Source organism: Chroicocephalus ridibundus, chromosome 13 (genome assembly GCF_963924245.1).
Source record: "Chroicocephalus ridibundus chromosome 13, bChrRid1.1, whole genome shotgun sequence".
Taxonomy (NCBI): Eukaryota; Metazoa; Chordata; class Aves; order Charadriiformes; family Laridae; genus Chroicocephalus; species Chroicocephalus ridibundus.
The window spans coordinates 15,351,758-15,454,715 of NC_086296.1; the positions used below are offsets into that span (position 1 = coordinate 15,351,758).

Consider the following 102,958-nt stretch of genomic DNA (forward strand, 5'->3'; position numbering starts at 1 on the left):
TCCATCCATCCATCCGTCCATCCGTCCATCCGTCCATCCAGAGGAACATTCATCCATCCGTCCGTCCATCTGTGCATCTGTCCATCCACTTGTACATCCATCCTTCCATCAATCCATCCACACATCCATCCACACCTCTGTCCCTCCATCTGTCCATCCACACATCCGTCCGTCTGTCCGTCCGTCCATCCATCCATCCACCTCTCCATCCACCCACTTGTCCATACAGCCACCTGTCCATCCACCCACCCACCCAGAGGAACGTCCGTCCATCCCTCCATCCGTCCATCCCTCCATCCATCCATAGGAACATCCATCCATCCATCCATCCGTGCATCCGTCCATCCACTTGTACATCCATTCTTCCATCAATCCATCCACACGTCCATCCGCCCATCCATCCATCCCTCCCTCCCTCCCTCCCTCCATCCATCCCTCCTTCCCTCCCTGACCCTGTGGGCCCTCAGGCGTGTGTGATGCCATGGCAGGACCCCCGGGCACCCAGGCTGGACAAGCAGGACCACGTGGGCAGAGCACACCCACCTTCAGATCCCCACATCCACAGGCAGCCCTGGCCCCTCCGCATGGCACCGTCACCTCCCAGGGCTCCCCACGGGGTCCCTGGCGGACCGGGCAGGGAGGAAGCCACCATGGTGGCCGCCCCGCCGGAAGAAAGCGGGTGGCGGAGGACTGTGCAATACCCAAGGGGAACAAAAATAGCGGCGGTGACCGCATGGGCTGGCTGCAATTTCTTCATCACTTCGGCGCGCGTCACCAGCATCTCATGACTCTGGACAAGAGAGCGAGACAGGAAAGAAAGCGCCTGGAGAGGATGCAAGAACCTGACGGCTTGCAAACGTGCGGGAGCTGACGCAGGGAAGACGCAGTGGGGACATGGGCACGGTCCCGCTTGGTTCGTGGGAGAGCACGGCCCGGTTTTTGGGGACAGGAGGGGAGCAGAGCTGCATTCGCCCACCGGCCCGAGCCCCGCTGAGCCACCCCTCTTGGGCAAAAAGACCCCGAAGAGGTTTCCACCGCGCTCGCGCTCCCGCCGAGTCTTGCTCGTCGACCAGGCATGGGCCCTGGGGGGCAACCAGGGGCTTGGGGGCCCGTCCGCATGGCCACCACCGCACAGCCCTGGCCACCAAGGGGGTCACAGCACTCCCCAGGCGCCCCAGGAGGGGACAGTCCCCACCCTGCGCACCCCACTTTGTCGGGGGGGGTGTGGGGGGGGGGCGTTCTGCCGGCAATGAGAGAAGATGGGGGGGTGCTCAGTTTCCCCAGGGCCAGTGACTTGCTGGGGGCTGCAGCCTTTGCCCCTTTTGCACCCGAAATGAAAGGTGGAGCTGCCCCCGTCCTGGTCACCTCACGGCGGGGACATGGGGAGTGCCACGTCCTCCTGTCACTTCCCAGCTGCTCCCATCCCACCCAGTGCCACCTCCCTCCCCACGAGGCCATGGGGAAATAAAAATAATAGGACTTTTATTGACTTTTTATAAAAACTATGTGAAAATAGAGCTTGGGAGGAGTTGGGGGGGGGGGTCACTGTTGTCCCCCCCACGATACGCAACAGCCCAGGCAGGAGCACGGGGCCACCCCAGAGGGGACACAGGGCTGGGGCTGAACTGCAGCCCCCCCATCTCCGCCTTGGAGCTTTTTGGGGTGCGGGAGGGAATCCCAGCTCCGGGGATGCTTTCCCCCGCCGTGGGGCTGGTTGGGGGGTGCCCCACAGCATCACAGCTGCCCCCGCCATGGGGACGCACACAGGGCGTGGGGCCACATCCTGCCAGCCCCAGGCTGTCACCCCCCAGCACCGCGGTGCCACATCCCCCCTCGCTGGCATGTCCCCTCCCATGTCCCCTCCTCCAGCAGGTCCCTGGGGACACCTGCTCCCCTCCCGAGCCCCCCAACCCGGGGGGCAGAGAATGGCACAGTGCTGCCCTTCGGCCTCACCCGCGGGGTGGCACGGTGGGGACCGCTCCCCCCCCCACGGGACACTGTCCCACCGCCACGAGGCCACCAAATCCCTGAAGCCACCATGTCCCCACATCCCCAGCAGGCAGGGAGTGATGCTGCACCCGGCTCTGCCCCGCACTGGGCGGCGGGGGTGGGGGGGAGCCTTAAAAATCAAAAAATAACAAAGATGGGGGGGAAGGCGGAGGCCATCGTGCCACCGCGCTGGGCCACCCGGTGTGGGGACAGCTGGCCGCTATCTGCCGCTCTCCTGGCGCTGCTGCAGCAGCTGGATGACTTCGGCGATGCCCTCCTCGGGGACCTGCCGGGAGCGGGGGGACACAGAGAGGGTGTCAGCCCCGGGGACACCCCCAGCGCGGCGGGTCCCCGGGGAGGGCAGGGGCTCACCAAGGCGTGATCGAAGTTGAAGGTGCTGATGTAATACGCCGATATGTCGGCGGCGGCCAGCGGCTCGGCGATCTGGGCCACGATGCCACACTCGTCTGGGGAGGGCAAGGGAAGCCGGGGTGAGCGGTGGCCCCGGTGGCGCAGCCATAGGGACACGCCGGGAGAGCATCACCCCCAGGCACAAGGAGGACGGGTGGTGTTGGGCACGGGGAGGGGGGACACGGCCACCGCGGCCACGCTCACCGAAGCCGAGGGGCTGCCCGCCGATCCGCACCATCCGCCACAGCTCCCCCGTCGAGCTGGTCAGCAGTAGGTCACTGGGGAACCTGAAAGAAGGTGCGGGGCGGGGGGGGGAAGAATGAGTGTAACCCCCCTCTCCCTGAGCCCCCAGCCCCGGGGACAGACGGCCATGCAGATGTCACCTACCGCTTCTGGGTTTCGGCGTCCATCACGATGGAGATGTAGCCCTCGATGAGGGAGAAGGCGAAGAAGGTGATGGAGTCGAGGTCCTGGCCGTCAGCGCCAGCCTCCCTCGGTGGGCTGCGGAGCGGGGTGGCGGGGTGGGGGGGAAGAGAGCCGCAGGGAAGGGTCACCACCCCCGAAATTGGGAGGAGAAAGGCTCGGTGGTGGCACGGGGTGTCCTTGAGCATCACGGGGGGATGCCACGGGTTGAGCCGGCGGGTGGGGAGGAGGTGGGGGGGACAGGAGTGGGTGCTACCCGCGGCGGGGTGTGCGGCCCGTACAGCCGCTGGGCTGGGGGGCGGCGAGTGTCGGTCACACACAGGACAGGGGCGACACCAGTGACACGCATTCCCAAAGCGCCATGATGCCTCCGGAGCAGGAAGGTCCCACCAGAAGGGACCCAGGGGACACAGGATGTCCCGGCCAGGAGCATCCCTGCGCCGTTCCCACCGGCCTTTTGCAACCCGCTCTCTCCTGTTTTGCAATCCCTTCCCCGGCTTTGCTGCAACGGGGGCTCGTCCCCTGCGTCACCTCGGGGCTCCCATGTCCACGGTGGCAGCGGGACCCGTGGCACCCACATGGCTGCAGCCCCCCGGCACGCTCGGGAGGGCAAAACCCGTTTGTTAAACACACCCAGAGCTTGAAAAGCCACTGGGAGCAAGGGGGGGTGACATGTCACCCTGGTTCAGGTGGCACCGGGTGAGGGGCCACCACCACGTCCCCGAACCTGAGACCCACCTGTGGGAGTAGAAGAGGACGTCGATGAGCATGGTGGCGATGGCGGGCAGCGTGTCGGGGGCCACGGTCAGGACGCAGAAGCGGGTCTGGGGGCTCTGCACGGGGTGCAGCGTGGGGCTGGCGGCTGGCAGGGGGAGAGCCACCCATCAGGCGTGGGGACAGTTTAGGGACAGTGCCGCAGTGCCACCCCGTGGCCACCGCAGCCACAGCCCGGCATCCCTCAGGGTGCAGAGGGGTGGCCCTGGAGGTCCCCCTGGGACGTGGGTACCACCAGCGGGAGCTGGAGCATCTCAGTGGGGACCGGGTGGCCCTGGAGGTCTCCCCGGGACGTGGGTACCACCGGGAGGAGCTGGAGCATCTCAGAGGGGATTGGGTGGCCCTGGAGGTCCCCCAGGGACGTGGGTACCACCGGGAGGAGCTGGAGCATCTCAGCGGGGACCAGGTGACCTCGAAGGTCCCCCAAGGATGTGGGTACCACCAGCGGGAGCTGGAGCATCTCAGCAGGGACTGGGTGGTCGTGGAGGTCTCTCAAGGATGTGGGTACCACTGGGAGGAGCTGGAGCATCTCAGCAGGGACTGGGTGGCCCTGGAGGTCCCCCAGGGACGTGGGTACCAGTGGTGGGAGCTGGAGCATCTCAGTGGGGACTGGGTGACCTCGAAGGTCCCCCAAGGATGTGGGTACCACTGGGAGGAGCTGGATCATCTCAGCGGGGACTGGGTGGCCCTGGAGGTCCCCCCAGGACATGGGTACCACCGGGAGGAGCTGGAGCATCTCAGTGGGGACCGGGTGACCTCGAAGGTCTCCCAAGGATGTGGGTACCACCCGTGGGAGCTGGAGCATCTCAGCAGGGATTGGCAGCCCTGGAGGTCACCCAATTTTGTGGGTACCATTGGCAAGAGCTGGAGCATCTTGGCAGGGACTGGGTGGTCCTGGGGACGGGGTGGCCCCAGGAGACGTGGGACTTGGCATCACTCACCCGGCTTGGGCTTGAGGAAGCCGTTGCTCACGTCATCGCAGGTGACGGGGACGCACTCGCCGCTCTCCTCCTTGTAGATGTCGAACTCCCCTGCCAGCGTGTGGATCACCACCGGCAGGTCCCGCTCCCGCACCTGCCCGGGGGTGCAGGATCAGGACCACCCCTCCCCGCAGCCGGCCAGGTACCGGGGGGACCCTGAGGTCCCCCACCCAGCTGGGAAGCCAGCACCCTGCTGGGACCAGGTGCCGCCGTCCCCATCCTCGCCCGGCACTCACCAGGATGAAGTCGGTCTGGTAGGTGGAGAGCATCAGCACCGAGACGTGGTGCTCGGCCAGCGGCGCGATGACCGACCTGGCGATCTTGGTGACGCCGGTGGCCTGGCAGCCGGAGGGCGCCCGGCCGTTGGAGACGACGCTGAGCACCAGCCACGTCGAATCCGCCACCTGCATGAACTCGGAGGGCGGCAGCTCTGCGAGGGGCAAGGGGAAACTGAGGCACGGGGCTCCCTGGAGCTTGGCACAGCCGAATGGCACCCGATGCCACGTGCCCCAGGGCTCGCACCGGCTCAGGCACCGCGTGTCACACTGTTCCTCGGGAGACGAGCTGGCCCAGCGGAGCCAGGACAGGATCAGCCCCAGGCGTGGGCTGCAGATGCTGGTTTGGGGGCGCAGACCAGCCCCTTCCACAGGCGGAACGAGCCAGACAGGGCTCAGCTGCTCCAGGCGCTGAGACGGCGCCTGATTTTGGCTGCAGGGATGAGCGGGGCCAAGGCTACGACCCCCACCCCCCACAAGCCCAGGGTGCATCTCTCCTCCCTGCACCAGCACCCCGGGCTGGGTGCGAGGGGGTGTCGGGGTGCGCTGCATCCCAAAACCAGCACCACCAGGGCCTTGGGGCTGCCCGGCTCATCCCCTGCCCCCCGGGAGCCCCCAGCCCGGCATCCTGCACCAGGGATGCTCGGGGAGGGGGGGGGACACATGGCACTGGAGGGGACAAGGGAAGGGCCACCCCGCTGTCCCGGGGGTGGCAGCCTGACGGGGAGAGGCCGAGCCCAGGCTGGCCGGGGGCCAGGGCTGCCTCCCAAAAAGCTGCTTTTCTTGGCAGGGCGGGCGCGCGCTGGCTGGGCCCTTCCTGCCCCGGGATGGGATGGGGGGGGCTGCGCTCACTTGTCCCACGTCCCCCCCCATTGCTCCCACCCTCCTGCCCGGGAGAGGGCCTGGCGCTGCCGGGGTGTCCCAGGACTCACCCAGGGAACGCCCCCCAACTCCTGTCACCCCTTTCCCACCCCACAGCGCTCCCTGGGAGGAACAGGGAGGTGATGGTGGGGGGGGAGATGTCCCAAGGGATCTCCAAACCACTCCCCGCCTCCCGGCGAAGGTGGGAGGCAGCACCCATGGGAGACAGCCCCGCACCTGGCATCGCAGCCCGGCTGAGAAGGCAAACTCATCACACCAGTGGCGGAGGAGAGGTCGCCCCGGGGAGGGGTCCCGCATCCACGGTGCGGGGGGGGTGGGGGGGCAGGCTCCGCACCCCGCTCCCAATCCACGGCTGGGGCAGGGCAGGAGCGGGGCCGGATCCGGGGGCCTCGGTGGGTGTTTCCAGCGCCTGTTCCTGCGCAGGAAGCGGCAGAACGGCCTCAGCTCCGGCCCAGGGCTGAGCCTCGGGACTTGAGGGGGGGACACTCGGGGACATGGGGACCCGTCCCAGCACTCGCCGCTTAATTGCTTTTCAACACCACCCTGGGCGAGGCCGTGAGAGCGCGGGGGGGACCCCGCTGTCCCCGTGGCGCCCACCCTGGGGGTTAACCTGGGTCCCCAAGGGAAGAGAGGGGCTGCAGCTCTCCTCTGCCAGGGTCCCCGTCCCGTCCCCGCAGCGGGGGGACGCTGGCAGCCCCCCAGCCCCGGGGGGGTACAGGCGGCGCAGCGGGGCTGCCGGCTCGCAGGACCATTGTTCGCCACTTCCCGCCCTCCCCTCGGGATTGAGGAATATTTGTCCGCAGGCCCCGAAATAAAACAATACGTGGGGAACGGCTCCAGCTCTGGGGAGGTGGGGGGGGAAGGGGAGCCCGGCCCCACGGCCCCTTCCCCGAGCTAAGGGCTGGGGAGAAAGGTGGGAGCTGGGTCCGGCGGCGAGCACCCCCCGGCCGGAGCGCTGACCCTTGCTCCTTGGGGCACGGCCAAGGTGACAAGCTGCGGCCGGCTCCCCGCGGCCTGGGCAGGAAGGTTTGGGCGTGGAAAGGCAGGACAGGATCCGGCCCCTCCGGCACAGCCCGTTGGGCTGGTAGCCCCGGCAGGACCGGCGGTGAGGCCGATGCACGGCACGCGCTGGGTCACCGGCGGTGGGGACACCACCGGGTGACACCTCCTGGGGAGGGGGGACAGGCCTGGAAGGGTTCGACGCCTCCCAGGACACCCCAAAATCTGGTCCCTGCTGCCGGGCAGCACTCCCAGGCAGGGCTCACCCCCGGGCGCGGAATGGCTCCCGCTCTGCCGAAGCGCCGGGCAGGGGGACGGGATGAAAGCAGCCAAGGGAATGATGGCAGGGGGCCTGGCAGCAGCAGCCGCAGCAGGCAGGGAGCCGGGGTGCTGCCCGCTGGCAGCCCGGGGGGTGCCTGCCCCCCGCCCGGAGCAGCCGGGCTTTCGGCTGGCACTGGGCTCCCCGCAGACCATCCCCACCAGTTTCCAAGCCCGGTCCCATAATGTGGTGGAGACACGGCTCTGCCTGGGAGGGGGTTATTAGGGCGAAGGCAGCCGCGCCGGGAGAGCCTCGGCCGGGCAAGCTGGTACATCCCCAGCGCAGGCGCCAGGAGCTCCGTGGCCAGGAGCCCCGGGGATGGGCACGTACCGAAGGAACCACGCTACAAGCCGGGACTCGTTCCCTGCGGCCCAGGCCCGGAACGTCGCTACGCTCGGTTGGGCTGAGAACGTGCACAACTCGCGCCTGCGGTGCCAGCCCACCCCGCGTGGGACGGGGTGGCCGCAGAAGCCCCCCCCCGCCCCCCCGGTACCTTTGAAGCCCTCCTCGTCCAGCATGATGGTGTAGTCCTCGGGGGTCTCCGTCAGGCTGAAGAACTTGCACCTGGAGGAGAAACCAGCGCTGCCGAACCGGGGAAGGAGGCGGGGGCGGGGGGGGGGGGGGGGTTGCTGGAGCGGTGCCGGGCACCGGAGGAGGAGGAGGAGGAGTTGGGGGGGGGGGGGGGGGATGAAGGCCGGTACCGGCAGCGCTGGGGCAGGAAGAGCAGCTTGAGCAGCGGGTGGGTGTAGAGCCAGAGCCCGCGGCGGGCCAGGCTCAGCACCCGCACCCGGTGCTCCAGGATGTGCAGGTCCATGAGTCGGCCGCACCGGCACCGGCCCCGGCACCGACCCCCGTCCCGGTCCCGGTCCCCGCCGCCACCGCTACGAACGCTGCCCCGGGCCCGCCCCGCGCCGCGGGAGGGGCAACAGCCCGCCCCGCCCTCGCCCCGCCCCGCCCGGGGCCTGCGGCGACTGAGCCGGACCCGACCCGTAGCCCCCGGGGGGGGGTTCGTTACCGGAGCCGATCCGCAGCCCCGGGATGCCCGTGCCGGACCCGACCCGGCCCGCAGCCAGCGCCGGGGTGCTTGGGGCAACCCCGTCCCGGAGCTCCGGGGCAACCAAACCAGCCCCGACCCACAGCCCCGGGATGCCCGGAGCGGCTCCGACCCAGAGCCCCGGGATGCCCAACCCAGCCCCGGCCTGGAGCGTCCACACCAGACCCGACCCGGCCTGGAGCCCGGCAGTGCCTGGTCCAGCCCCCGCCCAGAGCCCCAGGGCACCCAAACCAGCCCCAATTGAGACCCCCCAGATGCCCACACTGGACCCAAACTGACCCACAGCCCCGGGGTGCCTGGCCAGGACCTGACCTGGAGCCCTGGAGCACCCAAACCAGCCCTGACCCACAGCCCCGGGGTGCCCGGAGAGGCTCCAACCCACAGTCCTGGGATGCCCAACCTGGCCCCGGCCTGGAGCACCTACACCAGACCCGACCCAGCCCGGAGCCCCGGGGTGCCTGGTCCAGCCCCGGTTTGGAGGCCCCGGGCACCCAAACCAGCCCCAGTTGAGAGCCCCCGGATGCCCACACCAGACCCAAACTGACCCACAGCCCCGGGGTGCCTGGCCGGGACCCGACCCGGAGCCCTGGAGCACCCAAACCATCTCCAATTGAGAGCCCCCAGATGCCCACACTGGACCCAAACTGACCCACAGCCCCGGGGTGCCTGGCCAGGACCCAACCCGGAGCCCTGGAGCACCCAAACCAGCCCTGACCCACAGCCCCGGGGTGCCCGGAGCGGCTCCAACCCACAGTCCTGGGACGCCCAACCTGGCCCCGGCCTGGAGCATCCACACCAGACCCGACCCAGCCCGGAGCCCCGGGGTGCCTGGTCCAGCCCCGGTTTGGAGGCCCCGGGCACCCAAACCAGCCCCAGTTGAGAGCCCCCGGATGCCCACACCGGACCCAAACTGACCCAGAGCCCCAGGGTGCCTGGCTGGGACCCGACCCGGAGCCCTGGAGCACCCAAACCATCTCCAATTGAGAGCCCCCGGATGCCCACACTGGACCCAAACTGACCCAGAGCCCCGGGGTGCCTGGCCAGGACCCGACCTGGAGCCCTGGAGCACCCAAACCAGCCCTGACCCACAGCCCCGGGATGCCCGGAGCGGCTCCAACCCACAGTCCTGGGATGCCCAACCTGGCCCCGGCCTGGAGCACCTACACCAGACCCGACCCAGCCCGGAGCCCCGGGGTGCCTGGTCCAGCCCCGGTTTGGAGGCCCCGGGCACCCAAACCAGCCCCAGTTGAGAGCCCCCGGATGCCCACACCGGACCCAAACTGACCCAGAGCCCCAGGGTGCCTGGGCAAGACCCGACCCAGAGACCCAGGGCACCCAAACCAGCCCTGGCCCGGAGCCCCGGGGTTCCCAGGGTGCCTGGAGCTCCAACCTGTGGCCTCGGGGTGCCCACGCCAGACCCTGCCTGCCCCGGGGTGCCTGCGCAGGACCTGACCCAGAACCTCGGGGTGCCTGGAAAAGCTCCGGGGGGCCTAGACGGGACCTGACCCCGAGCCCTGGGGCACCCAAACCAACCCCGACCCGGAGCCCCAGGGTTGCTGCACTGGACCCAAGCCTAGAGCGTCAGGGTGCCTGGTCCAACCCCAACCTACAGCCCTGGGACTGGCCAACCCAGTCCTGACCTGAATCCTCGGGATGCCCAACCCGGACCCGACCCGGGGTACCCGAACCCAGCCCCAACTCAGAGCCCTGGCGTGCCCGACCTGGGGTCTCAACCCTCCAGCTCCCAGTCCTGCCCCCACCAGCACAAGTCAGGCCGGGACCTGGACCCACTGGGAGCCCAAACGCCAACCCCACCGTACCCTTTCCACCCCGGCCAGGCTCACCCCAGCATCCAGCAGCTTCTCCAGCCTCGGCCCCAAATCCAAGGATAAGCCTCATAAGCCGGCCCGGCAGCGGGGATTTACCAAAACCAGGGCAGCAGCCCCAGAGCCGAGGTTTCCAGGGGCAGGGGGGAACCCAGCACCGCAAACAGGCACCATCCTTCAGATGATCCCTGGGAAAAGAGAGCTTTGGGGGGAAGGAATGGAAGTTTGGGCAGAATTCCCGCCTGCGGGAAGCAGAGGGAGGGAGGCAGAGAGGGCCTGGGCACCAGTTTGTGCGTGGAAAGCTGAGCTCTGGGGTGCCACGGGATAAATTAGGATCTCCCGGTTCTATTTGGCCACAGGAGCTGTGACGCTGCGTGTGTGTGTGTGGGGGCAGGTCTGGGGGGCTGGAAGGGCTATCACCCCATGGCAGCCCCCCCCCCCAAGAGCCCCCCAGGGCCTGGCAGCAGCCACGGCTGTCACAAGCTGGGGCAGGTCTCAGCGTCCTGCCATTTACACTTCAAACGGGGGCAGCCCCAGGGCTGGGCGAGACAGCGGGGGGGGGCTGGGGCCGGGCTCAGTCACCCCGGGGTGGCTGCGCTGGGGCAGTGACGGGGGGTGACGGCAGCAGGACCCTCCCCAGCACCGGGGACACAAGTGCTGGGTGTCCCCCCTCACCCAGGGGACAGGGTGACTCCCCGAAGCTGACGGTGCAGGAGGAGGTAGGAGGCAAGGGGGAGCACCCACACCCCCCATCCTGCGCCCCCCCCTTTACCCCATTCCCAAAGGGCGACGGGAAGAGACCGGGGGGGAGCCGCAGGCGCTGCGCCTTTACACAATCCTTGCTTTATTTACCCCTTTGTACAAAACCGTTTTTTCCCCGCTTTATTTTACAAAGCCACCCCCGGCCCTTGGGGAGGGCGGGGGGGGGGGGGCGCAGGAGAGAGGGGACCCCGCAACGGGGGAGCACCCGGCCCCTCGCCCACCCCCTCTCACCTCCGCCGGGGACGGGGTGGTGGCAGCAGTGGGAACGGCCCCGGCAGGGTGAACGCTCCCCGCTGTGGGGAGCCCAGGGAGGGGGGTAATGGGGGGGGTGGGGGGCTTTAGCCCCCCGGGTCGTGGTCTGGCATCACATCCCGCTGCTTCCGGCGCGTCCTGCCTGCAGCTCCCAGCCTGGGTCCCTGTCCTGCGACGGTTACTGCCACGGAGGAATAATAAATAGGCTCAGTGAGTAGGTAAATTCGGTACTACATATAGGGCTACAGCTTGATATATCCTCGCTAGATAAAGAGGAGGTGGGGGGGGGGGGGGCCGGCTCCTCGCGTACCCCCAGTCCCCCCGCGCCACTGGGTCTGCCCAGCCAGCGCAGGGTGGGAATGGGGAGGGGGGGGGAGGAGGCGGGCATGGGAGGGAGCCTGGGGGCAGCAGGTCGAGGGGCCGTGGGACAGAGAGAGAAGGGTCCGTGGGGCAGCCCGGATGCCCCCCGGGGTGCGGGGAGGGAGCTGGGGTGGCTCAGCCACCCCCTGCCAGGGCTCCCACCGCTTGCGGCGCCAGCACCCTGCCGGGGTGGGCACCCAGCGCAGACCCAAAGCGTCCCCACTTCGGTCACCGCACCTCGCCAACCTCCCGGGGTTGTGCCCCCCCCCCTCAACCCCACCCTGGCTTCGAGCCACAAGGGCCACGGTGTCCCCCATCCCTCCAGCCCGTCCCCCCAACAGCGCCCCGGGTCCCCGCACAGCCCCCAGCAGCGTCCTTGAGCCCGGGTCCGTGCGCAGCCCAGCTGAGCCCGGCTGCCCCGGGGTGCGGACCCAGCACCGCACCGGCCCTACAAGTACGTGTCCTCGCTCTCCCGGGAGCTCAGGCTCTCCTTGGACTGGTGGTGGGGGGAGACCTGGGGGTGCAGCAGCTCCCGGGCCGAGCCGGGTGCCCCATTGCCCTCAGCCCCGGGGCCGTTGGCAGGGCTGGCCGGGCCCTTTTCTCTGCTCTTCTCCTTGCTCTTGCGGGCCTTGGGCACGGGAGCTGGCCCGGGGGGGACAATGATGGAGGGGACGGGCTCCAGCGCCTTGCGGGTGGGGGGCTCGGCCTCGCTGATGGCCTTGGCGCCGTGCAGGCGCGGGGGGGACTTGCACTGCAGCTCCCCATGCGTCTCCCGCCACTTCTTCAGCTGGATCAGGTGCTCCCGCTCGATCTGACGCTCCGTCACCGGCAGCTCGATGACCTGCGGGGACAGGCTCGTGCCATCAGCATCTCCCCCGACAGCGACGATGCCACCCGGGGCCAGCTCTGCACCCCAGCCACTGCGGCAGGGTCACCCCCAAACCCAAGCCTTTTGGGGACCGTCCCCGTGCTGCGCCAGCTCTGCCCACCCATGGGCAGCCCAGTCCAGCAGCGTGGCCAACTGGGGGGCACTGGGGCTCCCAGACTCTGCCCGGCACCTCACCTCCTGCACCAGGAAGGTCTCCTGCATGATCTTGGGGCTGAGGGCCCTCAGCCGCTCCATGGTCTCGTACTGGCCCTGGCAGGACTTGAGCTTGTCCGAGGAGCCCAGGGTGTGTTTGAGCAGCACGAGGCCCACCCGGAAGATGATCTTCACCCCTGCACGGAGAGAGGCGAGGCAGCGAGTGCCAGGCAGGACGGGGTGACGCTGCCACCACGTCCCTCAGATGGCGTGGGGCACCAGCTCTCAGTCCTGCTAGCGGGTCAGGGTGGATTTGGGATGCACGTGCCCCCTAACCCCCAGGAAAACAGCCCAGTCTCGGGGCTGCCCCAAACCTGCCCTACAAGGGCTCCCATGTGCCAGGCACAGGCAAGCAGCCACGGCAGCGCTCCTGCTGCAGCCCCGAGTGCCGTCCATACGCCACAGGGGCTGCAGCCGGTCACCCCAGGAGGAAGAGGATGGTGGGGAGCTTCTACCTTCACAGAAGAACATGTCCCAGACACGCAGGACGGAGCTCCAGGGCAGCGTGCGGGAGAAGGCGCACATGAACCACTCCGTCATGTAGAGGATGGGGTCGATCTTCTGCTTGCTCAGGTGCTTGTAGGCCACGGGCGAGACCTTGTGCAGCAGCGAGAAGAGGATCTGCCCGTCCAGCTGAATGGCCTCCTGCAGGGAGAGCATCAAGAAGCCCCGGTGAGCCCTGGGATCAGCTTCCCAGTGCCCGGCCCCAGCGGAGGAGCAGCCTACCCTCCGTCCAGACCCGGCTATGGGAGCAGAGCTGTCCCCCACGGACGCCAGCAGCAAAGCTACGCTGAGCACCCCCATCCCTGACTGCAGGATGCTCCGGGGCACCCTGGTACAACAGGGAGACTGTGGGAGCACCCAGGATCTCTCTTCTTTCTCCAGGCTGAGGAGCTGGGGGAGCTTTAGGCCTGGGAGACACCGCAGGTCCCTGCCGCTGCTGAAGGCACCGCGGACCCTTTACTCACCAGCTTCTCGCTGTAGTAGCCGGGGAGGTACTTCTCACAGATCTGCACCAGGCACCAGAACGCTTGCTGCAAGCCAAGGACAGGGGGTGAGCACCCAGGTGACCCCGGGGGACGTCCCTGCAGCCCCCACCCTGCTCCCAGGGACCAAGGGAGCGGGCTGGGGCGAAGGGCTCCTCCCTGCACCAGCCAAGATTGGGCATAAACAGGTGCTGGGAGCCCAGCACCACCCCGAAGCCACCCACACCCTCCCACTAGTCCCAGCTCTCGGGCCACCGGGTCTCCCTGCGTGCTCATACCTCGGCCGGCATGTGCATGAGCAGGACGGCGGCGATGGGGGCCTGGGCCTGGCAGTAGCCCTCCTCCGGGCGGTACAGCGTGTACGCCTTCAGTACCCGAAACAGGTCCTGCTGCCTGCGGAGACAGCCCGGGGAGGGAGAGGTGGAGAGAGAGCACGGGCGCAGCCCAGCAGCCTCCCCCGCGGATCAAACCGGCACTTGGCACTGTCCGGTGACCCAGCACCGCAGGCCGGCCACTGGCCACCACTCTTCCCCCATAAGCCTGAGTCAGTCCCTGGCTGGGATCCTTCTTCCACACAAACCCAGGGCTCCGGGACACGATAATCACGGCTCTGCTCGCTCTGGGAAGCTCTGCCCACCGAGGCCCCATCCTGCCTGGATCCGAGAGGCGAGACAGGGAACTGTGGGCACCGACCATCTCCCAGGGATGCTGGCTCAGGGTGAGCTGCGGCCAGGCAGGGAGCCGGCTGCAAGCACAGGGGCACAGACACTCCCTGGCACACGGGGAATGGCATTTCCTTGCCGGGAACGGCACTTCCCTGGTGAAATGGAGGCCACGGCCGGCCACCTCCTCCCTCCTGCCATGGCAATTCCCACCCTGCTGGGTGCTGGAGCCCTGAGCTCCTGGGAAGCCGTCCTGTTTTCAGCCAGCGTGAGCTGGGGGGCATAAGGACAGCAGGGGACACTGCAGGGGGACGAGTGTGACTGAGCTGGGATAGTCTGTGCCTACCCCATGGTGCTGGTCCAGCCCGGTGGCTGCCGAGGACCGGACAGGCAGCAGCTCCGCTTACCCGTGACCTCCGCGCGAGACGAACATCTCGTGGAAGGGGAACTGCCGATGGAGATCGCGCTCGATCACGTCCAGCCACTTCGGGTCCCCTGGGAGGAGATCCAGTTCCTGGGGAGCAGAGGGTTGGGGTGAGCAACCGCTCTGACACGTGGGACCTGCAGCGAGCCGCCGGAGCGGCCACAGGGCTGGACCTGGCTCTGCCCCGAACATGAGCCCCACCAGGTCATGGGTCAGCCCACGCAGGCTGGGATGCTAGCCTCCTTCACCCCCGCACAGCAGGAACAAGCAGCGGGAACAAGCAGCGTCTGGGACCCCAACAGACACCCCAGCCCTGGAGGGAGCAGGAGCCATCCCAGCACCGCCCCCTCCACCAGCACCCTGGCCCCGGCAGCACTCACGTCAAACTTGTCGATGTTCTGCTCCAGCTTGACCTTGCTCCCAGAGAGGTATTGCCAGGCTCGGCCCCGCAGCGAGGGCGGGATCCCCTTCTGGCACCGCAGCCGGATCTGCGGGGAGAGACACAGCCGTCACGGGGGGAATACGGGAGAGCAGCGGCGAGCGGAGAGGCTCCTGGGGCAAGACGGGAGCCAAGCCCAGCACCACTGGTCCCTTGCTGCCTCCCCGTACAAGGGCATGTGTCTCTAGTCCCCTGGGGACAGGATGCCCAGCCACATGTCCCCTGATGGTGGCTGGCATCGCACGGACCTACAGGATAGCGTGGGGAGCTGCATCCCTGAGGATCTCAGGAGGGTTCTGCTCACCCCTTGCTCCCCAACATTGCTCTTAACATGCCAGGCAGAGCTACGCCAGCACGAGGGAGCTGCGGACGGCTGCCAGGAGCCCGGCCAAGGCTTTGTGGCTTCCAAACAGCTCCAAACAAGCCCGGCTCTGCTTGAAAGCAGGATCCTGCTGGGAGCTGGAAAGGCAAACACTGGAGCTAAGGCGGGGTGCGGGTGGCTCCCTCCCATCCCGGCACGGCCATAGGCAGCACTGGGGACGCAGGGGAGGGCTCTCTGGCCCCCAGGCCAGCCCTCCTGCTCGCCCATGGGTCCATGGAGAGCATGGAGTTGCATCCTGCCGAGCGGCTCAGCCTTCCTGCCCGCTCACCCCAGGCAGAACAGCAGCTCCACGCACGGCCGGCTCTGGAGGCTGGCTCCGTGCCCACAGTTGGCCCCCAGTTTCCTTGGCACGGGGTACCAGCCAAGACCAAAGTCCAGGCGAGGCAGTGACCGCAGGTACCCACCCCGCAGCAGGGAGCTGAGCCGGCTTAACCCTGCCGCTGCCAGCGCCCCACGGGGACCACAACCAGAGACCCCCCCGCACGTCCCTCCCCGGCTCCTGGGGAAGCAGCGGCACCATCTCCCCATGGTCCTCAGCCAGGGCATGCGAGACCGGGGTTTTCGGCACAGTTACCCCACATAAAGCCCTGCAAAAACCCAGCAAGGCCCCCACGCCTCATTGCCCCACTTGGGGGCCACATGCCAAGTGCCAGAGACGTGCCAGGGCTCTGCAAGCCGCAGACGACAGCTCCCTGGGCCTCCCCAGAGCTCCTTTTCTGCGTTCGCCGGCATAACTCAGGAGCAGGGGGTTGTGCTTCCAAGCAGCCCAACCCAGCGTGGTGGCAACGCCGCGTCCCCGGGAGGGTTTGCTGCTCCCTCGCCGCAGCGCTGGTTGTTTACCCGGGCAGGTCCCGAGCCCTGCGAGGCTTTTGTGCTCGCAGGAAACGCGGCGGGCGATGCCCAGGGCGGCTGCGGGCAGCTCTGCCGCTGCTGACAGCTCCCTTTTCGAGCCGGCTCCCCTTCCTGCTGGCTAAGCTGCCAGGAAGGAAGCCGTCTTGCTGGGTTTCAGTTCGGCAGCCCCTCCAGCTGTCCAGGCTCAGCACGGCCGGGGCCAAGCGGCTGAGCATCTCATCCCCTTGGCTCTGCACGGGGTCCTGCCATCGCCCCCATGGCTGGGGGTACCCGTCTCCCAGGATCCCACCGTGCCCTTCCAGGGATAGGGAGCACATCTGGGTCGAGGGATGCTGAAAGCAAAGAGGAGCCGAAGTGCTTGCCCATCCCTGGAGAGCAGCGGGAGCTGCCCACGCGTCTGCCCTCCTTCGGTCTGGCTGGAAAGGGCAAGGACCGGCACGCGGCGATGGCACGGCCCAGCGCCACGAAGGACGTGGGGCTGCGCTGGGATCTGAGCCAGGCGGGCGAGGGAGGGACTGTTTCAGGATCCTGGAGAGGTGCAGGTGTGAGTGAGCCCGGCAGGAGCTGGCCCAAGAGATCCCCGGGCCATCAGCCAACCCCGGCGAGGCAGCCAGAAAAGTACCGGGGTTTTTCAGCTGCACGGGAAGCTCCTCCGAAGCAGCAGGGCCTGAGCCAGGCGGCGTGGCCCCGTACCAAAGCAGCCAGACTCCTGCCAGAGCCGGGATGGTCGACAGCGTCCGAGGCCAGCCCTGGCACCCTTCCCCACACAGCCCCGGGGCTCTGGGCACGGAGCAGCTCTCTGAAGCAGACCTCAGACGCTCCGGGCACGGAGCTTTTGCTGCAGGACAGACTATACAGCAGCACTATACCAAGCACGAGGGAGCTCCTCTGCCAGCCGTATGGCTGCCGGAGCATTCACCCGAGCCCGGATGCCACGCTGCAGCATGGCCGGAGAGCAGCGGAAACCGCCCGCAGAACAAAGCGCCCGCCTGCCGCGTCCCAGAGAGCTCTCCCAAATCCTTTGCGAGCGGCCAAGAAACAGATGAGGGATTCCTGCGTCGTTCAGCAGGCAGCGAGCGGGGACGGCGCTCCGGGAGCACAGCACACGGAGCGGTGCCAGGAGGCTCTGCCAGCTGGGTGGAGGAGGAGGCGGCAGCCCTTCGGCCACTCTCAGGCACCGCTGACCCTTGCCAGCAGCCTCACCGCTTCCAGCGGACACACAGCAGCAAGCTGGGACTAGCTGCATCCCATCCCTGCCTCGTTCGCAGGCTCAGGAGGTCAGGGAGCACCAACGGACCAAGCCATGGAGCCACCCAGCACACACCACCGCGAGTCTCCTGGGGACCCCAGCTTGCGGACCAGTGTCGCGCACATCAGGCTCAAACGTTTCCTACCCGGAGCTTTTTTTGGTCTACGAGATGCTCAGAACAGAAGTTTCCATGACCGAACAATTCCCATGGCTGCCTGCAGGCAGCCAAAGAAGCCCTAGGAAGGCTCCAGCCCGGCGGGGAGCAGACGGGGGGCAGGAGCGGGCTGGCTGGGGGACCGCAGGCTCAGCCCCCCCCATCCCTCCAAGCTCCAGCTTCCCTCCCGCAAGGAGAAGCGTCTCAGGGAGGGAACAGCCCATTCAAGCCACCAACGTCATCCAAAGGACACCATGTCTGTCTGCGGGGACCGGGTGACACGCAGGCTGCCTCAGAGCCTCAAGGGGACACGGCTGCACCCGGCTGTCCCTCCCTGCCGCCCCCCCCTCCTCGCCTGTACAGCTGTCCTGGGGGCAGCCCCAGGGGACAAGGCTGTCACTTACCTTCTTGTGTTTTTTGGCCATCCACTTGTCCCAGTTGTTGAGCATGTCCAGCCACTTGGACTCCCGCTGCCGTAGCACCTCCAAGGGCACCTCCTCCAGCCTGCGGGATGGAGGGTGTGAGGGGGGAGAGCCCAGTCAGGGTGGTGCCGAGCCCTCCTTGCATCGCAGAGCCCCCCCCCCGCTGTCCCGTCCAGCATCCCGGGTGCCCTCCACGGCTGGCTGGTGGCCCCCACTGCCGGCTGGTGGCCCCCACTGCCAGCACAGAGCCCAGCTGGGACACGCTCGAGAGCACCAGCATTTTTGGCAGCTGCTCGGCGCTGCCGGAAGCGCTCACCACCAGCGAAATCACCGCGACAGCGCAGCCCCAACTCCCCCCAGCTGTTCAAAACCTCTGGGGAGCAGCCTGCACTGCACCCACCGTGTGACCCGAGCGTCCCCGGGGACCTGTGCCCCGAGAGGAGGGCACGCCAGCAAGGCGAGGAACCGGGGAGCCCAGCCAGAACCATGAGCTGAGCTGAGCGAGGTCCGATCCCCCCCACCCCCTGCCCCGTAGGGGCTGGCTGCGGACGGAGAAAGCCGAGGCCATAAGCATCATGTCATCTGCACGGCCCCAAAGCATGCTCGCACCCCAAAAGCCTGGCGCTGCTCCAGGCCCGGCGCCGAGCCCGGCCGAGGGTCCCTCAGGAGGGAGGGGAGTGTTTTCCAGCAGCGGCTCAGCCTAGCCGGGGAATCTGATTTAACCCTGCCTTGCCGCGACGCCATCGCCGGCAAGGGGGAAGCCGGCACCGTGGCCTCCAACCCCCTTGGGCAACCTCTGCCTTTCATCAGCGAGGAGACAAGGGTGACAGACAGCTCGGCCAGGCCCTGGGTGTGCGCGTCCCAGGGGGAGCAGAAGCTCCTTCAAGCCTTCAGCGAAGGAGGACCAACTCCAGCAGATCCGATGCCCTCCCAGATTCAGCTCTGCACTGCCCCGTGGCCATGCCAATCCCAGGAGTGGCCACATCCTTTCCGAGGACAGTGGTCCAGGCGCCAAGCATCCCTCAGGGGGGTGCAGAGCGCCCAGCGCCGCCGCAGGACACACAGGCCCTGCCTCCTCCCAGATCTCTCCCCGTTAGGAGCCGGAAAACAAGCGGCACGGAGAGCCCATGGCCGCATCCAGCTGGCAGCGCCGCCCTGCTCCCTGCCCAGCCCTTCCCCGCCGCCTCCCACCCACCACAGCGGGTCAGACGGGGCCGAGCGCGATTGTTTCGGAGAGCAAACCCTCTCCAAAGGGATCCGCTTTGCTCGGTGCAGCCACCCCCCCCTCCCAAGCGCGGGTTGGGCACGGCTGGCAGCTCCCTGGCCGGCATGGCATGGGGACGGAGGGAACGCAGCCCGGCACGGGGACGGAGGGAGCGCTGGCCCCGAGCCGGGGAGCTCGGGCTGCCGGAGGAGCTGGGGCTCTCGGAGGCGTGGGAAGCTCGGGAGCGCTGGACGTTGGATACAGGCGTTGGCCACGGGCCTGCTGGAGCCCGGCCAGCCCAGACTGGAAGCTGTTACCAGCTGATGGCTGCTTGGCAGCGGGCACAGAGCGAGGACCGGAGGCATTTCAGATGGCCGAGGCGGGGAGGACCGGGTGGGGGCACCCCAGGCCGGGAGGCAGCGAGATGCTCCTCCGCACCCACGCTGCGGGTGACAGCCCCACAGCTCGGCCCTTCCTGCTGCCCCCAGACCCTCCGCAGATGCTGGGACACCCCACTGGCCCTCCCCAGGCTTCCCTAAAACCCAGAAGGACCCCAACTCTGCTAGCCATGGAGGGAGGCCATGCTATCCGCTCAGGCCGTTTATCCACTCCTGGACAGATGGAGAGCGGATAAAAGCCCCGGAGAAGAGCAGGATCGGGCCCCAGTGCATCTGCAGGGCACGGGAGGAAGGCTCAGTCCCTGGCGACTGCAGCCACCACGCTGTCAGCACCTGCCTCCGGTACCAGGAGCTCCGGCCAGGGGAGTCTCTGCCTGCTGAGCCCCGGGGACAGGGACATCCATAGGGACAACAGTGAAGTGTCCCCAAAACGCGGCGTGCGGCCGGGGCAGGGTGCAGCACCTCAGGCAGGAGAGGCCACCCCGCTCCTCTGATGCCGAGCTGCGAGCTCGGCGGTTTATCACCCAGAGCGATGCACCTTGCTCAGCAATCAAACCTCCGGAGGCTTCTGTTCCCCGCAGCGCAGCCGAGTGACGCCCGCGGGCTTACAAGGGGTGAACTCTGGGCTCCTCGTGGACGGGGAAACTGAGGCACGGAGCCCAACTGACAGCAGAGCACGCAGGGGAACCCACTCCAGGCAACGTCCCAGCCAGCGCGGAGCGGGCTGCCACCCACCGTCCCCCGCTGCCTTCTCCGGGCGTCACTGCCAAACCACGGCCAGGAAGGCAAACACCAAACACGCTGCCGAACCAGCTCGCCCGCAGCGCATTCCTGGGTGCCGGCACCACCCCGGGGCCCAGCACCTCGGGCAGGCCTGGCCGTGGGGTGGCCCCCGTGGCCGTGGGGTGGCCCCGCTTCCTCCCAGGCCTTCCTCCACCGAGGGCGGCGGGCCTGCGCCTCCTCGCCAACGGCTACCGGTTCCCTCAACCAAGCCACCGAGCAATGGCTTGGCCTCCCCCGTTCGACGGCGGCCAAAACCCCGCCGGAATGCCGCGCTGGGAGCAGAGGCCCGGAGGCAGCCAGACCCCAGCGGGGGCGAGGAGGCCTCGCTCCTGGGCGCCCCTCCCGCTGCCCACGGAGACGGGGAGGAGCTGGAACGCCTTTCGGGGCTCTCCCTCGCAGGGGGACCGGCGCTAAAGGCGGGGGCCCGGCCACCCGCACCCGCCCGGGGCCCCGGCGCCGGGCCCGCTGCAGGACTCCCCCCCCCCACCCCGGGGCGGGATGAGGCGCTCCCAGCCCCGGTGGCGCGGCGGGCGGCCTCCCCCGGGCGGCTCCCCAGCCCCCCCTCCCCCGGCGGCCCCACTCACGGCCCCTCGGCGCTGCGGCTGCCCACGATGAAGCCGAACTTGTCGACGCGCCGTTCCTCAGGGCCGCCGCCGTTCACCTCGGAGTCGGAGCCGAGGGAACTGAGCTCATCGCCGCCCGGCTCGGCCAGGCTTTCGCGGGTGCCGGCTAGGCTGTGGTGGCGGCCGCCGGGCGAGCCGGGCCCGCCGCCCCCGCGGCTCTTGGCCATGGCGGCGGCGCGGCTCAGCGGCGGCCCGGCCGCTCCTCCATGCCGCGGCCACGGCGGCGGCCACGCCCCCCCGGCCGGCCACGCCCACGCGCCGCCACGCTATTGGGCGGGAGAGGGCCTGTCGCCAATCAGACGCGCGGATGGCGGCGCGGAACCCGCCCAGCGCGGGAGGGGATTGGTCAAACCGTCGGGAGGGAGCTGTCCGTCAGGGATTGTCCCCGCCCGCAGCTGTGCCAGCGAGGGGGCGGGGCGACGTGAGCAGAGGGGCGGGGCCAGGGCTGGGAGCAGGCTGAGCCCGCAGCGGGCTGCGCTGGGGCTGGACTGGGACGGCACTGGGACCGTACTGGAGCAGCCTGAGACTGGACTGGGACGGCCCGGGGACCATACTGGGATGGCACTGAGACTATACTGGGATGGCACTGGGACAGCCTAAGACTGTACTGGGACAACCCTGAGATGGCACTGAGTCTGCACTGGGACAGCCCTGAGACTGGACTGGGACGGCACTGGGACCGCACCGGGACAGCCTGAGACTGGACTGGGACGGCCCGGGGACCATACTGGGATGGCACTGGGACCGCCTAAGACTGTACTGGGACGCCCTGAAATGGCACTGAGTTTGTACTGGGATGGCATTGGGGCTGCACTGGGACAACCCTGAGACGGCACTGAGTCTGTACTGGGATGGCATTGGGACAGCTCTGAGATGGCACTGAGTCTGTACTGGGATGGCACTGGGACAGCCCTGAGAGGGCACTGGGGTTGTACTGGGACAGCAGTGGGACTCCAGAGGGGCTGGATGCACGCATACTGGCACTATGAGAGGGCAGGGCTGGGGCTGAGCTGGGCACACACTGGGAGGGGGCAGCAGGAGGACCCGTTTGCCCCTGGGGGACACTCGGTAGCCAAGGGCACGCACCTTGTCCCTTGGCAAGCACAGCGCACCCCAAACTAGCCCCAGCCCCGGGATCCTGGGTCCCCGAACACTCCGTGTCACCCGGTCCCTGCCCAGCTGTCAGCCCAGACTGGTCCAACTGGTCCCGCTCTCATAAAAACAAAGCGCAGAAGGATGGACGAGGCGCTGGGCGACAGCGCCAGCTCCGGGACCCGCCGGGACCTGTCCGGGGTGAATCCCGCTGGGCTCCATCCAACCTCCACCCGCTCCCCATCCCCTCCCACCCGGGTCAGCTGCCGGGTACCCAAGGACCCAAAACTCACTCCAATTCAGCAAAAACTCAACCCATTTCCAGATTTTTACGGCCGCCCCAGCCCTGCGGGTCCCCCCCGCTGCAGGGGAAAGCCGGGATAGCGGCTGTTTTGTGCGGGATACACAAGGTACAAGAGTCATCCCCGATATTTAGATGGAAAGGGGCTGGCGAGGCTCAACCCACAGGCTGTTTCTAGAGGGGTTTCCTGGGGGAATCCCCGGACCTCAGCTCTGCCCGGCTGGAAACGGCACCCAGGGCTCGGCCAGGGATTGAAGGGACACTGGTGGGACCGGGATGGGGGTGCTCCCCCCGCTGAGCACAGCTGGAGGAGAACAGCTGGCTGACCTTAAGCCCAGCCCCGCACCGGATGCAAAAACAGGACTTCTCTATTTCAGAGTTTGTTTTTTTTTTTCTTTAAAAATCGGCTCTGGAAACCACCACTCGCTGCCCGGTTTTGTTTTCTCCAAGGCTGTAGAATCACAGACAGGTTTGGGTGGGAAGGGACCGTTAAAGGTCACCTAGTGCCACCCCCCTGCCAGCCAGGAGCAGGGACATCTCCAGCGAGATCCCGTTGTACCAATCCTCTAGTTTTTAAAAGCAAAAGGGAAGCGTCGGTATCGTACCTTCCTGCGGGTCCCAAACCCCCTGCCCACGCCACAGCAAGGACGGGAGCGGGCTGCCTTTGAGGGACACGTGTGCGTCTGGCAGAGGCAGCAGCTGGTCACCGCTGGCCACCTGGGCTGGGCCAGCGCCAGCCACCTTCACTGCAGCAGCAAGGCTCCCTCCGCCACAAGGGAGGCGGGAGGAGGCCTGCTCTTCCCTCCCGCTCCATCCCTCTCTCCGTAAACAGGATGTTCCTGTAATGCCTGACCACCGCTAAAAAAAAAAATAAAATAAATGGTATTAATAAACCCAGGGCTTTGGGTTGCCCCAAAAGAGCAGAGCAGAGACCCAAATCACGGACACCCGCCTCTTCCTCAGCGCCTCAATCGCTTTCTGGCGCCTGAGACTCTGCTCTGGGTTACGTTTCCATCAAACCACAACGCAGGAATAATCTGATTTCCCGACCCACACGCTCTCCAGAACCAGGAGAAGCCAGACGCGCAACATACAGTGCAAAACACGCTTTTCCCAATAAAACTCTCACCGAATTCAAAGTAGTCTTTCTCCCCCCCCGCCCCCGCCGTAAACATTCATACATAAATGCTTTATCTTCAGGAATAACTGCACAGCACTAGGGAAATTTTAACAAAACCCTTTTCTTGCAGCCTTTCCTAGAAAAGAAAAGGATTTCCTACAGTGAAGGGCTTAATCACAAAACCCCGCTGTATCTCCCCGCCACCCATCCGAGTGCTCTGAAACCACGTACATCTCCATCTAAAAAAACAAAACAAAACAAAAAAACCCCAAAACAACGACACTAAAACCCAAGGAAGGGGAGCCGCAGCAGACAGAATCCCGCACGGAGCTGCGTGTTTATTTAACAAATCTCAGGCTGTACAGAAGCAGCACGAAGCTGAGACCCACATCTCCTTTATCGCAGGGAACAGCCGCGTAACGCTCATGCCGGGGGAGGACAAATTTCCACTTCAGGGTCAGCGCGAAGAGGCTCTGGCGGATAGACCAGGGACGGAGAAAGAGCAAAGGGCTTAATCAGCGTGTCGAGAAGGGAGAAGTTTTCAATTAGAAAAAGGTTAAATGAAGCAGCAAGCGCTGTAGCCAGACGATGTTCTTGGTCAGTGTAAATCCCTCAAAGATGGCTCTAGACTGAACTGGGCACGACCTCGGTGTCGCTTCCCGAGGGAACTGGAGAGAGAGCCCGCACTCGAGCAAAGCATCGATCGCTACCAGGCTGCTGCGGTTACGTACTAGCACACTACATTTACACACTGCAGGGCTCTACCAACTTCCCCCCGCCCCGCTCCCACCAGCCACCCAAACACGGGGTGCGGAGTCTCCCTCATCAAACCGGAGCTGGCAGGCAGTGGCAGTAGCCCCTAAAATGGTTGGAGGATTCGAAGGGTTGGGGTCACACAAGCGGCAACGCAGCCACGTCGTGCCTGGGGGCTCCCCGGCTCCTACTTCTTTCTGCCTCCTCTTTCTTTGAGCGCCAGGTGAATCAGGGAGCCGCTTGTCATGTTGTAATAAGCCAGGGAGTTCGAGTCCTTGATGAAGATGCCCTGAGGGGAGGAGAAAAATTAAAAAACCCGACAGTCAGAGCAGAAATCTGAATGCTCCCTTCCCACAGACCCCATCAGACGGAGCCCTTCTGGCCCTGCTCGCAGAACAGGGGAGCGACAGAATGCTGCTGGCATTGAAAAACCCCGGAGAGATCCCCGCCTCCCAGAAGGTGGGCACTGGAGGAGCTGGGTAATATTTTTTCCCTTAAAAAAAAAAATAATCAGTTAAGCTTCCTTTCTCGCTAAGGGTTAACACATTATCTGCCCACAGAAGAACTCCGAGGAGGTAAGCGCGCAAAGTCCACTGCTTAGGCAGCAGGTTGTGCCTGTGCACATGCATGACTGGAAACAAGTTATTAAAAAGGAACGGTGCCTTTCTGACAGCTCCGGTCTCGCGAGGAAGAGAGAGAGAGAGTGTGAGAGATCTCTTCCCTTCTGTGTTTTGAAGCAAGTCTTTTCAGAGCTGCCAGGGATTCAAGGTACCCACCTTCCAGAGCACACATAAACACATCAGCAGGAGCACACTGCTGCGTTTAGACGTCAAAACCCGCTCGTAAAATAATAGTCGGATTTCAGAGAAAGGCGTCAAGCTTAGAGGACTCATCTGCAGCAGCAACAATGTGAAGATCCACTGATGCCGCCTATTAAAGGCCTGCCCTGCTGTAACGGCGTGCAGTTCTGTACCCACGTGTGCCCTACAGACAGGAAAAACATTCCCCCTGCTCCTCCCAGTATCTCAGCAGGTACCTCACAACTTCTCCTTGGAAAACGGCAGTTTGGGTGGGAGAAAGCACTGAAGCAACAAAAAGGATCTGAAGGGCTTATACCCACCTCGTACTGCAGCTTCTGTTTCCCAGCTGGCATCCCCGTGGCCTCGTGGATCTTAACCTTTATAACAGACACCTAGGGAGAACCAAAGAGCTCGCTCAGGGTTTTTTTTTTCCCTCCGCTGTAGGGATGGGCAGCACTGCTCCCCCAGCCACCCAACCCCGCCGGGCAAGAGGCCGCAGCGTGGGGGACATGCAGAGTTTTACAGCTCCTGCCACGCAGGTAAACTGTTATTCGCAAAGCAAAGGAACTTGGCAGCAAAACAAGAAGGGGTAGAGGGCAGGTTAATAAGCTACGTGCCTGGTCTGAGAGTGGCAGGGTGAACACCAACACTTGGCCGTTCAGCTTCCATTCCGTCTTGTCCTGCATGTTGGGAACTTGGACTTTGACCGTGACCGGACCCTAGAGGAAACAAAGATAACGTCTCTTACAGGCAAGGAGACTCAGGACTACGATAAGAGAGTGGAGACAAATTATTTATAAACACACCGCGGCAGACAAATTATCTATTTCCAAAACTAGCCACGTATCTCAACTTCTCAGTGAACACACCGAGATGTATTTGCCTCAACGCTGAGAAAGTTACTTGACCGCTACCAAAACAAAACATTTAGCTGGCTTTCTCTCATTAGTCCCTCCTTCTGCGTGCCGTTCACCAAGCACCACAGGCACTCACAGTACTACAGAATGAGCGTAGGAAGCATTAGACGGGAGACAGCTCTGTGCGGATGTCCAGGAAAACCGCACAGCCTTCTTAAAGGACTGAAAACTCAACCCACGACGATGGCATTCCTCCGGAAGGAATTCAGTCTAACACTTAGTACACAGGTTGTTACGGAACATACCACATCACCACACCACCACGCTGACACTGATACATTAAATCTCCTTGCCTCTGCAGCTTAGCGGTCCTCTGCTTAAAAGCTTATTAGCAGCATTAGTTCTTCTTTACATTACTACAAACCTACCTCACTACGAGTCTAGTGTGTAGCGCTGCATTGCTCTTCCCAGTAAAACACAAAGCAGTTCAGTTAGCTCAGGAATGAGAGTAGGAAGAGTCTGAGTCATCTGAGAGAGTGACCCCCTTGCAAAGTTCTCCTGCCCATCAGCTCCCCTTTGGGCAGCGAGCCGGCATTACCGGGCAGAGGAGGCCTGACAGCCCAACGGCGTCAGGACCCTGGTGCTTCTCAACAAGCGGCCAGCCCCCACGGGTACCTTGTTCCTGCGCAGAAACTCCTCCTCTGGAATCAGGCTGTCTTCGCTCTTCAGTTTCTTTGAGACCGGCTCATCCTCCATGGGTGGCGGGGGGTGAACAGGAGGCATGGGTGCTGGGGAAGGAACCGGAGCCACGGGAGGCGCAGGAACAAACGCTGAAACGGGATGGGGAGACACAACACAACCTGCAGTCACGCACCGAGTATAGAGCAGACACTCCCTTACACAAAAACTCTTTTAGCAGACCAGTAAAGGCTGAAAATAAACGCCACAATGCATGGAGGAAGTTAACACAACCAACAGCAACATGCAAACTTCAAACGTTAGGAGGGCTTTCATATTGGGAAACAGTCCAGGAAAAGACAACAAGCGGCACAAGAGCTTCCTGCAGATCTTGCAAAAAAAGAAAGCGCTCTCAGTTTGGCATGTGGCGGTGCCAGCCCCTCGATTTAAAAAGAGAAAAAGAAAAGGAAGAATTGTTTTTCACATCGTGCTTTTCAACTTAGAAGCACCAAATGCTATGAAGCCGCTATGAAAAAAGGGGCCAGACAACAGTTTTTCCTCCCACAACAGCAACTTCTGTAACAAGCTGTAACACCCAGTGAGGCGCTGGCAGTTCCTCTTTGCTCTGGTTCCTCTTGGAAAGCAGCGTGGATTCTTAATCTTCACCTGGGCAGGCTCCCGGGGTGATGTAACACGGGTGAGACAGAATTCTCTGTATTTCACACTGCAGGAGTCTCGAGCGCAAAAGCACTACTTACAGCACTACTCTAAGCCGTATCAAACACCCCAAAATTCTTAACGATGGGACTTAGGGTCTGCAATCCCAATCACACACCGTTATCAGAGGCACAGAAGGAAAAGAGAATCAAAGCTCAAGCGCACATTATATAGGAATTAGCTGACAATTAACAAGAAACAGTGAAGTTACTGACCTGTCGGTACTATCATGGGTGGCGGGCGGGGGCTCATGATGGGGGGAGCAGAGGGCGGCATGGGGACCACGTTGATGCGTGGGGTATGGATAATTGGTGGCATGGGGGTGGCTATGACGGATCCTGGAGGCAAACGGACCACGGAAGTCATCGGGGGACGAGGCATGACTGGAACTGCAGAAACAACAGCGGCGCGAACAGGAGGGGGCATCTGGAGAGAGAAGATAGTTTTTCTCAGCAGGTACATGGGGCAATGCTCGGCGCTGTTCCCAATCCTCATTAAAATAACCAGGGAAAGACACCACGGACTTCTGCTGGCCAAAGACTCGCTGGGAACCTTGGCGAGCCCACGGTATGGCCAGCCCAAGCTGCCTGTAAACAGGCACAGAAGCCTCATTAACAGATTAAAGGGCTCTTCCTTCCCTCCCCACTGGGCTATCAGAGCGCCAGGCATTTAGCAATCTTTAAAAAGGTTATTTCAGAGCCAGGCAGCAGAACCCCCGGGGCAGGAACACTGGGCGGTGGGTGAGTCACCTGTGAACGTTTCTTACCTGCAGCTACTTTTGCTCTGCATCACGCGTTTTTACACCTAATAAAAGGCCCCCACCCATTCCTTTGTCAGCCGTATCTTCCTCCAAGATCTCACTGCCCAGGTTCCTCCTCTGCCCAGCTGACCAAGTCTTTTTGATACCTCTAAGGATAAAAAACTCCACTTATCTTATTTTCCCTTTTTAACGGCAAGTTCAATAGAGTTCCTCTGATGTTTCCAAATGACTCTCAAAACCATGAACTTCATGCAAAATCTACTTGTAGGCCAGCGCCCTGCTGCTATAACCCTTGACCTTCGTCAGGACTCCCTTCTAATTAACTACGGCCACAGTAATTTGCTTTTGGAAGCCCAAACACTCACTGTGGGTGGACGAGGCACGGATGTGATAGGCTGAGCGCTTGCTGGGGGATTTGATGCCGAGGAAGGAGGGGGTGGTTGGGGCATTTCATTGGGTTTGCTGGGACCGATCTTCTCCTTGCTGTCATCTTCTGGCACCAGTCCCTTGGCCTTATGGATAGCTTCAATTTGCTCTTGGAGAGTAATATTGGCCTGAGCAGCCTGTTGTGTGCGGGCCATGCTGCCTGAGTGGCCATCCCAGGTCACCTGAGAGGATAAAATAAATCAGAATAACGGCGGCCTGTCCAGAACGCAATGCGAGCTGCAAATAAATCAAGAGAGCAGCTTGACAGCAGGAAGAGAGTTCAAAAGACTCCCATCTCTCTGAGCATTCATAATACCCCAGGAACCTGTTAATAAAAAAAAAAAAAAAAAACAACAAAAAAACCCAAAAAACCAAAACAAACAACCACAGCTTCCACTCTACCTTTTCCTCTGGTTTCTGGATTTCTTCTTCACCAATCTTTTTACCAATGGCAGTCTCTTCTACACCAAAGATATCAGTACGGCGCTCTGCCAGCTGCTTCAAGCTGCTTTCGATATCCAAACCTGCAAGCAAAAAGAGAAATTCTCATCTCAAGTGATATAATCGAAAGTCAAACATGATGAAGCCCCTGTTAACAATCTTTTAAACTGTATTATACCTAATGGCCGAGTGTTGCTCTTTCTAAAGAGACTGCAACTGATGGCTGGTCAGCAGCAGATAAAGCTCTTTAACTTTCTAGAAAGGCTTCAATGTACTAATGACAAGAGTATCCACACAATCGGCACACTAAGGACATCGTACAGAAAACTACATTTAAGATGGTCCTTATCGGTGCGACCTGGGGGAGTGAGGGGGCATGCAGGAGTTCACAGAACTCATCTAGCAACTGGGTTTTCCAAGCTACGTCAGACACGCGAGCTGACCTGGGGCGTAGACCTCATCATCACTCTGCTTTTCACGGATGGATCGATCACGCTGCTCCAGCCATCGAGGATCCAGGAGACCAATTCGCATGTGTTCTTGCATTTTACTGGCAGGAATTTTCTCTCCAGTGATGGGGGAAACAAGATACTCATCTGGAGCTGGAGCGGGTGGTAATGGTTTTGAGGCTAGAAAAACAAAACCACACTTGTTAAAAACACACCAGAGGATGCAGCCTAGAAACAAATGCTCTTAGTGATTATTCAGGAAGAAATAAAGATTTTCTTCACCAGCTTGATTTACCTTTGGGATCGTAATCTTTCCGCACAATGACCTGATCTGGTGTGGGAGGAAGAGGTGGTGGCATTGGGGTTTCTGGAGGAGGAGGAACCTTCTGACCTTCATCTTCATCATCTGAGCCCTTATTAAAAAAAGATATTAAATAATACAATAATCATAGCCAAATTCCTGTGGTCAAATACCCACACGTAAGATTTGAGAAAGGCATAAGAGTCCTATGCAGCGCTGGAAGAACTGATTACGCAGCTTCAAAGCAACAGAGCTACTTTGCCTCTGGACATGTATAATACAGCGGTTCCTCTGGATGATTACGATTCAGAAGTTCAGCGGACCCAGAAGAGGAAGCAAGTACTCCTCAGCTTCCACATTACCACAGCACCGCAAGCAGGGGCTTACGGTTAACCATGCTCTTGTTCCTCGTTATCAGAAAAATAGCTTACATACAGCGGGTAGAGGAAGAGTCTAAAATGAGTCATCTTTTACAGCGTTCATGACTCTGTGCAGAGGAAAGTCCAAAAGGCTTGATCAGAGGAATATAAAATCCACACCATTAGGTGACAAAATTCCTGCATTTCTCTCTTGGAAATTGTATCGTCATGGAGAACACTAAAAATACCATATTCCAGAAGAAAGCGGTTGTTTTGAAATTCCATCAGAAGGAAATCTCATTTCCTCAAGCAACTGAGGAACTTCTTACAGTGAAAATGAAGAGCATCACAAACCACACAAACTTTACGGGACAAAAGCAACGCTGATTGTATTGGCTTATTACCTCATCCATATCCTGCACTTGTGTGTCTTGATCCAGCTGGGCTGGGGGCTCATCTGTCTTCTCTTGCTTTTCATCTTCCTCGTCTGACTCCACCTCCATCTCTACCTCCTCACTCTCCCCAAACTTCTCATAACGCTCCTGGATCAGGATTCGAGCTCCCAACTCTTCTGGAGTGGTAGGAGGAGGGAAATTCCCTGCAAGGCAGAAAAGAGAGCTTCTGTTTCTCTATCCCATTTTGTTGTTCAGTGCACAAACAGAAATATCAGTTTCTTGACTGAAAAGCAGTTTCTTTACAAAGCAGCGGCATCAAAATCTCTGGGAGCCAAGGTATACAAAAGGGAATGGATGGAATCTATACAGACCAACACCAGCATGACACCTGAAGATGAAGGTAGTTATGGATGAAAGCACCACTAGAAAGTGGGACAAGTTCTGCTGCTCTGGCAGAAGTGGAAATGTGGACGCTAGTGCAGTCACGGACTTTGTGCAAGGAGAACATTACTAACTCCAGAAAAAAAGCAGCCCTGCACACTGTCACTGGGAGGCTTTCTCCTTCATCTTTGAAGGATATGAAGCTGTAAAACCCAGGGTCTGTCAAAAATGGCATTTGAGGACACAGTCTCTACTCAAAGGGAACAGAGTTCATAGAGGTTACAAGGCTTAACTTCAGTACCTTGCTCATTGGGCTGAAAGTCAACTGTTTCCACGACCACAAAGTCATGCCAATCAATCTGGGCGTAAGCAACACGCTCCTTTTCCTTCTCCTCCTCTTCCTTCTTTCTCTCTCGCTCCTGGAACTTTGCCCACTCCACTCTGTAATACACCTGCACAAGCAGACGTGAAGCAAGCACCAAATGTCAGTCAAGAAACACACCAGAGCCATCTCTACAGCGTCTGGAAGTTCACCCTACCAGCCCTTTCAGGGCAGTTACACAAGATCTACTTCAGAGGCCTGGCATGACAAAGAAATATTTGTATTTCATTTACAAACTGATTGAGTTTACTACTTCAAAACGAAGTAACGTTGAGTAATGTACTGCACCGGCTTTGTAAACTGGTGCTCTAAAGCTGGACCTCAGACTTCTTGAGCCAAGACCAAGCCATCCGCGTATGTCACAACTCTGAAGATTCACAGCCAGCAAAGAATTCACGGACACTTTTTAGAGCCTTGTAATGCGTAACGTCACCTTTCCATAGCAAAGGCAGTCTTTGTGACAACCAGGAGTCAAAGTGATAAAGAACATCCCGGAAGGACTGTAAGTGACTGAGATGTCACAGAAAAGTTGTCTGAGAGGGAAACACTCTACTTTGCAAAGCGCTTGGAAAGCGTATTGTGCGGTATCTACGCCTCTCCGCTGCCACAAGCAACTGTCCCAATATAAACACCAGCTGGTGGTTTAAAGGCGAGCGTGGGTACCCTGTATTCAAGTGACTCCAGGGGACACATCCATTTTATTCTCTGTATACTGGTATTTGCTGCCAGCAAGTCAGAAACACGTAAAGAGAAAAAATTCAAAACATAACTGAAATGCTTCGGCAATTTTGCAAGTTTTTCATGTAATACCTGATCTAGGACTTCCTTGGGATTTTCGGCCTCTTTCTTGAGTTTGAGGAGCAAGCCTTTCGGTGGGATCAAGATCTGAAACACATTTCGCATGAGAGTTGGTGACACTTTTTTTTGCCAAAGACCTCTTAAAAGCAATTGTTCTCTTTCCACACTGATAAAAATATCAGCAGACCCCAGGGGCTACGATCCATTTATTCTATTGCAACCCTTTTATCACTTATTGCTCATACTTGCGTTTTAAAAATATTCACTCTTCGCCTTCCAACTACCCTCCGTATTTAAAAAAAAACCCACAACTTTTGCTTGTATTACAATACTGCCTGGTACATTTAAGTAACAGCCCACAGTGTTCAGTGCTGCACATTGCCAACAATGTATGAGATATCCGCTTTACTTAAAGAGGGACATTTAAAGGACGGACTCCTGGACCTGCGCGTATTTCTAGTCTGGCAGTTTTGCAGGGTTTCAGTTGTCTTCAAAAAATCAATACTTGAGACGTAAAGTACCTTCGTGTACTGCTCAACCAGCTTAGTGAAGTAGTTGAAAAGACTGTGCTGGGGGCGAAGGAAGTCAAACTGGTAGTTCCTCTGCTCTTTCTGCATCAGCTGAGTCAAGAACTGCCGCCCGTTCCGAGCCACGAACTGCGCCGTGAGCTTCACTACATCCAAGTCAAAGGCCGAGATTGAGGGAGGATCCGCAATGAACTCAAACTCCGGAGGTGGCTCTTTTGGAACCACTGTCTCCTGGATCACCTGGGCCTGCACCTGTGGAGCAGAACGGAGATGGCTCAGTGACCAAAAAAAGAAATTGTTACCAAACACTTGGGAGAGTCCATTTTTCCTTCAGCTGCTGCGGGAAAACAGCATCAGTCTAGATATCCTGGCAGCTGCGAGGATGAGAAAAAAATAATACCACAGGGTATATCTGGACATCTGTATTTAGGCCTACTATAAAAAAAATTGTTGCTCCAACAGCTAACAAAACTGGAATCTATCAGGACTTTGGTATAATCCTCCAGGATAGTCAATACCACACAGCACAACCGTTGGCCGTGCAAAGCATGTAAAAGACTCCAATTCAGTCAGTGCCCTTTTTCCATCCAGTATGTATATAAGGCACAACTAAACAAGATTAGCAACATTTTGTACTCCACATTTTAAGGGGAAGTTGATCCTTCCGGCAGAAAAAAAGGAAGTGTTTCTACAAAACAGTGCATGCAACAAGCCCAAACTGAACTCCAAGGGATTCTAAAGGCTTGCAGCAATCTTTAGAGCCCTAAGCTGATACGGTCCGAGCCATCACTAGCATAAGCACCATATCAGTCAATGCACAATTAAACGTAATTGAACCAGATCAAATAGAACAATATATTGACTCTTCCACACACAACTTTTGAGTTACCAGCAACTGAGGGATGCACATCTGCATCAAAACAAAGTCCCAGACGCTAAACTCCAAGCCTCTCAGTGCTGCCTTTTTTGCAAACGTGTAACTCCTTCATTTGCCTTGTCTTTCAGACCTCCTGCTTAACATCAGGATGTGACACAACCAGTTAGAAGCCAAGTTTTCAGGCAGAGGGAAAAGGAACACTTACCTTCTGCGGAAGCTGCTGCTGAGCACTTTGCTGCTGTTGCATGACCTTGGGAATAGCAGCCGAGGGCTCCTGTGCTTTACCCTCTTTGAACTCGCTGACTTTGTGCCGGTAGTACGCATGGTAAGGATCGTTGGGATTCAAGAAATTGAACTTCGGGTTATTTATTTCATTCTGACGAATTCGAGCTTCAAATTCTGGACCATTTCTGGGGAAGGAAAAGATAAATTCTTTAGATGACGAGGCATCAAGTCAAGTGTAAATGTCTGTTTCTTTCACAGTAATATGTGTGATGCATCAGCTCCTCAGAAGAAAATTTTCTCTCCCACGTGGAAGGAGTTTACCTCTCTCTAAGTAACTCACACCCAAGGCAGCAGCCAGCTGTACCCAGACAAGTTAAAGGCATTTGTCCTAATTTAGTCTGTAACGCTTCCCAGTGAGTATTTAAGACAGTTAAAAACTCACGCTCACAAGCATTTCACAATTTCATTTGGCTACATGCAAACACAAGATGATTCGCTGGATTAGACAACTTACTGGATGAAGTTTACAAGTTACTTACTAGCCCAATTTTATTTGCTCTATTAACAAGCTTTTAAGCTTTTTTCCAGAAAGTTTATATAGGGAAAAAAACAGGCAACCATCAGCCTGTGCAGGGATTGACCACACCGAGCATTTAAGAGAGCCCTAAGTTTTAGCTCAGGTAACATCCATTCCTCTCACACAAAGTGCACAACCATTTATTTCAGGGTAGTTTGAGAAAGTTAAAGCTGCCGAAGGATGTTTCTCGTCGTATTCTCTGGATGCCTCCAAGTCTTGTTTGGACACTCCACCTCTTCCAAAAGGAGGTCTCTACAATGCCAAAGGATAAACACAGCCCCTTCCTTATCCTCAAAGGAAGCCAACGCTCCTTGGCAGCGTTTTAGAGATCAGTTACACAATAAGTGTCTTTGACTAGACCAGCATTTAGCAATTGTCTTAAACTCACAGCAACAACCATCCCTGTTTTAGTGAGGTGAAAGCACATAGCGTTCAGCCTATCTGGATGCCATGAAGGTGAAGAATTTGCACGGTCAGCTGAGGGGTATTTACCTTCTGTGCTACTTGTACGCTGCAGGAAGACGAGGATTCGGTCCCCTGAGACCTCACGTAGAGATAACACAGCCAGAAATACTTAAGCATTAAAAAAACGACAGAGAAAGATGGCCTATGCAGCACTAGCAGCTTACACTTGCAGAATGATGACATTAGGAAAATGGAGGAAGTCCAAATGAGTAAAATTTATTCAACTTTTAGACTCCTGCCCTAAATTTGACATTTGTACTCACGCTAATCAATCTGCTACAGTCAAGAGGGGAAAAAAATCCCATACACATCACGGGCAGCTCATCTATGCTAAGAGAGGCTCAGACTGCTCTCTGGAGGAACGCACTTCTCTCCCTCTGGCTGGCAAGGGAGAGAGAGAGAGGTCGGAGGCTTGGAGGAACACACATCCCAGCCGCTGGTGTGGCTCACCAAGCTGTGCGCAAACAGGGATGGGATTTACCCTCAGGGCCTAACAAGCAAGCCAGCACCCTTGCGCTGGGAAGTTCATCACCTACCACGTGCCTACAGACTAAAACACAGACATGACTCCTCTTAGCTTCATCACTCGATGGAGCACCTCTAACAAGGCTCCCTTTCTACCTGGAATTTTGTTACCCCTTCAGATCATTCACAACAGGAACTGACACCTGGTTATTGCAGTACACGCTTTACGTTTTGCCAAGGACTTTATTTTAATTACTACCACAGTTTTTCTAGCAAAGTGTGTCTTACACCTCTGAAGTAGAATACCATGATTTCTTTTGCACAGTCTCACTGGTATAGACTCAATCCTGAAAATCCTGCATGTAAAGTCACGCGCTGTGACCTGCTTCAGTTTCTGGAGCTGCATAGATATCAGCACTGCAGACGAGAAGTGTGAAAATGCCCAGAAACATGAGACGACACCAGTGTCATTTACCTGGCTACGAAGCTGGCAGTCTTGTCCACAATATTCCTGACCTCCGGAGGAGGATAAATAATTCCTACCACTGGCTTGGCTGGTGCCGCTTCCTCTTTTGGTTCCTCTTCTGGCTGTAATAAAAATAAATATATACACATATATACAGTCCTCTGTACTGCTGCCTCACAACTATAGCAACTATTCGAAAGCTGAAGAGGTGGTGGCGCAGGAAGACATCTTTCATTGTGGTGTTTGCAATCAGTCAAGATACTAAATTCAAACAGCCCAAATCAAAGCTGAAAAAAAAGAGAAGGAACTTCAAATAATATTCAGTAACATACTGTACACCAGCATCAGGGGGTGAAAAACAGCCTGGCAGGATGCAAACCCAGACGAGGTTTATTTTCAGGTGGTTGAATAGGAAAATTCATCTCGCTTCTTTCTCAACTTCCTCATCTACATTGGGAGTAACAGTCCTAACACACCTTAACAAATTGTTGTGCAATTCTGTGCTTAATGAATGCCATGTAAGAATTAAGTATTCCAAAGAGCAATCCAAATGGCACACAGGACCGTCTACCCTCCTCCTCAGCTCGCAATTCACTGAATTTTTCCTGACACAAAGATCTGGTTTAATAATCTGAATCACCCGTCCCACAAACGAATTCCATGGCTTCTCAGGGTGGGAGACAATGTTTGTCGCCTTGTCAAGGGCACTCGCTGCAGGGGTGGGCACAGCAAGGCAACGAGGAAGGTCCCTCCATGGGAACCAAAACAAGTCCTCCCGGCATTTTTACTATCTCGGCCTTGAGTCCGAGTAGGTTTATAAACACCGAGCCAAGAGGCAGCGTAGGGGAATGGCTGTAACAACACATCTAGAAATAACTCTGCATTGCGCAACAGGTTGGGAAGTTATGAATGTTCCTCGAGGCCTGTGGGACTGCAAGAAGGGAGAATCTGAATGGAATTCCACATTGAATAAAACATAGCGTTTAATCCCACTGCAGTTGCATCAAAAGCTGTTTTGTAGAGAAAAGCTCTGCAGGGCATTTTTCTCACTGATATTATAAGAGGATCCAAACTAAAGTCCCGGAACCCTCCCTGCAGATGGCTCTGTCTTCCAGTCAGCCCAGAAGCTGCTCTTTGCATGACACTAAAGATGTCGCTCCTCTTTCCTCACCACGTAACTTTGAAAAGAAAAGCTATTACAAAAGAGAACCGGTCTACAAGAAATGTTTATAATCTTAACAGGGACAGTCAGGAAAATTTGAAAATACCAGCACCGCTACTAGCTCTGCAAAATCCATGGGGGCTCCAAGGCAGAAAACATTCTCGAGTCAAATCCAATCTTAATAAAGTGTGTTGAGGAGCATCATAAATATTTTTAGTTCTCATTCCCACCCCCTCTGAACAACATCATCTCGATGAACCGAAGGATAAGGCAACACCACGCTTGAGAGATGTTTTTATTTAACCGTGGTCCTGAGTCGCCTTCTGAACTTCTGTGCATAAGAGTCATTGGGATTTTTTGGAGGGAACCACGGTTTTCCTCCTAATTGTGCCAGCTACACAAAATCACCCAAGACTGTCAATCAGACCAGCTTCCTACACCCGTAAGTGTATGAAGCTGAAGGTGCGGTCAGAGCAGCAGCTCCAGCTATGCTGGAGCGATATTCCCATTTCGGGAAGAGGCTCCTGCAGAGGGGAATACGTCCGAGAGCAAAGAGAACCAGGGAGGGAAGTGTAAGAAGGCAGAGACCGAAATAGCCCCAGTGAGCCCTGCTTCCCCGCCCCCCCAGCGCGGCCTCCCCCCCTCAGCGCGGCCCGCACCGGTTTGCTCTCCGCGGGGGGCGCTGGCTGTGCCGGAGGCATGGCTTGCACGGGTCCGGCCGGCATGGTGCTCCCTGGGGACGGGCGGGGAGCGCTTCCCCGCCGCTGCCGCTGCTGCCGCCGCCGAGCCGAGCCGAGCCGAGCGAGGGCCGGAGAAGGCCGTCACCGCCACCGACGAAATGGCGGCCGCACGCCAGGCGCTGCGCACGCGCGCCGGAAGTGACGTCAGCACGCCACCAGCAGGCGCAGGTCCGGCGGGGTGGTTGGGGCAGGGCGCATGCGCGGTGGGAAGTGCCATTAACGCAGCACACGGGGGGGGAATCCCTAAAGGAGGGGGCGGAGCAGGAGGAGCGTACCATTGTACCATGGGGCGGGGGGCGTGGCCTGCGCCGTTGCCATAGCAGCGGGCGGCGGCGCGGGTAGGCGCGTCCCTGTCGGCGCGACCCCGAACAGGCCTCGGCCCGGCCCCTCCTCGCCCCGGGACTCCCTGGAGCACCCCCCGGGGGTCCCCAGCGCCAGCAGCCACTGTGCTGGCCCAGCCGCCTGTCCCCTGTAGGGCTATCCCTCCGGCCCTGGCCCTGTCGCAGCCCGCGGGCCTTGTTGCAGCCTGCAGGCCCTTGCCCACAGGCCCGGTGCCGCCACCTCAGCAACATGGCGCACCTCCTGGGCCACCCCGGCTGCATGGAGAGCCTGCGGGCCGACCTGAGGGACCTGCAGGCAGCCATCGCCGATGTCTCCTCCCGGGCTGGGGCCGTGCGTTTCCCCTCCTGGAAATTCCCCGATAAAGTGTCCTGCGAGCTGGACCTGGCGGCGCTGCTGGAGCGGTACAGCTACGCTGAGAACGATCCCGAATTCACCCAGCACTCCCACGTGGTGCTGCTGGAGCTGGTGATCGACAGGTGAGACGGCAAAGCCAGCCCCAGCCACCCCTCTTAAAAGAAGCTTGGCTGGCAGAGTGGCGCCTTACCCCCACAGGGAAGGGGACAGTTGTGTGTCCAGCCTGTCGAATGCAGCTGAGTGTTTTGGATGCTTTTTTCCCCTGCGTGTTTCCATGATGAGCAGTGGGCCAGCACCTCGGCCTCGTGTTCTGCGGCTCTACACTGAGTTTTAAACCTCCACTTCTTTCCCTGCTGAGAGCTCAGAGCTACCAGCACAAATGCTGGCCACAAAGGAGCAGAGCAAGCCACCGCTCTGCATGGGAGCCGGGGGCACGTGGGCAGATGGGGGCAGGCTCATTAAATTGCCCCCTGAAATCTTGGGAACACTCAGACACAGCTGCACTTACAGGCCTGGGAGGCAAAGGTGCCTTCTGCAATCTGGGTGAAATAGATACGACTCTGTTTTAAAAGATGAGCCATTCCCACGCAGCTGTTGGCCCTGACAATTAGGGTTTGAGATCGGCAGCGTGGGTGCCCCAAATCTTTTGGTAGAGGCTAACTGGAAGTGACTGGCTGCAAGCAGCGCACGCAGCCTGTGTCCCGGCAGCTGCAGGAGGATTTTCATCCCACTAAACCCTGCTCCGTGGAGTGATTCAGGCCAGGGAGGGGTCACAGGCACGCTGATATCCACCCTCCTTTGCCAAAATCACTCTCTCCCAGGGATGGGGAGGGGTGACAACCTCACTTGCCTTGGCACTGGCCCTTCAGGCGCATTGCGCTCTTAAACGCTAAGGGCCCATTCTCCATTACGAATACTCTGTTGCTCTAAGCTGCGTTTTGTTTCTGTTGAAAAAGGTTGCTGCTGCTGCTTCAGAGCTTCACGGGCTACGCAGAAAACCTGCTCAGCGAGCAAGCCGTCCCCCCAGCGCAGGCAGTGGGACCCTGCATGTCCGCGGGGCTGACGGCGAGGAGGTACTGGTGCAGCATGCTGAAACTGGGGGCCTTCTACCAGCAGCTCCTGGCCGAGGTGGGACATCTGGGGGCCCTGAGTGTTGTGGGGCCCCGTGTGCTGAGTGCAGGGCTCATGGAAATGTCCCAAATGATTTGGACTGTGCTGAGATCACGATCCGTCTTGGGGATGCCCTGTGACACACGCGGTGGCCATGCCAGATGTGCTTCTGGCTCATCACCCTCCGAGTGCTGACCTGTGTGTCAGACAGGACACATCTGTCCCGCACTGTCCCCTCCCGGCCTGAGTCCCTTCCCTCCTCTCACCACTGCTCCCAGCCATGCCGCTGGATCCATCCTCCTCCACCAGGATCTCAGGATGGGCGAGCCTGGCTGTCCTTATTGCTTGGAAAAATATTCTCCTGCCAATTTACTGCCCCTGCAGCTCTGCCCACCCCACTGTTTGTAGGCTGAGCTGGCTCAAATCACTGAAATAATGTGTGGTGAAAACACTACACCACTCCCTTGCATTTTTTGCCCCCCAAAATGATCCCTTTTGTGGCAAAGTCTCACAATAATTCATCTGGCGTAACCAGGAGACAGCACAGGAGGTAGGAAGGAAGGGACAGTCACAAGAAGGGGAGGCGGGGAGCAGGTTTCACTGCTGAGGCTTCCCATCGTGAAACCACAGCTCCGGTGGTGGTGGCTGGAAAGCTGCCTGGCAGCTTGTAAAAATTCAGTTCCCCTGTACCCCGCATCAGGGAGTGGGAAGCTAATTAATTTTGCTTGTTGGCCACATGCTTTGGTTGTAACGGAGCACAGTGAACGTGGAATCTGAGCGCTTGGTAGCTGCCCTCCTCCAAGCTCTAGGAACTCCTCTCCTCCCAAGAGAAGGGCTCGCTGCCCTCGTCGTTCCTTGGCTGCACTGGTGTCCTGTCCCCATGCTTCACGCCTCTGTATTTGGGCTCTTATGGATCATTTGCAGCTGACTCTGTTTAATCTGAGCCCAGGTTTTGTTCTGTGCTCTCTCCACCAGAAGAAGGCTTGCAGGAAGGAGAACCCCACACTGCAATCCACCCCCAAGGCTGAGAAACCGAAGAAGGAGAGCCTGAAACGCTGCTCGCCTGCTGCTTTGGAGTTAAGAACTTCCACAGAAGTTGCCCGGTCTGCCTCTCCGTGCCCGTCATCGGGTGTCTGTGTACCAGATGGCAATGCCTTGCGCAGCTCCCTGCCCAGGGCTGCCTGCAGCATGGCCGAGAGCAGCCGCAGCATCCCCTCACAGACGACCGGGTCATCTCTGGGCCCCTGCGCCACCTGCGCCAGCGCCCAGGCCAGCCTCCGCGAGGTCGGCAAAACCATCACCAGCATCTGCCGGAGCCAGAACATCCCCTCGGCTTTGAGCAGGTTCCAGGAGATGGTGGAGGAGCCCACAGGGAGAAGGACCCTCTCTGCAATGGATGTGAGCTACTGGGCCTCGGAGCAGAGCAAGGACCTCTCCCGGATCAGCAAACACCTCCAGCTGCTGCTGCAGCAGGTCAACCCTCTGAAGTCCGAGCTGGAAGAGTCGCAGAAACAGAAGGACAAGCTGCAGAAACAGGTTGAGGACTTTTCCCGGTTGCTTCAGGCGGAGAAGGAGACCCAAGCGCAGCAGAGGAAGGAGGCTGAGCAGAACCTGGAAGTAAAGCACAAAGAGTATTTACAGGCTGTAGCCAGGCTGGAGCAGGACAAGGATGACTTACGGAGAGGTACAGTGCTGTTCCCAGCATCCCCTCCCAGGTCCGTGGGTATTTGCATGAGAAGCATGGAGTCTGTGGTCAAATCTTGATCCCGCCACCGTGAGCAGGGCTTTTGCCACTGATTTTGGTAGGTGCCGGGGCTGTTCCCTGCTGTGAGTAACCGCAGACAGCGGGAGCTGGTTGTCCACATCCTCTTGCTGCCTCCTCCCTGCTGAAGCACAGCACGGTACAGTCACGGGATGAAAAATGCTTTGGCGTAGCCGTTTGCTGCCTCCTTTTAGTTCCTTTGAGGAGCTGTTTAATGTTTAGTAGTGGTTTTGTGCTGATTTAGGAGCTGCTTTGCTGGAAGAGCGACTCTCTGCCTTAAAGGAGGAGCTGGCTGCGAAGCAGGCTGCTGTGCAGGAGCTGGGTAAGGACCCCTGGGGCTCACCCGGCTGGTGCATCACTCCCCCTGCCTTGCTCTCATCTCACGAGCGTTTTACACCCATGTAACGCCTGGCTCCCCCAGAATTGGTCGGGTATAGCACTGGTGGGAACCAGGGGGAGGATGAGCCTCCTTCGTTGCAGTGCCCAGATGTCACCCAGCTGGTGGGAATGGCGGGGAGGACAAGCCTCCATTACAATGCCCAAACATTACCCAGCACCAGAGTGGGCTTGCGTTGGTGGAAATTCAGGGGGACGCAGCCCTCTCGTCAGACCTGCCTCCCCCTCGCCAGGGCCTGTGGAGGGTTTAGGGCCCCCTCGGGAACACCTTATCTGGGAGCTTCTCCCCCTCCTGCCCAGCCTGGCCAAAGGTGCTCTGTGTCTCTCCCCAGAGGTGACCAAGACGACCTTGCTGGAGGAGATGAGGACGACAATGGTGGCCAAGAGCCGGCTGCTGGAGCTGGAGGAGAAGGTGCAGCTGCTCACCGAGCAGCGGGAGAGCCTGGGCCAGGAGCTGAGCACCACCACCACCCAGCTGGAGAAGGAGAAGGCCAAAGTGGAGAGCATGCTGAAGCACGAGGAGGTATGGCCGGGCTCGCTCTCCCCTGCTCTGGAGCTGCTCTGCAGCCCCACGGCGTGCCGTGGGAGTGGGCTGAGCTCGTGTGAGGGTGGTGGTGAGTGGGTGCAGCAGCAGCCCCATGCGGGCTCCCCTGCCCTGTACAGTCCCTGCAGGCCAAGCAGAGGGCCCTGCTGCAGCAGCTCGACAGCCTGGACCAGGAGCGTGAGGAACTGCAAGCCAGCCTGGGAGAGGCCGAGGAGGACAAGGCCAGGCTGGCAGAGCAGCTGGAGGAGCGCCGGGAGCAGAGCGGGCAACAGCTACGGGCGCAGCAGGTCAGTGCTGGCAGCCAGCACGCGTCTGGGGGGGCTGTGGGAGCGGGGCTCCCTGGGGAGCTGCTGGTGTGGGACATAGGGGTGTCAGGAGCCACCCGCTGCCCCGTCCCCCACCCATCGACAAGAGTTTTCCCAGGAGGGGGACTCTGATGTGACATTGCCACGTGGCCATCTCCTCCCGGGACCCCCTGGGGGAAGACCCCTCTCCCCCCTGGGCACACTGCAAACCTCAGCGCCTCTCTGCTGTGTCCCGCAGGAGCTGCTGGACGCCCTGCGGCGGGAGAAGCTGAACCTGGAGCAGACTGTCTCCGAGCTGCAGGCGAACGTGTCCAGGCTGGAGGAGCAGGCGCGGGAGCTGAAGGAGCGGGAGAGGCTCCTGGTGTTCTTCCCCGAGCTCCACGTCCCCGTCGAGACGCAGTTTGAGAGTAAGGGAGAGGGCCGCAGCACCCGCTTTCCCCGCAGTGCCCTTGTGGTCTCCCAGGGGATCCCGCCAGCCCCGGATGCACCAGTATTATTTGTACAACACCATTTCTCCCACTAACAGCCAGGAAGGACTCAGGCCCTGGGCTGTGCTAAGCTGCTGCCGTCTTTACACGCCTCCCTACGTGGCTGCTGTTCATCCCACCTCTGGGCCAGGAAGCAAAGCAGGGCCAGGACATGGGCAGAGCTTGCTTTGCCCTCACGGCTTCAGCTGGCATGGTTTTGGGATCCAGTTGCCGCCTCCCAGGCTGTGCTGGTGCTCCCCAGTTGGGACAAGCTCCTTTCCAGCGGGCAGCCACCCAGGGCTGCTGCCAACACCTCCGAGCAGGCAGGGAGCAGCGGGCTGAGCTCCAGCTCCTGTTGCGAGAACCTCGTATTTTGTTTGCAGGCACCGGGAGCTTGACCGAGGACATGGAGAAGCAGCTGCAGGCCAACAGCATCCGGATCGGCGTGCTGGAGCAGGAGAACGCGCGGCTGAGGTCGGCGCTAGCCAAGGTGAAGTCGGCTGCTGAGCACGGCGTGCTAAAGGTGAGGCCGCGCTCAAGCCAGGGCGGGCTGGGTGCCGCCAGGGAGAGGGGCGCACGCGCCAGCGGGGTGCTGCGTACCCCGAGACCACCCCGTGGCCCCCGCCGCTGTCCCACATCCTCCAGGGACCTGTTCCCTGTTTAGGTACCCTTGTGAGAAGGCTGCGAGGAGCAAAAGGCTGCGGGGCTCCTCACACAACGTCCCCTGCGACTCAGCAGCTGCTTTCCCCAGCCTGCACGGGGCTGAGCTCCAGGGCCTGGGCACAGGAGCTACTGGGACATCGGTCTGGGTTAACTGGTGTTGGCAGGGAAAGCTGCCCGGCTGAGGTGCCCGGGACTGGTTTCCAGCTCCTTTACATCAGCCCCATTGTGGCCGTTGTGCCACCGGCTCAGGGGTGACGGCTGCCCAGGGCAGAGGGGCTGTGACTGGAGCTGAGCACGGGCTGGCAATTTCACCCCCCCCTCTTCTTGTCCCCAGCTCGTCCCGCAGACCCAGCTGTGGTCTCAGCTCAGCAGCCAGCGCGGCGGGGAGGCCGGCGGGCAGGACGCAGGGTGAGTCGGAACCCAGAGGAAGGGGCTGGGACCGTCCCTCTTCTTCCTCCCCTCTGACCGCTCCCATCGCCCGCAGGCGGCCCGGCAGCCGAGGCAGCAGGGACAGCACCGGGACAAACGGACGCGCCGGCGAAGCCCGGCAGCGAGCTCCCAGCAGCCAGCGGTCAAAGCCGCTCTCAGCAGAGCCCACCTGCAAGGCCGGACCCTGCCTCTCGCTGCCAGCTGAGGGCCTGGTGCTCAGCCCCCCCGAGCCAAGGAGGACAGGCAGAATGCTGCCCCTCGCCTCTCGCCGCACCGGCGGCCACCGCAAATAAACGCTCGTGAGACTGAAGCAGAAATGAAGAGCTTGACAAGCAGCCACCTGCCCTGCCCCGTGGGACCTCGTCACCCGTTCTTTGTGCACCATGAAGGCGCCTTCCCTTGGGAAACCCGGGCTCTCTGCCGGTCCCATCAAGCCCACACGCGGCAGACCTAGGAAGCCCAGGGAGACGGTCGCCACGGCGGCTTTGCCCCGGCTCAGCCACCAGCCGGCCTCCGGCTGTTGCTTCACTTTGTTTTTTGCAGGACTGCGGCTCCGAACGGGTCCGTGCAGTTTCCCCTGTTGTCCCTCTCCGTTGGGCAAGGCTGTGGCTTGTGGTAAAAGCGAGGGTGAGGGCGCAGGGGGCTGGGCTGGCGCGTCCCCTTCTCTTCTCCCTCAGGACGGCAGTCCCAGGAGTAGCCCCCGCTGCAGGGACCAGGCTGGGGCTGCCTTTCCCCGGCCGGCAGCCATGGGACGGACCCACACCAGGCGAGGAGCCCCTGGGGAGGGGGAAACACTCCCTGGGCGTGCGGAGCTGCCCCTGCACACTCAGCCGAGCGGGGCCAGGGACATTCCAGGGCGCTGGAGCTCTGTCGCCCACGGCTAAGCTGCTGCTGGAGTCCCCAGCACAGCTCCCACCGTGCCGTCAGCCGGACAATGCCTGGGCACAGCATGTCTTTGCGCACGCCAAGAAACATTCCCAGGAGGTGACGGGGATGTGGCCACGTTGCTTTGAAGAGGAAGGCAGAGCTGGGCTGGGGCTGAGGAGTCCGAGCTGCCCTTGGCTCACCGGCACAGCCTGGGAAAGCGGCTCTCCCTGTTCTGCCGGCAGCCACCAACACCCGGAGGGGCCACGGACCACCGAGCCACCCGTGCAGGCTGGCCCTGAACGCCCAAACAACGTCGCAACAGGACATGGCAGCCTGTCCTTGCTCTGTATTTAATAGAGACGGACACGCGCGATGCTGCAGCCCAGCAGACTCTGTCCGCCGCGTGGAACAGGAGCCGCTCAGGGCTCACGGCGAGTCCCCGGCCACCGCGGCACACGTTTGGTCAAACAAGCCCCGTGTTCGGTCTCTGCAGCTGACTCGTGCCGTCCTTTCTAATAAGTTAGTATAAATAAAGCGTTCAACTCCCCCTGCCCTCCCGCGGCGATGCGACAGGTCGCCCGGCAGCCCTGCCACCCCCGTCCCCGGCAGATCTGCCACCCAAGGCACCCGGGGGGCAGAGAGGCTCACGCCGGGTGCAAGATGGCCCCAAGCCGGGCTCAGCCCACCCTGTCACAGCCATCAGAAAATAGATTTAAAAAAAAAAAAAAACCCACCCAACAAACCCACAAAAAAAGACTTAGAAAAATTACTACAAGCAGGGAAGGAGTGCAGCCAGGCCAGGGCTCTGCGTGCCCCAACTCATTACACCCATGGGTGCCCCCCCCCGTAGTGTCCTTTCCCAGCACCCGCTCCCACAGCCCCCTGGCACTGGCCGTCTGGACCCCCCCCACCCCTCTACTCACGCCCAGCAGGGAGAGCCCCGAGACCCTTCACTCTCCAAATGGCCGGGCGCTGCGACGGGCACAGCCGCGCCGAAGCCGCTCCGGCAGCGAGCGCCGCTTACTGAGCACCCCTTGCCCCCCTCCCTCTCCCCGGAGCGGCGATGGGTCTGTCCCCGGAGCGCGTCCGTCGGGCCAGCTAGCTCTCGGTGCAGCAGTTCCCTGGAAGGGAGAAGGATGGAAGGCCATCACACGGAGAGCCTGGGGGGGTCCGGTTGCTCGCCAGCCCTCAGCCCGGTCCCCGCGGCTCTCACCCAGGATGTTGCGCTTGCAGAGAGGGCAGGTCTGCTGCAGGAGGAGCCAGGGATCCACGCAGTCCCGGTGGAACTCGTGGCAGCAGGGCAGCACCCGCAGCCACTGCGGGGAGGGAAGTGGATGGCAGACATGAGCCCGACCGGGTCGGGGTACGGGGATGGCAGCGGCTGGGTCACAACCCTGCCACCATCCCGCTGCCCGGGGAGGGGGACGATCCTCTGCCACGTGGCTTCCTGGCAGGGACACCCCGTCCCCAGTCCGGGCAGCAAAGGGACGGCTCGAGCACAGGTGGTCCCAAGCGGTGACCAGGACAGGCTCCAGGCCTCCCAGCGCAGCACCAGTCCCCCCAGTACCTACCTGACTCTTGTGGAACTGGTCCAAGCAGACGGCGCAGCTATCGATCTCGCAGCCCCGGCTCTGGAGCGGTTTGCCAGGATGGTACCGCCGCGTTTTCAGGGCCGACAGCCGCCGCCGAATGTGCTGCTTCAGGTCCAGCTGCGAAGGCAGAGCAGAGGCTCAGACCCTGGCTGCCAGCGTCCCCGGCGAGGAGCAGAGCAGAGATGTTCCCACCTCGGCATCCTGCTCCGACGGCTCTTGCCGCGACTGCCGCTGGGCCTGCACGATGACCCCGGTGCAGAGGAGCAGGGCGATCAGCAGGATGGTGTTCCACAGCTGCTGGAGGTACTTCTGCAGGAACAGCGCCGGCGGGCGGTCAGGGACTGGGGTCGGGGGCGAACCAGAGACCTCCCACTCCATTCCCAGCCCTGCCGTTGCTGCTGCCCCCACACCAGGAACCCCGGCTGCATGAGGAGCCCTCGCCGGCGCCGGCGCACATACCTGGACCTGCGAGCTGTTCTCCCCCGTGCAGATGACCCCCTGCCACTCGCCGTAGAGACCCCCTCGGGAGAGGCCGCAGGTCGACCACAGGGTGAGGGTCACTCCCTGCGAGGCAGGAGACGGCATTGCCGATGGCCGCGAGGGCTCGCGGCGCTGCCCAAGGCTGGGGGACCCGCCGCGCTGGCTGGGTCACACGTGTCAAGGGGAGGAGGAACCGCCGGTGGCTGCCAGCTGCCCCGCTCCCACGGAACGAGCCTCTGGGGAAACCGAGGCACCGGCAGCTTCAACAGCCTTCGTGGATCTGGCTCCTACGGCCATGCCCCTGCCCTCCCACCGGGAGGAGGAGGACCTACGTACCAGGTTCTCCAGCAGCACCGCCTGGTACGTGATCTTCGCCGTTGCCCGAAGCCCCCTGGTGAGCAAAAGGCAAGAGCGTCAATGCCGTGGGCACAGCAGGACCCGTCCCGCAGCGCCCCAGTGCCAGGGAGCTCCCCGTTCCCCGCAGGGACTGCCAGCCCACACTGAGCCGCCGCTGAGGGGGACCACCGGGGACAGAGGAACACGCAGGGGAGGTGACAACGAGAATCCCCCTTCCCAGCGTCCTCTGGGCAACTTTGAACAGGTCTCTCCCTCCCATCACTGTGCCTCAGTTTCCCCATCCACGACACCAATTTACCATGTGTAAGAAGGACCGAGGGGGGGCCTAAAACTGTAGGCGGTGGGAATAAACGCCGCCAAAGGAGGTGGAGATGCCGGTGCCGTGCTGATAACCAGACAGCTTGGCTAAATTTGTATTGAGACTCCTAAAAATCTTGGGCGAGGCGGCTGTCGGCCCCTGCCACCGCGTGGGGACCCATGGAAGGGCTCAAGCCCTGTGGAAGGGCTGGATCTGACTCAAACCCTCCCTGGAAACACGTCTCGGCCCCACCTGGCACAGCGGCAGCTCGTCACCAGCCCTGCAAACGCGATGCGTTGTGAGAGAGACACCCCTCCCAGGGCAGCCCCTGGCTGTCACAGCCAGGCAGGGGACCAGGCGCAGAGCCACGGCTCTCGCCCAGCCTCTCCCGCTGCCCCAGCCCGTACCGCAGCAGCGCTCCCAGCAGCTTGGTGACGTTGTCCGAGGACTGGATCACGATCACAGGCTTGGCAAGAAGCTGGGAAACATCCAGCTGCATCGGAAAGGAAAGCAAGAGCCGTCAGCGGGGCACGAGACCGGCTCGGGGACCCGCCGCCGGGACTCTCCTACCTCCCGGATGGCGTTCTGGTTCAGCGCCAGGATGAGCAGGGCTGAAGCCCCCAGCACCAGGGCTCGCTTCATCTGCGGAGGCAGAGGGCACAGGCTCAGAGGGCAGGACAGGCAGGGGGATGGGCAGCTGGGCTGTGCCCTCCCTCGGCTCCTGTCCCGCTGCCTCTTTGCCCTGGCTGAAGGGCCCAAGGGACCCAAGAGGGGCTGGCACTGCCCGGGAGCCCCGTCGAGGACCCACCTGCCACCAAGCACAGGGCAGGACCCCCCCCCTCCCCCCCGCCCCCAATCTGGTGAGGAGCCCCCACAGGAGGTGCCCTGCGGGATTGTGACCAGCAAACGCCACGGCGGTCCCTGGGCCAGCAGGAGTCACCTTGCTGACGACGGCGGCGGTGAAGGACTCCTCCTTGGCGCCCCGGGGGACCTCGGCCGGCTCCTCGCCCACGGGCACCACGCCAATCCAGCTGTCGGCAGCGCCCAGCTCGGGCTCCGCGTCTCCCACCTGGGGGGGACACGGCAGCGTCAGCCGGGGTGAGAGCCAGGGGGGACGCCCGAGGCTCAGGGCACCCCCAAAGCACCTCCGCATCCCCAGGGTGCCCTGGGGAGCCGGGCGTTGCACGGGGACGGGGACAGCAGCTGGGGTGACAGAGAGGATGAGATCTGGTCCCCATTGCCCCCCACCCCTGCCTGCACCTCCCCTCTGCCGCCGGGCACCCCCGGCCAGCAGCACCCCCCGGCTGCCTGCCCCACTGCCTCCCCATACCCATGGCCTCCCCACCAACCCCCAGTGCCCACTGCACCCCCAATGCCCACAGCCCCCCCCCCCCAGTGCTACCCAGTTCCCACTGCTCCCCCTCCCCAGTGCCCAAAGCCTCCTCCCAGTGTCCCCTGTGCCCCACACTTCCCACTGCTCCTCCCCATTCCCCCCCAGTGCCCGCAGCCCCCCCCCCCCCCCAGTGCCTCCCAGTTCCCACTGCTCCCCCCACCACTCCCCCCGGTGCCCACTGGCTCCCCCTCCAGTGTCTCCCAATGCCCCCCCAGTTCCCACTGCTCCCCCCATCATTCCCCCCCACTGTCCGGTGCCCACTGCCCCCCTCCAGCGTCTCCCAGTGCCCCCAGTTCCCACTGCTCCCCCCTCCCCCATTCCCTCCCCTGTGCCCAAAACCCCCTCAGCTCCCGGTGCCCGGCCTCTCCGGTACCCGCTTCCCTCCGATGCCTGGTTCCCCCCGGTGCCGGCTCCCCCCGATGCCCGTTCCCCCCGGTCCCACCCCCGGTGTCGGCTCCCCTCGGTGCCTGGTTCCCCACGGCGCCCCCCTCCCTCCGGTGCCTGGTTCCCCCCGGTGCCCGGTTCCCCGCGGTCCCATCCCCGGTGCCGGCTCCCCCCGGTGCCCCTCCCGGTGTCTCCCCCCCGGTGCCGGTGCTCACCAGCAGCAGGCGGCCGCGGATCTCCTCCTCCTCCTCCCGCGGAGCCCCTCGGCCGGGCCCGCCGCGGCCGCCCAGCACGGCCCCACGCAGCGTGTAGGAGCCGCCGGCCGCCGCCGCCCCGCTCCCGGCCCCATCCCCGTCCCCCGGCCCGGGCCCGGTCACCGCCACCTCGACGCGAGCGGCGGGCGCAGGCCCCGGCCCGGCCCGGCAGAGCGCCAGCAGCGGCGCCAGCAGCGCGGCCCGCACCGCCGCCATCGCCCGCCCGCACCGCCCCGCAGCGCCCCGCAGCGCCCCCTGCCGCCGCGGAGGAACCGCCCCGCGCCCGCCGCCGCCAGGGGGCGCCAGAGGGTCCGCAGTGGGACGGGACGGGGAGAGGGACAGGGACAGGGAGCGGGACAGGGACAGGGACGGGGATGGGGACAGGGAGCGGGACAGTGACAGGGACGGGGATGGGGACAGGGACAGGAACAGTGACAGGGACGGGGACCGGGACAGTGACAGGGACGGGGATGGGGACAGGGACAGTGACAGGGATGGGGATGGCGACAGGCACCGGGATGGGGACTGGGAGAGGGACAGGGATGGGGATAGGGACAGGCACCAGGACAGAGACAGGGACGGGGATGGGGACAGGGAGCAGGACAGGGACGGGGACAGGGACGGGGACTGGAATGGGGATAGGCGCCGGGACAGGGACAGGGAACAGGACAGGGACAGGGATGGGAACGGGGTCAGGGAGAGGGAGTGGGACAGGGACAGGAAGTGGGACCGTGACAGTGACAGGGAACGAGACAGGGACAACAGCCAGGACCAGGACAGAGACAGGGATGAGGACAGGGAGCGGGACAGCAACAGGGACAGGGATGGGGACGGGGTCAGGGACAGGGAGGGGAACGGGGACGGGGACAGGGAGTGGGACAGGGACAGGGACGGTGATGGGGACAGGCACTGGGACAGGGACAGGGAGTGGGACACGGACAGGGCCGGGACTGGGACAGGAACCAGCACCAGGACAGGGAGAGTGATGGGGACAGGCACCAGGACCGGGTTGGGGATGGGGACAGGGAGGGGGACTGGGATGAGGATGGGGACTGGGAGAGGCGCCGGGAGAGGCACAGGGAGCAGGAATTGGGATGGGGACAGAGACCGGGACAGGGAGCGAGAGCAGGACAGGGACAGTGGCCAGGACCAAGACAGGGATGGGGACAGGGTTAGGGGCAGAGATAGGGACAGGGATAGGGATAGGGGCAGAGACCAGGACAAGGACCAGGATCAGGATGGGAACAGGGACTATGAGAGGCATCGGGAGAGGGACAGGGAGCAGGGACAGGGACAAGGGCCAGGATCAGGGTGGGGATGGGCACTAGCACAGGGAGAGGGACAGGGTGAGGGGCAAGGACCAGGACCAGGAGGGGGATGGGGACAGGGAAGAGGACAGGGACCGGGAGAGACACTGGGAGAGGGACAGGGAGCAGGCACTGTGATGGGGACAGGGGACAGGGAGCAGGACAGGGATAAGGTCTGGGACCAGGACAGGAGCAGGCACTGGGACAGGGAGAGCGAAGAGGACAGGCACTGGGACCCGGTTGGGGATGGGGACGGGGACAGGGATGAGGACGAGGACAGGGACTGGGAGAGGCACTGGGAGAGGGACAAGGAGCAGGGACCGGGACAGGGACAAGGGTTGGGACAGGGACCAGGGCTAATACAGGGACTGGGACTAGGAGAGGAACCAGCACTGGGACTGACAGCAGGACAGGGACAGGGACCAGGACACAGACCAGCCTCGGGATAGGGACAGGCAGCAGGACAAGGACCAGCACCAGCACTGAGACAGAGATTGGGACTGGGACAGGGACTGGGACAGGGACCGGGACAGGAAGAGGGACTGGGAGAGGGCCTGGGAAATGGCTGGGCACTGGGACAGGGACTGCACACCCGGACCCATAAAGGGACTGGTGCCAGGGCGGGGACAGTGCCAGCGCCAGGCATGGGGACATGGCCCGCCACGGCACCCCACGGCACCCCACAGCCCCGCTTCCCCGTGGATGCAGGGCCATGCAGGGGTACCACGGGGACACGTGCGCACACGAGGACACGGCCATGGGGACACGGCCACGGGGACATGCGCGGCCCTGCACACACGGCCACCCCCATCCGCACACCCCACGGCCACGGCAAACGCCTGGGTGACACGGGCACACGCCAACACTCGGGTACCCCCAAATCCAACTGCCCCCCCCCCCCGCGCCCCCCACTGACACCCCTCCACCGTCCCCGTCCCAGCGGGTGCCAGGCAGCCCCGCTGGTGCCACCGTCCCAGCCCCGCTCCGGCCACGTGTGCCCGGCACGTGTGCCGGGGGGGTGGATTTGCCGGGAGGATTAGCCGCCGCACGGGCCCCGGCGCTGACCTGCTTTTGGCAGGGGCCACGGTGGGGACGGGGACTCGGTGGCAGCGCAGGACGGGTCTGGGTGTGTCTCCAGTGTCTCCCGTGTCCCAGGCGTGTTGTAACCGTGGGGTTACATCGCAGGGCGGGCAGGGCCCCTCCGCCCACGGCCGGCGACCGGAGCCGGTTTAACCGCATGGCAAAGCATCCTTGTTCCCATAAGCAATAACCTGGAAAACCATCCGGCTCCGGGGCCGGGCCGGGAATGGCGGTCACCGATATGGGTCCTGTGTGGCTTCGGTGGAGAACATCAAAATGGGAGCCTGGGGGGGCTGTCGCCGTAAGCGCTGCCCCACAGAGGGGACAGGAAGGTGGGACCTGCATCATGGGACACGCACGGGATGTCAGTGGCTCTGTGGGACAGGGGATACGCATGGCTCCATGGGACACGGATGGCTCTGTGGGACAGCCGTAGGGCCATGGGGACACAGATGGCTGTGTGGGACGTGTATGACTTCATGGGACATCCATGGCTTCAAGGGACACGTATGGCTCCATGGCACGCTGATGGTTCCATGGGACATCCATAGGTCCATGGGACACGGGTGGCTCCGTGGGATGTGGACAACTCCATGGGACATCCACTGGGCCATGGGACACATATGGCTTCATGGGACATCCATGTTCCGTGGGATATACACATCTCCATGGGACATGCGTGGCTTCAGGGGACATCCACTGGGCCATGGGCCACAAATGGCTCCATGGGACATCCATGGCTCCATGGGACACAGGTGGCTTCCTGGAACATCCATGGATTCGGGGGGGACACATGGCTCCCTGGGACACGCAGAGCTCCATGGGACGTCCATGGCTCCATGGGACATGCACAGCCCCACAGGCCACACACGGCACTCCTGGGAGGGGACAGTGGGGACAGGGGACCGCGGCTGGAGCAGGTCTGTGGGTGGCAGGGCCGGGGCTGTGGGACCCCTGCAGGGACCCCTCCTCCTGGCCAGGACCCCCTCCCTGGCCGGCGTCCCCCTCTCAGGGAGGTCCCCTCTCCTCGGGGAGCGAGGGCCACCATACGTGAAGTGGCAGTGGGAGGGTGAGCCCCCTGTCCCCGCTGCCTCTGCCCTGTCCCCTGTCCCTGTCCCCTGCCCCTGTCCCTTACCTCTGTCCTCCAGCCCCCCCCCCTCCCCGTGCCTGAGCCGTCCCTGTCCCCATCTCTGTCCCCACCCCCCCCGCCCATCCCCGCTCCCACGTCTGTCCCCTGCCCCCATCTCCCATCCCTGTCGCTGTCCCCATCACCGTCCCCTCCCCCTGCTGCCTGCCCCCCTGTCGTCGTTTCCCACCCCTGCCCCATGGCCCCACACCCCCCATAACCCCCCGCGTCCCCCCATATCCCCATACCCTCCTGTACCCTCTGCGCCCCCCATAGCCCCACGCCCCTCAATACCCCCCATGCCCTCCTGTACCCCCCCCACCTCCCATACCCCTCCATACCCCCCACACCCCCTCACGCCCCCCATTACCCTCCTGTGCCCCCCATACCCGCCCACAATCCCCACGCCCCTCCATGTCCCCCATACTCCCCCCATACTGCCCCCATACCCGCCAATCCCCCCATACCCCCTGTAGCCCACATACCCCCCCATGGCCCCTGTACTCCCCCATAGCCCCCCATGCCCCCTATAGCCCCCGTAGCCCCCCTGCCCTCCGTACTCCCCCATAGCCCCCATGTCCTTCCATGCCCCCTACAGCCCCATAGCCGACTGTACCCCCCCCATAGCCCCCAAGTCCCCCCATGACCCCCCTAGCCCCCCTGTCCCCCATACTCCTCCATAGCCCCCATGGCCTCCCGTGTCCCCTATAGCCCCCGTAGCCCCCCTGGCCCCCATACTTCCCCATAGCCCCCTGAGGCCTCCATGTCCTCCCATGCCCCCATACCCCCTATAGCCCCAATGTCCCCCATACTCCCCCATAGCCCCCATGTCTTCCCATGCCCCCTACAGCCCCATAGCCCACCGTACCCCCCCCATAGCCCCTAGTCCCCCCATGACCCCCCATATCCCCTATAGTCCCCCTAGCCCCTATGTCCCCCATACTCCTCTGTAGTCCCCATGTCCTCCCATGCACCCTACAGCCCCATAGCCCACCGTGCCCCCCCATAGCCCCCCAGTCTCCCCATGACCCCCATAGCCTCCATACCCCCTATAGACCCCATAGCGCCCATGTGCCCCCATGCCCCCTATAGCTCCCATATCCCCTATAGCCCCCATAGTACCCTTGCCCTCCATATTCCCCCATAGCCCCCATGTCCTCCCACGCACCCTACAGCCCCATAGCCCACCGTACCCCCCCCCCATAGCCCCCCGGTCTCCCCATGGCCCCCATAGCCTCCATACCCCCTATAGACCCCATAGCCCCCATGTGCCTGCATGTCCCCCATACTCCCCCATAGCCCCCATGTGCCCCCATGCCCCCTATAGCTCCCATATCCCCTATAGCCCCCATAGTCCCCTTGCCCTCCATATTCCCCCATAGCCCCCATGTCCTCCCACGCACCCTACAGCCCCATAGCCCACCGTACCCCCCCCATAGCCCCCCGGTCTCCCCATGGCCCCCATAGCCTCCATACCACCTATAGACCCCATAGCCCCCATGTCCCCCATACTCCCCTATAGCTCCCATGTGCCCCCTATAGGCCCCGCACCCCGCCATGTCCCCCGCACTCCTCCATAGCCCCCATGTGCCCCCATGCCCCCTATAGCCCCCATAGTCCCCTTGCCCTCCATACTCCCCCATAGCCCCCATGTCCTCCCACGCCCCCTACAGCCCCATAGCCGACTGTACCCCCCCCCCATAGCCCCCCGGTCTCCCCATGACCCCCATAGCTTCCATACCCCCTATAGACCCCATAGCCCCCACGTGCCCCCATACCCCCTATAGCCCCCACACCCCGCCATGTCCCCCGCACTCCTCCATAGCCCCCATGTCCTCCCGTGCCCCCTACAGCCCCACAGCCTCCCAGTCCCCCGTGACCCCCACAGCCCCCGTACCCCGGTGCCCCCGCCTCGCCGGAGCGGGGGCGGGCCGGGCGCTGACCGTGCGGGCAGGGGGCGCGGGCAGGGTCCAAGGCCGGGGTGGGGCGGGCCGGGCGGGCGGGGCGGACCCGGGGAAGCGGGGCGGGGGGGGGGGGGGCGGTGCTCCGGGGCTCCGCAACCTGCCGCCGCCCCGGCGGCCCGGCAGAGGCGGCGCATCCCCCGCCGGGCCCGGGGCGCCATGAGCGGCCGCGTCGGGGACCTGAGCCCGCGGCAGGCGGAGGCGCTGGCCCAGGTGAGGCCGTACCGGGGAGCCGGGGGGGGGGTGGGTGGAACGGGGCCGGGCCCCCGGGGCCGCCCCGCTGTGCTCCGGCATCCGCGGCCATGGGCATCCCTCCCCCTCCCCCCCGCTGCCGGCCCCGCCGCCTCCAGCCCCACAGCGGGGCCGAGCCCCCCCAACCCCCCCCCTCCAGCCCTTACCCCCCGGGAAGGACCCTCCCGGCTGGGTCCCGGGGGGGGTCTCGCCAGCCGGGACATCCCGCCGGTGACACCCCGGGACCGGGCACTGGTGACCCCCCCGGTCCCCCCCGCACTGCTCCCACCGGTGGTTGGGAAACCTCCCGCCCCACCGAGGGTCTGCCGGGACCGGGGATGCCCATCCCGGCCGGCAGTAGCCACCAGCACCGCCACGGTGGCCACGCCACCCATTCCCGACGCCTTGGCCGGCACCTGCCCAGGGTGCCAGGCTTTATCCCCGGTGCGTTCCACCTCCAGCAGCAAAGGGGTGGAATCCCACCCCATCGCCTTTATCTTATCGCTGCCCTTCCGACCTGGCCGAGCCCCGTGGGGCGGGCGATGCCCCGCAGGCCGGGGGACAGGAGCACCCAAACCCTCCCGCGGCGGCGGCGGCGGTGGCAGGTGGGCGAGGAAGGCGAGTTGCCAAACCCGTCCGCCGGCACCTTGTTTTTCTCAGGATGAAGAAGCTAATCCCGGGTTTAATTACACCTAAATTCAGCGGGAGAGAATCTAATCAGCTTCATTAAGGGGAGGTCCCGGGCTCGTACGGAGATTTGGGCCGTAGCCTGGCCGGGGTGAGCGGGGACACGTGGCCAGGGGTGCCCTGTGCCTCCAACCCCCCCCCCCCCAGTTCTGCACCCTGCCACCCTCCTGCCAACGCCGGGTGTCACTGGAGCAGGGGGACGCGCGGTGACCGGCCGGTGACCAGCTCCATCCCAAATGATGCCACCAGTGATGGCGGAGAAGGGGACTGATCCGCCTGCTCCCTGTGGGGCGAGGGTGGCCGGCGGGACCCTCCCTGGGGGCAGCCGGGCGGGTGACAGCCCCCACTTGTGCAAGGGGACCAGCCTGGGGACAGCCAGCGCTTGGTGGCTGTCCTGGGGACAGTCCCCTGCCAGGGAGGAGAGCCGAGACCGGCCGCTCATCACGGCTGCACGCGGTGGCAGGGACAGGGCGCAGGGTGACACTCCTCTTCTGGGATGGTCCCAGTCCTGGCTGGAAGGGTTTTTTTTTTTGGGGGGGGGGACAACAGGGAGGGGACAAACCTCCAGCCCTGGGGCTTTTGTGGTGGGAGCGCGGACACCTCCGCCAACAGCCCCTCTTCTCCCCGCAGTTTCGGGAGAACCTGCAGGACGTGCTGCCCTCCCTGCCCTCCCAGGACGACTATTTCCTCCTGAAATGGCTCCGAGGTAACCCCAGGGTGGGGTGGGGGGGGACACGGTGGGGCCAGGGGGTGGGGGGGGGCGGTTGGAAGACCCCACGGTGGGGCCGGGGGCGCTGGCGTCGGGGCTGAGCTCTCTGCTCTCTTGCAGCGCGCTGCTTCGACCTGCCCAAGTCGGAGGCGATGCTCCGCAAGGTGAGAGGGCACCCTGCGGTTTTTTTTTTGGGGGGGGGGGGGGAACGGGGATGGACACACCTCCCCGATACCGCCACCAAGCTCCCGGTTGTCACCTGGGATGGGACAGTGTGCCGTGGGCCACCAGCCCAACCCTTCTCTCCCAGCAATGGGGACTTGCCCACGGGGTGCACCCCATCCCATGGCGGGGGGGGGGGGGGTGTCTGTGTGTCCCCAAATCCCCTCACCTCGGCTCGCTCTGCCCCCCCCCCCGCAGCACATCGAGGTCCGCAAGCACATGGACGCTGACAACATCATCTCCTGGGAGGCCCCCGAGGTGGGTGTCCCCAGCCCCAGGATGGGTGTCCCTGGAGGGGACTGTCCCCATCCCACCTCCCTACAGGGCCGGGGCGGGGGGGTGCACGGTCCCCCTGACCCCCCCCTTCCCCGCAGGTGATCAGGAAGTACATGTCGGGGGGGATGTGCGGCTACGACCGGGAGGGCAGCCCCATCTGGTACGAGATCATCGGGCCGCTGGACGCCAAGGGGCTGCTCTTCTCCGCCTCCAAGCAGGACCTGCTCAAGAACAAGTTCCGCGACTGCGAGGTGCTGCAGCACGAGTGCGAGAAGCAGAGCCAGAAGGTGGGCGCCCGCCCGGCCCTGCCAGCCCCACCGGCCCGTCCCCCCGCTGTCCCCACCAGCCCGCTTCTCCCCCAACCCCACAAGACCATGTCCTGGCCGTCCCCACCAGCCCCTCTCCCTGCCAGCCCCATAAGTCCACGTCTGGCCCATCTCCGCAACCCAATGTTCTCCCCAGCCCTGTCTGTAGGTCCACATCCAGTCTGTCCCCACCAGCCCGTGTCACTGCTGGTCCCTCGGGTCCCTGTCCATTCCGTCACCCGCAGGCCCACGTCCCTGCTGTCCCCACCAGCCCATGTCCCTGCCAGCCCCGTATGTCTACGTCCTGTCCATCCCACCAAAGACCATGTCCCCGCCAGCCCCATAAGTCCATATCTGGTCCATCCCCACCACCCAATGTCCTCCCCAGCCCCATAAGTCCACGTCCAGCCCACCCCCTAGCCCATGTCCCTGCTGTCCCCAGCCCGTGTCCCTGTCCCAGCAGCCACACTGGCCCGCGACATCCCTTCTCCCCACACCAACACTCGGGAGGAGGCTCTGGCTGGGGGGGACCACCCACTCGGGGACCACCCCATCGCTGGGGCTGGCCAGGAACCCCCTCCTATGGGTCCCCGTGGGGGCCAGGCACGACCTGAGCCCCCTCCCATCCTCCCATCCCAGCTGGGCAAGAAGATCGAGATGGTGCTGATGGTGTATGACTGCGAGGGCCTGGGCTTGAAGCACCTCTGGAAGCCGGCCGTGGAGACGTACGGGGAGGTGAGGGGCTCCCTGTCTGACCCCCCCGCCCCCACAGGGACTGTGGCTGGGCTGCGGCGGCGACGCGGTGACGCAGGGACGGGGCTGACTCATGGCCCCGAGGGATGACGCAAGAGCAGGTCCCCGCCGGTGCCCCACACCCCCCCCGCAGCATTTTGGGGTGGGGGTCCCGGCCCGTGCCCTGCCACGCTCCCCCCGTGCCCTGGTGGGTACGTGGGACGGGAGGATGACCTGAGGCTCCCCCCGTCCCGCAGCTCCTGTCCATGTTCGAGGAGAATTACCCCGAGTCCCTCAAGCGTCTGTTTATCGTGAAGGGTGAGTTCAGCCCCGGGGTCCCGCTCACGTCCCCCCCCCGCCCCCGGCCGGGTGCTGACCCCCACCCTAACGCCTCCCCCCCATCCACCCTCCAGCCCCCAAGATCTTCCCCGTGGCCTACAACCTCGTCAAGCACTTCCTGAGCGAGGACACCCGCAAGAAGGTCGTGGTCCTGGGATGTGAGTCCTGACCCCCCCATCCCCAGGGCGTCCCCAGCTGAGAACGGGATGCCACGGTCCCCTCGGGTTTTGTCCCACCCAGGGATGAGACCCCAGCCCTGGGAGGGGGGTCCCTGGCCGGGCTGGGGCTCCCCGCATGGGTCACGGCCAGCGTCCCCCCCCCCAGCCAAAACCCGCTGTCCTCCACCCCCCCAGCCAACTGGAAGGAGGTCCTGCAGAAGTACATTGACCCCGAGCAGATCCCGGTGGAGTACGGGGGCACCCTGACGGACCCCGACGGGAACCCCAAGTGCCTGAGCAAGGTAGGAGAAGCACCACCACCCCCCCCCCCCCACCTCCCCGGGGTTCCTCATGGGTGCAGGGGTGGTCTCCCTCCCCCCCCCATCCCTACGGCCATCTCCATCCCCTTCCAGATCAACTACGGGGGGGACGTGCCCCAGCACTACTACGTGCGGGACCAGCTGGCGCAGCAGTACGAGCACACGGTGGTGGTCAACCGCGGCTCGTCCCACCAGGTCGAGTACGAGATCCTCTTCCCCGGCTGCGTCCTCAGGTGAGGTGGGACCTCCAGGCCCCCGCGGAAGAGGGGGGGGACGCGCAGCGGCGGGCGCGTGTCCCACGCATCTCCTCTCTCCCACCCAGGTGGCAGTTCAGGTCGGAGGGAGCCGACGTGGGTTTCGGGGTGTACCTGAAGACCAAGATCGGGGAGCGGCAGCGGGCGGGCGAGATGACCGAGGTCTACCCCAACCAACGCTACAACTCCCACCTGGTGCCCGAGGACGGCTCCCTCACCTGCTCCACGCCCGGCATCTGTGAGTGCCTCCCTCCATCCCTGGAGGGGGGGGGGGGGGGGTCCCCCACATCCCGGAGGACCCCCGTGTCCCTGACACCCACCCACCCGCCCCGGTTTCCCCTCCCGCAGACGTCCTGCGCTTCGACAACACCTACAGCTACCTCCACGCCAAGAAGGTGAGCTACAGCGTGGAGGTGCTGCGGCCCGACGCCGCCTCCGCCCAGCAGATCCAGAAGCTGGGGGACAAGCTCAGCGAGGTGGCCCTCAACCACAGCCCCTAGCCAGTGTCCCCCGCACCGCGGGGGGGGGGACCCCCAGGCCCCACGGACGGGCAGGCGGCTGCTCTGCGCCACCCCCCACACACACCCCGGCGATGGCCGGGTGCCCCCCTCCAGCACGGCAGCCGGAAGGATGGATGGAGGAAGGGGGCTGAGCCCCTGGAGCTGACGGAGCCGGGCCGGGGACTGAGTGGGGCCCGAGGGGGCCGGAGCACCCGGGGTCATCCCCCCCCCCCCTCCCTCTGTGCCTTATGTGGGTCCCGCGCCCAGCCGCTGCTGCGTGGGGTGGGGGGAGTAAAGGGATGGACCGCGCTGGGTCTCCTCTGGTCTTTGTCCCTCAGTCCCAGAACTGGCCCTGCTGCCCCCCTTCAGACCCATAACTGGGCCCTGCTGCCCCTCTCTAGCCCCATAAGCAGCCCCTGCTGCCCCCTTCAGCCCCATGACCAGCCCCTGCTGCCCTTTCCAGCCCCATAAGTGACCCCTGCTGTCCCTCTCCAGCTGCATAACTAGCCCTGCTGCCCCCCGCAGACCCATAACCGGGCCCTGCTGCCCCTCTCTAGCCTCATACTAGGCCCTGCTGCCCTCTCCAGCCCCATAACCAGCCCTGATCCCCTTCCTCAGACCCCCAACCGGGCCCTGCTGCCCCTCTCCAGCCCCATAACTGCACCTTGCTGCCCCCTTGGCCCCATAATGAGCCCTGATGTCCCCCTCTGACCCATAACCAAGCCTGCTGCCCCCCTGAGCCCCACAACCCGGCCCTGCTGCCCCTCTCCAGCCCCATAACCAGCCCTGTTACCCCCTGAGCCCCACAACCGGCCCTGCCGCCCCTCTCCAGCCCCACAACCGCCCCCACCAGCCCCGCCACCCGCCCACCCTCTCCCCTCCCGGCCCCGCCGCGCCGTCCCGCCCACGTGACCCGGGATGACGCGGGCGAGGTGACGCGCGCGGCCAGGCCCCGCCCCCCCCCCCTCCCCCCGCCGCCATCTCGCGGCCGCGCCGAGCCGTTCCCGCCCTGCGCCGGCGCGTGCGGCGGGGCGGGGCCTGGTGACGCGCGCTCGGGGGCGGGGCGGGCTCGTGCGGCGCCGGCGGCGGCGGCGGCGGCGGCGGGAGCGCGCGCCATGGGGACGGCGGAGCCCGACCTCTACCGGGACACGTGGGTCCGGTACCTGGGTGAGCGCCGCACCGGGCACTGACACCGGGCACAGGGCATCGGGCACCGACACGGGGCACCGGACACTGCGTTGGGCACTGACACCGGGTACCGGGCACCGACACGGGCACTGACACCATGTACTGGGCACCGGGTACCAGGCACTGTGTCGGGCACTGACACCGGGCACTGCACCGGTTACCAGGCACTGACACCGGGTACAGGGCATCGGGCACCGGGCACCGACACGGGCACTGACACTGGGCACCGGGTACCAGGCACTAGCGCCGGGTACCAGGCACCGACACCGGGCACTGACACCATGTACCGGGCACCGGGTACCAGGCACTGTGTCGGGCACTGACACCGGGCACTGCACCGGTTACCAGGCACTGACACCGGGTACTGGGCACCGCATCAGGCATTGCACCGGGCACCGACACTGGGTACCAGGCGCTGACACGTGTCACCGGGCACCAATACCAGGCACTGCATTGGGTACCGGGCACTGCACCGGTTACCGGGCACTGCGTTGGGCACTGACACTAGCCACTGCACCGGTTACCGGGCACTGACACCGGTTACCGGACACTGATACCGGGTACCGGGCACTGCCACCAACACTGGGCACTGGCACTGGGTACCAGCACTGCACCTTGACACCGACACCGGGCACTGCCACTGCGTACCAGGCACCGACACATTGGACACCGACACCGGGTACCAGGCACCGACACGCGTCACCGGGCACCGACACCGGGCACTGCATCACGTACCGGGCAGGGCACCGGGTACTGGTACCAGCTACCAGCACCGCACACCGGGCAGGGGTGCTGCACAGCAGGCACCGGTACCGCCCCCGGCACCTCGCACCGGGCGCTGACACGGGGCTGTGTCACCGGGCGCTGACACCGGCACCGGTTATGGGGCACAGACACTGGGTGCCAGCACTGGGCACTGGCACCGGTCCCCGGTCCTGGGCACTGGCACCGGTAGCCCAGCCGTACCGGTGTCAGCGGGGTCCAAGGTGACCCCCCACCTCCGTGCAGGATCCTCCCCTGCTCCTGGTGGCACAGGGACACCCGGGGGGACACAGCTGGCCCCGCTGACCCCCCCTGCCCCCCAGGTTACGCCAACGAGGTGGGCGAGTCCTTCCGCCCGCTGGTGCCGGTGCCGGTGGTGTGGGCCAGCTACGGCGTGGCCACCGCCTATGTGACCGCCGACGCCATCGACAAGGGCCGGAGAGCCGCCACCGTGAGTGTCACCCCCTCCCCGCCCCCCCCCAGCCGCTGCCGCCACCCGCTGACCCCCCCGCTGTCCCCACAGGCCCACGCGCAGGACCCCGCGAAGGCCACGCGGGTGGGGGTGGCCGTGGTGGACACCTTCGTCTGGCAGAGCCTGGCCTCGGTGGCCATCCCCGGCTTCACCATCAACCGCCTCTGTGCCGCCTCGCTGGCCCTGCTGGGAGCCCTCACCCGCTGGCCACCGCCCCTGCGCCGCTGGGCCACCACTGCCCTGGGGCTGGCCGCCATCCCCCTCATCATCACCCCCATCGACAGGTACAGGGGGGACAAGGGGACAAGCGGGTGCCACCACCCCATCCCCATATGGGGGGCGGGGGGAGACATGGGGACAGCCCCTTGGGCACACATAGGTGTCATCACCATATGGGGGAGGGGGACACATAGGGCCACCCCCTTGGGGACAAGTGGGTGCCACCAACCCACTCCCATTTGGGGGGGACATGGGGACACCCCCTTGGGCACACATGGGTGCCACCACCCCATCCCCATATGGAGGGGGACATGGGGACACCTCCTTGGGGACACACAGGTGCCATCACCATTGGGGGGGGACACAGGGACAGCCCCTTGGGGACACACAGGTGCCATCACCGTTGGGGGGGGGGACAGAGGGACAGCCCCTTGGGGACACACAGGTGTCATCACCATCTGGGGGGCACGCAGGGACGCCACCCTGGGGACAAGCAGGTGCCACCACCCCCTCCCCACGGCAGAGGGACAGAGCTCTCCTCCTCCTCTCAGGGGAACTGGTCCCGGGTATGGGCTCGGGAGGGGACGTGGGGTGACAGCAGGGGAGGTCCCCACCCCAAAGGGGCTTTGTCAGGGTCTGGCCAGGCCACGGCCCCACGGGGACAGGGATTAGCAGGAGCTGAGCCGGGGATTAGCAGGGTGAGGCCCGTTTTGGCAGGGCTGGGGCCCTGGTGACACGAGGGACAGGGTGCCCGGGGCCGGGGGGGGGGAGGGGGACAGCCCCAGCCACCCCCCGCCTTGTCACGTCCCCCGGCTTCCCACTGACTCCCTGTTCCACCGCAGGAGCGTGGATTTCCTGATGGACTCCAGCCTCCGCAAGCTCTACGGGGCGCCGGGAGAGCCCCCGGCCCCACACTGACCCCCCCCGCGCTGGGGACACCGAGACGCGCTGCTGCTGTTGGGGTGCTGTGACCCATCGACTGTGAACCCTCGCCCCGGGGACAGCCCCGGCGCGGCCACCCTGCCCCATGGCTGGTCCTAATAAAACATTTCAAGCCTGACCCCGCGTCGGGTGGTGCTTGGGTACCGTGACAGAGCTGGTGGGGACCCATTGCCACGTCCCCTCCGTGGGTCAAGCTGGGTCCCAGCGCCTGGGGGATCTCCATCCTGGGATGGGGGCAGGGGGGGGGTGTCTTTGCACACTCAGAGCCACCCTGGTCACCCCCCCAGCTCCGAGCTGGGACCCCTCCATCCCTCCACAGCCACTACCAGCCTCAGGACCGCCCTGGGGACCGTCCCCAAGGGGCTGCCACCACGCCCAAGATCTTCAGTGGTGTCTTCTGACCCGCGTTCCCCACCCCAGGTGCCACCACCTCCAGCACCACGGGCTGCAGACACGCCGCCACACCTGGTACTCCTGGCAGGTACCACCACCGGGAGATGTGGCTTCCGGGTGCGGTGGCAGGTCCCCAGCCTGTGGTGGCATCTATGTGGTACCACCGGGAAAAGCTTTAGAGAAAAAGCAAAGCGTCTTTTATTGGGGAAGCGGGGGGTCACCGCCTCACACCGAGCTCTGCGCCAGGCTGCGGCGGGGGGGACCCACCTCGCCCCTTTTCTTCGTCTCCCTGGGGCCCAAAGCCCCCACCACGCTCTGCAGCTCGGCCTGGAAGGGACACTGCCGCCTCCTCCGCCGTTGTCCCCGCCGGCGCCCGCCCAGGCGCCACACAGCCAAGGCCAGCCCCAGCAGACCCCCCACCAGGGTGGCTGCCACCAGGGCGCTGCCCAGTAGGGCCAGCCCGGCCAGCAGGAACCTCTTCACCGTGCGGCACGGCTCTGGGGCCAGCAAAAAAAGAGAGAGAGACAAACCAGGGGGTTCAGAGGTGGCTTTGGCACCTGGGATGGTGGGTTTGGGGCCATGGGTGACGTTTAGGGGTTGTTCCGCTCACCTTCGTACCATGGCACCTTCTCCTTCTGCACCAGCAAGGGTCCAACTGTCTCCCAGTGAAGTGTCCCCTCTCCCAGGAACCCTGCGGGAGGACATGGCCCATACAGCCGGTCCCAGCCCCAGGATCCCCCCCTCCCCGCCCCGAGACCCCAAAACCACGTGGTGGGGCCATCACGTCCCAGTGCTGGTACCTGGCAGCTCTCTAGGGAGGGTGTCATCAGGGGGACAGCCGGTGTCACAGCAGTGGCACATGACATTCCGGGAAGGGTCCTCTGCGTTCTGCCAGCTGGGAGGAGAGGACAGAGCTTGGGGGTCTAGGGCTCCCCAGCTTCCACCCCAAGACCCACATGGTGCCACGCCAGCAGGTCCCTCCAGCCCTTGGCCACCCCGCTCTTGTCTCCCACCAGCACGTCCCCAGTTCATCTGCACCCGGAGGGAACCCCCCCCAGACCTGGGACGTGCAGCAACGCTACCCAGCTACCAGGGGGAAGGGGTGGCACCTAGACCACGGTGGGGTGGCTTTGTCACCCAGATGGGTCCCCTTGCCCAGTGGCTTCTGCTCCCAAAGCAGCCACAGGTGGTCAGGTCCTGGGGCACCACCAGGGAGCTGAGCTTACCTGTCCGTGGCTTGGCTGTAGAAGCAGGACCTGGCACCGTGTCCCCGGGCGCCCCACGCTGTCAGCAGGCAGTGCACGTAGACCTGCCGAGACATCATGCCACCACCATGCCCTTCCTCAAGGGCCCTACTCTCCTCCCACACCCAACCCCCGTGGGGCTGAGACCACCCCAGCAAGGAGCAGGATGGCCCAGTAGGACTCCATCCCACCGCCAAGGACATCATCCCGAGCTCACCTCCTCCTCCTCGGTCTCATCCTCCAGGAGCGGGGCCGGGATGGTGAGCTGGAGGGCAGACACCCCTCTCCGGTGCTGGATGGACACGGTCCCCAGCTTCTGCCCGTGCAGGCACCTGAGCCAGGAAAGCAACACAGGGACAGTCCCAAGCCGTCTCCAGGCCCTGGACTTCCCTCCCCATAAGGACATCTCGCAGGACCTCGGGGTGCCTGCAGCAGCAGTCCCCGCCTCCCGCCCCATGGGCACTGACCCCTGGCTGTTCACCACCATGAAGATCCTCCTGGAGCGTCCCAGCTGCTCCGAGCTGGTCCCGTGGCACTGGTCCACAGAGATCTTCAGGGAGACACCAGGACTGAAGTCAACCCTGGCCTCCAGGTGGATGGCGGAGCCTGGGCTGAGCACCAGCGGCTTCTTCACGGCACTGGGGTCCCCTGAAGGAGAAGGGAGGGTGGGCTCAGCGCAACATCCCCAAGCCTGTCCCACCGCAGATAGGGACATCAGACACATGCTGGACCACCACCCCATGTCTTTGCCTGCACCCCCATGAGACAGGTGCCTCCCTGCGGCTCCCCAACCTCAGAGCCCACCCCACTTCCCTGGAAGCCAAGAGCTACCCTGGCTCTGTCACCCCAGCCTGGCTTCCCTGCCTGCTCTCCAGAGCTACAGCACCTTCCTGGTCCCTGCCATGGAGCTGAGAAGGACCACGTCACCCATCAGAATGGCAAGGGGCATCTGACCCCCAAAAAGCTGATCATGGACTCAAGTGCAGGATGAGGAGCATCTCAAAGCACCAGCAAAGCCCTACACCCCCTGCAAGACTGGGAGGGAGGGTTCTGCAGGGATGGCCACCTTCTCCTGGTGGGCCCTAGAGCTGAGGCCACTCATGAGAAAGCACTGGGCTCTGATGGTCAAGCCCCGGGGTTTTGGCTGGACCCATCCTGTGGTGTCATCCCCCAAAGCTGGCACCCAACACAAGACCCAGAGCACTCACCATCCAGGAGCCTCAAGGTGAAGTTCATGCTGGGCTCCTCGGAGCGTGGGTGAGCATGAGCCCCACCAGGCATGGTGGCAGCAGCAAGCACTGGGGCTGCAGTCCTTGTCCCCATGCCTGAGGACACCACTGAGGCCACCACCGTGTGATCGGAGTACGCTGGAGTGGCTGGAGCCATGGTGGTCCCTGCAGCAAGGGGAAGGTTTAGCCAGTGGGGCTGAGCGTGCAGCAGCTGGAGGAGCATGTTCCAGGCACAGCATGGACATGCAGGTCCTCAGATGTCCCTGGGACTTGTGGAGGGCAGGTGGCAGCAGCACAAAGTTGGGGAGAGCACCCAGGATCTCGCAGGGTTTAGGCACAGCAGGGTGCTCCTCTACCCCCAGATCCACCAGCCAGGGCATCCCTCGTCTTGGTGGCCAGGCCCTGGCATGGGAGCGCTGTCGTCGCTGTGGTGGTGGGTGCTGGAGGAGGTGGTGCTCCACCAAGGGTCTCCACAACCCTCCCAAAATGCCAGGTTAAGCATTCCCCGGCCACCTCAGCACCAGGCACGCCTGGGGGCGGATGGGCTGCACCATGAGCGTTCCCCGGTACCATGACCCTGGCCAAGGCTGGGGACAGACCAGGAGCTGCTCATGAGATGGGAGACCAGCGCCAGCAGCCACGTACCCCACCAGTGACTCTAGTCCCCCCCGCTTCCCGCCCCAAACCAGGTCCTTACGGATCTGCTGGGCACAGGGAGCTCCTAGCAAGCCCCCTTGCACCAGCCCCACATCTCTAGAGCTCAGGGCCATTTTAGGACGGGTCCTCACCACCAAGAGGGTCTGCATCAGCAGGTCCAAGGAGGGCACCAGGAACCAGCACCAAGGTGCACCCACCACCCTCCTGCACCCAGACATCATGGCCCCCCACCCACCTCCCCCAGTAGAGCCAGTGGGGGGACTGAGGGGAGCAGCCAGGGGGTCCCAGCCCCACTCACCTGCCACCCCCAGCACAGCCCCACACACCAGCACCCACCAGCACAGCTCCATCCCCAGCAAGCAGCAGCCCCAGCCCCACCACCTGGGGGCCTTTAAAGACCAGGGCTGGTGGCCAACGAGCCCCAGCTGGTGCTGCCGGGTTTGGGGGATTTGGTTGATCAGCAATCAGCAGTCCCGGCATGGGGCTGGCCCCACTCACCATCCCAGCCCCATCCCAGGGGTCCGCACCCGTCGCTCAGTCCCCGTTCCATCACACAGTCTCAGTCCCACCACTCAGTCTGGTCCTGCATGCCATCCTGGTCCCCAGCAACGTCCAAGTCCCACTGCATGGTCCCATATCCACCAGTTAGTCCTGGTCCCATGCAGGGTGCTGGTCCCACCGTGTAGTTTTGGTCCCGATCCCACCAGTTTGCCCTGGTCCCAGTTGCACCACATGGTCTCGTCCCACCACTCAGTCTTGGTCCCATGGATGTTTCTGGCCTCACCTCATGGTATGGTCCCACCTCATGATCCTAGGCCCACCACAGTTTTGATCCCACCATTCAGTCATGATCCTGGTCCACAGCGCACCGTCCTTGTCCCATTATGGTCCTGCTTGCAGCCCCAACCCCAGTCCCAGTCCCACCACACAGCCCTGGACCCATAGTTCCAGCGTGGTCCCATTTATTGAGAACAAAAGCCCGTAGGAGGAGGCTGCTGGGTGCTGGGACAGGGGACGTCAGCAGGAGGACTTTCCTTCCACCCTTCAGCCCCAGGCAAGTGCAGAGCTGCTGCTCCCCACCCCGGGGCTCGCTGCTGGCTGCTCTCCAGGGCAGGTGGCCCTGGGGACACAGCCTGGTTGGGGACAGCAGTTTGGTCACAGCCAGGACAGAGACCTGGTGAAGCGCACGTGTCTGTGGTTCCTGCCCATCTCGGATGGCCCTGAACCCCATCACAACCCTCTCTGAGTGGGTTGACCTGGTGACCTGGGCACAGAGGGACATGGGGCATGTCCCCACAGGGGTGTCATCCCAGGTGGGTTGTGCAGCCGACCTCCTGCCTTGGAAGGGACGTTTCCACCCCTCTATCTGCAGAGGGAGCCGGTGGCCGAGGTGAGATTTGGCACCTGCTCCCAGCAGGAGACCTCAGCATGTCACGGGAGACACCTGTGGACCTCAGGGAGGTGCCGCAGGCTCCGTGTCCCCAGCGCCCATCCCAGTGTCCATGGGCAGCCTCATGCGCAGTTGAGTTGGTGGCCCCAGCGGTGGCTCCAGACTGGCCACCAGGGCTTGCATCCATCCCAGCTTTGGCTGGAGAAGCACTGGTGCAAATCCTGGGGCCACCCTTGAAAACGGGGGGCACCCGCCAGCAGCAGAGCTGGGATCTGGTGACATAAGTGAGTTGTGTCCCCCGTCGTGGCTGTCCCATGGGTCTGGCGTCCCTGAGAAACCAGCAGACCTTCCCGCTGGCGTCTGCACACCGTGGAAGTCCCAGGCCAGCACCCGGCAGCGCAGGCGGCTCTGCGGGGACAGCGGGGACGGATCCAGGCGCCCCACTTGCGCTGGGGGGGGGTCTCGTTCCTCAGCGCTGCCCAGGGGACACGGGGGTCCCCACACCCAGGACTGACGGGCAGAGCAGAGCCAGGACCCCCAGGGGCTGCCGCGTCATCCCCGTGGGCAGGGCAGGATCCGACCCCCAGGAGGAGCGGGGAGCGGGGTCCTTGTACCCCCCACCCCCTGGAGAAGGAGACAGGCGGAGACCAGCCCGACCGTCCTTATACTAAAAACTGCCAAATGTACGGTTGTTTTACAAAAGTAGAATTGCTTTTTTTTTATTTCTGGTCTTTACAAAGGGAGCAGAACACGGGCTGGGGGGGCCGGTGGGGGGTCCCTCTGCCGCAGGGGAGGCTCGGCCGTGGGGCCACCTCTGTGCCCGGCCAGGGCCGCTCTCGGCAGGACGGGTGTCATCCAGCCCGGCCGGGACGCCTGAGGGCTGTCCCCGCCATGGCAGGGGGGACACAGACCTCGTCCTTGGCATCCCCCCCGTGCCTGGGGGATGGCATCACCGGGATGGCGGCCACCGGACCCCGCTCCCCACTTTCTCCCCACGCCAGTTCTCACCAGACCCCGTGGGCCTCCTGGGATGTACCCAGTAGGGACTGGGGCCCTGGGGCCCTCTAACCGGGACAATGCGGGGCCGGGAGGGGACCTGCTGCATGGAGACCCTTTGCCCATGGGGACCATGAGCCTGTTGATGAACGTCGGGGTTTTGGGGGTGGGTTTTCCACTCTTCACATGGCTCCGAGTAGCTCCGGGTGGCAGCCTGCCACGGACCGACGGCTGTGGGTGGGCTGAGAATGTGCTGCACTCATCACACCCACAGGCTGGAATCCGCTGGAGTGGTGCAGCAGGCTCCGACCCGCAGCCCCAGAACCAGGGCTGGAGGGAAAAGGGGTCATTCGAGGAGCTCCTCGGGGTTCGGGTCCCCCCTGTTCACCCCGGGCAAGGAGAACTCCCTGCCACCACCAGCCGGGCACGTCCCCACCTGCACTGCCCTTGCCTCCAGCCACGTGGCGATGGATGTCCCGCTCCCGCTGTGACAAGGCCATGTCCTTCACGAACGTGTCCTCTGGCCTTTCCGTGGGGAAGGAAGAAGTGGATCCTGCTGGAAAAAACCCACCCCCAAACCACCAATCCTTGACCCTTCGGAGGCAGGGGGGGAGGCAGAGGCTCCGCTCTCCCTGCCGGTGGGTGACAGCGGCGTCCCCGCAGGCTCCTGCCCAAGTGGAGGCTCGGCATGATGGTGACGGAGAGTCCTCCAGCATTCCTGGGTGCCGGAGCCTCCGGCCGGTTCTGCTCACGTCCAACAAAAGACACCATGAAGTAAGAAAAAGGAAAGCACCTGGTTCTTCCCCGGGGGAAACGGGGCACCCACTGTCCCCTACCACTTCAGGAAGTCCCGCACGCGGCTCCACAGCTTGGTGATCCAGAGGTTGACCCCCAGGTCGGTCAGGTACTGGATTTCGGGCGTCAGCATCTTGCGGCACAGCTTCTGGTGCTTCTTGTTGATCTTCTTCTTCAAGTTGTAGCCTAGGATGGACTTCTCCCCCAGTGGCTGCCAGGGTTGCATGGAAGACTCTTGGATGGCGCTGGCGTCCACGGGGTGTCCCCCGTCGATGCAGATACTCTTCATCTTCTCATTCTCCCGCTGCAGCTCCGCCACATCCTTGGCCATCCGCTCCCTCCCGTAGGCCTCCACTTTACGCCAGAAGGTGGCATTAAAATAGCGGTAGAGCTTGGCGTCGATGAGGTTCCAGGAGGTGGCCTTCTCATACAGCTCAGGTGTCAGCCGGGAGACAGTGGAGCCCTTCCGGGCGTTGAGCTTGAAGTAGAGGACATCCTCCAGCTGCCAGCACAGCAGGTCCTTCAGCAGCACCAGGGACTCGTCAAAGTACTCGAGCAACATGACGAGGTGGAAACGGCGATCTATCTCCTGGATGTGCTCCTCCACCAGCGGGCTGTTGGCGTTCATGTTGTTGTCGTAGCCCAAGTCAAAGAAGAGGAGGTTTTGGAGGTAGTGAGCGTTGAACCCGTTGGGGTCGTAGTAGTGCCAGGGGTCCCGGAGGAACTCTGCCAGCTTGTCCTCCCCCGTCAGCTTCCAGGTGAGGGGGATGACGCGCCCAAAATAGTGGAAAGAGGACTCGAAGAGGTAGGCAGGGTCCCGCAGCACCGTCACGAAGGTGGTGTCCGCCGGCAGGAGCTTGCGCACCTCCTCGTAGTGGAAGCGCATGTGGTTGCAGATGATGTTGAAGCAGGTGCCCGGCCGGTAGCTCTGCACCTGGCTGCGCTCGAAGTAGGAGGGGTAGTAGAAGTCATTGCGGCCATTGGGGAACGCAAATTTCAAGCGGTGCTTCTCCCCGAAGCGGAAGAGGATGTTGAGGATGGTGCTGCTGGCCGTCTTGTGCGTCTTCATGAACATGATGTTCAGCTTGGGCAGGCAGCTCCGTCCCGAAGGGCTGTCCGTGCCGTTGGCTGCTGCCAGCGCCTTGCCAGGGGTTGGGTAGGAGGAGCAGGAGGAGGGAACGGGGATCCTGGTGGAGGGAAGAGACAGGACGCCACGGTGAGGGCAGCTCAGCCAACAGGGCCCAGCCACCAGGAAGGCTCAGCCATTTTCTTTTCTGGAGGAGCTGGACCTGGGCATGGATGCTGGACCTGGGGACGGGTGCTGGACTTGGGGATGGGTGCTGGACCTGGGAATGGGTGCTGGACCTGGGCATGGGTGCTCACCCTAGGGATGGGTGCTCACCCTGGGGACGGGCGCTGGACCTGGGGATGGGTTCTGGACCTGGGGATGGGTTCTGGACCTGGGGATGGGTGCTCACCCTGGGGATGGGCGCTGGACCTGGGGATGGGTTCTGGACCTGGGGATGGGGGCTCGCACCCCGCAGGCTCCCTGGCAGAGAGAAGCCCAGCTTCGAGCAGAGCCCCCTTCGCCCTCTGCCAATGTTCCCGGCAGAACCAGGGCACACAGCTGGCAGGGCAGAGCCCACCACCCCCATAAGTCCCCCGACGTCAGGTGCACCTCTGAGCCACCAAATCAAGCTCATTTGCCCCTTGGACAACCCCTGCCACCAAGGATGCACTGCTACAGGGGTCTTCACGGTGGCCAGCCCCCATCAGCACCGGCACAGCCTGGGCGGGGAGTCCCCATCCCTCCCCACAGGCACGGCTGCGGTGGCCCTGGTGCAGGTGACGTTGGGACATGCGTTGAGATGAGCTCTCCATGGCCATAACTCCACATACAGGAGCTGACAACATTCTCGCAAGGTCTGGAAGCTCTCAACCCCTTGTAGGACTCGTGAAAGATCCGGCACCCAAGCAAAGAGGGACGTAATTCTAGAGCACGGCCCCACAGATGAGCTCGCGGGCCCTCGGTGAGCACCGAGAATAACCTGGGTGTTATCTGAGCTGCCTGGAGCAGGGAACAGAGGCCACAGTGTCAAGTGACTTTGGACACCATTAATGAAGTTGCAAAGATGATCCTTGATAATGTTCCCATCCGGCAGCTCGGGGGAGCATGGGTTGGCACGTGGCTTATGAAACACCCGCAGGTGGATCTCTTTCATAAGCCGAGAGATAAATTTAATGCCAGGAGGGACGGCCTTACTGAGCACCCGCTTTTGCCCTGATGGGTGGCACAGAGCTTTGAACCTACCCGTGCCCACCTCTGTGGGTGAGCATTTACACGTGGCAGCGCCCTGGTTACTCGGGAAGGACAAGCCCTTGATAAAGAGCGCCCAAATAACTGCCTCGGCTCTGCCCGCGGCTGCCGGGAAACCTCTCCTGTGGTGCTTTTCCTTCTCCCAGGAGACACGGAGCTGCAGTGGGCTCCTGCTCCTCCTCTTCCCCTCCATCACCCAGGAGCTGAGCGCTGGCTGCCATTGTGCAGCAGCCCCCCACAGGGTGAACATCCCCAGCCCCCTGGGGAGTTGGGGTTCCCCCTTCCCTCTCACCCATGGGATGGGCACAGTCTCCAGCAGGAGGCTGTAGGAAGGGGACATCTTGGTGTGAAACCACCAGAGCCTGGAAAGCCCCAGGACCACCTCCGGCTGGGGGTGCCCGGTGTGAAACGGGGTGCTCGAGCTGCCAGGGGACACACGTGGGGACCCCACACTCACTCTGTCATGCTGACTTGCAGCGGGGGGACGGCGTAGGAGTAGAGCAGCAGCATGAAGCTGGTCAGGAGGGTCCCCAGGACGAGCCCCTTGCACATAGACCTCCAGCGCTTCCCATTGTGCAGCATCCTGGTCACCTGTGGCCGGCAGAGAGGAGAGCCGTTAGTGACAGGGGACAGGGAAGCGGGGACCAGGGGACACGGTGTGACTCACATGAGAAATAAGTAAGCCATGGGGACATCCCCCATCTTTCCATGGGCATGGAAAGTCCCAGAAAAACATCTCACTGGGCTTTTTGGCACTGGCACAGCCAGGAGAGAGGCGAGCTGGTGCCAGGTGTGTCCCCAACCATGGGCACAACGGACGCGTGGCCAAAGAGCAGTGTCCCTGCCCGCCCCGTGCACCCTTTGCCCGCCTCAAGAAAACCCGAAGTGACTCCCTGCCCCAGCGCAAGAGCAGTCGAGGAGGCCGTGGGGCTGGAAATGGTGGGGAGAAAGGAGTTGTGCCACGGGACAGCCTGGCCGCAGAGCGGGCAACCTCTGCCAGGCAGCACCGAAAAAATCACCGGCACAGGCAAGCACTTCCCAAGGGCGCTGGAATCCCGTTTCCCAAGAAAAATCTCCATGCTCCTGGATGAGGAGCTGGGGAAGCTCGGGATGTATCGGGTATGGTGACGCGTGCCCAGTGCAGCTTTGCCCATGTCTCCTGGCCCCTCCAGCAGCATGGGGGGCTCGGCTCCCCTCCGGCCACCCTTGGGTGGCTCAGGGTGGGGGCAGAGGGGATGCAGACCTGCCGGGGAAGGGGGTCTGGGGCAGGATGACACCCCCCCACATACACACACACGTACAAATGCACATACCCACATATATATGTGCGTGCACAACTGCACACATGCATGCACACGCACGTGCGTGCACGCAGCCAGAGGGCACACGCACGCACACGCACACAAACATCCACGCACATGCGTACACACACGTGCACGGCCACATCGGTATACGCACATCAGGCACACCCCGGCACGCACGCACACATGCGGGGCCGCGGGGCCGCATCTCTGCGTGTTCACGGGCGCACGCTTCTGTGCGTGTCACGCATCCACACGCGTGCATGGCGACACACACACACACACGTATGCACTCACGTGTTCCCCCCGCCCCAAGGACACAGACACAAACGCCCGCCCGCCCCTGCGCACGGACACACACGTGCACGCACCTGTGCGTCTTCATGCATGCACACGCGTGCACGAGGACACAGACACACGCGCACGCCTCACGCTCATGCATCCACACGCGTGCACACACGCATGCACACAGCCACGCAGACCCTGCAGCAGCCCCCCCCTCCCCGGTGCCGCTCTCCCCCCGCAGCCCCCGGCCCCCCAACAGCACCTGCCCAGCCGCCGCCGCTCACTGGGGCCACCGGCAGCTCCGGCACGCCGGCCACCGCATTGCAGCAGGGCTGTCCTCTACGGCAGGTCACGGGGACGTGCCACCCGTGACCGCGCCACCCACTCTCGGGGGGCTGAGAACAGAGCCCTGCGGCCAGGAGCGCCCCCCAAGCCAGAGGGCGAAGCCGTGGGTGCACCCCCCAGCCTCGAATCCCGGTTTAGCGGCTGCCGGAGGAGCATCGTCTCCCGCTCGCTCCGGCTGCTCCGGCACCGCTCTGGCAGCCAGGCATCCTTCGGCCAAGGCTGGCTGCGCTCCCGGCTGCCCGCTGAATAACCACCCTGATAAATGACCCCCCAGCTCCCCGCGCCATCACCCCCTTAAAGCCTCATAGCTCCAGAAAATAATTCAGAGAGCGCAAATCCCGGCAGGGAGAGCCGTGGTTTACACCCAGCCGTATTTTAGACCCCACGTAGCGAAGACCCCCTGGGATTTCTACACCAAACCCCAAGCAGAAAGGTTACCCGGCCGCTGCGAAGGCTGCCCGGGCACGGCGAGCTCAGCCCGCTGCTCCCGCCTGCCTCCCGCTTCTCTCCAGTGCCCCCCCTCCTCCGGCTCGCCTCCTGCCGCTGAGATTTCCAGCTCGATGAATAATGAATGGAAAATGCAACCGGAGCCCAAGGCTGCGGCCGGGCGCTGGGCACAGCTCGTCCTGGCACCCAGCGCGGCAGCCGGGGGATGCTGATGGGGTGGGTGCACCCCACAAACGCGCCCAAGCTGGCCCCAAGTGCTCCCCCCGCTACCCTGCAGCGGGGACCACCCGGTCAGGCAGGGCTGGCTGCATCCAGCCTGTTCCAGGACAGTTTTCCGAGCTGCTGGCAAGTGCGGCAGGAACAGCAGGGATACGGGGGTGTCCGGCATAACCGCGGGGGGAGTGGGTGCCTCTGACCCTAAATCCCAGCACGGGCGTGAAGCCCAGCGGGTTTTGCAAGCCTGGGAACAGCCAGGGTTTGGCCTTACACCGCGGCCGTGATGGCACCACCATCACCATCCGCGGCGCCGGCGTCGGCATCACCTGGAAAAGCCGCTCGGGCAGTGCTGGAGGGGTCACCCGCCTGCGCGGGTGCTGCGTCCCCCCAGGCCGCAGGCTGTCCTTGCCACCGCCCCACGGCACTGCCGGCACTGGCACCCACGCCGCCAAAGCCAGCGAGTCGGCGCCGGTAACCCCCCTCTCGGCTGTCGGCCTGGAGGGGGTCCCTGCCATCCCCCGGGGGCGGCACAGCACCCTGGCCCCACGGATGCCAAGGGGATGTCTCGTTCCACCCAGGCTGGCTCCCCTGGGGTGGATCTGGCAAACAGCTCCCAACCCAGTCACTCTATTGACTTTGCCTTAAATGAGTGGCTTAATTATTAATAGCTCACCAGGAGAAATGAGGCGATCGAGGTGTTTTTTCCTGGGGCTCCCATCAGTGCGGGGCAGCCGCGGCGCCAGCTCTCAGCGGCCGCTTGAAATTCCCGGCCGGAGGACGCGGCTACACCTGCCATTTCCCCATGGGCCAACCCCCGGGATGGTCTCCGCAGCCCCGTCCCCATGTCCCAGCAGCTCCCCTGGTCCCTGGGGACATCCCCGAGCCTTCTTTTGGGTTTTTCCCTATAGGAGCCATTCCCTTCACGGCCAAACCCCTACAGCCACTGTACACGAGGTGCATCTACCTGCTGCGTGCTGCTCTTACCCCTACAAGCCCATGGCCACGCTCTTTTTACCCCGTGTGCCCAATTTCACATCAGCACGGTGCTTCCTACCCCCCTGTCCCCCTCGCATAGCCCCCAGGGGTGCAAACACCCATCCCCACGTGCCACCCTGCCCCATAGAGCTGCCCCCCTAAGCATCCTGCTGACCCCAAGCATCACCTTTTCCTTTGCTTAAGCTGCTCTCGGCGAGCCGTCCCTCTCCTCTCCTGGGCTGGCCGGGGCGCAGGGGGAGCGGGTGGTAAGGGGCGGGGGTGCCGATGCTGCTCCGACATGGAATAAGCTCGTCCTGCGCAGCTCCCCGCAAATGCCGTCTTTTCCGAATCCTCCCTACCAGCTGCGCTCCTTATGGCATCACCGGGGTCCCAGCCCCGTACCGCTGGCCTGGGGAGAGGGGAAAAAGAGAGAGAGAATTGAGAGGTGCTGCCGAGCGGGGTGCGGGGCTGCGGCCGGGCTCTGCCCGGCTCCCCCGGTACAGCCGGGCCAGGTCCTGGGTGCCCGCTGCCACCCGGAGCCTCCCGTCTCCCCACCCACTCCCGGCGGCACAGAGGAGGCATTCAGCCCTCTGCCTGCTCGCTGCCTGCTCGCTGCCTGCCAGCACCGAAAACAAGGGGGCCGTTTGTCTCCATCTGCGGCGCCAGCCTCAACGGGGACATTGTCACCGTGGGCCCCGTGCCCGGCCCCTGCACCGCCATGCCACTGCCAGCCCCCAGCCCGGCATGGTGGGGTGCCGCCGGCTGAGCGGGTGACAATGGCTCTCCCTCGGCGGTGGCACCCAGCTCCTCTCCTCCCCACGGGGCCAGCTCTCACCAGCCATCCTTGTCCTCCTCCCATGGCGACGGCTGGTGTCACCTCCCGTAGCCGGAGCTCACCTTGGGTTGGGGAGCGCTGCAGCCCTGCACCCCCAACCTGGCAGTGTGCTCCTCGGGGTGACCTGGCGTCGCTCTGCCGGCTCCTCTCCATCCTTCCCGCAGCCTCCCCCAGCTCTCCTGCTCTGCCCGTTGGATCTAAACAGCTTTTATGGCCTTAATGGCAGCAATATTTGTGCTCCCCCGCCCTCCACCTGATAACCATAAAGCCGCCACAATACTACTGGCCTTTCACCCTTTTCACGGTCACACTGGCTTCGCCGGGACTTTGGGTGCCCCCGGGCACCCTACCCGCGGGATGCTGCCGCCCTTGGGGTCCCATCCTGCCACCACGGGGCTGTTCCCAGGGGGGTGAGCGAATGCTGCGGCCGCACCGGGGAGAGCTCGTCACCATCCGTCACCTTGCTCGCGCATCACCCCGCAGCAGGGCAGAAAAGGGGCCATTGTGTGCCCGGATCCGGTGCTGGCACTTCCCACCGCCCTCGAAGCCGGCTCGCTGCTGCTAAAGCGGTGACAGCCCGGCGCGCTTGCTCGGGCAGCCAAGCGAGCGGCGGCCACGCCGGCATCCAGCGCCCCGGGGCTCGGCTGGTGGCGTAACCGCAGGGCACCCCGGCCATGCCTGGTACCCACTGGAGTCTCCGTCCACGCTGGAGAGGTTTGGGGTTCGGGGCTCATCCCCATGGGGCTTGGGGTCACCCTGGCGAGCCCCGGGCGGGCTGGCAGCTATTGCCCCATCGCGGGTGGCTGCCACATCCTGCTCTGCCTCGGCAGGACCGGTTCTCATGCCGGGGTTAACCTGCCAACCCCCGGGCAGCCCCCGCCGGCACCGGGGGACAAGAAAATCCAGAATATCCTCTGCAATCGCAAGGAGAGGGACGAGGAGCTGCCACCTCCCTGCAGGTGCTGGCCCTGCTGGCATGTCCCCGCTCGCCTGGCACGGGCACGTTCCCGGTCCCGGACGAGGGATCTCATCCAGCTCCTCGAAACTAAATCCCGAGCACGTGCGAGCCACGCACGGGAGCAGCGGAGAGGAACGGGCACCTCTGGGAAGCGGAGAGGAGCAAGCAAGCATGCAAGCGAGCACAAGCGTGCCCTCCCCAAAAATCAACGCCAGGATGTGCCCAGCAGAGGCTGCTGCCGGGATGGGGACGGGAGACTCATCCCTATTCAGAGGCAACGTTATCACCCGAGCCCCGGCTGGGGTCACCCCTGGGATTTTTCGCCCGTCTCTTCCCCCTGCCCCCCCACCCCGGCTTGTTTGTCACGGGTAATGGCTGCTACGTGAAATAACCACGACACCGAGTTGTATAACACCCCTGGCGCTGCCGCCTGCTCCTGGCGCTCGCCTTTCCATCCCCTTACCTGGCTTCACCCTAGAAACAGCGGCACGGGGGCGAGGAGCCGTCCCACCCCCTCTCCACAGGCTGCCTCTCCGAATGCCAGTTTTTCCCCTTGTTTTTTGGGCTGGCGTTGCAAAGGGTCTCCAGCGGGAAGAGGACTGTGGCGGCTGGGTTGCAGCAGCTCAAGGAAGGGATGCCGGCAGCCTCGGGATGCGACCTGAATGAGCTGGGGAGCCGTGACGCCCCGTCTCCTGCATCCCACGGGGTGCAAACCACCCCCAGGAAGGCTCCACCACGACTTCCCCCACCCGATGTTCACCGTCTGCCCGCTTGGGAGTGGGCAGAGCGAATCCTCCGGTATTTGGAGGTAAAAACGAAGAACTCACGCTGAAAACCGTGACCGCCGAGGAAGCACACGCCGAATCTGGGGATCAAGAGGAGTCTGGTGAGGAGCACGAGCGGCTGGTCGGAGGGGCAGGCAGCAGCAGCACCGCGGTGGCACACCCCATCCCGGACTTGGCCCCGTCGGACACTCATCTGCCAAACGCGGTGTCAGGCGCCTTTATCGTGTGGAAAAGCTGTCATTAGCGCTGGCGAAAGAGGGGGAACCGGTGGCCATCAGGGTGGCGCAACTGGTTTGTGGTCGCCCTGCTGGGCAGTGGGGCTGCTGCCTGCGGCCGGCTCTGACTGCCGGTCACACCGCCTGCTCCTTATCTGCCACCTGGCACGGGGACATCGCCATCCTGCAGCCTCGCTGGGCTGCGGTGCCACCGGTGCCCGGGAGCGTGTGTCCAGCAGCCCCGGGGGAGTGGGAAGACGCATTTGGGGTCTCCTACCCCGTGGTGGAAGCCCAGCTCTGGGTGCAGCCCCAGGAGCTCCCCAGTCGTCCAGTGCCTTTCTTTTCCAAGAGCTGAATTCAAGGAAGGGAAAAAAAAAAGGCAAAAAAAAAAAAAAAAAGGCAAAAATCCTCCCAACTGCCCAAAGGAAAAGAAAAAAAAAAAAGGGAGATAAAAGTAGGGGAAAAAGAAGAGGGGAAAAAAAAACAGGGGAAAAAGAAGAGGGGGGGGAAAAGGAAAAAAAAAGAGGGAGAAAAAGAAAAAAATAAAAGAGAAAAGAGAAAAGGAGAAAAAGAGGAAAAAAGAGTAAAAAAGAGTAAAATATAAAACAGAAAATAAAAAGAAAAAAGAAAAGGGGAAAGAAAAAAAAAGGAAATAGAGAAAGCACGACAGGCCGTTAACCAGTTCCTTGTCTGTGCTGTTGCCCGCTCACTGCTGGGGGCTGCCGACCCCCTCGGGCTGGCGGCGCTCACACGAGTTCACGGGCCACAGCTGTGTCCCCACAGGGTGCACAGCCTTCACCTTGGCTGGGCTGGGAAAGAGGGTGTCCTCCAAAAATCCCACAGGATGACGCAGCCTTCACCACAGCCACGGAGAAGGTGTCCCCATAAAAGGCCCCATGAGATACTGCAGCCTTCACCACAGCCAGGGACAAGGTGTCCCCATAAAAGCCCCATGAGATACCACAGCCTTCACCACAGCCAGGGACAAGGTGTCCCCATAAAAGCCCCATGAGATACCACAGCCCTCACCACAGCTGGAGAAAAGGTGTCCCCACAAAAGCCTCATGAGATACCATAGTCTTCACCACAGCTGGAGAAAAGGTGTCCCCACAAAAGCCTCATGAGATACCACAGTCTTCACCACAGCCAGGGACAAGGTGTCCCCATAAAAGGCCCCATAAGATGGCTCAACCGTCACCACGGCCACAGACAAGTCATCCCCCTAGAAATCCCACAAGATGACGCAGCCTTCCCTACAGCTGAGGAGAAGTGTGTTCCCAGAAAAGCCCCCTGAAACAACACGGCCTTCACCATGGTGACAAGATGTCCCCATAAAAGGCCCCATGAGGTGACACAGCCTTCACCACAGCTGGGAACAAGGTGTCCCCATAAAAGCCCCATGAGATACCACAGCCTTCACCACAGCTGGGAACAAGGTGTCCCCAGACAAACACCACGAGATATCACAGCCTTCACCACGGTCAGGGACAATGGCGTCCCCATCAGCCTCGTGAGATGATACAACCTTCACACCCCCAACGAGGCCACGTTCACCAAAACCCCGCAAAACCCCCCCAGCGAGCCATCTCACCCTGCAACACCCCTTCCCAACCCCCAAAATGAACCAGAAAAAGGAAAAAAAAGCCCCGTAAATATTGCACAAAACCAAGCATTACCCTCCTCCTCTTCCTAGGAGGATGGCCATAAACCGGCCTGAAGGCCGCACGTAGGCCCTGGGGAGGAAACGTGTGTGGGGGTGGCTGTTTTAGGGGAAAAATATGGGATTTAGGGAAAAGGTGGGGGGGATAATGCTGCCGATGCCAGGGCCACTGATCCTCCAGACGCACAGAGCGCATCTGAGGGGTTGGTGGCACCGGCATCGGCCAGGGCAGCCCTAGTTTCTCCATGCATTGCTTTATCTCAGCCAAGAGTCCCACAATAACCGCTCCTTCACCCCCCAAAAAATTGCCCCCCCAGTCTCTTGCTGGACGATGGTGGGAGACGGACAGCAAGGACCAAAAATCTTTGCCTCACGCCTTTGCAGGCAACCCAACAGCGTCCCAGTGGGGCCCGAGGTATCTCTGAAAGTCCCCTGGTTCAACCTCCCTGGTCATGATATCCGCATGGACGGAGACCCCACTGCCTCTCTGGGCAACCTTGCGCCAGCGCTTGGTCACCTTGACGGTGAAGAAGTGTTTCGCGATGTTCAGAACCTCCTGGGTCTCAGTTTGTGGCCATTGCTTTGTGCCCTGGTGCTGGGCACCACTGAGAAGAACATGGCTCCACCCTCCCTTCAGGTATTTATACCCCTTGATAAGATCCCCCCTGAGCCTTGTCTTCTTCAGTCCCACCTCTCACCGCCTTTCCTCCTAGGTGACACGCTCCAGTCCCTGCATCATCTTGGTGGCCCTTCACTGGACTTGCACCAATATATCCACGTCCCTCTTGCACTGGGGAGCCCAGTGCTGGACACAGCACTCTACGAGCGGCCTCACCAGGGCCCAGGGGCAGGACCACCTCCTCCAACACTCTTCATGCAGCACCATTAGCCCTCCTTGCCCCAAGGGTACATTGGTGGCTCATGGTCATGTTGGTGGCCAACAGGACCTCCAGGTCCTTTCCTACAGAGCTGCTTTCCAGGCCAGTAGCCCCCAGCACGTCCTGGTGCCTGGGGCTGCTCCTCTCCAGGTTGAACAAAATGGACTCAAGAGTTGGCTCTCAGCACCCAGGCGGGATGGAGCACACCCCACCCAAACCTGCCACTGGGAACGAGGACAGGCAAAGGGTGACGAGGAGCAAGGTGACAGCCACAGCGCTCACGGGTCGTGGCACCTGCAGCAGGGCCCAGGCTCTGTCCCTTCTGTTCCACCTCCCAGCAGATGCACCTACACCCCGTGCAGGATGAGGAGCCGGCTCCAGCCCCACACGTGTCTCGGATGAACCGATCCACACCTCCTCCACTGTGCCCGAGCACTGAGTCCCACCACAGCCAGAAGGGACAGACAACACACGCCACACGGGAAGCATCACCTTTTTAATTAAAAAAAAAACAACAAACAAACAAGAGAAGTAGGGCCTGCCATGCAGATGCTGGAAGGCAGCTCCAGGCTGGGCAGAGGATGGGCTCTCCTCTACCATGGGCTCCTCTCCACCAAGGTGGGAGCAAAGCCCCATTTTGTGCCAAGCCTCCAAAACATGCTGCAATGTCCCACCGAGGCAGGCAGCCCCCAGAAGAGCTCCTGCTCCACCACAAGGGTTTGGTTCCTCCGCCCAGGGCTGTGCAAATTCAAAAGGAACAATCGCGGAGGGACCCACAAGAACCCAGAGCTCTCCCTGGCCTCCTCTTCCTCGCTTGCTACCCCTGCAGCTCAGGAAGCAGGGGTGGCACCAGCATGAAGAGGACAGTCCTCCTGACACCGATCCTATGGCCCAGACCAGGACGGGCAGCAGCACTGGGGCAGGAGAGCCAAGGGATCCCCGGGAAAGGCACAGCGGGAAATATATCTACAGACGAGAAAGGTTTTAATTCAGCATTTCTGTCCCAAGAGCAAAGCTGAGGGTTTTTCACCCAAATGTGATGGTATCCACAGGGCACAGCCGGCCCCCCGCAGGGAGTCCCCAGGCCCCATCACGCTCGTCGCGCCTTCTTGTTTTTCTTTTTCTCCTCCTTCACGGCAGTGTCGTGGGCTTTCCTCTTCGCAGCGAGTTTGTTTGCCTGCGGAGAAACCCCCGAGACACGGAGTCAGCCTGTCTGCAGCCACCAGGGTCCCACCAAACCCTCCAGCTGCAGGCGGGGGAATGGACCCATCTGCTGCTGCCTGCACCCGGGCCACAGAGAGGGGGGGCAACTTCGTTTGCTGAGCACAAGCCACGGCCCCCAGGGAGCAGGAGGAGCTCTGCCCTGACAGGGTGGAGACTGCAGCCAGGTGATGCCGGGGAAGAAGCTCGTAAAGCTTCACCCTTGCCCACCTTCGCTCGGTGCCCGCACTAGGTACGGAGAGGAGCAGAAGGAGCAGCCCAGAGCTGGCACAGCGTCGGAAGCAGAGGCTGCTCCCTCTCCCCTGAGCTGGGGACAGACCTGGCTTTAGCCATCCATAGCTGCAAGCCAATTTGGGAACAGCTAGCACCAGGATCCAGGCAAGGGTCTGTAGCCCACAGTAAGCCCTACGCTCGTACCTCTCGGACTTTGCGCTTCTTGCCAAACATGATCTTCTTGTAGAGATATTTCTCCCTTTTCTTCATCATCATGATGGCCAGACGCTTCTCCTCGCTTTGCTGCTCCTGCTCCAGGCGCTGCTTGTCCTCCAGCCGCAGCTTGCCAGCGGTCACCTTCACGGGAAGCGCCTGCCGGGAGCCAGAGAGCTCAGGACCCCGGATGCCCACTACCCTTCCCCAGGGATAGATGTCTCCACACCATTCACTAGGGGCCACGGAAGAGCCGCAGCACCCTCTGGACCAGAAGACAGGTCCTGAGTGTGACTGGGAGCTGTAGCTCGTGAATATGGGTCCAGGACCCAGAAGCGTGGTGGCCACAGCAGGGGCTGAGCCGGGCCGCCCCACAGCGAGCAGAGCCCCAGCAGGGACAGAGCTCACCGGAGCTGCCTCCTCCTGGGGCTCCCACTCCGCTGCCGGGAACCGTACCTTGTTGCTCTGAGTCTTCTGCTCTTCCATCTTCTTTAACTTCATCTCCTCTTCCTTCTCAGACTCATCTTCCTCCTCCTCCTCCTCTTTGTCATTGTCATCCTCCTCTTCCTCCTCCTCTTCCTCCTCCTCCTCACTCTCTTCATCTGCAGAGAGACCACCGTTACCAACAGGAGAGCAGTCGCTGGCCCTGGAGTGGGTACGGCCCTGCCGAGGCAGCAGCGCGGCCCGGCTCCTCAACCACTCCGACCTCGGAGCCTCGCATCACCTGGGTTCTCGCCCCTCTGCATGGCCAGCAGCTTCAGCTTCTCCGGAGGGATGTAGTCTCCTTCCTGCTCCGTCACGAAGGGCGAGAGATGCGGGGGCAGCAGCACGCCAGGGAAATAGTCGGCCACAGGGAGGCACAGCTTGGCATTCACGGAGTCGAAGACCCACTGAGGTTGCAGGTAATACCTGTGGGGCAGAGGGACACGGGCTCAGGCTCTTTCCTCCCACCCCAGGCTCTGGAGCCCATGGGGGTTCAAGGCAGCAGCAGAGCAGGATGTGACAGGCTGCCCCACTGCTTGCCAGGGACACCCACTAGCCCAGGTGGCCATTCTGGGGACAGGCCACCTGCCTCACCCACCTGCCAACAATCTGCTTCCCCACCCGGGGCCGGTCAACAATCTGGTGGGTGATGGAGGGGTCACTCACGTCATAGGTGGCACCGATGCACAGGGACTTGTCCCAGGAGACCTGGCCACCAAAGCACCTGCCAGCAAAGCCCACCGAGGAGTCAGGCAGGCAAGAGGGGCCCTCGGGGCCATCTCACCCACGGGAAATCAGGCAGATCGGCCTCGACAGTCCCAGGAGAGAGGCTGGGAGAGGGCAGCCTGCCCATCACGTACCGGATGATGAAGGCCAGTGGCTCTCGAGGCACCTCCCTGTTGAGGAAGAAGCGCAACCCTTCAAAGAGCTTTTTGTGCTTCTCCAGGGCCTCCTGCTCCTTCTTCCTCGCATCCATCTGCTCCGCGGTCTCCTGCTCAGAGCAAAGCATTCAGCCTCCTCCCCATGAACAGCCCCTGCCAAGACCCTTTCTGCAGGGAGGGCTCTCAGAGGGTCCTCATCCTCCTGCCAGTCCCTCCCAGCACCACACCAGGCCCTGCCAGCCTGTGACCGGCCACAAGGCATACTGCAGACAGCATCACCCAAAGCCAGGGCTAAGCGTCCCCACCAGGCTCTTACCCCCTCCACGGGGAACTCATCCATCTCCACCTCGTCCTCGTGGGTCGGTGCCACCACACGGGCCAGGCTGGCGCTCAGAGCCGACAGTCTCTGCAGTGGGAGGAAACGGAGAAGGCGTCACCGGGGGATGGGAAAAGGGGCAGCCTCACAGAGGAAGGAGGAGGCCATTTCTCAGAGCAAGAGGTCAAAAGACTTTCTCCCAGGACCAGACACACATTCAGCCTCCTCCATGCACTGTCCCACCCTGCAGTGCCCAGCACGGGGCTTTGGAGGGTCCCCGCCATGCAGGAGGGAGGCCAGTGGCCCCTGAGGCCAAGCACAAGCTCCTCCCTTGGCCAGCAGGAAGGGGCAAGGAGTTTGGGACCAGCCCCCTCCAGCAGGCAGGGATCAGGCCCTGCTCCTCAGCCCCCACACGAGTGCCCCACGCCAGGAGGGGGTCTGTGGTCAGGCCACCACAGCCACACAGGGTCCTCCCACGGGCCACGGTGGTGGCAGCGTCCCTCACCTCCAGGTAGCTCTCGGAATCCATGGCGTAGTCCTTGCCCTCTGCAGGCTTCAGCTCAACATCAGCCTGGCCATCGATCTGCAGAGAAACAGAAAGGTGGGGAGGCAGCTCCCAAACCCAGAGCTCCCAAACATCCCCTGCTCCCCCAGCTCCAACACGTCCTCGCTTTCCGCCACCCACACCGGGTGGTGCCAGCAGGCTGGGGCCAGCACGGCACGTCCCCGCGGGCAGGCAGTGGCCTCACCTTGGGGGGGTAGTGCAGGTTGAGGGACTGGTAGAGGCGAAAGTTGACGAAGCCCAGGAGAGTGGTGTAAAACTCTGTGAAGGTGGCCATCACACGGTAATCCACGTCTGTGGGGTGCTGCAGGCACACGGGAAGGGTGAGGACACAAGGACAAAAAGACCAGAGTTCCCTCTGCAGGGACAGGGTCCCATCCCACCCGCACAGGGAGGAGGATCCTGTCCCCTTCACAGCAAGGGCTGGAGATCCATGGCCACCGCCAGACCCTGGGCAGGGAGAGCTCTCCAGGCTGCTACACGGGGCCTTGCTGCCACCCCTCTGTGAAGGCACCTGCTCGCACAGATGGAGCAGCCCATCCCATCATGGAAAGAGACCTTGGTGGCCTTGTCCAGGGACTCTGCTCCTCCAGGTGAGCTGCACAGGCCATGGCAAAGCCAGACAAGAGCAGGGGGAGGAGCCAAAACCTGGCAGGGACCCAGCCAGCCCCACAACAGCCAGAACTGAAGGGAGTGAGAAGGAATGCTGGCTGGGAAGAACATGGAATGTTCTGGCTGGGAATGCTGGCCGAGGAGATGCTGCAGGGGGGACGTGGGGACGTACCAAAGGCCACGAAAGCTGGAAAGCCTCAACCCAACTATGCCAGGCGCTAGAAAGCCCGGGAGTGAAATGAGGACACTGCTGTGATGGCGAACTCCTGTGTGCCAAGGATTTTGGCAAGGTGTGGTGCAGCACAGCCGTGGGGCTGTCCAGGCATGGTGGCACCCACAGCTGTCCCCTCGCCCTGTCACCTGCCCAGACCGTGCAGGGGACGTGGCAGAACCACCCTGGCAGAGCATGCAGGGTCTGACTTGGCTCTTCCTTAAGCGCCAGAAGCCCCATTCGTGCAGGTTAATCTTTAATTGCTGATTAAGGCCCATTTTAATAATTGACAAGAGGAAATAAAGAACCGGGGAGACTGGTACAGCCAGGCACAGGGGACACAGGGTACGGCCATCCCGGGGGTTAGAAGAGGGTCGTGTCCCCGCACGCCTTCCCAGCCAGGCCAGGTACTCACATCGTGGGCGAAGGTGTAAGGGGTGATCCAGGTGACGGGCTGCCCCAGCACCTCGGCCTGGTAGTAGATGCCCTTGATGGAGAGGAAAACCTGGCAGGGAACAGCAAAAGGACTCAGGGGGAGGAAGGCCAGGGGTGCTTCCTTGTGCTTGTCCTCATTAACCCTTCCCCTGTCATCAGTTTCATCATGGGAGCGTCACAGACGGCCCGGCAGGACTCGTTCCCCACCTGAAGCTGCCCTGTGCCTTCCTGGGACACAAGTCCCCCACCTCCACCTCCCGCCCCGGGGCAGGGAAGGTCTCAGCTCCGTCCCTCCCTCAGCACCCACCTTGCGCAGGGAGCGGGAGGCGATGACATAGTTGAGGAACTCCACGGCCAGGCGCCGGCAGAGCTGGATGGTCTGGACGTGGCATTTGCCCGTCCTCGGGAAGGTAGAGAAGAGGAAGCACATGGAGAGGGCATCGTCCAGGTCCCGCAGCGCGTCTATGAAGGTTGGGTACCTGTGCCCGGGCGGGAGGAGAAGGGGGAATCACACCCAGCACCAGCGCCCACCGAAAGCTGCTGGGGCTGGTGGAGAACTCGCGTGAGGGCACTGTGGGCTGCATGTCCCCCAAAGGTGGTGACCCACACGGACGGCGTGTCCCCCCTGGGCACTCGGGAGCCTGCGGGCACACAGGGACCTCCAAGCAGTTGCCCAGGCCTCTCCGGGGAGCCAGGAAGGTCCCTGTGCGAGGGGATGGCAGCACCCCTGATTGCAGGCTGGGTGTAAACGGGTTTTAGGGCACCCGCAAGGACCGAGTGCTGGGGAATCCCAGCCTGGATCCGCCGAGGACAAGCGTAGCCCGTGGCCTGCGGTGCAGCACATGGCACTCCTCGGACGGACGGACGAGGCCCAGCCAAAAGCTGTAGGACTCGAACGCTGCGGTCGGAGGGAGACCACACGGCCTCACGGCTCGACCAGCGGTGGAGCCGCTGTCTCCCCTCCCGAGCACCGAGCTCGTCGGGGCAGCGCCCGTCCCTCAGTCCCGTTGCTCTCTCCCCTCCCTGCACCAGCACAGCGAGGTCCCAGGCACCGCCGGCACAACGAAGGGACCTGCCAGAGCACGGTCCCTCCCTCCTGGGTCCTCTCCTCTGTCATTGCCACCAAATTCCCCAACTCCGTTGGCACGATCCACCCCCCACCAGCCCTCCCTCCAAGGAAAACACTGTTCGAGGAGAGGAGGAGAGCTCTCAGCATCTCCCTCGAGATCCTGGAGCCATCTAAGAGGGCCAGGCACTCCCTGCTCACTCCTGCTTCGCTACAGCCAGCGTGCAGCATGCTACGGCCTCCTCCTCCAGCCCAGAAACACCGATTTCCATCAACCCCCCTCCCCCCCCCGAATATACGCATGAATTCGTAAAGAGGGATGGACAGGGCCAAGGATCCACAGGTCCAGGCAGCTCCTGGGAAAGTTCCTCCCAGAAAAGGCCGGCTCCGGGGGCTCACCTCTCCTTCACGATGTGGTCGAGCTTGTAGGTGGGCTTGTTGTCCTTCAGTCGGTCTACGGTGCTCCATTCGCTCTTCCCGTACGCCTTCCGGAGCTTCCGGACAAACACCTGCGGAGGGAAAGGGAGGCCGGGGGCTCTGTGGGGGAGGACGAGCCCGGAGCAGCCCCTCGGGCACCACCCGGGGGGGTCTTGTGCAGGGTAATTACTTTATACTCCCGGAACTTGTTGACAATGGGCTCGTGAAGGAGGAATTTGATATCCTTGAGGAGGTAGAAGGTCCTGGGTGCGGTGGAGCCTTTGTTCACCTTCTTCTTGTGCTTGGGCTCGTGGGGGTAAATCCCCTTCAGGATGCAGAGGCGCCTGGTAACAGCGAGGAGGGTGAGACGGGGGTGGGGGGGAGGCCGCAGCACCCGTGTACCCCAAAGCGGGACGCCCTGGGGCCCCGTTCCCTCCGGTGCTGCCACCCCATGGCGGAGGGAAGCCCCATAACTTGGCAGCCTGGAACAGGCAGGTCACACCGCTGCGGTCCCTAGGGAAAAGGAGTCCCCACGCCCACCCCAGGCTCGATCCCCTGCTGCTCCCCTGGGGGGTTCAGGGGACGCGGGGGCTGGGGGAGGTCCAAGAGGGGGTCCTGGGGGGCAGGGGGGAGGGTTCAGTGGGGTCCAGGGGCATCCTGGGGTGGGGGGGGTCAGGGTCGCCAGGGGAGAGAGTCAGGGGATCCAGGGGGGGTCTCAGGATGGGTTTAAGGGGGTCCAGGGGCATCCCTGGGGGGTCAGAGTCCCCAGAGGAATGTCAGGGGGTGCAGGGGGGTCCCAGGGAGGGCTCCAGGGGGTGGATTCAGAGGGGGCTCAGGGGGTGTCCCAGGGAGGTTCATGTGGTCCACGGGGATCCCAGGGCGGGCTCAGGGGGGGTCCCGGGGCGGTTCAGGGGGTCCCGGGGGGGGTTCCGGCGCACCTGAAGTCGGGCAGGCTCAGCTGCAGCTTCTTCCGCGCCCGGTTGCGGGTGATGTAGTTGGTGGCGGATCCCCGCTCGTACTGCGGAGAGACGGGGGCGTCGGGGGGGGGGGGTCTCGGCACCGGGAGGGGAGCCTCGGGGAGCCCCCCCACCGGGAGAGACAGCCCCGGAACCACCGGCGCTCCTAGGGCTGGACAGGGAGCAGAAACGGGAACCGGGCGGGGAGGCGGGTTGGGGGGAGCGGAGAGAGAGACCGGGCACCGGGTGTCACGACGTGAACGGTCACGGGCACCGAGGGGTGTCACCAGAGGCGGGGGGAGCAAACACAGGCGGGCACCGGTACCGGCGGTGGAGGGGTGAGAGAGCACGGCACGGGTGGGCACCGGTACCGGCTGGGGAACGGGCACCGGAGGGGGGTGGGGGGGGGCACCGGAGAAGGGGGGTGGCACCACACGGGAGGGCACCGGGGGACGGGCAGGGGCACACCGGGGAGTGTGAACGCGACTACCGGGAGCGTGCCGGGGGAAGGGGAGGGGGTGACTCCGGTGCCGGGGGGGGTGGGAACGGGGGACCCCGCGGTACCTTCTTCTTCTCCAACCCGCCCATGGCCCCGCCGCCGCCGCCGCCCGCGTGCTCCCGGCCCGCCGCAGGACCCCGGCCTGCCCCCGGCCTGCCTGCGCCCGGGGCCCGCGGGCCCGCCGGGGACGGGGCCGCCCCGCAACGGTCATGGGGGAAGAGCGAGCAGGATGGTCAGGGTGCTCAGGGCGGGCAGGGTGCGCAGGGCGGGCAGGGTGCGCAGGCGGCGGGGCCGGGCTCGGTCAGGCGCGCCGCGGGCAGCCCGCGGGGGCCTGGAGGGAGAGGTCCTTAGGCGCGGGGCACGCTGGGATATTACGGGGCTGCGCGGGGCACGGCGGGAGGGGGTGTCGGCCCGGTGAGGCCCGGGCGGGGACGTTGCGGAGGCCTTGCGGCACGGTGGGTCCTCGGCCGGTGCTGCTCAGCCCCGGGGGGGTTCCCGTCGTCTCCCAGCTGGAGGCAGCGCCCGAGGCTCCGAGCCCTTTCCCCGGGGGTGTCCGCCCTGCGGGGTTTGTTGTCTCCTCCCCGCCCAGCGTCGCTGGGGGGGGGACCCCCACGGGCGCGCCCCGGCCGAGCTGAGGGTCCCCGCCGTGCCCAGAGGGGTGGAGGAGGCCGGGTCCTCCCCAGGTTCCCCCGGCTGCAGGGGTCGGAGGAGGCGGGAGAATCGGGGACTGTCCCGGGGTGGAAGGGACCCGTGGGGGCCGTGGGGTCCCGCTCCCTGCCCCTCGCAGGGCTCCCTGCGCCTGAGCCACAGGACGGAGAGATTGGTCCAGGCGCTCCCTGAGCTCCGCCAGCCGTTTCCTCAGGTGGGTGTGAGAGAGGAGGTTCATCCTGTCCTCTCTTTGAGCCTCCTCCCTAGAACTCGGCGCAGCTCCATTTTCTCCTGTTAAAGAAGAAAGGGTTGCAACGGTTCGGCTCCCCGCAACACGAGGGTCTTCACTCAGGGACAGCCTTACTGATGAGCGCAGCTCCTGTGAGATGTAAACAAAGATTAAGACGTGACTGTGTCGTACATGTCGTAAAACCAGAAATAAACAAACCCGGTGTCATTCCCTATTAGAAAAGGCTGAAGATCTCCGTACAGAACCGGAAGCAAACACTCGGCAACAACAGCTGGGAAATGTGGACGCTTTTCAGGGTTTCACGGTCGAACGCGGAGCAAAAACTATGGGTTTTTGTTGTACAAACAGAGCATTAGTTTTTTGCCAAGTTTCATATACCCTGTACAACTCCGTAAGACGATAAAAAGAAAGCGACACGCCACAAAACTGTGAAAGAAATAGTGCGACCCCTCGCCTCCTGTTATAAACGCTTTACTGGGCTGGAAGTGGAATTTTTAGCAAAGGAGAAATTAAAAATGGAATCGTAGAATGCTTTGGGGGGTGGAAGGAACTGTTAAATGCCACCCAGTAGCCCCCCCCTGCCATGGGCAGGGACACCTTCAGCGACACCCGGCTGTGCAGAGTCCCCTCCAGCCTGACCTGCGGTGGAGGGACCCCCCACGGCCTGTCACCCCCTTCCCGGTATCCCCTGGCAGACGGTGACCTGGGACCCCCCCTCCCCTCAGCTGCGGGATTTTCCTTCTGGGGCTCAGCACCCCCGTTCCCACCCTCCTCTGCCTACCTGGGCTTGATTAATCCCTTATTTTTTTATTATTTTTTTTTCAAAAAAAACCACCCAGTTCCAGGTGACCAGTGGAGTTACCACTTTCAAAGGCAGCGGGGGTGGAGGGCGCAGGATTTTGGGGGGGGGGGGGTTTCATCCCCTTTTTCTTTTTTTGGGCAGACTTTGGCAGGTGATTGTGACCTGATCGCCGGCAGTTTGGGTCTGGCTGCCCCGGCCACGGTGCGGAGGGCAGCGAGACCTCGGGGTTGTGCCAGGTCGGGGAGCCGGGAGGGAAGAGCGGCCGGGAGCACTTTATCTCTGCCCCGGCGTGGGGTGGCCCCACTCCCTTCTGCTTCCCCTCCAGCCAAAGTCCTTTCCCGTTTCTGCTGACTTGGCCCCGGTGCGCGGAAACGGCCTCTTGCGACGCCTTCCCGTCCCCGGTAGAGTTTGCCTGCCTCTGCCGGGCCGCCTGCCGTGCCGTGCCGTGCCGTGCCTTGCCGTGCCGTGCCGTGCCGTGCCGCGGCACCCACCGCCCCGCTCCGGCATGTGGCTGCTCCTCGTCCTGCTGCAGGCTGCGGTCCTGCCTGCCCAGCTCTGCGGTGAGTACGGTCCCGCCGGGGGTCTCCCCCGTGTAGGACGGTGCCTGCAGCGGGTCCTCGAGCCGGCTGCGGCGGTGGAGAGGTCCCTGGGGAGCAGGGCTGGGGGGGACACGCACCATCCCGTACTCCAGGCCCGGCGGGGGGGACACTGGCATCGTGAAACCCCTCCGGTGATGAGTTTTCCAGGGCTGAGCTCTCCCCAGCGTGCTGGGGTTGAGCCTTATTCCTGCACCCCCCTGCCCAAAGCCCAGAGCCAGCCCCAATCCTGTGCCCACAGTCCCCCCCGGCCCCGACACCGGTCCCCTGGGGACAGGGGTGTCACCCCAGCACCCCGCCAGCTCCACAGGCGCGGTGGGAGGGCGGCCGTGCCCGGGTTTCGGGCTCTCCATGCTCCTGCTTTGTGTCACATCTCTTATTTTGTTTCTTCCCCAATTTTTTTTGGGGGGGGGCGGAGACTTGAGGTTTTGGGACTCGAGGGAGGGCACAGGGTGCGCGGCACGGTTGGGGTGCTGGGTCTCCATCGCCACCGGTGCTGGGGGCTGCAGGTGCCGCGGGGACCGGTGCTTGGGGTAGGCTCGGCCCTCTCCTGCCCCCCCTCACCCTCCGCTCCCTCCCCGGGGCCGTGGCGGGCAGAAGCCCCGGGGGAGGCGGCGGCGGTGCAGGAGCTCAGCGCCCGGCTGCTGGGGCTGGCGGGGAACCCGGCGCGGGACCCCGACCCCAGCGTCTACCTGGCCCTTCGACTGGCCGGCGACCACGACCTGCGTGAAGAGGAGCGGTACCTGGCGCGGCTGCGGGACGCCTTCCAGCGCCGCTACGGCCGGTAGGTCCCCAGGGGGGACACCAGGTCCCCCTCAGGTGCCTCCGGGTTTGTCCCCTGTCGCCCAAGCCACCCCGGCCACCCACTGACACCGTGTCTCCGCAGGAGCCTGCAGGCAGCCGGCCAGCTCCATGGTCACCCCCAGTGGGACACTACAAGCACCGAGCACAACACGTACGTGTGTGTGTCCCACGGGGACGGTCCCCTCCACCTGCGGGGTGACAGCCCCCTGGTGTGGTGGGGGGGCTCTGGCTGCTGGTGAGAGCTGACACGGTGGCTTGCAGGAACGCCGAGGCGGAGTGGCCGGAGACGGGGCGGCTGGCGCTGTACCTGCTGGGTCTGCGGGCCACGTGTCCCCTGCCCGAGCCCGGTTCCCAGCGCTTACTGGTGACATGGCTGAAGTACTATCTGGAGGAGGACTGGGCGGGTGAGAGCAGCCCCACGGGGCCACCACGACGAGCACCCACCCGTGCACCGGCACGTCCAGCTGCGAGGCCACTGGCTTGCCCCAGTGACACAACACCTTGTCCCCAGGCTCCCGACGGCACGGCCAGCCCCTCACCAGTTACTACCAGTACAGCCTGGGCGTGCTGGCGCTGTGCGTCCACCGCAAGCGGGTGCGGGAGGAGGTGATCCACCGGCTGCTGGCGGCGGAGCACCACGGCAGGTTCAGGCACACCGGTGGCAGCACCGTGGGTAAGGGGCCGTGGGGACAGACGGGGCGGTGGCACCCCAGGGCGGGCGTGCGGCAGCTGGGGTGACACCGTGTCCCCACAGACACGGAGGCGGTGGCGGCGCTGGCCTTCACCTGCCTGGTGCAGGAGCGGCTGGTTGGGTCCAGGCTGGCGGCGGAGCTGCAGGCAGCCAGGCGCAGGGTGAGGAGGAGGATGGTGGAGGCGCAGGACCCGGATGGCTTCTTCGGCAACGTCTACAGCACCCCATGGGCCATGCAGGTGGGGGTCACGGGCCAGGGGCCTGCATGGTGGGGCATGGGTGCACGTGTGGGTGCAGATATGGGTGCCTGGGCAGAGGCAGCCGCCGCGGGGCAGGGGCTGGGCAGGCAGGTGATGGTCACCACCACCACCACCGTGGTGGCCACGGCCCAGGGTCCCAACCCGCCCCCCGCCTCTGCCACTGCCCCGCCGCCTTCCTCCTTCCCGCTCCCAGGTTTTCATCGCCACCAACACGTGCCGGACGCAGCCGGCGTACGGCCGGGCCATGGCTGCGCTGCTAGAGAACCTGGACGCCTTCACCACCGCCGCCACCATGGCCCAGGTGCTGCCGGTGCTGTATGGCCGCTCTTACCTGGACATCGCCTCCATGCGCTGCCAGGAGGAGCTGGGTAGGAGCCGGGGCGACGTGGGGAGCCGGGGGGGCTCCGGGATGGTGTTGGCACGCACCACGGTGGTGGCTTGGTCCCCGTCAGTGCCATGGTGGCTTCCTTCTCACAGACACACTGATGCCCATCAGCGCCAAGCCACCGACTGAGATGCTGGGGAACATGACGGTGCGGCTGGTGGTGGAGTGCCCCGAGCCGCGGTGTCCCCAGCACCGGCTCTACGACCGGACGGTGTCCGCGCCCGCCGGCGCCTCCCTCCTGGACGTGCTCAGGGCGGCCACCGTGCAGGGACCCCCCAACTTCACGTAGGTGGTCCCGCGTGCCGGTGTAGGGTCCCTGCCTGTCGCACCCAGGGTGGCCACGTGCCCGGCACACGTGTCACGGGTTCAGCCCGGTCCCCACCGCCTGGCTCCCTTGGCAGCAGACGTGCCCCATCGCCGGCTGAGGGGCCGGACCCTCACCCCCCTCTCCCACCCGCCAGGTTTGTCACCCAGGACACATCCCAGGGCCCCTTCCTGAGCAGGGTGCTGGGGATGGAGGCCCGGCAGCAGCAGCGGAGCTACTGGCAGCTCCTCACCGCCCCCGGCACCAGCCTGCAGATGGGTGAGTGACGGGTGGGGGTGCCGGGGGAGGCGGCGGGGTCCCGGGCAGCCCCCACGATCGCTCTCCCACCTTCTTTCCGCAGGTGTCGCCGACTACAGACCTCATGACGGGGAGACCCTCATCCTGCGCCTCAGCGAGTGGTAGAGGGTGGGGGGGACGACGGCAATGAACCTCCTGCCGTGGCACAGGACTTGCCGGCTCCCTGCCTCCTCCTTTCCCTGCGCCCCGTGTACCAGCACCCCAAATCTGCCTGGGGAGGAGGCGGAGGGGACACACACGATGCCCTGTGTCCTACGGGCACGGTGGGACGGGAGCGCCCGGACTGGCAGCTCCTCCGGTCCCGGCCCTGCTCGGGGATGGGGCAGTCGGTTTTGGGGAGCCTGAGCCAGCGCCGCTCGTACCCAGCAAGCCACCAGCCGGGGCCGTCCTCCTCCATAAACCCTCGGGGGGACACCCCCGGCCCCCTTCTTTGAGCCCCACCCCGAGGGCTCGGGGACCGCGGTGGTCCCGGTGCCCCGCAAACACTTGCTGTGTCCCAAACCTGTGGGATTCCCTCCCCCCCTCAGCCCCGGATTTAATCCAAGCCCCAAAAACCACCCAGGGGCAGCGGCAGTGAAGGCAGCCGGGGCAGGCGGTGTCCGGGGCGGGGGTTGCCGCTGCGGTTTGGGGCGTGGGTGCGGGTGCCATGGCGGGTGATGCTCCCGGGCCGGCGGTGGGGAGCGATGGCGCCCGCCCGGCGTGAGTCAGACGGGGGCTCTGACGCAGTCCCTTCGCCGCCGTCACCATGGAGGCCGCCTGTGCTCCGGCTACCACCAGCCGAGTCGCCCGGGCGGCCATGCACGGCCTCCGCTTCCCGGCAGGCCCCGCAGCACCGGGCGGCATCCCCGGCCGTGCCCCCCGCGTCCGCCCACCCGCACCCCGCAGTCCCCCGTCCCCGCACGGCGGCCGTGACGCGGCGGCGGCCCCGCGGGGAGGAGCCTCCCTCCCTCCGCTCCCCGCCATCGCCAAACTTTCCGCTCGCTCCCGGCCGCCACCGGCGCTGCCTCCCTCACACATGGCACCAGCACCCCGGGGCTGAGCCCTGCCACCCCCCCCGGGGCGGGTGACGCCACCGCCGCCACCGCCGGCAGGAGCCGGGGACCCACCGCCACCGCCGTCGCCACCGCCATCATCACCGCCGCCGGCTCCCGGGAGGACGGGGCAGAGCGGAGGGTGGCAGCGGGGGGGAGCGGAGCCGGTGCCCATGTGCCTGCGGTCCCGGCGGGGCGATGAAGCAGCGATGACGATGGCAGCCGGTGAGGGGACCCTCCGGCCCTGGAAACCGGACCCGGGGCAGGCAGAAGGAGGTCGGCCACCCCCGGGGCCATCGCTGCCCTTGACCCTCACCGTCCTGGCCTGGCTGGGCACCGGCACCACCATGGCCGGCCTCAACAAATGGATCTTCGCCGCCCACGGCTTCCGCTACCCGCTGCTGCTGTCGTCCCTCCACATGCTGTCGGGGGTGGCCGTGGGCTACCCGCTGGGCTGGGCGCGGGGACCGTCACCCCCTGCCCCCCGGCCCCGCGCCAGGATCTACCTGCTCAGCCTCACCTTCTGCACCAGCGTGGCCTTGGGCAACCTGGGCTTGAGCTACGTGCAGCTGGACGTGGCGCAGGCGGTGGCCACCACCACCCCGCTGGTCACCCTGCTGCTGTCGGGGCTGCTGGGGGGCCGGCGGCACCACCCGCTGCAGTACGCCGCCATGGGGCCCGTCTGCGCCGGGGCCGCCTGCAGCATCGCCGGCGGGCTCCGCTTCTACCAGCCCGGCTGCGGCTTCCTCCTGGCCGCCACCGTCCTCCGCGCCCTCAAGTCCATCCAGCAGAGTAAGTGCCACCCGCCTGTCCCCGTCCTGCGCGCCCGCCCTCCCTCCCCTGGCACGGCCCCCGGGCCGCAGGGGTGCTGCTGTCATCCCGGTGCCACCCCGGGGGCTGGTGACGCTCCCTGCTCACCCCGACACCGGTGCCACCCGCTGCCCACCCCAGGCCCAGTGCCACTGCATTGCCACCCCAGCCCTGGTGGCACTCTGGTCCCCAGTGCCAACCCCACGCCATCCCCGTCCCAGCGCCACCCGCTGTCACCCTTGGCCCTGGTGCCCCCCCAGCGCCCCGTTAGCCCCAGTGCCACCCCAGTTCTAAGGCCACTCCATTGCCACCCCAACCCTGGTGGCACTCACTCCCCACCCCTGGCTCTGATGTCACCCCAGTGCCACCCCAGTGCCACCCCCTCCCCACCCTGTCCCTGGTGCCACCCCAGTGCCACCCCTTGCCCACCCTGTCCCTGGTGCCACCCTAATGTCACCCCAGCCCCAGTGCCACCCCTTGCCTACCCTGTCCCCTGGTGCCACCCCAGTGCCACCTTGCCCACCCGGCTGCCCCCCCTCGGGGCTGTGCCACGGTCCTGGCCTCGAGATCACCCTGGTTTGTCGGTGACGAGCAAACACCTTGGTGGCCCTGTGGTGGCCCACGGGCACCGCTGGCTCCCAGTGACAGTGTCCCATGTCCTGGGGCCGTGAGGGGGTAGCAGTGCCTTAGCCTGTCACAGGGACACCCAGGCCATGGGCTGCTGGGTCCCCTGCGAGTCCCCGTGCCAAGCGGCATCGTCCCTATGCCTGGGGACCCCGGCAGCCGCGGTGCTGCCTGGGCTGTGGTGTCCTTGGCCGGTGGCGGAGAGGAACCGGCCGGGGTGTTTTTTGGCCGGGAAGGGAACGTTTCCTCTGGGGCCGGTGACTCAAGCGGGCACCACGGGGGTCGGGCTGTGGTGTGGGGCCGAGTGTCGGGCACACGTCCCATGCTGTCCCCAAGGTCCCCAGGGCACCGCTGGCGGCTGTACCAGGGGTGCTGTGGCCACCTGAGGGATGCCACCGCCCCTCGTCACCTGTGGGACATGAAGAGTGGCCCCGAGGAGGCTGGGGGCTGCTCCGTCCCCCTGGGACATGGCACGTGTCCCCCCGTGCACGCCTGTGCATGGCAGCCGGCGCGGCTGTGCCTGCTGTCCCCAGATGACCTGGGGATGGGATGGGACATGGGGACACATAGGGGACAGGCCACACGCCCAGAAATGTTGCTGCCGGCTGCACAATCTGCCGAAAAAAGAGGAGGCAGGGAGGTGGTGGTGGGGGGGGTGGAAGCCACGTTTGCTCCAAAACAGGGTGGGGAAACTGCTCCGTCCAACCCGGCGGGACCCTGGACCCCGAACCGGGGCACCCTCGAACCGGGACACCCCCAAACTAGAGCACCCCCGAATCGGGGCACCCCCAGCCCCACGGAAGGGGCTGCCCCCCTACCCCATTCCCCCCTTCCCGCTGACATTTGGGATTTCTTACCCGCCTGGGCAGCGAACGGGGGCTCACGGCGGTGAGGGTGGCGGCGGGTGTCCCCGTTGGGATGGTCCGGGGGTCCCGCTCACTGTCCCCTCCCGTCCCCCCCCCCCCCCCCCAGGTCTGCTGCTGCAGGAGGACCGGCTGGACGCCCTCTCCCTGCTCTGCCTGACCTCCCTGCCCAGCTTCTGCCTGCTCTTCGGGGCGGCCGTGGCGCTGGAGCTGGGTCCCTCCTGGGAGGGCGTCCTGCGCTACGACGGCACCCTCTGGGCCTGCGTCCTGCTCAGCTGCCTGGGCTCCGTCCTCTACAACCTGGCCACCTTCTGCGTCCTCTCCCTCACCTCCGCCCTCACCGTCCACGTCCTGGGCAACGTCACCGTGGTGGGCAACCTGCTGCTCTCCCGCCTGCTCTTCGGCAGCCACCTGAGCGGGCTCAGCTACCTGGGCATCGGGCTGACGCTGGCCGGGATGTTCATGTACCACCAGCCGGACCTCATCGCCGCGCGCTGGGCGGCGCGGCCGCGGCGGGCACCCCCCAGGAGGGAGTAGGGGCCACGGGGGGGGCCGGGGGGCGGACGGGAAGCCGGGGCGAGCGCGGCTCGGCACGGGCACACGTGTGCTGGTGTGCGTGGCATTGTGCAGACGCGTGTGCTGGGGTGTGCACGGCTCTGGGTGCACACAGGGGGGTTGATGTGCACAGGTGCGTGCGTGCGCACCCGTGTGCATGGCGTGCACGGCTGTGTGTGCGCGTGGGCTGGTGTACATGGCTGTGTGCGCACCCGTGTGCATGGCGTGCACGGCTGTGTGTGTGCATGGGACGGTGTACATGGCTGTGCGCACACCCGTGTGCATGGCGTGCACGGCTGTGTGTGTGCGTGGGCTGGTGTACGTGGATGTGTGCGCACCTGTGTGTGTGGGATGTGTGTACATGGCTGTGTGCGCACCCGTGTGCATGGCGTGCATGGCTGTGTGTGTGCGCGTGGGACGGCGTACGCGGCAATGTGTGCACCCGTGCGCATGGCGTGCATGGCTGTGTGTGTGTGCGTGGGACGGTGTACACGGCATTGTGTGCACCCGTGTGCATGGCGTGCACGGCTGTGTGTGTGCGTAGGCTGGGTGTACATGGCTGTGTGCGCACCCGTGTGCATGGCGTGCATGGCTGTGTGTGTGCGCGTGGGACGGTGTACACGGCATTGTGTGCACCCGTGCGCGACTGTGTGTGCGCGTGGGCTGGTGTACGTGGATGTGTGCGCACCCGTGTGCATGGCGTGCACGGCTGTGTGTGTGTGCGTGGGACGGTGTACATGGCTGTGTGCGCACCCGTGTGCATGGCTGTGTGTGTGCGTGGGACGGTGTACATGGCTGTGTGCGCACCCGTGTGCATGGCGTGCACGGCTGTGTGTGTGCATGGGACGGTGTACACGGCTGTGTGCACACCCGTGTGCATGGCGTGCATGGCTGTGTGTGTGTGCGTGGGACGGTGTACACGGCTGTGTGTGCACCCGTGTGCATGGCGTGCATGGCTGTGTGTGTGTGTGTGGGATGTGTGTACATGGCTGTGCGCACACCCGTGTGCATGGCGCGCACGGCTATGTGTGCGCGTGGGCTGGTGTACATGGCTGTGCGCACACCCGTGTGCATGGCGTGCACGGCTGTGTGTGTGCGTGGGCTGGTGTACGTGGATGTGTGTGCACCCGTGTGCATGGTGTGCACAGCTGTGTGTGTGCATGGGACGGTGTACATGTCTGTGTGCGCACCCGTGTGCATGGCGTGCACAGCTGTGTGTGTGCATGGGACGGTATACATGTCTGTGTGCGCACCTGTGTGCATGGCATGCATGGCTGTGTGTACACGTGGGCTGGTGTACGTGGATGTGTGCGCACCTGTGTGTGTGGGGTGTGTGTACATGGCTGCGTGCGCACCCGTGTGCATGGCGTGCACGGCACGGCGCACACGAGTGTGCTGGGGTTCACGGTCCTGCGCGCACACGTGTGCTGGTGTGCACGGCTGTGTGTGTGCGTGGGCTGGTGTATGTGGCTCTGTGCACACATGTGCCGGTGTACGCAGCCGCGCGTGCACCCGTGTGCCTGGCGTGCACGGCACTGTGCACAAGGATGGGCTGGTGTGCACGGCTCCGCGTGCACGCGTGTGTTGGTGTGCACAGCTGCCTGTGCACGCCTGTGCTGGTGTGCATGGCTGGGTGTGTACGTGGGCTGGTGCGCACAGGTGTGCGTGTACCTGCGCGTGCGTGGCGTGCACAGCGCTGTGCACACGGGTGTGCTGGCATTCATGGTCCTGTGTGCACGCGTGCGCCGGCGTGCACGGCTGTGTGTGTGCGTGCGCACACGTGTGCCGGTGTGCATGGTATTGCGCACACGTGTGTGCCGGTGCGCACAGCCCCGTGTGGACACGGGTGTGCTGCTGTGCAAAGCTCTGCACGCCCCGGCACGCCGAGGTGCTGCGCGCACGTGTGCTAGCGCGCACGTGTGTTGGCTGGTCACACGGCTGTGCGTGCGCACGTGTGCTGGCGCGTACAGATCTGTGTCTATGTGTGCTATTTGCACAGCCGTGCGTGCACACGTGTGCTGGTGCGCAGTCGCCGTACAGGCGGGCGCGCTGGTGCGCCCAGGCTCTCTGCGCACACGTGTGTTGGGTGTGCAGCTCCGTGCACACGTGTGTCGGCGTGCGGAGCTCTGCGTGCAGGCGTCTGCGGACGTGCACGGCAGCGGTTACCTGCGTGCTGGCGGGCACAGCTCTCTGCACGTGTGTGTTGACGGGCGCGGGCTCTGCGTGTGCCAGCGTGTCCGTGCACAGCTCTGCGGGCACGTGGGCACGTCTGGGTGTGCTCAGGCTCTGCCAGCGGGAGGGGGTCTCTGCGTGTGTGCGTGTGCGCGCGCGTGCGAAGGCTCCGCGTGTGCACGCAGGTCTCACGCGCGGGGCACGCGTGCATTGGTGTAGACCCCGCATATACGAGCGTGCCAGTGGGCACGCGTGTGCTGGCGCGCACGGGCTCTGTGCGTGCGAGCATGTCGCTGTGCGTGCGCAGCGCCTTACGTGCAGGAGCGCACACGCGTGTTGGGGCGCACAGCCCCGGTGCGCGCGGATGCTGCGTGTGCAAACGTGCGTCTGAGCGTGCGCAGCTCTGCGTGCGTGTGTGTGTGTGTGTGTGCAGGCTGACGGGTGTGCTGCAGGTACCTCCGTGTGCGTGTGTGTGTGTGTGTGTGTGTGCAGCTGCGTGCACCGGCTCGGCACGCGTGTCCCGTGCGCACACTCAGGCTCAGGGAGGTGCCTACGGACACACGACTGCGCGTCCGACTGCTGTCCCGCCTGGGGAACGCCGAGCAGTGTGTGTGTGCGTGTGTGCGCACACGCGTACGTATGTGTAGCGTGCACGTGTGTGTGTGTGTACGTGCGTGTGCGTCACTACTGAGCTCTGCTGGCTGGAGTAAAGCCGGGGCTGTGCTTACGCACGGGTCTCATGGCTGGACAGGACGCCCGGGGTCGGGGCAGGTGAGTGTCCCCTCTCCTGTCCCCAAGCCCTCCGTGTCCTGCCTGGTGCTGCCAGCCCTGTCATCGCTGTGCCATCCCGGCCACCATGGCGCCGGGCCCATCCCTCTCACCCTGCCGTGGCCGGAGCAGGCAGGCGCGGGCAGGGCTGCCCGCCCGTCCCCGGGGGCTCCCTCGCAGAGACGGCGAGAGCCCGGCAAAGGGGACAGGGATGGCTCAGACCCGCCATGGCTCCGGGATGGTGCTGGGCTGCGTCACGACACACGCTCACCTTGGCACAGGGACGTTCCGGCGTGCATGTGCCTGGCACCGACGTCGGCACACACGTGTGCGCACGCCCCGACGGACGCACCGGCACCACCGTACGCAGCGGCCGTGGTGGCTGCCACCGCGCTCACCGTCCCTGCGCCGGGGCCAAAGGACCCAGCTCTGATTGCACTTGTCCCAAAATAAAGCTCTATTTTTGTCGTACTCCACCCTCGGCTCCTGGGACCGTTTCCCTCCCCCCCCCAAAGCGCACACCGGCGTCATGGCCCGAAGGGAGGAACCACCCGCTGTGGGGATGGGAAACTGAGGCACAGAAACGCCTCGGGAAGCCCCAAGGGGAAGCCGGGATTGCCGTCCCCGCCGTGGCCGGCATCTCCATGCAGGGACAGCCACGCTTCAGCAGCCCCAGGGCTGGCACGGGGACCCTCGCACAGGACACTGGAGGGACGCGGTGACGGGGAGAGGAGTCACCGGCCGCACGTGTCCAGGGAAGGGCCAGTCCTGCTGGGAGCTGGCTCCGGCCACCCGCAGCGTGGCTTCGCCCTGCCCCCGGGGCAGCGTGACACCAGGCGGCATCCTGTCCCCCCGGTGTCACCCGTCCGGTCCCTCTCCGGCCCTGTGACTCATGTCACCCCGCAACCACAACCCGCTTCCCCCCTGGAAACGCCCCGCTCGCTCCCGCCCTCTCCCAAACAGCGATTTTCTTCCACTCATCAGGGCGGTGAGTTTTGAGGCCGCTTCCAGAAGCGTCCCGGCAACGGCTCCTTCCCCAGCACACGCCAAGGCAGGGTGGCTGCCGGGCCGCCGCGGTGTCCCAGTGTGCCCACCGTCGCTGTCACCTCCACCGGTGCCCCAGGGCTGGAGCGCTGCCCGTCCCGCAAAGGACTCGAAGGGCCCCGAATAATCGGGGAAGGGCCCCTGCTCTGGCCGCGAGCGTGGCAGCCACGCGCCTGTTTGCTCTCGGGGCTCACATTTCAGAGGCTTTTCCGTAACGGGGAGGGTTGAAAGTCATTTTGGTTTTCTGGTTCCTCGCAAAACTGAGCCCTGCTGCGGTTCCGGGGACCGGGCTGGGGGAAAATCCCCTCCTGGGTGTTCCCTGGACCCCCCCGCCCCCCGCCAGGGGACGGGTGGAGCGGGACCTGCGAACCAGCCCATCCATGGAAACGCTGGGATAAGGAGCCCTTCCCCGGGAAGCGCCCACCCGTCCCGGCCCCCCCGACTCATTTGCTGGCACTGGGATCTCCCCGGATCCCGCCTGCATCCATGGCTTTGCCCGGTTTCAGCGCTTCGTGCTGCTGGCCCCGTGCCCTGCTGCTCCGGGGAGGGCGGCCCCTGCCACCGGTGTCCCTGTGCAGGCCGGTGGCTGGAGCCGGGCTGGCACCGGGGTCCCGCGGGCAGCCGTCGTGCTGGGGCTGGGGGTTTCGATGCCCATGAAGGGCCTGGCTGTGGCGGGTGGGCTGGCCTGGTGTGGTGGCCCTCTCTCCCGGTATTTCAGGCCGTGATCTCAGCCCAATGACATCCCTCTGCTCCGGCCATCC

The 102,958-nt window shown here is 63.8% G+C and overlaps 11 protein-coding genes across 24 annotated transcripts; 5 read left to right on the plus strand and 6 right to left on the minus strand.

The window, feature by feature from the left end:
• Positions 1-1,465: 1,465 nt before the first annotated feature.
• Positions 1,466-9,976, minus strand: CASTOR1 (cytosolic arginine sensor for mTORC1 subunit 1). Of its 4 annotated transcripts, none has more exons than XM_063351010.1 (9): positions 9,951-9,976; positions 7,546-7,616; positions 4,814-5,007; positions 4,539-4,671; positions 3,562-3,685; positions 2,788-2,901; positions 2,605-2,687; positions 2,362-2,456; positions 1,466-2,275 (listed from the first exon to the last, which is right to left on the minus strand). In XM_063351010.1, the coding sequence occupies exons 1-9, from the start codon at positions 9,956-9,958 to the stop codon at positions 2,210-2,212; spliced, it is 888 nt and encodes a 295-aa protein (XP_063207080.1). In that variant the 5' UTR covers positions 9,959-9,976; the 3' UTR covers positions 1,466-2,209. The 4 variants fall into 4 exon arrangements, with proteins under 4 accessions (XP_063207080.1, XP_063207079.1, XP_063207078.1 ...); XM_063351009.1 differs by lacking the exon at positions 9,951-9,976 and adding an exon at positions 7,754-8,014; XM_063351008.1 differs by lacking the exon at positions 9,951-9,976 and adding an exon at positions 7,754-7,797 and having other exon boundaries at positions 4,814-6,149.
• A 786-nt stretch (positions 9,977-10,762) lies between these two features.
• Positions 10,763-21,201, minus strand: TBC1D10A (TBC1 domain family member 10A). Of its 2 annotated transcripts, XM_063351124.1 has the most exons (9): positions 20,927-21,201; positions 17,940-18,039; positions 14,840-14,947; positions 14,443-14,549; positions 13,652-13,766; positions 13,356-13,421; positions 12,843-13,032; positions 12,370-12,524; positions 10,763-12,147 (listed from the first exon to the last, which is right to left on the minus strand). In XM_063351124.1, exons 1-9 carry the CDS (start codon positions 21,130-21,132, stop codon positions 11,755-11,757), a joined length of 1,440 nt encoding a protein of 479 aa, XP_063207194.1. In that variant the 5' UTR covers positions 21,133-21,201; the 3' UTR covers positions 10,763-11,754. The 2 variants fall into 2 exon arrangements, with proteins under 2 accessions (XP_063207194.1, XP_063207193.1); XM_063351123.1 differs by lacking the exons at positions 17,940-18,039; positions 20,927-21,201 and adding an exon at positions 15,203-16,528.
• Positions 21,202-23,796: 2,595 nt separating this feature from the next.
• Positions 23,797-37,606, minus strand: SF3A1 (splicing factor 3a subunit 1). Its single transcript, XM_063351173.1, has 16 exons — positions 37,399-37,606; positions 35,587-35,699; positions 33,585-33,789; positions 32,497-32,754; positions 31,988-32,062; positions 31,097-31,247; positions 30,424-30,617; positions 29,655-29,772; positions 29,354-29,539; positions 28,872-28,993; positions 28,409-28,651; positions 27,499-27,709; positions 26,564-26,718; positions 25,649-25,750; positions 25,352-25,423; positions 23,797-24,520 (listed from the first exon to the last, which is right to left on the minus strand). The coding sequence occupies exons 1-16, from the start codon at positions 37,462-37,464 to the stop codon at positions 24,419-24,421; spliced, it is 2,373 nt and encodes a 790-aa protein (XP_063207243.1). The 5' UTR covers positions 37,465-37,606; the 3' UTR covers positions 23,797-24,418.
• A 150-nt stretch (positions 37,607-37,756) lies between these two features.
• On the plus strand, positions 37,757-44,932 carry CCDC157 (coiled-coil domain containing 157). Of its 6 annotated transcripts, XR_010073186.1 has the most exons (11): positions 37,757-38,297; positions 39,132-39,303; positions 40,261-40,969; positions 41,292-41,369; positions 41,776-41,966; positions 42,107-42,274; positions 42,531-42,699; positions 43,143-43,282; positions 43,424-43,562; positions 43,757-43,830; positions 43,907-43,966. XR_010073186.1 is itself a non-coding variant. In XM_063351309.1 (10 exons), the coding sequence occupies exons 1-10, from the start codon at positions 38,050-38,052 to the stop codon at positions 44,142-44,144; spliced, it is 2,187 nt and encodes a 728-aa protein (XP_063207379.1). In that variant the 5' UTR covers positions 37,757-38,049; the 3' UTR covers positions 44,145-44,932. The 6 variants fall into 6 exon arrangements, 4 of the variants coding, with proteins under 4 accessions (XP_063207379.1, XP_063207381.1, XP_063207380.1 ...); XM_063351309.1 differs by lacking the exon at positions 43,424-43,562 and having other exon boundaries at positions 43,907-44,932; XM_063351311.1 differs by lacking the exon at positions 43,424-43,562 and having other exon boundaries at positions 43,143-43,249; positions 43,907-44,932.
• Positions 44,933-45,054: 122 nt separating this feature from the next.
• Positions 45,055-49,705, minus strand: RNF215 (ring finger protein 215). The gene is made up of 10 exons (XM_063351314.1): positions 49,438-49,705; positions 48,386-48,514; positions 48,016-48,087; positions 47,853-47,938; positions 47,127-47,181; positions 46,770-46,874; positions 46,503-46,619; positions 46,290-46,427; positions 45,932-46,034; positions 45,055-45,839 (listed from the first exon to the last, which is right to left on the minus strand). Exons 1-10 carry the CDS (start codon positions 49,690-49,692, stop codon positions 45,817-45,819), a joined length of 1,083 nt encoding a protein of 360 aa, XP_063207384.1. The 5' UTR covers positions 49,693-49,705; the 3' UTR covers positions 45,055-45,816.
• A 5,315-nt stretch (positions 49,706-55,020) lies between these two features.
• SEC14L2 (SEC14 like lipid binding 2) lies at positions 55,021-59,992 on the plus strand. The gene is made up of 12 exons (XM_063351317.1): positions 55,021-55,163; positions 56,499-56,574; positions 56,698-56,741; positions 56,998-57,057; positions 57,174-57,362; positions 58,020-58,115; positions 58,370-58,430; positions 58,526-58,609; positions 58,805-58,911; positions 59,023-59,162; positions 59,252-59,421; positions 59,532-59,992. Exons 1-12 carry the CDS (start codon positions 55,110-55,112, stop codon positions 59,681-59,683), a joined length of 1,233 nt encoding a protein of 410 aa, XP_063207387.1. The 5' UTR covers positions 55,021-55,109; the 3' UTR covers positions 59,684-59,992.
• A 698-nt stretch (positions 59,993-60,690) lies between these two features.
• MTFP1 (mitochondrial fission process 1) lies at positions 60,691-63,384 on the plus strand. Its single transcript, XM_063351318.1, has 4 exons — positions 60,691-60,850; positions 61,957-62,084; positions 62,157-62,389; positions 63,167-63,384. The coding sequence occupies exons 1-4, from the start codon at positions 60,799-60,801 to the stop codon at positions 63,240-63,242; spliced, it is 489 nt and encodes a 162-aa protein (XP_063207388.1). The 5' UTR covers positions 60,691-60,798; the 3' UTR covers positions 63,243-63,384.
• A 5,468-nt stretch (positions 63,385-68,852) lies between these two features.
• GAL3ST1 (galactose-3-O-sulfotransferase 1) lies at positions 68,853-76,881 on the minus strand. Of its 5 annotated transcripts, none has more exons than XM_063351447.1 (4): positions 76,044-76,414; positions 72,745-72,878; positions 70,012-71,157; positions 68,853-69,919 (listed from the first exon to the last, which is right to left on the minus strand). In XM_063351447.1, coding segments are annotated over exons 2-4 (1,272 nt in total). In that variant the 5' UTR covers positions 72,870-72,878; positions 76,044-76,414; the 3' UTR covers positions 68,853-69,918. The 5 variants fall into 5 exon arrangements, with proteins under 5 accessions (XP_063207517.1, XP_063207516.1, XP_063207514.1 ...); XM_063351444.1 differs by adding an exon at positions 76,754-76,881 and having other exon boundaries at positions 68,854-71,157; positions 76,044-76,265; XM_063351445.1 differs by adding an exon at positions 76,692-76,841 and having other exon boundaries at positions 68,854-71,157; positions 76,044-76,265.
• Positions 76,882-81,668: 4,787 nt separating this feature from the next.
• Positions 81,669-89,581, minus strand: PES1 (pescadillo ribosomal biogenesis factor 1). Its single transcript, XM_063350779.1, has 15 exons — positions 89,338-89,581; positions 88,756-88,835; positions 88,008-88,161; positions 87,800-87,909; positions 86,642-86,813; positions 86,315-86,404; positions 85,264-85,380; positions 85,020-85,097; positions 84,515-84,604; positions 84,178-84,308; positions 83,916-84,041; positions 83,559-83,743; positions 83,291-83,436; positions 82,826-82,993; positions 81,669-82,364 (listed from the first exon to the last, which is right to left on the minus strand). The coding sequence occupies exons 1-15, from the start codon at positions 89,359-89,361 to the stop codon at positions 82,278-82,280; spliced, it is 1,758 nt and encodes a 585-aa protein (XP_063206849.1). The 5' UTR covers positions 89,362-89,581; the 3' UTR covers positions 81,669-82,277.
• A 123-nt stretch (positions 89,582-89,704) lies between these two features.
• Positions 89,705-94,481, plus strand: TCN2 (transcobalamin 2). Its single transcript, XM_063350780.1, has 11 exons — positions 89,705-90,134; positions 91,298-91,532; positions 92,166-92,352; positions 92,455-92,523; positions 92,634-92,776; positions 92,884-93,045; positions 93,127-93,302; positions 93,517-93,691; positions 93,801-93,993; positions 94,170-94,291; positions 94,374-94,481. The coding sequence occupies exons 2-11, from the start codon at positions 91,478-91,480 to the stop codon at positions 94,433-94,435; spliced, it is 1,344 nt and encodes a 447-aa protein (XP_063206850.1). The 5' UTR covers positions 89,705-90,134; positions 91,298-91,477; the 3' UTR covers positions 94,436-94,481.
• Positions 94,482-94,625: 144 nt separating this feature from the next.
• SLC35E4 (solute carrier family 35 member E4) lies at positions 94,626-101,629 on the plus strand. Its single transcript, XM_063350781.1, has 2 exons — positions 94,626-96,153; positions 97,768-101,629. The coding sequence occupies exons 1-2, from the start codon at positions 95,535-95,537 to the stop codon at positions 98,193-98,195; spliced, it is 1,047 nt and encodes a 348-aa protein (XP_063206851.1). The 5' UTR covers positions 94,626-95,534; the 3' UTR covers positions 98,196-101,629.
• Positions 101,630-102,958: the final 1,329 nt, after the last annotated feature.

What these genes read in the sequence shown, in the direction of transcription:
- RNF215 (XM_063351314.1), bottom strand. Translation starts at nt 49,692, where the DNA reads ATGGCGGCGGTGCGGGCCGCGCTGCTGGCGCCGCTGCTGGCGCTCTGC. An exon ending in TCCGCGGCCGCCTGCTGCTG is followed by an intron (nt 48,515 to 49,437) that starts GTGAGCACCGGC and finishes TGTCCCCCCCAG; the next exon opens with GTGGGAGACGCGGAGCCCGA. An exon ending in CGGTGCTGCTGGAGAACCTG is followed by an intron (nt 46,875 to 47,126) that starts GTACGTAGGTCC and finishes CCTGCCTCGCAG; the next exon opens with GGAGTGACCCTCACCCTGTG.
- CCDC157 (XM_063351309.1), top strand. Translation starts at nt 38,050, where the DNA reads ATGGCGCACCTCCTGGGCCACCCCGGCTGCATGGAGAGCCTGCGGGCC. An exon ending in CAAGGATGACTTACGGAGAG is followed by an intron (nt 40,970 to 41,291) that starts GTACAGTGCTGT and finishes GTGCTGATTTAG; the next exon opens with GAGCTGCTTTGCTGGAAGAG. An exon ending in GCATGCTGAAGCACGAGGAG is followed by an intron (nt 41,967 to 42,106) that starts GTATGGCCGGGC and finishes TGCCCTGTACAG; the next exon opens with TCCCTGCAGGCCAAGCAGAG.
- SF3A1 (XM_063351173.1), bottom strand. Translation starts at nt 37,464, where the DNA reads ATGCCGGCCGGACCCGTGCAAGCCATGCCTCCGGCACAGCCAGCGCCC. An exon ending in AGCAGCAGCTTCCGCAGAAG is followed by an intron (nt 32,755 to 33,584) that starts GTAAGTGTTCCT and finishes TCTGCTCCACAG; the next exon opens with GTGCAGGCCCAGGTGATCCA. An exon ending in TGGTTGAGCAGTACACGAAG is followed by an intron (nt 32,063 to 32,496) that starts GTACTTTACGTC and finishes AATGTGTTTCAG; the next exon opens with ATCTTGATCCCACCGAAAGG.
- TCN2 (XM_063350780.1), top strand. Translation starts at nt 91,478, where the DNA reads ATGTGGCTGCTCCTCGTCCTGCTGCAGGCTGCGGTCCTGCCTGCCCAG. An exon ending in CCTGCCTGCCCAGCTCTGCG is followed by an intron (nt 91,533 to 92,165) that starts GTGAGTACGGTC and finishes CGTGGCGGGCAG; the next exon opens with AAGCCCCGGGGGAGGCGGCG. An exon ending in CACCGGTGGCAGCACCGTGG is followed by an intron (nt 93,046 to 93,126) that starts GTAAGGGGCCGT and finishes GTGTCCCCACAG; the next exon opens with ACACGGAGGCGGTGGCGGCG.
- SLC35E4 (XM_063350781.1), top strand. Translation starts at nt 95,535, where the DNA reads ATGTGCCTGCGGTCCCGGCGGGGCGATGAAGCAGCGATGACGATGGCA. An exon ending in CCTCAAGTCCATCCAGCAGA is followed by an intron (nt 96,154 to 97,767) that starts GTAAGTGCCACC and finishes CCCCCCCCCCAG; the next exon opens with GTCTGCTGCTGCAGGAGGAC.
- SEC14L2 (XM_063351317.1), top strand. Translation starts at nt 55,110, where the DNA reads ATGAGCGGCCGCGTCGGGGACCTGAGCCCGCGGCAGGCGGAGGCGCTG. An exon ending in CCGTGGAGACGTACGGGGAG is followed by an intron (nt 58,116 to 58,369) that starts GTGAGGGGCTCC and finishes CCCGTCCCGCAG; the next exon opens with CTCCTGTCCATGTTCGAGGA. An exon ending in CTGCTCCACGCCCGGCATCT is followed by an intron (nt 59,422 to 59,531) that starts GTGAGTGCCTCC and finishes CCCCTCCCGCAG; the next exon opens with ACGTCCTGCGCTTCGACAAC.
- CASTOR1 (XM_063351008.1), bottom strand. Translation starts at nt 5,404, where the DNA reads ATGCAGCGCACCCCGACACCCCCTCGCACCCAGCCCGGGGTGCTGGTG. An exon ending in ACCAGACCGACTTCATCCTG is followed by an intron (nt 4,672 to 4,813) that starts GTGAGTGCCGGG and finishes ACCCCCGGGCAG; the next exon opens with GTGCGGGAGCGGGACCTGCC. An exon ending in CTTCCTCAAGCCCAAGCCGG is followed by an intron (nt 3,686 to 4,538) that starts GTGAGTGATGCC and finishes TCCCCCTGCCAG; the next exon opens with CCGCCAGCCCCACGCTGCAC.
- GAL3ST1 (XM_063351446.1), bottom strand. Translation starts at nt 72,869, where the DNA reads ATGCTGCACAATGGGAAGCGCTGGAGGTCTATGTGCAAGGGGCTCGTC. An exon ending in CTGCAAGTCAGCATGACAGA is followed by an intron (nt 71,158 to 72,744) that starts GTGAGTGTGGGG and finishes TCCCTCCACCAG; the next exon opens with GATCCCCGTTCCCTCCTCCT.
- MTFP1 (XM_063351318.1), top strand. Translation starts at nt 60,799, where the DNA reads ATGGGGACGGCGGAGCCCGACCTCTACCGGGACACGTGGGTCCGGTAC. An exon ending in AGGGCCGGAGAGCCGCCACC is followed by an intron (nt 62,085 to 62,156) that starts GTGAGTGTCACC and finishes CTGTCCCCACAG; the next exon opens with GCCCACGCGCAGGACCCCGC. An exon ending in ATCATCACCCCCATCGACAG is followed by an intron (nt 62,390 to 63,166) that starts GTACAGGGGGGA and finishes GTTCCACCGCAG; the next exon opens with GAGCGTGGATTTCCTGATGG.
- PES1 (XM_063350779.1), bottom strand. Translation starts at nt 89,361, where the DNA reads ATGGGCGGGTTGGAGAAGAAGAAG. An exon ending in CCACTGGCCTTCATCATCCG is followed by an intron (nt 84,042 to 84,177) that starts GTACGTGATGGG and finishes CTTTGCTGGCAG; the next exon opens with GTGCTTTGGTGGCCAGGTCT. An exon ending in AGAAGACTCAGAGCAACAAG is followed by an intron (nt 82,994 to 83,290) that starts GTACGGTTCCCG and finishes GGCTCCCGGCAG; the next exon opens with GCGCTTCCCGTGAAGGTGAC.
- TBC1D10A (XM_063351123.1), bottom strand. Translation starts at nt 15,514, where the DNA reads ATGCAACTCCATGCTCTCCATGGACCCATGGGCGAGCAGGAGGGCTGG. An exon ending in GCAATGTTGGGGAGCAAGGG is followed by an intron (nt 14,948 to 15,202) that starts GTGAGCAGAACC and finishes CTCTCCCCGCAG; the next exon opens with ATCCGGCTGCGGTGCCAGAA. An exon ending in GTCTCGCGCGGAGGTCACGG is followed by an intron (nt 13,767 to 14,442) that starts GTAAGCGGAGCT and finishes CTGTCTCCGCAG; the next exon opens with GCAGCAGGACCTGTTTCGGG.